The 105376-nt window shown below is 38.4% G+C and overlaps 1 protein-coding gene across 1 annotated transcript; it reads right to left on the reverse strand.

The window, feature by feature from the left end:
- Positions 1-13308: 13308 nt before the first annotated feature.
- On the reverse strand, positions 13309-98204 carry LOC115800641 (syntaxin-binding protein 5-like). The gene is made up of 5 exons (XM_030758122.1): positions 97930-98204; positions 77341-77438; positions 32603-32684; positions 19825-19925; positions 13309-13447 (listed from the first exon to the last, which is right to left on the reverse strand). Exons 1-5 carry the CDS (start codon positions 98095-98097, stop codon positions 13309-13311), a joined length of 588 nt encoding a protein of 195 aa, XP_030613982.1. The 5' UTR covers positions 98098-98204.
- Positions 98205-105376: the final 7172 nt, after the last annotated feature.

The raw sequence follows: 105376 nt of genomic DNA on the forward strand, positions 1-105376 counted from the left end.
AATCTTTACAAAATATTAAATGGCCTTATCACACCAGGCCATTGAAATTGGCCTTCGTTTTTCTCCCTCACCACCAAAATTGTTTGTGCACTTGTTCGCACATGCTTTGTCTGATCAGGCTGAAAATTTAATCACTCATGTACACACCCAGGCTGAATCCATAACTACAGATTCAAGACTGTAGGCGCAATAGCGCCCCCTACAGAAGCAAATGAAAATTTGTATGACGTCCACATAATTAGTTTTGCTCTGAAATGCATGAAACTATCTTTCACCATTCCTTACGAAATCCTCATCAATTTGATAAGCCTCCTGCCCTGAACACATTGATATGCATAAAGTCCATAAATGTTACAGCGCCACCTACTGGCAGCTTGAAATATCATAAAATAGCATGTTTTTTAGCTAGCCCCAGAGCTACATTATATCTACAGCTCTGAAATTCTGCACACTCATGTAACATCCTAAGACGTACAAAAAAGTCTCTTGGAGCCATACTGGAAACCCTACAGGAAGTCCAGCATCTTCAATTGAAAGTGTCAATTTTTGTCAATTTTTGCCATTTTCAGGCCTGCTATTTGAATGAACTCCTCCTAGGGCATTTCAGCCAGTGAGACCAAATTGGCTCCAGATCATCTAGACAAACAGCCCATCAAATATTGTGGAAATCTTGACAAAATATTAAATGGTGTTGTCACACCAGGCCATTGAAGTTGGCTTTCATTTTTCTCAATGGCGACCAAAATTGTTTGGGCACGTGTTCGTACATGCTTTGCCCGATCTGCCTGAAAATGTAATCACTCATGTACACAGCCACTCTGAACCCATAACTATGGATTCAAGGCTATACGTAGCTGCAAGAGCGCCCCCTACAGAAGCAAATGAAATTTTGTATAGCATCCACAAACTTAGTTTCTCGGAAATGTATGAAAATGTGTTTCAACATTCTTGACATCATCCTGATCAAAACAGTCTATCAGACCCATGCCCTATTTTGCATGCTGGAGCCGTGACCCCACCCCCAAATATTCCATTGCGTCTATGCCGAGAGCAAAAGATATCTTTTCCTAAAAAAGAATTCAACTTTCTACAGACCTTCTGTACACCATCACGATCACAAGACCTCCGAGTGCGGCACGGGTCGACGAGCGCCACGGGTCGACGCGCAGGGAGTGCGAGGGCCCGATATCACCGCTTGCGGTTTTAATTATTTTTATTTTTATTATTATTCAGGCAAATGAATTGGCTTTTTGGGGGCTTTATCATATTCAAAAACTCATGAAACTTTGCACATGCATCACACCTGGTGAAAATTTAAGTATTTTAATGGGCTCGGGCAAGGGCGCGCCCAAATGGCTCGCTAGCGCCCCCTAAACTGGAGCCCCACCGCTGTGTTTCACGTACATGAATGAAACTTCATACACATGTATATCATGTCCACGCGCACAAAAAATCCTCTTGGAGCCATGCCCTAAACCCAACAGGAAGTCCGCCATTTTGAATTAATTATGCAAATTTGGCGATTTGCAGCCCTCACACTTTCTCTAATAACTCAGAGGTTTTAGACGTTATCATCTTCATATTTGGTTTGTCTAACCTACACACCCAGGGGAATCTAAATCTCGAAAATGGTGAGTTTTTGCCAAGGGGGAGGGGTCCTTATGCCCCTTTGACCTTTGATCATTCGCCATGAAAATTTGATTGCCTCTCATTCATACCTACATGATCCAATGTGCATCAAACTTCTCCAGTAGGATGAGGGTGCCCCCCTGAACACATACATATGACAATATTTAATATCAGTCGCAGCGCCACCTAGTGGGAACAGGAAATGTCATATTTTACACTTGGAGGTCCAGCTCCAAGGTGGTTTAGCAGAACCATCTCAAATTTCACCTGGAAAGCCTTAAGAAGTTGGACTTACTGTGTTTTCAAAACTGTGAGTTTTTGACAAAAGGGCGTGACCCTTATGGGACGGCAAAGTTCGATGATTCGCCATGAACACAAAAATGGCTGTAACTCAAAGCCAACTTGCCCAATCTGGCTCAAACTTCAGTGGTGTGATAAGCATGCTGCCCTGAACACACTCATATGCATAAAGTCCATAAACGTTAGAGCGCCGCCTAGTGGCAGCTCGGAATATCTTAAAATAGCAAGTTTTTTGAGTAGCCCCGGAGCTACGTTTTCTCTACATGTATGAAAATGTACATGCTCGTGTAACATACTAAGACGTACAAAAAAGTCTCTTGGACCCATACCCCAAACCCTACAGGAAGTCGGCCATCTTCAATTGAAGGTGTCAATTTTTGCGATTTCCACGCCTGCTATTTGAACGAACTTGTCCTAGGGCATTTCACCCAGTGACACCAAATTGGCTCCAGATCATCTACACAAGTAGCCCATCAAAAGTTATTCAGGGTTTTGTAGAATATTGAACGGTGTTGCCATGGCAACCCTCTGAATTTGGACTTTTTTCAATTTCAAATTCACAGAGATTCTAAACATCAGCCCCTGGGCTGTGCTTTCTCTATGTACCTGAAAATGTGCCTGCTGATGTAAAATGCTAACATCTACAAAAAAGTCTCTTGGACCGATAGCCGAAACACAACAGGAAGTCAGCCACGTTCACTTTAAAGTGTCATTTTTGCAGCATTTTTCGCCTTTTCCAGGCCTTTTTGCCTCAACTCCTCCTAGGGCATTTGACCCAGTGAGACCAAAATGGCTCCAGATCATCCACACTAGTAGCCCATCAAAAGATATTCATGATTTTGTAGAATATTGAACGGTGTTGCCGTAGCAACCCTCTGAATTTGGACTTTTTTTCCATTTCAGGCCCAGATAGGTTCTAAACATCAGCCCCAGGGCAGTGCTTGGTCTGTGTACCTGAAATCGTGCATGCTGAAGTAACATCCTAAGACGTACAAAAAAGTCTCTTGGACCGATAGCCGAAATCCAACAGGAAGCCTGACATGTTCTAATTAAGGTTTCATTTTTGCAGCATTTCTCACATTTTTCAGGCCTGCTATTTGAATCATCTTCTACTACAGCTTTTCATCCAGTCACACCAAAATGGCTCCAGATCATCTACACAAGTAGCCCATCAAAAGATATTCATGGTTTTGTAGAATATTGAACGCTGTTGCCGTAGCAACCCTCTAAATGTGGGATTTTACTCATATACCACAGTGCACCAAATTGTTACATCTCTGACATACATTGTCCGATGTGCCTCAAACTTCACAGGCTTAATGGGAGGGTAAGGGAGACTGGACACACCCCTCTATCAGCTTTGTTTCACACTCATAACGCCACCTAGTGGCAACAGGAAATCAGTAGGACACTGATACTCATCATCCTATGGTCATTACAGTTTCATTGATGGCTGCAGGCATTACATAGAGCATTGTGACATATTAATTAGTGGGCACTCACCGACGCCACCTAGTGGGAGCGGGAGACGATCGACGCGAAGTACGGCTAGCCTGCTGAGCCGTCAGCAGCCGGGTGAGCCAGCTACTCTCTCGTCTGCGAGAACCTCCGAGCGCGGTTCGGCTGGAGCGTGCCACGGGTCGACGCGCGGCTTGGCTGGAGCGCGCCAGGGGTCGACGCGCGCCGGGTGCGAGGGCCCGCTCATCGCCGCTTGCGGCTTTAATTATTATTATTATTATTATTAATAATATTTCCTGTCTTTCATTTTTAGGATAGGGCAAAAAGAGGTTATTCACTGTACTGTTATGTGCTTTTTAATTATATATTTGTATTATTCATAATTATTTTCCAGACCAATGTTGGGCAAACTTCTTTCTCTGTGGTCATTATTCTCCAGATCTTTTGAGGTGGTGGTTTGCTGTGTGGTTTTAGAGCAGCATTTTCTAATTCTGTTTCTCCTCTGAGGTGCAATGGTGTTTGCAAATAAACAGATGAACAATTAGTGTTAAAGCTTCCATTAAAGGTACCATTGTCCCAGTGCTTGTTTAGCAATGATTTTACCAAATCATGATGAAGCCAGTGCCAAAAACAGCACTGCTTGGGGATCTGAAAATCAGACTAGTTTTCCTGCCCAGTGAATGCTCGGATAGGCTCCAGCACACACTGCACCGATTAACAAATAAATCCTGCACATTCTGCATGAATGTACCACTAAAAAGAGGAAAAAAAAAGTAAATTAAGACTGTTCTTCTAACTGCATCTTGTAGGAGGAAGAAAATTAAGCAAATATTATTTAAATATTTTGTAACAACCTCAAAAAACAGATTTTTTTTAAAACTCATCCAGAGATTACCAAGGTATTTGTAGATGGGAAAAAAGAAATACAAAGACACCTTAAGCTCCAGAGGAGCCATGACAACCAACCAGGGTTAGAAAAGGATAAATAATCAATATGACAGATGAGAAGGAGTGAGGCAGCACAGGAAATAGCAAGTCAGCTGCAGAGGCTACAGAACATGAAACATCACAATCATTATGTAACACATATAGTCATTTAATATTGTCTTTGAGCAATTTAGAACATGTTCAGAGGCGTAGCACAGCCAAGGAGAAAAATCAGAAACGCGTGACATGTTTCAGACCTATGCTCTATCTTGTTACATTACAAAAAGTGACACTGTGGCACTGATCTCATACTTCCACAGTGATTCTCAGCTCGGCAGAGGAATGAGCAGATTTAATCACATAGGTTAAGGTGATGAGTTATTTATAGAAAGTGAATATTCAGTGTTGTTGTAGGTTCATCAAACATGTTGTAGAGGTACTGGAGTAAAACTTACAGCCACGTGAAATGTGAGTCGTAGGACAGCAGTCCTGTGAAAACTTAAGATCACCCCATGAGTCAGTAGCTTTTAGCATAACCTTTAGCAGCAATAATTTGAAGTAACTGTTCTCTGCATGACTTTATTGGTCTCTTAGTGGGCCAAAATTGCTCTTGTGGAGGACTTTTGACCCACTCTTCTTTACAATGTTGCTTCAGCTCATTAACATTTGTGGGCGTTTGTTTATGCACAGTTCTCTTAAGGTCCTGCCACAGCATTTCAGTTGGGTTGAGGTCAAGACTTTTACTGAGCCACTGCAACATCCCGATCCTTTGTTTTTTTCAGTAATTTTGCTGTAGGTTTGCTGGTATGCTGGGGTTTCATTCCTGCTGAATGGTTTTGGCTAAATGTGGTGCTATGCAATATGGCCAAACTTCTCCACTTTGGTCTTGCCTGTCTAAAGTACATTGTTCCAGAAACACCATGGTTTGCTGAGGTGCAACTTTGTAAATCAAAGGTGTGCTGCAATGTTCTTTTTTAGAAAGAAGATGCTTTCTCTCTGCAATTCTTATAAACAGTCTTCTAATTGTACTGTCATGAACTTTAACATTTAACATGCCAAATGAGGCCTGTGGAGTCTGAGATGTCGGACTTGGTCTGACCTTGGGGTGAATTTGTTGGGATGTCTGCTCATTGAATTAGGCATAGTGTTAACACACCTAAATGCTCCAGACCAGCAAACTGATTAAACATTTTCTTTTATGGAAGTGGTCACACTTCCATAAAAGCTAATGATCACTTAATCAAGCACAATTGATTAGAAGCACATGGCTGCTACTTACCATCTTAAATTGCATGGAAGCAATAACAGTGTACTAAGTTCTTCACAGGACTACATAGAAAATAGGCTCCTATGAAAATGTCTTTTTTTCACATGACTGTAAGCAAGGTAACGTAAGATTGAGCTGTTTAACCCTTTTGCGATGTTAGAATTTAAAAACAACAATAATATTTAAATAATGTTTTTTCTTCATCCCATGATGATGAGTTCCTTCATCTTAGTGCACTACTGAGTTTTTTTGTTTTGGGCCTCCACCCAACAATGATGCTATCGCACATCCCACAAGGGGACAGTAGGAAGATCGGCTTATGGAGTAGATCGCCCAGCTTTGCTTCATCTGTAATCAGGTTCACCTAGTCCAACAAAAGCAGAGCAATGCAACCAATCTAGCCACTTATATTCATCTTCTTTAGTCTTTTATTTATTCTGATGTCTTTTATTACAGTGAGTTAGAATCTATTACATATTTTATGTGTAATAGATTATGCTGGACTCATACATTCCTCTGGTGTAAATGTCTTCAATATACATTATAGATTACAAAGTGTATGTGGTTTCTATTTCTTTGTGTGAAATCTGTAACAGACTATGTAACTTATATTTATTAGGCAGAATTTCATTCCCACTCCTACTGCATTCAATAAATCACAGGCTTTATTTGAGGATTAGCAGCAGCACATTAAGCGCTGCACTTTTTTAAATAGAGGGCTTGAAAGGGCTAGTTATTTGCTGATAAATCCGAACAGCAGTCCACATTAGTTAACATTAATATATTTGGTCTAAGAAGAAAGTAATAAAAAAAAACATATTTTATTTAAATAACCCTCTCACATGGAAACCTAAAAGAAAGACTGGCAGAACTGAACAGAAAAAGGGGTTTACAAGTACTGTAAAATTTTCTTCAGGTAGTTAACGTTTCTTCAATCTGTGGAATATATCTTTGAGGCAGGTGTCTGTGGTTTTCATGACTTTATCTCTGCAGCAATGTCAATTTAGAGTCAGTGCTCTTCCTGATCCTTAAGTCTTTCAGCAGGTTTTCACTCTGTCTTCCACTCTGTAATGTAAGTGAAATAGACTTGTGAATATGGGGTTGACCTCATATGTTGGTTGGGTTTCGTGCTGTCATGTGAGTTTCTAAAATGGCATACTTGATTATAACAGCAACCGTGTCTCCTAAATTTACATTTATAAAAGGTTTTGAGTAAAAAAGTAATTCTTTCATTTTTTATCTCATTGTACATCCCATTGTACAATCTCATTGTACATCCTGTATAATGACAATAAAGGCATTCTATTCTATTCTATTTTTTAAATCAAGTGCTTGTGCTGCATGCAAGTTGTGAGGAAGTGCTCAGATTGGGTGATGAATTTACAAAGCGCAGGATTTTGATTATAAAGAAAAATGCTATATTAAACCAGCCATTCTTAATGCAGCCCAAATAACATATAGGTTCAGAACAAAAATGATTCTGCTGGGATTTTGTTAGATATGAAAGAGTAAACATGTCAGTGCTGCCTTTTTACATACAGCATTTAATAAAGACAATAATCTTTTCATAATCCCAATGCTGATGTATGCATTTCTCTTGCATGTAAGCATTTTTTGCATATTATTCATTCTATGAAGAAGCTGTGAAACCAGGAGGTGGCTGAAAGCCAATTGTTTATTTTACAATCCTAATAGCAGAAATAGCAAAACATGCCAATGTTGATTACACCTGACATGATGCCAGGCGTAAACATAATTCTGTTCATCAGAGGGCTCTGTGAATTGCAGCAGAGTGTGTACTGGGCTGCTGTGTTTTCCCATTTCTCTTTGCATCTCATTTTTATATCTCATTTCAGAGTGAATCTCCTGAAGATGAAATTGTGCATTAAATATGTTGCAAACCCATTTGAATTTCAATGAGAGCCCAGCCCTCCTGTTTGGTTGCAGTGGTCCCGTTTGAACTGTTGTTAAAACAGATTTTTTTTTTTTTTTTTTCAAGAGTGCACACTTTGGTTTGTATTAAATCAATTCAACCATGAACAACTGTCATGCAAACAAACACTGTAAGAACACAAATGCACACATAAAGTGCAAATACACATACACACATCAATGTAATTCACACCCTCCTGTTTGCACAGTTAGTGGAAAGTGTAGGTGACTTCTCCCTTACTCACTAAATGCTGCACGGCAGAAAAAACAGATAGTCCCCTCTCATCCCTATTCATGTTTTGTGGAAATCCTCCCCAGATAAATAATAAGAGTCCCCAGTCACTCTGGGTGTTGATGAGAAGAGATTCATTCTCTAGTAGTTCAACTTCTCATGAACTCTACTTCAGAAAGATAAAGAGAGCTGACGGTTAGAAAATACAGAATACATTACAATGTATGCTCAGCAGCACATAATATAGACCTATTGTTGAGCTCTCCAGCTCAAGTCAGAAAGGAAAGTTACTTCTTCTTAAACTTGTTCTTGTGTGTAGGTCATCTCTCTCTCTGATATTTGATTATACAGGATCCAAAAGGTATTTAGCTTTCTCAGTATGTGTGCCTGTTCACTCACTTTTCTATATGTAAGCATTATTTACAATTCCTTTCAGTACCAAAATTCTGAAAATACAACAGTCCCTGTTTTGTTTTGTTTTTTTCTGTACTGTAGGTACCATATGCAGCACATGCCTACAATTTTTCTAGTCTGTCCTTACATGTTCAAGAAGAAGAAGAGGCAAAAGAAATCCTGCATGTGCTAGACTGCCCTGATAGCTCAGCCCTGACGTGTTAAGAAAGAGTCAGGTATGAAAATACTTTGCATTCGAGGCAGATGACCAAGGGATGATCACTGGTTCGTAAAAGGCAATATGCAAACATGCTTTTCAGGCCAACGGAGGAAATACATCTGAAAGACCGAGCACCAAATTTGTTTGAAGAATTGAAGGTGAATGAGTTTCAATTTATCCAAATTACCAAATTTGAGTTGAGTTTTGAGTTGAATGCTGAATGTTGTCTGTCTCTCTGTGTTAGCATTGCAATAGACTGGTGAGCTGTCTTGATGGCTGGGATAGGTTCCAGCTCAACCAGGACCCTGAATTGGATAAGTGGGGATGAATAAATGAATGAATGGATGGATAGAGTGTCGTCCACCTATCAGCAGGAGTGAAATCCAGAAACAGAAGCACATGAGCTCAGTGTGGCTGTACTCTGCATTCTGTTTGTGTACTGAATGACACAGATCCCCTGCATCCTCCTCAAAGGACTTCTAAGCTGCCACAAGTGCCTCTGTGAGATTAACTCACGAAAACTATAAATAACCTACTGTGCGTTACAGTTTTTGTAATGCAAATAAGCACTATATGTCAGAGTGCAAGTGAATACTAATAATGATGCACACACCTTGAGTTGACTGTTGTTGCGATTTGGTACTATATAAATAAAACTGAATTGAACTGATAAACACAAACAATAATAACAATAATGAAAACCCAGTGGCCAATATTGTTCATCCATATGTCCAACATTACTGTGGATACCACACATGTAAAGTCTAAATACATTATGTGAATAGTAATTTTAAACTCCACAAGTAATTTTGTTTTAGGAGTCTGTTTTCTTACATCACCAGGCTACAAAATATTATTATGCAACATAGTATCTTTAGAGGGTTGTATTCTGAAGCAGCTTTAACAGAGTCAGCTTTCTCTGTGTTACCTACCATGTGAAACACTAAAACCTGAAACAGGTGTCACTACTGCGCTTATCAACTTTCTTTATCAACCCAGGCTTACTTCAGGCTCTATGTGTGGTCACACAGAAGTGTGTGTTTGATGTGTGTTTCCGCTCTTATTCCAAACACAACAAATCAGTTCAGTGCTGCCAACTTCAGAAAGAGGAATGGGTCCTGAAGAAGTATGAAGAACATATAAAAAAAAAACAGTGTTGAGAATAAGTTACATTATTGACCTAGCCTACTTAAAACAGAACCACCTTTGTGACAAAGCTCTGGCAATGTGCTCAACATACTTTTCTAACCCAGTTAGAAGTTAGCAGTACACCCTTAAGATTTTAAAGGGCTAAATCTAAGTCTTAAATTAACCAAATATGCTCATGCCTGTGTTACCCTGACTGGACACAAGAAACAGGTGCTCTGTTCTGAACACTGTAATATGCAGCAGTTGATACCACAGTCAGGAGGATCACTGTACAAAACACACCTCAGTTTGTGGCCTATTATGCCGCGGTCTAGAGAATACTGAGAAATTAAAAATTCAAATCAGGATGAGTGAAGCGAAATTTGTGCAACAAGCTATTACAAACAACATAACATCACAGAATGACATATCTACGTGATGTGTACAGAGCAAAAATGTGGCAAGAAGTGGTCTGTTTTCTACTTAGCTGAGGATAGTTGCAAGAATAGCGCATAGGTGAATGGGATAAACTGTACTTTTTCAATATGTATGCAAGACAACCTTCCAGTTAGAGCAAGTCTTTCATTAAAGCTCAACTATCTTTCACATGAAGTTCCCAAAATGTGACACTTCAATATTTTATTTTTCTAATTTGTACAAGCACAGCACTACAATTTTCTCACACAATTTTCAAGCTGAAAAGAAACTTCAGAAGTTTCTTTTCAGCAGAGCATCTGTTTGTTGACTTTGTCTTGACGAATCAACAAACAAAACTTCCTGTTAAAATGCCAACCACTGTCTTTGCACCCAAGACTTTTGCAGTGATTGGCAGACAGCCCTCCCACACATACACATCGTGTCAAGACTGCTCACTATAGTTTCGGCTGTCACAAGGCAACAAGATGGCTTGGTATAAGAGTGACTTATGACTGACACTGCAGCAGGGGACTTGTCAGGGTAACACCAGAAGAGCACCGCGTAGGTGGGTGAAACCAAGAAAAACAAATGGGCATACAATGCAACTGAGCACCATGTGTGTGCTTGATGGGGTTTTAAGTTGTCAGTGAGCAGCGTATGTCAGATTCACAATAACCAAACACAAGTGCATACACATTTTATCTTTAATAAAGTAATCTTAAGATATTGGACGGAAAATTAATACATATTATACAAAACATTTTAAGAATCAAAATAGTTTTGCTTTTTTTTTTTTTTTAAAAGTCCAATATGAGAAAACTGTATGTTGCTGTAACAGCTCCAGCAGTAGCTACATAACCACTGCAGTATGCATGTGCGTATGTAAGGATGTTCAGTGAGACTTAGGAAGGGTCAATTGCGCAAATAACAGCATGGTTAATCTGTTTAAAAAGTAAGACCCCCATACACATGGGAAAGGGGTCACCTTTAAAATTATGAGCACAAAAATTAGTCTTGTACACCATAACTGGAAAACTCAAAAACTTTTATTTTCTGCTATCTATCTTTTATCTAGTTCAGATGAAATAATTATAGTGGGTGATTTTAACATCCATGTAGATGCTGAAAATGACAGCCTCAACACTGCATTTAATCTATTATTAGACTCAATTGGCCTCTCTCAAGATGTAAATGAGCCCACCCACCTCTTTAATCACAGTCTGGATCTTGTTGTGACATATGGCATAGAAACTGAAGATTTAACAGTATTCCCTGGAAGTCTTCTTTTGTCTAATCAATTCTTAATAACATTTAAATTTACAATAATGAATCACACAGCAGTGCAAAATAAATTTCATTACAGTAGAGGTCTTTCTGAAAGTGCTGTAACTAAATTTAAGGACATAATTCCTCCACTATTACGTTCTTCAGCGCGACCTGTCATCACACAATGCAGAGCAGCTACCTAAACTCTACTCCCACAGAGGCTGATTTTCTTAATAGAGATACATCCTCACTGCGTACAACTCTGGATACTGTGGCTCCTCTGAAAAAGAAAGCTTCAAATCAGAAATGCTTGACTCCCTGGTATAACTCACAAATGTGCACCTTAAAGCAGCTAACAAGTAAGCTGGAGAGGAAATGGTGTCTCACTACTTTAGCCTGGAAAAAGAGAAAAAAGCCCTCCGTAAAGGACATCTTACTATTCAACACTAATTGAAGAAAGTAAGAACAACCCCAGGTTTCTTTTCAGCACTGTAGCCAGGCTGACAAAGAGTCAGAGCTCTGTTGAGCCGAGTATTCCTGTAACCTTAACTAGTAATGACTTCATTCAGTTCAGAAGAAGTGATATTTATTTAGACTCTCTCTGATTGATCTTTCTGAGTTAACTTCAATAGTTATTTTTTTCCAAACCATCAATGTGTCTGTTAGACCCCATTCATATAAGACAGCTCAAAGAAGTCCTGCTCAAAGTTGATGCTTTGATATTAAATATGATCAATTAATCTCTATTAATGGGCTATGTACCACAGGCCTTTCAGGTGGCAGTAATTAAACATTACTTAAAAAGCCATCACTTGACCCAGCTGTCTTAGCTAATTATAGGCCAATCTCCAACCTTCCTTTTCTCTCAAAAATCCTTGAAAAAGTAGTTGTAAAACAGCTAACTGATTATCTGCAGAGGAACGGTTTATTTGAAGGTTTCAATCCGGTTTCAGAATTTATCACAGTACAGAAACAGCATTAGTGAAGGTTACAAATGATCATCTTACAGCCTCTGACAGTGGACTCCTCTTTGTGCTTGTACTGCTAGACCTCAGTGCAGCTTTTGATACTGTTGACCATTATATTTTATTACAAAGATTAGAGCATGCCGTAGGTATTAAAGGTACTGTGCTGCAGTGGTTTGAATCATGTCTATCTATTAGATTCCATTTTGTTCATGTCAGTGGGGAGTCTTCTTAAAGACGTCATAGTTCCGCATCACTCCAATAGAGCACTTCACTCTCACAGTGCTGGCTTACGTGTGGTTCCTAGGGTATTTAAAAGTAGAATGGGAGGCAGAGCCTTCAGCTTCTGTGGAACCAGCTCCCAGTCTGGATTAGGGAGATAGACACCCTCTCTATTTTTTAGATTAGGCTTACAGCTTTCCTTTTTGATAAAGATTATAGTTAGGGCTGGATCAGATGACCCTGAACCCTCTTTAGTTACGCTGCAATAGGGCTAGGTTGCTGGTGGCTTCCCATGATGCATTGAGTATTTCTTCTTCATTGACCTCTTTTCACTCTCTCTGTGTTTAGATACCACTCCACAGTTAATCATTTTTATTATTCTCTGGCTCTCTTCCACAGGATGCCTTTTGTCCTGTCTACCTCACCTCACACACAACCGGTCGCAGCTGCCCCTCCCTGAGCCTGGTTCTGCTGGAGGTTTCTTCCTGTTAAAGGGAGTTTGCTCATAGGGGGTCATAGGGGGTCATCTGATTGCTGGGTCTGATTTTCTCTCTATTATTGTATGGTCTTTACCTTACAATATAAAGTGCCTTGAGGTAACTGTTGTTGTGATTTGCTGTTATATAAATAAAACTGAATTGAATTGAATTGAATTGAATGAAAAAAAATCAATTCAACAACCCCAAAGTTTTGAATACAAGGTCTAAATTTCACATGGTTTGTGTCTATAGACAAGCAGACAGAATATTGTAATGATCATAGCAAAATAACCATCAATATCTCACATACATACACACTTACCAATCTAAATCAATTCACTGCCTCACCAACTGCCCTCTCCACTACCAGGATTTTCATTTTCATCATTTATTAAAACTCAGCTCTTATCATCATCATCATCATAGCATTTAGCACTGTTGTTGTCAGCCCCGGCATTTGCAGGCTTAGATACTCACAGTTCTATGGCCTTGTTCCACATGATGACGTATCCAGACAAAATAAAGGACTCAATGTTGACAATGTGTGTGTTTCCACGCTCCGTCCCCACATACAGCCATTTACTCTGAAAGGGCAGGTGGCAAAATGTGATCCTGGAGAAGAAAGCAAAAAGAAGGAAAAACGGCTCAGTGATAAGATTATAACAATCAGGTTTGTACTATCGGTGGATGTTCAAATACACAATCACATTATATCGCTTAACAAATTTCTTCTCCTTTCACAGAAGTTTCTGAAGTTATCAGTAATATGCTCCTTATAGTTAGCGCTGTTTTTAGTGCTGTGCTTGTTTGTGTTCAATATGATGTTGTCCACATAAAATGAAAGCTATTTAAAATAGATACAGCCCTAGTAAAGAGCAAAAGCTTTGGCTGAATTCATGTTTTACTATTTCAAACATTTTAAAAGTATAAGATAAGTTATGGGTTAAAAATAAGGTATTCAACCCAACAACAACAGCAACAAAAAAAAAAACAGTCAAGCCAAAAACACGAGGTAGGAGCCAATTAATTGATGCTACACTTGTTGTACAAAATGATTAAATTTTCTTTCTAGTATTGTTGTTGTTGCCTGCTTATAACTGATGTAACATTCTGTCTCTTTACTCTGTATTGTATGTGACAGATTGTACCCATGTCACTGTCAGAATAATTTACTTAAGCTGGTGCTTCGCTGTAATAACTTCCCTTCTTCAGAGAAGTCATACCCTGACTCATTCACGGACGCCATGGCCTGACTCATTCTTTGTCAAGGTTTAATTTAGAACACAGTGTTATTTCCTTCACAAGCTAGCACCTTTCACGTAGGTATGATTGCCTACATTTGCTCTTCCTGCCCTTTAATGATGCAATTCCTGATTTTCACATGACAGAGGAAATTTTTTCCCCCGCAGTCTGTAATCTTACTCTAAGCCTGCAGAAATACTGTGCAAAACAATTTCTAGTAGTAAAAAGCACGAACATTTTCTGTGTTCTGTAAGATTTCACACTGTCATTGTAAGGGTAGGCTGGTCCAACATTTCAGAAATTCCCAGTATTATTCTGTCCAAAACTTTAAATTGTATAATATCTTAATTATTAACATAACATTTAGCAGAACATTTATGTCTACAAGGTCATTCAGTATCATATATGTGTGTTTAACATGTAACCTTCTCAAGGCAAAACAAGACACTACCTGAGCAATTTTGTGTCTGCTTAAAACAGACTAAGATAAATATTATTAATAATATCTTTTCAAGGACCTTTCATAATTTTATGTTTGCTGCTTGTTTTCAGAAACTGAAAAACAAGCAAACAAAAACAGACCTTTCAAACACATTTTCTATGCTTGTCACCTATATTTCATGACATATAAACCCTGATTTACAATCCTGTTAAATAATGCCTTATGTTATCACATAAGAAAACAATTATGTGTGATGCAAGACTACTTAAGTCTTTATTGTTCTTCATTGGCATGTATCCTCTTTGTGAGCACCTTAGCCAGAGAATAACGATCAGCACACAGTAAGTCACTCTCATCCATGCTGATTACCTTGTAGAGATGGGGGGGATCATCGGGCTCCAGCCCAACAGCCACCCACCCAGCAAGTGGCAGGATTATTAGACAGAAGACAAATGAGATGGCAGACAATTCAATAAGGATTTAAGGGGCTTGAGGAGATGACAATATTCAAACTGGCTTGGGGCAGGGGGGGAAGGTGGGGTGCACAGAAAAGCTATGTGAGCAACAGAGGATTATACAGGCTTCTATTCCTACAGTACAACATGCATTTAGGCTTAGGACATCCAATTTGCAAATTTCCTTGTTTAAAGAAGCATTTTATTCATCATTTCTGCATTATTAGTTCTAATGCATAAATGAGTAGCAATTGATAGGAGATAAGCCATGAACCTAAGTGCTCAAACCTTGAGTTACACAGTGAGTCGTGTTATAGTCCCTGTGGGAAGAAAAAGAAAAAACTCAGAGTGGCCTCTTTAGAAAAGACTTTAAGCACTGCGTACTTCTGTTTTGAGATAATTTACATAATTTGTTACAAGAGACATAAAAGACATGGTTTTAAGAAAAAAAACAACCAGGAAAAAATGAGACGATCATAGGAAGGGGGGAGGAGGTATGTAGCGATGAATACAGATGTATAAGGCAGCTTGAGAAAATCAAAGCTTTCGTTTTAGCAACACCACGCACCAGCATAGGACATTATAATTATTGATCCAAGGAAAGAAAAAAAGCATGACTTCAGCTGCCAGCAGAGCAGCCTCTGCAAGATCAGCTTCAATAAATAGCCTTAATGAAGGAAACAGATGTAGAGATTAATCAAATTGGTGAGATCATCTCAGGAACCAATAACCTTGCCATCTGCTCTGCATGACTAGTGACACAAGTACTTAAGGAATTCCATAGTGACTCCTTTATCAGCAAACAGTCATATTGCAGCCACAGATGATAACATCAGCTCAAATGATTCTTTTACTGTGCCCAAAACTACAGTACGTGCTCATTGTGTCGGGTATTGTAATGTGCATGGCAGCTGAGGTGGTGTGACAGGCACGTGCTGCTGGCTGACAGTTATCACAAAGCAATTCTCTCCGCTGTTTCCAGTGATTCATACATTGTTCTTGTGGGACTGCAATGAGGTATTAGGGTACTAATTGTCAGAGGTTCAGCTTAGAGACACAGAGCTAAACAGAAAGGCACTGCCCAGCCTCTGATGGATGATGCATGATGCCCTTTTCTCCTTTTGTCTTACAGCATGATTCACTGCTCTTCCGCTGAGAGCAAGTGGTTCTGCCTCCCACCTTATCGCACCAACAGGCAGGTAGAACACTGCTGAAAGAGGGTTTCAACACCTTTGAATCAAAGCATTACTCCTAACATTTACCTTAGTGTTTGTGTGGGCAGAAAGTATGTATCACAGTGATCAGTGCAGTTGCAAGGCTATAAGAATAAAACATAGATGAACAGGTTTACAGTGACTCTTGTGTGATGACTACAGCTGCAAAAATAGTTGGCTTAATCAAAGACACTGCTAATTGCCCCAAAATAAAATGAGAGGGTATGTAAATGAAATATATATATTATATAAAAAATATTACATTATTATGTAAATAATTAAGGTGGGTTATTCCACATGGCCGTGGTGCAGGGGGCCTGGGTTTGTGTCCGACCTGTGGCTGTTTCCTGCATGTGCCCCCCCCCACCACCACCACCACAACGCACCCACATTCCTGTCTCTCTTGACTGTACACTATCTAATAAAAACATCTTTAAAAATATTCTAAAAACAGTGGCAGAGAGTCAGTGGTAATGAGAAAAATGTGCAATATGCAAAGGCACAAGTAAGTGTGTTTATGTCTTTTTGCCTTAATAGGCACTCAACTAACATGGATATCAATTGTTAAATAGTATATGCCCCATAAATAAAAATAGTAGAATGAATTATTTCAACCATGATTTGATTGGAAGGTCGCAGTTCACATGTTGAATGTGAATGCATGACAAGAGTAATATTGCATTGTATTCATCATGCAACTTATACCATCCAACAGCACAACTCTCAAACAGTCTTCCATTGGCATCTCTAGGATTTTAGATTTTTGTGTTAAAAAATTTCTTAGAAAATTTGAATATATATATATATATAGATATATATATATATATATATATATATATATATATATATATATATATATACACACAATTTCCTACACATGCCACTAATGACTTGAACTTTGCCACTCCATTACAGAGACACAAAGTTCTTTCTTTAACAACTTGTAGCCAATTGATATACTCTATGTAACAAACTCTTTCCAGCCATTATCCTTTAAGTCCTTGTTGCCTCATCAGAGTGCCCTAGGATGAGCTTTATGATGTGCTTGAGACTCACTTCCTCTTGGTGAAAGCTTATTATTCTCTCTCCTGTTGTGGAAAGTTTTAGCAGAGAGAAAACATGCTCCATGACTCAGATAAAGCTCTTGACTTGTAATAGCAAACAGACTGAGTTTGCTTTTACCTTCAGTCATCAAATGTAATACCTGTATTGGCAATGTAACCCTGCCAGTTGCTGAATGAGAAAAAAACAAACAATCAAATGATGTGCTTTATCAGATTTTTGAATTCACTTTATACACAATTACATTCAGCAGAGAAGTTATGTTCACTAAATGTCCTTGCCCATAAAATGGTAGTGGATATCAGGTTTTTAAAAGTATGAATAGACATTTCTTTCTTGGAGAAAAATATTAACAGACCTTAGCTGAGGTACCACAGTACACAATCTCAATATACTTTGACTGTTTATGAATGTTTCTTCAGTTGTTTACCAACTCAGGAATGCTGTCAGAAATCAAAGAGGCAACTGAAGGTTATGTATTTAAACTGACAAAGCCAAGAATCCATAGGCCTGACAAGATCACACCATTATGTACCTGGAATGAACTCAACATGAAAGGTAAGATCCTAGAAACTCCATCCATTTAGTGCAGCATGTAGCAGAGTTCTAACTACAGTTAGGGCACACTGCAAACTTTAGCACAGGCACAGAAGTGCAACAAATGTTCAGACTGATTCTTGCTCCCTTAATCACACAGCACCAGCTTGATATTTTCCCTGCAGACAGAAATGGTAGCCTGCAGGTATGCTCTGAATAATCAAACAACTTGCAGTGGATGGCCCCACACTGAATAGCCTGTTTCTGAACATGCTCAGGCAAGGCACTGAGAGCATTTTGCCCATTAGGGTCACTCAAAGGCAGCGATTGCATCAACTGAGTGACTTCTGTATCTGACTAGAGACCTCAAAGGTTTTCCCAAGGAAGAAAGTGGGGGAAAAGTTTCTAAAACCAAGCATCAGCATTTGGAGTCCATTGTTTGCCATTAATGTTTAATGGTAGAGAGCAGAAAATGTGCCATTGCTGCTGGGAAAAAGCAAAGAGACAGAAGGGGTTGAAAAAAATGGGGGAAAAAAAAAACGTATCTAGCTGAGGATGTGATTCTCTTTCTTCATTCAGAAACCAAGCAGCTATGACAAAAATCAAGACAGAAAGACAGACAGAAAACACATACGTCTGCTTTAGAGGTACGAAGATTAAGATGGGAATAGATGAAATTTGTCCCAGCTGGAGGAAACACAATTCAGACTAAAAAAACACCCTTCTTCTTCTAGTATTGTACAGTGTTAATGTTTCCCAGCCCATGGAGTACATGTGTATTGCAAGTGGGACCCAACCACAACAGTAAAATGACTACTAAGAGAGTTAAAAAAAAACTGCTATGTAACTTGGGCTGTCATGAGCAATGTGTTTTTAAAGTGTTCCACAAGTTAAGATGCCTGTTTATTATAACCATGTGAAAACTGGTTGATTGGGTTTCCAGGGTTCAGGTGGCAAAATGTCGAGGAAAATGGCTTTAGTTTCCTGGGAAGTCGACTCTTCCAGCCAGTGGTAGTGAAAGTGTATGGTGTCTCCCAGGGCAGAAGGGGTCATTAGCTGAGGTGCAACACAGAGCTTTTAGCCAGTGAGTATCAGAATAGCTGGAAAGGAATCAAAGTCAGAGGAAGCACAGAGGTTCTGCCCTAGATCCAAATAACACTCTGCCTCACCATCTTTATGATGCAGCCCAGTTTGACCCCATAGTGTGTAACAGATCCCACTAGTCCACAAAAGGATAACATGTCAGGTCATACTTTGTCTCACCTAGGTGTGAAAGAACAGGTCTTCTGTGATAAATTGTGAAGAAAACCAAAGTGGTAAGGCTATTCCTCTGCAAGCACTTTTTTTGATTAAGCATCCTTTACAGAGTACACATGTACTCTTTTCACACCCAAGTAAGGCACAACTTGATACTTACACTGTATCCTCTGATGTACTGGAGAGTCTATTATACACTTTGGTATAATATCAGGCTGGATAATGCCACAGTTGAGGTCTGGCAACCAGCACGTGCTTGGTGCTATGGGATGGGAAATGAGTATAGATGCTTCTAGAAGCACAGAGTTTGGTGTCTAGTGACATCGGTTCTCTCTGAAAGAGCTCTAACTCTATTGGAGCACTGATTAGAGCTGCTTTTGTTTAATTATGTGGAAGCTAAAGACCTTCCCAGCTGTCACTGGGTGAGAAAATGGCCACCTCTCCCCTTTGCTGTTTTTAGGTCATAATGAATACAACACAAAGTTAATTTTGTAAATTATGGGCCTCAGAGTCAGGGGAGAGGATAAACCAGTGCATATTCAGTGAGCCTAAAGTGTACCTCAGTTAATCAGCCAGATCCCATGTTCATAACTTCTGGTTTCAGAAAGCTAAGATGGCAATGGTAAAAACACTCAGCTTGAGGTTCCACAACCAATTCACTTACCAGTAGGTGACATTATCATGGCTACATCCATCTTTTATTTATAGATTTTATGTGCATGATGCATGCATGTGTGTTATGTGATAATATGTGTTTTTTCAAATGGAATCTGTGCATACCTTTCTCTGTTAAATTTGAGTGAATGCAGGATAGCCGGCCGCCTCTGGCGCAGATTCCACAAGTGTAGCGTGTCATCTGCACATGCTGAGACCAGCGCCCCCTAAAGGACAGAAAAAACACAGCTATATCAGTATGGACCCCTTACTGTATGTACAGCATCTCAAGTACACCAATTGAAGTTACTGTATGAACATCAAAAGTAAACACTCCAGGCTTTACCTAGTAGAGCGGCAAAAATCCATGCACACACCCTTCACTGTACAATTTCCAAACCAGAAGGTCTATTTTTTGTCCTCAAACTTTCAGGGCTCAGCTGCACAAAACACTTGAACATTGCATGAAATGTAATTCCAATAACATTTACTGTGTCTTTCCCATTAGGATGACACTACAACAATTGGAGTCCTGGGAGAATGAACCTTACAAACATAGTCACAGAATTAAAGACAGTAACATATTCTGAAAGGAAAGAAGACAATTTTGCTTCAAACTGATTTCCATAATGATAATATGGAATGTCATCCTTCATAGCAAAAATAATTGTAATTTCTCTATATTTAAAAAAAAAAAAATTACTCATGAATGTGATGGGTTTTTTTTCACCAAATAGAGTCAGACAATGAAAGGCTTAAGAAAACTGCGAAATCATATCTATAAGGTTTAACGACCTTGACTTGGTGCCAATGGAGACTTTAACATCACTTAAAAAATATGACAGCTACTGCATGAATATACATATAAAATCATCAGGAAAGAAATAGTTAATAAAAATAACTAGCATTTTCCACCCACTGCCTCCTATTTTATTCCATGTCTTACCCCCATGTATAGAAATGATTATGATGTTAAATCTGATGATTATGTGGCATCCTGAAACATATTAACCTATTTTCTTTCTTACATAATCTTACCTCACCAAGAGCTTTTCTTTAGATTTAATTCTTTCTCATCTTGCCACGTAATATAATGCCATTGTAGCGGGATTATAACTGCCTTACACTGAATTGCTAATTGCCCATTAAATCACACTCTGTTTTGCTCTGAAACAGTTTCGACAAATTGAGATAATGTTTCTAATATTTGCAACCTGACTACTTGTGCAGTCATTTATTGGGAATAAAAATGTCCCCTGTTAGAGTGCCCCATTTCATTAAACAAAAGTACATTCAAAATCGCGTTTGTGTGTGTGTGTATTGATTCATGCCATTATTTATTTCAAATGACACCGGTAATTGATCAAAATCCCATTTTTTTCCCCTTCTTGTTTTTCGGATAGAGTTCTTTTTTTAAATTTGACCTGAAATAACACTTTAGATGATAGATTTTTAATTATCTTGTGTGTATTTGGATATAATACACGGGATATTGGTGCTTTATTTTCTTGTCATTTCATTTAATGAGATGCTGCAACCCAGAGTATTTGCTTATTTGTTGCTGGACTTTTTCAACTTGTGTTTATTATACAGTACCAGTCAAAAACTTTTGACTGGTACTGTAAATATATAAAATGATGCTGAACAAATTGGTCATGTATATTCCTTTAGACATTACACCTAATGATTTAGTGAGTAGTGTTTTTTTTTTTGTTTTGTTTTGGCTAATTCTTAAACAATACACAGTTGCTAAACTAATCTAACTATGCTGACTTTGACAGCCATATTCACTCATCCCAAGCTCCTCCCCAAAATATATTCTTCTTCATGAACTGTAACAATGGATTTGTCTTTTTGCATTTCCCTATTTATTTTTGGTCTCTTTCTGTTTTTCAGGGAAAATAAAAGTGCAATACTTAATTAGTCATTAACTGCTCCCCCTGCTGTCCATTTTCTCTTATGAGTTTCTTTTTCTATACTGCAAGTGAATTAGCTTCTGTTCACCTTACCTTTATTCATGCAATAAGCACCTTTAAATGACTCAGGTAAATGCAAGTGGCAGGGGAATTTGCTAGTTATGCTCATTTGTTTAAAAATTATACAATATATTGCTGTATCAATATCCCCTACTTCTGGACATGGAAGGCATGTTTCCTTGAAATGATGTGTCATTCAGTGAGAATGTCACATGTTTTTAACCAATTACCAGTGACTAGAGTATAAATTCTGTGCCTACAATGGATCAGCTGCCATAGATGCAACACTTACATAATGGCTCAGTCACACAACAGTAAAAATAGGACAGCAACCTCCTTGTGACTAGGAACAATCGGTGGTTGCTTGGTGACTGCACTGAATTTTTTGAAAGTAGTTGTGGCAACCGTCTGTTTGCGCAGAGGCTGAGCATGCAACACCCTCAATCTCGGGAGTCAGTCTGCACCAATAGGTGCAAATTGGCAAACTATACCAGCTGCCAACTGTTGGTATTTTATATTCCTTTGTAAAAGCAAGGCTGCCGAGTGCCTATGTCTTTTTGCAGTTAAATCCTGCTGGTCCAGCAGTACCTATGTCACTTGATTTGAAAAAATTTTTGAATTTCTGTTTCAAATCTGTGAGGTTCTGGCTGAACTCTGAATGTAAATAGTTAATGTGAATTTCTGTTTAATGCGAATTTCTGTGTATGTAGATGGTAACAGATTTGTGACAGATGGCAATACATTTTAGCTGATTTATCACAGTTCATCACCATATAATCATTAACAGACTGCGTGTAATTGCCAACTCATCCTCATTCATTCACAAGCTAATAGCAGACCGACACCGTCTTATTGCCATTTTATCACTGACTTGTATCAAAGCTGCTTTGAAAACGACAACTGACTGCAAATGGTTGCAGACCTGGTCCCTATCTTCAAAACAACCATTTCAAAGGCAACAGGGAGCCTGTACTGTGTACTGCAGGGCTCTTCAACTCTAAGCCTCGAGAGCCCCTGTCCTGCAGGTTTTAGATGTGTCCCTGATCCAACACACCTGAATCAAATAACTGAATTACCTCCTCAGTATGCAGTTAAGTTCTCCAGTGTCCTGCTAATGACTTCTATATTTGACTCAGGTGTGTTGAAGCAGAGACACATCTAAAACCTGCAGGACAGGGGCCCTCAAGGCCTGGAGTTGAAGAGCCCTGGTGTACTGTAATGTAATTTAGTAGAGCAGACAGAAAGTAAAGTATGGTCAGTAAATAATTAGCTAAACATACATACATACGGTGCTGTGAAAAAGTATTTCTTTGGGATTTTTTTTTTTTTGCATATTTGTCACACTTACTTGCGTCAGATCAAATTTTTATATCTGTCAAAAACTACCCAAGTAAATACAAAATGCAGTTTTTAAATTATGATTTTATGTATTAAGAAAAAAAATTATATCCAAACCTAATTAGCTTGATGTGGAAAAATAATTGCCCTCCCATGTTAAATCATAAATTAACTGGGATTAACCAGTTTTGCTTGAGGTTCATAAAAATGAGATCTTCCTTCCTACCGTCACCAAGTAGGGGTTATTTGATTGTTGGGTTTTCACTCTAATATTGTAGTGTTATAAATACTGTAGTGTCATATTGTTGTGTCTTTATCCTAGAATATAAAACATCTTGAGGTGATGGTTGTCGTGATTGGTGCTGCATAAATAGAATTTAATTCAAATGAAAATGAAACCACATTTTTTGGAAAGCTGACAGGACACACCCAGGCCTGATTACTGCCAGACCAGTTGAATTAAGTAATAAAGCCTGTATGACAAAGTGAAATAGGCTGAAAGGTCTAAAACAGGAACACATCATGCCACAAATGAAATAAACCCAGGAACAGATTAGAAACAAAGTCATTGTTGTCTATCAGTCTGGAAAGGGTCTGGAAAGCCATTTCTAAGGTTTTGGAACTCCAGTGAACCATGGTTGGTATCCACAACTGAAGAAAACTTGGAGCAGTGGTGAACCTTCCCAGGAGTGGCCGACCTACCAAAATTACTCCAAGAGTGCACTGACAACTCATCAAGGAGGTCACAAAAGAATCCACAACAACATCTAAAGATCTGCAGGCCTCACTCGTCTCGGTTAAGGTCAGAGTTCATGATTCAACAATAAGAATGAGCCTGGGTAAAAATGGCATCCATGGAAGGGTTCAAAGATAAAACCACTGCTGAACAAAAAGAACATAAAGGCTCGTCTCACATTTGCCAAAAAACATCTTCATGATCCCCGAGACTTTTGGGAAATTATTCTGTGGGCTAATGAGACAAAAGCTCAACTTTTTGCAAGGTTTGCTTCCCTTTACTGGTGTAAAACTAACTCAGCATTTCATAAAAAGAGCATCATATCAACATTCAAACATGGTGGTGGTAGTGTGATGGTCTGGGGCTGCCAGCGACTTGATGTATTTGATGGAAGCATGAAATCTGCTCTCTACCAGAAAATCCTGAATGAGAATGTCTGGCACTTGGGTTAAATAACAGGACAATGATCCCAAAAGACACCAGCAAGTCCACCTCGGAGTGGCTCAAAAAAAAAAGAAAAAAGAAAAAAATGTATGTGGACCATGTACATATATTTTCTTGGTTTTATCGGCACTGTTTGCTGACAAAACTAAACTAAACTAAACAAACAAACAAACAAATAATGACAACTACTAGGCTTCAGACCAATAAAAGATGTGAGATTAAATTTGGTACTGTGCAAAAATGAGAAACATGCAAAATCAAAGACAAAAAGTGCTATCAAAAGTTTTGTGTGGAACTCCTTAAAGCAATAAATGAAAATCAGATCCAGTGCAAATTGTGCCAGGTAAAACTATCTTTCCATAAGTCTAATGCAACACATTGGACAGCTGGGGTCAGGGACAATGGACGGCAGTTTGTGGTCGGGGGATGATCTTCAAAGAATAGTCACATAGTTCCCAGTGAAAATCAAACAGTATTTTTGCTTGAAATGCTCTATTGTACACCATCCTTACTCCATTTTTATACAATATAGAACTGCTAGAGTTGCTCAACATCATGTTTCACAAGTACCTCTGAAGAACCACTGCACTTTATAAATACCAAAGGATAGTTTTGAAGACTAAGTTTTTAGAGCAGCCAATAACACAGAATGCAGAGGAGAAGAGAGTAAAAAAGAGTGAGGTGGAACAGCCAGTAATGAAGAAATCATTGCAGACAGAGGGAAGAGAGAACTGCGGCAGACGGGGTGAAAGCCTGTCATCAATTATCTTGATGTCTTGATGTCAACAAAGGCAAGATAACCAGGCACGTGTACAGTGCACGGCATGGGTAAAAATGAAAGCTGGGCCAAGAGAAACTGCAGTACAAAAACATTAGAATATCTCTTGGTGTGCTTATGTGTATCTATAGTCAAATAATGGTTGAGAATAACATTGTAGTCTAGATAACAGTTCCACTTACATTTCTTTCAAAAAAACAAAAGAGAGAAACACAATGGATCTTCTTAAATCCCACAAAGAGAACTCTTTAATCATTTGTCTCTCTGTATTGATTTGGTCAGTGGAAGTCACTATCTAAGTCACTAATCAGAGTATATACTTTTGGTTAATTGATTAATCAATGTGAAAGCCACATTATAGTCTGACATTAATCAACACTTTTCAAGAGAACTCCCTGAGGAGTTGCCAAAAAAACAAAGAAGCTGAAATTAGGAAATGGCAGAGCATGCAGACCTCATTATACCTGACACTTTAGTGAACAGTAGATAGATCAACTGAAGGACCAGATGAATCGCTCAAGTGCTATGTCAGGTTTTGCTGACCCCCCCCCCCCCCCCCCCCCCCCACCCCATTTCTTAAGGATAAGACTTTGGGATACTGTTTATCAACTGTTGATATTTTTTTTTGGCCTGCCACTTTTGTCCAAATCCCTCAATTTTTTTTTTTTTTTAAAAGGCATACTGCACACATGCTGAGATATACCAAGTATTCAGCTAATAGCTCTTTGGGAATCACCATGTTGGTGCAAAAATACTGTTTTATCCCTATGAAATCATGTTATCTTTGGCATTTTTCATAGAGTCAACTAAAGAAATAGGAAAAAAATGATGTGTTTTGTGACAGGCTGCTAGTAAGAAAATGTCTGAAGATAAATTTAAAATAGGTTCTTTGTAAAGTTTTCTGTTATGTGTAGATACAACACTTGTGTTAGGTGCCTTTTTATGCTTGACTGATTCATAGATCAACATTAAATGGTTTAACTACAACACACAAACAAAAAACAAATGCCCCCAAAACAAACAAAAGAACAAAAAACATTCCTCTGAAAATGATCAGGTATAAGGACTGGACTGAAAATGAGAGAAAAAAACAGAAAAAAAAAGTCCAAAGGTAAAGAAAATTCCAAGAAAGTCCAGGTGCTTGGAAGCAAAATATAAAGAAATGAGAGGTGACTTATGAATTTGTAAGTTTACAGCTAAATACAAAATTGTGTGCCTTGTTTAGACATATCCATATTTAAATTGGTCCTCAGCCCATCACAATAATCCACATCACCTTTTTCTTACATAAGCACTCGCACCCTTTTTACTTTCCGCCCCGCCACCAAACCAGCCTCTTTAGATGTATTATTCATTAAACAAAATAATGAATTCAGAATAGAGAGACTAGCACATTAATTAGCCTATTCATACCCTCCACTGACAGTACTAGAAAATAATCATCTATAAATAATTTTCCTCATAAAATAGCAAGAGAGAGGTTTATGAGGATGACATTGTATGAAATTGCTAAGTAATAAACCATATGACAACTAGATATGTTGAAGTGTGAGGTTTCTGTATGATAGAGGAGATAGATACTCTTCATGCATGCAACGTTCACAAGTACCTAGGAGAAGTGGCCTCGTTTGTGGGTTTGTGCAGTATGTCTAATGGGAATAAGTCATTACACATCACTGAATGTCAAGAGGCTGGTCTGAATATGTAAGCCAACCATTAACGGGGCAGCCGACAGCCCACACACTGAATCCAAGTGAGGGTTCTGCCATCCAGCACTGCTATTAGCCACTCTATCAAATGATGGGTAGACCTAAATTCAGTGAGAGAGGACATTAACATGTGTCCATGCATATGTGTAGAACATGCTCACACGTATTTATATGCAAAAATACATTTTTGAATACCACAAACAAAACTGTGTACACATAGGCACACAAAAAAACCAAACAATATTTGGACAGCAACACAATTTTCAAGATTTTCAGGACACCACCATAATGGATGGAAACAAGACAAGGTCTAGAATTCAGCTTTAATTCAAGGGGTTTGATAGAAATATCGCCTAACAATTATTGGCCTTCCATTTTCACAGGCTCTAAAGTAATTGTACAATTTAGGGATGAATTTGTTTTGCTTTATACTTGGATGGGGTCAGTTACTGATTTACATATGCCACGTGGCAGTGCAGACGGCGCAGGCCCTAGTCGCCATTTACTGCATGTCTTCCCCTATCTCTCCTCCTGCTTTCCTGTCTCTCTTGACTGCACTACCAAATAAAGCTGCCAATAATAATTAAAAAAAAGAATGCCTTTGACAGATGATGTGGTTTGATTTGGGTCATGAGCACCTATCTTTCCTTCTCTATCCTCTTCTCTTCCCATTATTCTGTTATAATCTAATCTTGGTTTAAATGGAATTGTGTTTAGCCTTGGTTTCTGTTGTTGCTGCTTTTTTCTAGTAAAATGTGATCTGGCTTTCCTTGAGTGTTGCTGGTTTGCAACTAGAGGTAAATCCTCTGTATTTACAATCATGAAAGCATCTGTAGATTGTAGATTTTAGACAATGATAATCCTATTTCTTGCAAATATTCACTTAATTAAAAGTTGTAAAGTTTTGTTTTGTTTTTTTTTCTAAACTTGATTATCTCCTTTAGTTGTCTTTCTTCCAGGCCATTTGGTGTTGCTTAGATCACCAGTGTATTCTTTTTATAAACCAAGTTCCATTTCACTGATTTGACCACTCCTAAAGTTTTCAGTATAACGATGGCAGCCTTGAACCCACACCTTGGACCACGTATTATCATTTCCCAAAGAACATCTTCCAATATGCAAATGTGACATTTGAAAGCAACTTGAAAACCTTTTTTTTAAGCTGCATATAAATTAAATGTCTACTAATACACACACACACACACACACACACACACACACACACACACACACACACACACCCTGCTTTTAAAATCACTAATTTAACAAGATATACTTCAACCCACATACTGCTGTAGCATGCGTGCTCTCAACTAGACTCATTCTCTTACAAAAACTTTTGGGTGCTTATACACATACTTAGACCCCCCCCCCCCCCCCCCCCCCCCCCCTCATTCCCCACACACACGCGCACACACACACACACACACACACACACACACACACACACACACACACACACACACACACACACACACACACACCCCTCTTCAGGCTCATCCACCTCCATTTGCTTCAGACATATCACAAGTAGGCCAATGAGTGATGGAGAAGTGGGCCGAAACAGCCAGTGGGCTTTAAAAAAATACGCTGGGCAAAGAAAAAAAGAAAAAAAACAAAGAAGCTGAGAGAGGGACGAAAAGAAATTACAGAAGAATAAAGGAGAAGTTAGATGAGAGACAACTTTTCATTTGAGACCAGTGTGACCCATCTTCTGCTCTTTTGTCCATTATGAAATCCCCTAAAATGACTTATATGACACAGGGCACTGCCATGCATAAGCCCACGAACTACTGGTTTGTCAGTAGAAAACAGGATCAGTGTAAAAATGAAGTGGAGAATACAAAATATTAGGTGTCCCTTAGTAAGTACTGCTCATAATTATCCTTTAAGTAAACCAATGAAATATGTAGTGATTTGGCTCCTGCCATTCAAAGATCAATTAACTGAGAGTTAATAATTGATAAGCTATAGATTTGCAAATGTCATTATATACCACATATACACGTAAAAAAGACCACTAGGCTCCTGCAACAGAATTTTAAAAATCCACAGTCAAGTACTGTATATTAACAAGGGTGTGTGTACTCTAATTCCTCATTTATGCAGTCACATACGGTATTTCCATTTTAAAAGAATACCATGTACTGCAGTGTCTAATTCCTAGCAATAATGCTTCTCTTCCTACCCACAAAGGGTATTTGAACAAAGTTTATTCCAAATTGTTTTTGACTCGTACAACTTTTACACCAGATTTTCCTCCATTATATTGATTTCTGGCTAATTACTGTAAATATGCTGAGTATGGATAATATAAATCAATGAACCAAAGCATTATGACCACTAACAGATGAAGTAAATATCATTTATCATCTTGTATCAGTGGTGCCAAGGTCCTGCACACATTAGATTCTAAGCAAACAGCTGGGCTCATACTCAGTGTGCTGGCCTGTACCTCATGTGTTGGCCTGGGTTCATAGTGAGTGTGTTGGCCCCTAACAAGGGTCAATTAATTATGGTTGAACATCTGGCTGGGAATGCCTTAGAAACAGTGCAATGATGAAAAAAACTATATGAATAACTGCAGTAGTCTCAAAGTCTGTGGTTTCCAGGGTAAAAGTACAGAACAGCAATTTTTGTAAGGTTTTAGAATTTGTTTAGCAATTAGAGTGATGCCCTACACCTTTAAAGAGGTGCTATATTTTTGCTTTTTGGTCAAAATAATTTTGAATGTCAGATAAAAAAAAGAGTTGCATGTAGACTGATAAGGCTAGTTTAACCTTAACTTTTAATTGTAACCGTCACGGTTAGGCTGTGTGGCTGGCAGAGGTGGACCCAAATGCAGGACGCATGAGACAGAACTAAACTTTAAGGCAGCTTTAATGCTGAAGCTCTGTAACAATGTCCAGAATACAAAATACAAAATCCAAGGTCAGACGTTAATCCATAACACTTGGAAATCTAAAGGGGAGGCGCGCACACACACAGCGGGCAGGGAATACAGACCATGATGCAACAAAGAACAGAGAAGAACTGAGGGTTTAAATACACACAAGGTAATTGGGGAGAGTGGAGACAGCAGGGAACAACCGGTGAACCAAATAAGACTAATGACAGAAAGGAAGCAAAACTGAACACAAAGCACAGGGAACAAGGGACTGTCAAAATAAAACAGAAAATGACCAAACAAGACACGAACGGAGACTTAACACAACACGAGAACTATAATAGCCAAGAGACAAGGGACGAAAACACAGAGACATACAGACACTAGAAAACAGAGATGTGGGAAGACAAGAAGACAGGAATGGGATACAATAACCATAACTAAAAGCAGAATTCAAAACCTATAACAAACTGAGAATCTAAACTGTAAGGATACTAAGAAACACAACTAGAGATATATATATAAAAAAAAATAACAGAACCTCACAGAACAAATGGCCTAGGACCATGACAGTAACTTCATTTTATTATCAACAAATCCCTTAAAATGTGAAAACCAAACAGTTTATCTTACTAACAAATGCCATCTGGGTAGTTAAAAAGTCCTTCTATAGCAAGCATCTTGGAGCAAAGTGAGTTATTTTTTTAAAGTTACTCTTTAAAACCCACAGTTTCATGGCATCATTAATGGCCCAATCAGAGCGCTGACATGAACATCATCTGCCTCCTACCAGAGCACTGAACCAATTCCATTCTAATTCATGTTATGGATACAGTTAGCCATGATGAGGCAAAAAGAAGTACATGTACCTAAATATTTACTACAGTAACGAATAAAGAGATCTTCCTTCCACCACACAACTAAATCTAAATTCAGTGGTTACACTACAGTTACAGTTAATGCTGGGAGGTGGAAGTGGTCTACAACTTTTGTAGAGTGGAGATATAGACATTATAGCATGCTAACACAAAGCTAGCTAAGAACTAGGGTTTAATATTTTTCCCGAAAATGACATGGATCAAATCCCGGGAAATGAAGAGCCATTTCCCGGGAATCCCGGGAAAAAGTTTATTTATTTTTTTATTTTAATTAGGCCTTCTGTAGCCTGTGTCGGCCTTAACCTATTCTGATATTGTAGAGGTAGCTTTCCAGCTATGTCCTGTTATGCCCAGTAGGGGGCAACGTCGGCTTGATTAACGCAATAAAACCTACATCTCAGCATTCGAGTGCTCGAGCTATGCGGTGTTGTATCGTTCCTCAACACTCCCTTAACAAATATAATTCGAATATTCCTCCATTGTACATGGAATTATAACAAGATATTTTACAACTGCTGGTGCAAAACAATACGGTTCATCTCCACAGCATTGATAAAGGCTCAGCCACGCTGTCGTGGCGACATCTGTTGGGCTATATCTCCACCAGTGGAACGCTGTAATAGTCATTGAAAAGTTAACTACCGTACTACACTATAATATGACATAACACAGGGCCTTGAGTAATGCACTACGACTTGGTCATTGCCATTCTGGCAACAGCAAATTTATAACACCGTGTCTGAGGGTTAAAGTAGGTTCGCTGTGAATCGTCTATTGAAAAACTGGCCAATCATTATAGCCTAAAAAATATACATTTTACTCAACTCCATTTTAAAAGCGAAATATGTTAAAGCAATCTATTTCATGATAATTTCTTCACACATTAGGCCCGTATCCTAATTCATGATTGTTAGTAAGCGGCTGCAAACGAGGAAAAGAAACACTCGAAGTTAAACAGATATTTCTTTATTGTTTAGGGCAGGCATATTTTATAGGCTATATAATGCAATATAACAATATATAATAATATAAAATTATATAATACAAAATACCTTAGGGTAAACACATTGCCTACGATTTCAACAAATTAAAGAGGAAAAAAGCACAACTGTGTAATACCTCCATTAAAACGCTTGAGATGAAGCTGAAGCCTTAAACGGAGGCTGAACGTGCCTGAAATGAAGAGTAATGCTTTTCGCATTAAACGAACCCTTCTCTCAATATTTCCTTAAATTTAACATTCTGAAGCTTTCTTTTCTTTCTGAAAGTCAAATCGACGCGCGCGACTTTTTTCCCGGTTTCCCGTCTAACGTTTCCCGGGAAACGGGAAATGGTTCTGATCGCATTTCCCGGGAATCCCGGATCTCGGGATTAAACCCTACTAAGAACCCATAATGATGTTAAAGCTGAATGAATGCTGACCCCAGCCCAGCAGTCAAACCCTGAATTTCAACGGTAACAAAGGCAGTGATGAGCAGTCAGGCTTGTAGCATCATCACCTCCATGAATGTTTCTACAGTAGAACCGCTGTGGTGATCGCTTTGAAATGTCTTTGGGCTGGTTTTCAGCTGCTTTGTGTTGTTGGTTTTGTATTGATATGTGAAAACTAAAATGCATCCTCATTAGGATAGGGATTTGTGTTAGTGTCTAAGGTTTACTGGCAAACCCCTGTGCTACCCCTGCGGCTTTGCTAGTTTTGTCTGTCAATAAACAGTAACTGTCAAGAAAATCATAATTACTTTTTCTTAACAGTGATTAAATAAATAATATAACAAATTTATAGATGACATATGTTGAACAATACAAATATGAAAAATATATTAAAATAATATGAATATATATTGTAACATTAATGACAAATTATAGATTAAGAAGATTTAATACCCAGTGGGTTTCCTTATAAACTCACTGCATTACTTTTAAGAAAAGTAACAAGTAATGAGTAATACATTACTTATATTAGGTAATGACCCCCAGCAATGGTTATCATCACCATTATCATTTCGTTTTCAATTCTATTAATTCAAACTTAGTTTTATCCAAGAACTACAAAATGTTTTTAATCATTATTATAATAACATTAAATTAGTTACAACATATGCTACTACAATTCCAGCTTTCCGCATTGTAAAAAGTATTATGATGGATTCTCGCTTACCTCATTGATGAGAAACTGCAGCTGAAGAACAGCTGCTCCACTCTCATGCTGACAATAGCAGTCCACCCCAGGTCGTCCCAATCTGATGACACCAGAGAGTCAAGGAAGTGTACAAAACAAAAATTTGATGGATATATCAACACAATGCAGACGACACCAATACATATTTATGTGCCAGTGATTGCAGTGCACTCAGAGATTAAATCCAATCAACATATAAGTACGCATAAAATAGGATGCTGAGCCAAAACATCATGTCCATTTACAGATGAAGTGAATGACTTCATGCATAACAACAGCACATCATAGTTTGGTGTATATAAGACCAGTTGGTTTTGTAGTCCAGTCACAATCTTTGAGTCAACAATGTGGATACAGGCTGTCAATTATAAACATATAATTGTATATCACCAATACTTTGAAACAAAAGTTAAAGGGCCTGAGGGCTTACAAAAAGGTTTCTTAACCTATAGTCCATAGTTTTCAGTTGTTGACCTGGTCTTTTCTTCCTTATCTATTTATAAATTTAGGATAAAACATAAAAAAAAAAAAATCTATGCCATTGTGTTGTTTAATTGAGAATTTATCTAAAAAAAATGTGGCTGTACAGAAGCTGAACTACAGAAGATCACTTCAGCACAGCACAGACAGATGGTGCGATGTCCAACCTATAAAGGATGACTGGATTTATAAAAAAAGTGCATTATAATCTTTGATGGTTGCTGACACAGCCCTCACCGTACCTCTCCACTAACCTCGGAGCACTCAGATTCACAGGGGAAGATTCATGCAAGCGCAAGTGAGGAGCTGTGTGTACACAGGTATTCACTCTGTCATCACAAAAAGGTCCAGACGCCATTTAATGTCATCCTGTTATCCAAAACAGCTCTGTTAAATGGCCTTAATTGTTATTTCATTCACCTATTATTATTATTTTTAGCACAGTTCTTGCGACTACTTAATAAAAACTTTCCCAGTATCTACTAAAAGTAATATTTTAACTTCATACCCATGATTAAGAATATTTTATATAATGAATGTGTATAAAATAAACCTACTTGCAGGGAACAGGTATGCTCACCAGAGGAAGTCAAATCCCCAAACACATCTTTCAAAGCAGGTGGAACTCACCAGGAGGGAGAAATGACACAATGTGAAAACAGAGCCAGTTGGATCAGAATTACAAGCAGTTATTCAAACACTACAGTTTGTACAGAATAAACTATGTTGCAAGCATTTCTCAGCACATCACAGTGGAGCAGAGCAACACATATGACCAATCCTGCAATAACCAAAATGACTCTCTTGTGTCTGCCAATCCATTATTATAAAGTATAAAAATACTCAGAATAAAACTGCCATTGCTGTCATTCTTGTCAAGCACCTTAAATCACAGAACTCAAAACAAACAAAAAAACCTAAAAGACAGTAACTGTGAAAGTGAAATTTTATAATAAAAAATATTTATTCATGAAGTTGCATTCGGTGGATGGGTTTTCACTTTTTCTACCAACACAATGAGAACCCTTCCTTGTTCAGACATTTTTTTTCTCTTCATTCCACATAGTGCATAAATTTTTCCCATGATTTCATGTGCACATGAGCTGTAATGTTTTATTACAAAACCTATGGTATGATGTGGCTAGCTATTTTGCCCTCATCTTCTCCCTGAAGAGATTTCTGTTCACCTTGCTTAGCATCAGTGGCTGCCCACGACACCTTGCAAACAGCTCAGGGCAAGGTGATTGTATGAGCCATAATCAAATATGTGTTCAGTTGGTTAACAGTGCAAAGAAAAAAAAAACTTTATGAGTGAAGAGAGTGGTCAGAAATGTGTGTTCAGTATCAATGAAACCCAGAATGAGTAAGTATGTGTATACGTACGCAAAATAGGGACCTAGAATGTAGATTTAATTACTATTGTAGCATTCCAGTATGAACAAGTGACATGACCAGTGTTTGCATTTATGTTAGTGTGGACAGCATATCCAGTTATAAATCTTTCAACATTTGAAGGTTATGCAGTAAGTAATATTAAGAAAAGCACTGTTACTTAGTAATAAACACTATGGTTTTCAAGACGTGCAACAGTCCAACATACTGATGCACAGTGAGCACACTTTATGTCAATTTCAAAATGTCCTCTGAAAGCAACAGGGCAGAAACACCCAGACGGTCCTTCTGCACAGACTTATCACATCTACAGAAGTAGCAGCAGCCACGGTCCCTGATATGGTGAACTGTTGAACCAGGGAGCAGATCTCAGGCGCATTGAGAAGGAAAGACTCAGACAGTTTATGGTTCAAAACACTGTCTGTGACTTCAGACTACAGTGAAGTTTATTTATTAAAATGCAATTTGTCTAAACCTGTTTTGTTCTCTATACAATGCATGCAACACCCTTAACCTTACATAGAGAACTAGAACTATATATGTAAATAGTTCATTCTTCTGCACTGCACAATGTAACAGTTACTATTGTCTTTAAAATATTAGTGTCAGTATATTTTGTAGATTTAAGTTGCCTATCTGAACATAATTAAAATCAGTGATAATGATCACAAAAATTGTTTATTAAAATGTTTGCTATAGTGTGTTCAAACTGTATGTGTGGACCACAGAGAGTGTATTTATTAGTGTCTCGTGTCAGTGAGTGTATTTCAGGGTGGCTGGTTATGGTCAAAGTCAGCTTGATTAATGTTAATACAAAATGCTATTTAATTATCATAATTTGCCCTGGCAGTATCTCTGCATTACATATTCTGTCTTTCATGCATGCTGTAATCAGTCAGAGATTTGTAAAATGCTTCAGTGTCTCTTTTAATATATCAAATTAATGGTTTGATAAGACACTGTGGCAGACATCCAACATGATGTAGAGGACACTGTCAAAAAATTGTGACCTTGACTAACTAGAGGGTGCTGTCAGACACTTTTTGAGTGTGGGTGTCTCTGTACTTGGATCTCAGATTTACAGAATGTCTTATAAACTGAAAGTGCTATACAACTACAGCTCAACTAAATAAACCTAAAATAACAGAGAAGAAAGCGAGGCACCAGGGTCACTGATACCAATCAACCCATGTGTGTTGTGCTGATATGCCCTAAAATACAATACACTGATGCATCTATGCTCCAGCTGTTCTGTAATGATAAACTGACTATGGTTTACAATGCTGTGAAAAAATATTTGCCCCCTTCCCAATTTATTTTAAGCACTTTCAGACCTTTTCATTCAAGAAATCACTTAAATAGAACCTGTCTGACAAACTGAATGAGAATAAAAGGACTTAAAAAGCAACACATTATGCCATGATCTAAAGAAACTCAAGAAAAGATGAGAAACAAAGTCATTGATTTCTATCAGTCTGGAAAGGGTTGCAAAGCCATTTCTAAGGCTTTGGCACTCCAGCAAGTAAGGGCCATTATCCACAAACGGAGAAAACTTGGAACAGTGGTGAACCTTCCCACGGGTGGCCGGCCTACCATAATTACTCCAAGAGCGCATCGACAGATCACCAAAGAGGTCACAAAAGAACCCAGAACAACAGCTAGACAGTTGCATGCCTCACTTGCCTTGCTTACTTGGCAAAAATGTCCAAGGACTTCCAAGGAGAAAACCACTGCTGAACAAAAAAAACATGAAGTCTCATCTCACATTTGTCAAAACATATCTTGATGATCACATAGACTTTTGGAAAAATATTCTGTGGACTTATGAGACAAAAGCTTAACTTTTTGCAAGGTTTGCATCCCATTACATCTGGCATAAAACTAACACAGCATTTCATAAAGATTTCACATCATACTAACAGTCAAATGGTAGTGCTATTGTGATGATCTGGGGCTGCTTTGCTGCTTCAGGACCTGGACATTTGGATGGATGGAACCATGAATTCTGCTCTTTACCAGAAAATCCTGAAGGAGAATGTCCGGCAGCTTCAGGCCCTGAAGCTCAAGCGCACTTGGGTTGTGCAGCAGAACAAAAACCCCCTCCAAAAACCCCAAAACAAACAAACAAACAAAAAAACACACACCAGCAAATCCATCTCTGAATAGCTAAAAAAAAAAAGGTTTCGGGGTGGCCAGACTTAAATCCCATTGAGATGCTTTGGCATGACATTAAACAGACCAGTCTTGCTTGAAAACCCTCCAATGTGGGTGAATCAAAACAATTCTTCAAAGAGTGGGCCAGAATTCCTCCACAATGAGGTGAAAGACTCATTGCCAGTTGTCACAAATGCTTGACTGCTATCAGCTATTAGGTATAGGGGGCATATTTTTCACAAAGGGGCATGTAAGTTTGAATAACTTAATAAATTAAACCCTTACTTAAAAACTGCATTTTCTATTTACTCAGTTTATCTTTATTAATATTAAAATTTGTTTGATGATCTGAAACATGTAGGTGTAATATATATATATATATATATATACAAAAAAATAAGAAATCAGGAAGAGGGCAAATACTTATCATTGCATATTCAGCCTGTGAAGGTTCATTATGAGACTGCTTAAGGTTACTAATGAAATTAATGAAACTTCAAGGCAGGTTAAGACAAAGGTCCATGGCAATGAGAAAGTTTTAACAAAGTGAAAATTTTGCAGCAGATATTAGAACTTTTATACACTTTCCACTGATTTCTGCCCCGTTTTTTCTGTCTGTCATCTTGTCCAAATCAATGGATCTATATCACTGAGGAAAAATACCAACAACTTCAAGCTTTTTTGAGCCCTTTGTATTCATGCGCCCACACTGAGCCACCAAACCTCAGACAAATCTATTTGCTGACCTATGGCTATCCTATGGAGCATAGGGAACGGCCCTGTCCACATAAAGCAGTCGATATGGGCTGTGTTTCTCTTTTGAATTACTACACAGCAGGAGACGTCTAACATTAAAGGCTTAAATGACAACAACCCAGAGGTGGCTGCTTGTGAATGTGTTGGTGTGTGTCAGTATTGACAATCTGAGTTATGCTTGTAGCAGTCAGTTATGTTAAACAAGCCCACAGTGATGTAATGTTCTGTGTCGAGCATCAGTTGTTTGAATTCTAGAGTCAGGACACTTTAACAGACGCTAAAAAATAATGTGAATATTCTGCAATATTCTTAGTGGTAGAGATGGTATCATGCATCGTATGCTGCATCGTATGCTCATACAATTGCAATATGTAAAAATGGAGAAATTATATATTTGTACATTGGTTTCTGAAGGTGAGGGAAATGCTTTTGGAAGGCAGCAGGGTAGTTCTGTGGCTTCTTGGGGTGTAGGCTGTGTCAATTCAATGCTATGATCACTGCTGTATTCACTCACTCAATGAGTGTGTGTATGTCTGTCCCCCCTGTGTGTGTGTGTGTGATTCAAGAGCTGACTTGAAAGGAAATGGTAGACTTAAATCATCTCTCTGTCAGTCTGCATCATTCTCTTCCTGACAGGCGAGTCTTTGTACAGATCACATTCAAATTCACATCACACTCAAGAGCGCATCAAAACACACAAGATGCTGTCAAAACACAAAGCTCATGTGAAGGTGAAGTTGCCTACATTCATAATAAGACAAACACTGTACTGCTGCCAGCTAACAGGAGAGAATGGCAATGAGTATTTGTTGGATGTAGAATTTAATGATTTTTGCCTCGAAAACCAATAAGCGAAAGCAAATGTGTCATGAATTTAAGTTAAAACTCATTTGGAATGCACGGTTGCCTCTGGGCATACCAGGCAGAAATGTAAAAAAATAAAAATAATAAATGATCAACTTTAGAGCAGAAATAAACACATGTGCCTGGAGAACACATTTTTGTTCTAGTAGGAAAAAAAATGTACAGATTTTTATATAGAATTTCCAGTTAAATCATATTTACCGTATTTTTCGGACTATAAGTCGCTCCGGAGTATAGGTCGCACCAGCCAAAAAATGCATAATAAAGAAAAAAAAAACATATATAAGTCGCACTGGACTATAAGTTGCACTTTTTTGGGGGGGGGGAGGTTATTTGATAGAATCCGAGACTCAGAGCAGAAATTCCATCTTGAAAGGCAATTTAAAATAATAATGGATTAAAGAACAGGGCGAACACGGTTACGCCTACATTATGCTAACGTAACAAATTCAGCTACATGACGCACAACGAACAGAGTACCTGTCTGGTATGTTAACGTAACATTAACAGTTATTCAGATAACCATAGCATAAAGAACATGCTAACAAGTTAACCAAACCATCAATCCATTGAATTCTTCATCCTCGGTGTCACTTCTAAACAACTCCGCACACTTTGTACGTAGACGAAGCGCCGCTTCCTCTTCTGTGTCGCTTTCTTCAGACTTGTCGTCAGCTGCAGTTCCAATTATTCCAGCCTTTCTGAATCCCAACAGGATGGTTTGGTTGTCACTGAAGCCCATGTTTTCTTGATCCATCCAATGACTTCCAGGAAAGTTGGGTGGCGCATTTTCCCAGTTGCCGTTAAGCTGTGCTCTCCGTCCATCATCCACTGCGCCCACAGGTTACGCAAGACTGCCTTAAAGCTGCAGTTCACGGAGATGTCAAGTGGCTGGAGTATTTTGGTTCATGTGTTATAAATTTCACATATAAGTCGCTCCGGAATATAGGTCGCACCCCCAGCCAAACTATGAAAAAAAGTGCGACTTATACTCCGGAAAATACGGTAGACTTAATGTTATACCTATGATGAACCTGCCCAGGGTGTACCCTGCCTCTTACCCAATGAGATGGGATATTCCCCAGCTCCACCAGTGGTTAAAAAGATGGATGGATGGATGGATGGATGGACGGACAGATGGATTGATGGATGGATGCATGGATGGAGTTATAGATTAGGTGCTTGACCTCTCAAACTCTGGTGTTGGTGCCAGAACCAACATTTTTAATGTAATTATTTTACAAACATGGCTTGCCTTGGTATGATTTGTACCAACAGGCTGGTGTTGGTGCCAGAACCAACATTTTTAATGTAATTATCTTACAAACATGGCTTGCCTTGGTATGATTTGTACCAACAGGCTCTACATGAATCCTGGGCTCCATTTTCTTTTTTTTTTTTTGTCAGTTAAATTCTGTTATTACTTGTATGGTACCAGTAATTAGCAGCTCTCTGTGTCTCTGTGTCTGTGTGTGTAGGATACACCTTGCTTGCCAACCTAGCAAGTATTAGCACCTCTCCCCACTTGTACTGTTACAATGTTACATCTGCTTCCAAAAAATAGAGACTCTTCAGACCACAGGCAACATTGTTCAAGTATTCTTTTGTCCAATTTTGGTGAGCTTTGATCACCAAAATTAGCAGACAGGAGTGGCACCCGCTGCTGTACTTGACGGGTTGTGTGTTTAGAGTGTGCTTTTCTGCATACAGTGGTTGTAAAGATTGGCTATTTGAGTTACTGTTGCTTTCCTATCACCCAGAAGCACCCTGATGCTTGATTTGAACTTCAGCAGGTTGTCTTGACCATGTCTACATGCCTAAATGCATTAAATTGCAGCTTTATGATTGACTGATTAGATATTTGCATTAACAAGCAGCTGAAGTGTATTAAACAAAGTGGCTAGTGAGTGAATATACAGTATATGTGCTTGACAGTTGATGGAGTAAAATGGGGACCCAATTTCTACTAAACAACTTTAAAACAATATGGTTGTGCCATCTCTAAACCTGGTGGATTCAACAGTTTACACAACTGCACGGCATCCCACAAACAAGTCCACTTATATACCTTGTTTGGTAGGTTTTCAATAAAAGACAGAGAGGAAACACAGTTAATGTCAAAAATAAATATTCGGAGACTAGTTTTGTGTTTTATTGTGAATGTTCTGGATTAGGATTCCACATATTTATCCTCCTTGTAGCCAGTCTTAGCAGATTATACACAGTAAGGATCATCACTTTAGAGTTTATTTTTGTGTTTTATAATTTGGGTTACATTAAAATCAGCACATATTAACAGTTAACTAATATACAGTTCTTGTTTTAAGAAATTTGGAATTATGTTCTGGTCTAATCACTGTGGCATATTTTGTCTGATTTTTGTCTTTAAGTTGTCTTTTTTTGCTACTTCTTCGAGTCTTTTTGATGGTATTCTGTTTGGCACGTCACATCCTTATTGTTTTAATTCTACTTCAGCTTTAAGTTCACTGATTTGGTCGTGTTTAGTCCTGATGTTTGGCTTTCTGTTTGAAATTCTGCCTTTTTTTTCTCAAAGGAGTTTGTAAACTCTGTTTTAAAAGGTCTACTATTACATATTATTGTAAAAAATGATATAATCACACGTTATTTTTCTAGTGTGTGCTTCTAAACTGGTAATTGGTGTTACAGTTGCAAAGATTGGGTATATTCAAGCAACAAAACAAGTACTGTAAGAGAAGCTTCAAGATGCACTTAACAAAAATGAATGCTTTAAGATAATGCCACCTGTATAGTTATACTGCAAAAGAGACTAAAACACAATTAGCTTACAGTTTTCAATCAATTATTACCAACTTACCCTGCTGTGGGCAAACAAATTAGTTCAGAGCTGCACACAATGGGCTCCAATCACACATTTGTATTTATCTCAGCAGGGAAGGCAACACTTATATTAAGTCTGCTGTGAGGAAAAAATGTCAAATGTTTTTATTTCCCAGTCTCACCAAACAGGAGGGAGATTATGTTGACTTTGTCCTACAATTCCCCTGCTGTCTCCCGTTGTTGCAGTAGCAACAGAGATGAGAAGATTTGAAATGAATTGCTGCAAAATTTGTCAAAAAAGCTACTTTGAATATAATAAGAAATTATGAATATGATAAGAAAAGGCTAATCAGCCATCCTGAATGCATTCCTCCATGAATTAATTTAAGAACATTTATTTGTGTTCTGGTTTAAAACCTTAGGATTCTGCATCCTTTCACAGACTGAGGTATTTTTTCCACTATCTTCTGAAACAATTCACAAGTGTTTCCTTGCCTTCCTCCAAACCTTTGAATCCATACACTCTAGAGTTTACTTATTCGTCTGGCAAAATATCCCCCACACTATTACGCCACCACCAACAGCCTGAACCAGTGGTACAAGGATGTTGTTTACACCAAATTCTGACCCTACCATACATATAACACAGTAGAATTTTAAACTCATCAGACCAGGCACTGTTTTTCCAATGTTCTATTGCTAATTTTGATGAGTCCATGCAAATATAGCCTCAGTTTCCTGTTCTTAGCTGACAGGAGTGGCACCTAGTGTGGTCTTTTGCTGCTGTAGCCCATCCACTTCAAGGACTGACATGCTGTGCATTCAGAGATGTGCTTCTGCATAGCTTGGTTGCAAAGATTGGTTATTTGAGTTACTATTGCCTCCAACTCGAAGCATTCCCCTCTGACCTCTGGCATCAACAAGGCATTTTCATCTAGGGAACTACTGCTCACTGAATGTTTACTCTTTTTCAGACCATTCTCTGTGAACCCTAGAGATGGTTTTGTGGGAAAATCCCAGTAGATCAGCAGTTTGTGAAATACTCAGACCAGCCTGTCTGGCACCAACAACTATGCAATGTTCAAAGTCATTTAAATCACTTTTCTTCTCCCATTCTGATGCTCGGTTTGAACTAAAAACCATGCCCTATCTTAGTGGCTGAACCATGTAGCCGGGCAGGTGTTATCTGCCATCTCTGGTTTCTGCTTAATCCCTGATATCTGAGTCGCAGACTATGAAAGGGTTCTCCACAGTCACTTGGTGTTTTCATTCTGTTCTGTCAACTCCAAACCACTTACATGCCTTATTTTTTAAATGCTAACAAGATAGAGGATTTCACAAAAAAGGATACAAAAAAAAATATGCAGTATTAATATGTGCACACATGGTTCATGGTGAAAAGCTTAAACCATAACAACTAAACTGAGCTGTCCATATGTTCATGCCAGAAGATGCAGGTGTTTCATCTGTGAGACTCAAAGTTGTATGTACATGCAGATTATTATATTATCAAAAGAGAATTATGTTTTGGTTTATATTTGCTGTCATCACTAGCATTACAGTGGTATCTACATTATTATTATTATTTAAATTCTACAGAAAACCCCGACAGGTCTTACAGCTGTTACAGCCATGTTCTTCTGCAGGCAGTGATGTTAATACCCTGGGCTGTGCTGTACTTCAAACTGCTGAAATTTAAGAAGAATCTTGATTAAAGTCATTTTACTTCACAAGATTAAACCATAGCAGTTCTTGAATTGATCTCATTGCATCCTCTGGCTATCATCTTATCCATGCTCAAAATTTATCTCTCACCCCACTTTTTTTTTTTTATCTCTTTAACTCTATCTCTTTCTGTGTGTCTGTGTGTGTATGTAGGTACACGCATGTGTGAAGGAGGGTGTATAATAACTGTTTTGTGTGAGTTTAATAATGTTGGTGAAGGAGTGGAGACACAGCTGGGCAATTTAGATTTGAGTATAAACATCTCACAGCAGAGTGGATACAGAAAAAAAAAGTGTGCATGAGTGGCTGTGCAAGAAAAAGTGTGTGCATGAGTATGTGTGGGCACCCACACAGCCAATGTGGGCAGGTGACTGGCTGTTTGAAGGTGCACATACTGTATACAGCTCCAGAGTTAGCTGGATTATCCAGTAGTCTCATAAAAACATTTGTGAAGTGGCCTTGATGTCTGATATGCAGCGATGTTATATGAAATTTACTTAGCTGTACAGGCAAAAAAAAAAAAAAAGGCAGATCATTTAATATTTACACTTGTTACGTACATACATATACTATAATTTGATAAACAGATTCAATGAAGAGAAAGACCATAAGCGTATCCTCAAATTTTTTCCATGCTCCAGTGTTTCCAAAAAAATCTTTATACAGAAATACGGCCAAGTGTGTTTCAACCACTTTCAGTTGTTCAGTTGTTCAAGAAGAGAGGAAAAGAGAGCATAATAATATCAACTTTGTTCCAAAGTCATGATTTCAGAAGTCCAGCACAAGCCTTTAATTTTTGCCAGCAATTATCTGATTAAACAGCGGAGTGACTCTCACTGCCAGGCAGAATTGCTTTTTTCCTTGTGTTGGTCAAACTCCATTTCTGGGTGATGCTCTGTGTGTGTGTGTGTGTGTGTGTGTGTGTGTGTGTGTGTGTGTGTGTGTGTGTGTGTGTGTGCGCGCGCGCATGTGTGTCTGTTTTATGATGAATAATCTGGACTAGGAACCATGCAAAATGGTTTTCAGTGCTCCTTGTAGTTTAATTCAACCAATAAAATCAAAGACCTAAGGATCCAAGACACACTGGCACTGATATCAAATGACAAGGGAACAAACTCTGAAATCTTAAGCACCTGGGGGTTGATCCCACACAATGTACATTATCTCTGAATGCACACACTGCTGATTTATTTAACTGGTCATATGGTGGTGAAGGCAATACCATATCCAGCCAGCCAGCCACCCATCCATCCACCCATCCACCCAAATTATGGTCACTGAGGAGCTGGAAATGTGGTGTATACTCTGGACAAGTCGGTAGTCCATCACATGGATGCAACAATGAAATGACAGAATTCCAATAAATTCAACCATGCCTATTGCTCTCTTAAAAAAGAAAATGAATTCAAAATGAAAAGTCTGATAAAAACACAAAAAGAGAAACCTGTCATTTTGCTAACTGCATGAGAGACATTAATCAAGGTCAACTTGCTGGCTTTCAGGGACCATCATATTCATCTGTAATACAGTAGTTAGCCAGTGTGAGTCAGTTAACCTCTTTGACCTTGCTTTATGTTACCATCCTTCAAGGTTTAGTTTTGAATAAACATTTGGTATTAAAGTGGATTGCCCCGGTACCAAACAGTATTTACTGTAACAAGGTATTTTCTATACATATGAGCTGCCACTCAGTAAACCAGGTAGAGATATGTTTGCACTTGAAACTTATTTTGCTTTTGCTGGTGGACCATTTGCATTGTTCATAAAAGGATTCTGTTAAACAGTGTATTAACAAGTGAATGACTAACAATCCTGAATGCTTATGCAATCAGTTTCTGTGCATGTTCCTGTGTACTGGAAAATAAAATAAAGGACAAATCTGTCAAACTAAAAAGGCTTTGATTAGCGGAAAGCTCATCCTGTGAATATATCTTCACAGATGTTGCACTGCACTGCTTTGATGTGATAAGAAAAGTGAGAGAAGGCATCTGTCTGGATGAGGCTCTGATAATTTAAAGATATATGCATGTAAATGGTTACTTGACTGTTTCACATAATAGTGATTAGAATGCTAAAGCTCATCTGCTCTCTGACTACTAGTCATTTTAAAGAGTGGTCACAATCTATGTTGAGTAAAAGTTTTGAAGATTTTCTTTGGCCAAAATGTTATTTGTTGATTATATCCAGCATTTTTACAATCTAGAATGAACATAGAATTTAATGTAGAGGTAAATATAATTATTAAAATATCTTCTTTGTTAAACTTGGGGTTATTAAACATTGCATTATATGTGAGAGAACCATAACTAAGATTAAGATAGTGTTTATTTGTCACATGCACAGTTATACACAGTACAATGCACAGTGAAATGTATTTTGTACCTGCAACCATATATACACACACATATAAATAAGAAGAAGAATAAAAATAAAAAAAGAATAAAAATAAAAAAGTAATTCACACTATACACTATACTCTATATACTCTACACTATGCACACTACTAACACACTACTAACACATTGCCACAATTACACCTTGCCCATTATTGTGAATTAAAATTTCTTATGAAGCAATTAAAAACATCTTATAAGGCAATTTCTGCTTTATTTAAATCTCTCCTGTCTATACACACATGGCCACTCTATTAGGTACACCTGTTCAACCACTTGTTAATGAGACTAATTAGTTAGTGATGCAATACATTCAGGCATGTAGACATGGTCATGATGACCTGCTGAGTATCAGAATGGGGAAGAAAGGTGGTTTAAAGGACTTTAAAAGTGGTTGTTGATCTTCAGAAACTGCTGATCTACTGGGATTTACAGCATATCTCTTCTTTACAAAGAATGATCCAAAAAAAAGAAAATATCCCGTAGCTCTCTGGGTGAAAATGCCTTGTTGATGCCAGAGGACAATGGGCAGAAATCTGCAGCCACTGTGTGACGCTATCATGGCAATATGGACCAAAACCTCTGAGGAATATTTGCAGCACCTTGTTGAATCTAGGCCATTAAGGCAGCTCTGAAGGTAAAAAAGGAGTCCAACCCAGTACTAGCAGTGTATATATCACAAAGCATCTGGTGTGTATATAAATAAATAAAAAATGTTCCATGCTCATCTGGTAAAATTCTCATGCCAACAACAATTATCTCCTTCTAATTGTCTCATCTAAATACAACTCACAGCTGGGGGATTAGTACTTTTCTCATGTCCTTTTAAATTTTCCTGCCAAATATAATGTTATATTTTTAAATCTTAAAATGGATTATTAATTGCATTTCCATATGACAGTGTAAAATTATTAGTTTAATAGTGTTTGAGCCAGTAAGTGCCCATACTGTAAATCTACCATTATTTCTCCTGTTAATTCTGCATGCAAGTCTTTTTTTTTTTCAGTTCAGTGAACTGCATATTCAAGTCTGGCAGCATCAGTTTCACAATACTTTGAATTACATGTCCTTTAACCATAACCTCTGACACGGATCTCAGTTTGCTGTATATCAGCATTTTGTCATTGTGCATGTGTTTTTTCAGCTTTTTCTACTTTTCTACAACATGTTTTTATTATTAGACACAATCTATAGCTTCATTAGCCTAATTGTTTTATTTACTACTGCTGCACCTATATATGCATAATGTATAGGTATATATATTATGCATATATATATATATATATATATGCAAAATACCAGTCCATGCATATAAGACCTTGCACTCTCTGCAAGTTCTTGCAATTGTAACTCTAAATGAGATATCATTCACCTGTAAATTAATGTCCCACTTATAAAACATATCCAGATAACTTATCTCAATGAGGAATAATGTCTGTGCCTGCATCTTGCAATAGCTTGCAGGAAGCATTTAGATCAAAATGTAATTAGATCAGCCTTAACACATTTGGAGGTAGTCAGTCTGACTCTATGATCAGATCTCAGGCAGGTGTAAATGAAATCAGTCTAGCATGACCAAAAAAAAATCTCAGATCCAGCTCTATTTTGCTAACAAGCAACCTAGACATATAGTTTTGCCACTACTGCTAGATGGCAGCACTAATGTTAGATCTGCATAGAAAAAAGTACAACAAAAAAGAGCCCATGCATTAGCTTCACTTGCATTCACCTGGGATCATGTTTGTTGACAAGCAGCCAGCAATAACTAAACTATTTTACATAATGTGATCCAATCCAATCACAGTGGGCCAGAAACTAGATAATAAGAATGCATTTTAAAATGAGATGTAAATTAAAACACATGTATATCATTAGTGTTATCAATGTAGAAGAGCAGGGTTTGGCATCCTGTGGCAATATCTATTCTTTTCAGACATCCCTAAAACAACAACGTTCCTTTTAATGTCAATGGCAACAGATTTGTAGCTCACCTGACCTCTAGCATTTAATAAAGGGGGAAAAGAAGGGTGTGATAATCCCTGGGCTCTTTTCATGCACACTATTTTCTTCTTTTATTTGCAGGTAGGCGGAATTGTTCCTGGGCCTGAGCTGACGTTCCAGGCCTCTTGAAAGCTCTCTCACAATACGTTTGATTCCTTTGTTATTTTATCGCTTTAACTCCCACACACTATGCTCTTCAGAGACCCACTCATGAATGACACTGATGTTAGGGGCATCCGCATACTATTCCTTCTTGTATTGATTTGAGTTTCTGTAAATAAAGAAACACGTTTTTTACATATTCTGTAAATATGCAGAACAATAACTATGTTTAAAGGACATATTTATTGTTCTGTAAATATGCCAATTTTTTTGTCAAATTTTATATTTGTCTAAGAGTCAGTCATACATGGTAAAATATTTACCTTGGAAGCATGGAAAAGGGGTTATGACACAAACCTTTTCAAGCCAAAGACTATCTGGGAGGAGTTCATGTGGACTATACTCTTGCTTCTGTTCTGATTAGAGCGCAGGCTCTGCTGCGCCACGCACTGTCACAGCAGAGCCTGTGCTCCAATCACAGCTTCCAAGGAGGTTATGGTTTTGATAGCATTTGTGTGTCATTCTGTCTTTAAACACGATAGCGCGAAAAGTTTTGAATGAATTCTGATAAAACTTTGTAGGGGTGTAGAGTGGGGTCACATTAACAATCAATTAAAATTTGGTTCACATCCACCAAGGTCTTCAAGGTTGACTGGACAGGAAGCTTTATAATTTAGAAATTATGTGAGGTGTGGTGTCTGCTGTCAACATATAGAAAGTACTATATAAAGACTTTGAATATCATGTCTCATCTGACCTCTCCTTCAAGGGCAACAGATTAATCTGAAGGGCAAAGTGATAATAATGCTATATAGAGCTACTTTTAATCTAAGTTTCTTACCGCCATTGTTTCTATTGACAATATGTTGACATACAGACATATATATGGAGATTCTAAATCTCTATTTACTTCGGACCACTGACCTCTTCTACAAGGTCAAATAAAGTCAAACTTTCATGAAATGTCTTTTATCTTTAAAACTATGCTTCTACTGCTTTTGTTTGTATTGGCAACATTTAGGATTCTAAATATCATATTATAGTTTGCATCTGAATATAATGTCACATTTGACCTCTGATCTCACTTTTACATTTCAAATCTGCCTTTCTTTCAAGTTGATCCTAAAATCTCTTATGTGTAAGAAAGTGTTTTCAAGAGAAAAAGAATGAGCTGACTATTTAGTTAGAAATATACTGTAGGATAAAATTATATAATAAGATCAAGTTATTCATGTCCAGTTATTTACAAATCAATTCCTATTATCCATTACCTACTCCTACATAATGTTTGTGTAATCTAAGGAAACATCCCACCCTTATCTGTTTTATTTTTTTTAACTGCACTACAAACTTAAAAGTATGTTTTAAAAGAACAAAGAAAACAAAATGAATATATATACAAAATATAATACTATTCCCTTAAAAAATAAATACCTCGCAGAGAGTGAGCTGCCTTGTTGGAGTGCTTCTTGTTGGAATGTGTGAAGACAATTTTTTTTTTTTCCCACTGGGCTGTAAATGTAAAGAGTTCTTTCGCATATAGCTGTTGGTGAAAAAAAGACACACAAAGGCAGATACATCTATGCTCAACTTTCCACTGCTCCTTTATTTCCATTGGTTTTCAATATTAAATTTAGGGCTTTGCTCTTTTAGATTAATCACTTTGATACAGTATCATTCAATTCAATTATTTATAAAAATAAAATCATAGGAAAATCTTTCATATGCCAGTGGTTTGGCATTGTAGGGACTGTACAACACTGCCAAAAATGACTGCTGAGTATAAGCATTACACACACACACACACACACACACACACACACACACACACACACACACACACACACACACACACACACACACACACACAGCCAGGCTGCACACCATTTGTACACTCATGGCTGCATCTTAATGAGTAGCTCAGTGAGTAATTAACCTGCAGATAACCTGCTTTGAAGCAATAAAATTGGCTCTCCACAAGCTGGAAATTCTTACAGGTCAAAAAAAGTACTGCAACTGCAATAAACTGAAGTCTCTTTCAAGCAAGTGAGAGAAGAGTATGGATAAGCCTGGGGCAATTCTGTCCACAAAATGAAAGTGTAAAACGTAGCCCTTCTTAACCTAAGGATAATTAAAGCTCCTGTGAGTGTGACTTTAAATTCTGGTTTAGGCAATTCCAAGTAGTGGATCAGAAGGAACACTGTGACAGTTGCAATGAAAAGGGAACATAGCTGATTTTGTCCTGTTTTATTTTGAGTTGCTCTAAATCATAAAGTTCTTGCTTTTCAACTATATTTCAACATGGAGCTAATTTTAAAACTGACTGAATACATTTCTTTCTACATACACAATATGCTACATTGATAGAAATCTCCTGAGGTAGATCCACCCTTCATTCTCCAGATACCTTAATTTTCAGTCACAAAACATGTTTCATCTGCTTCTTATCTTCATCACTCTAATTACTTGATATTTTTTGGTTAACCTTTTTAGTGACATCTATGAATTTTCACAATACAATTCCTTCCATTCAAAAATTTTTAAAAGGCATGTATCCAATGACTTCAAAGTATGACTAGAGAATCTAGCCTTCTGATTAGCCAAATATTTAACAGCAGAGATGAACTGTAAAGAACAGAAGAGCAAATTAGGATTCTCTTGCTAATGCAAGTTTAATGATCTGATTTAGAGGTCCACACCTGCTGAGCAACTCAAATAACAGGTGACAAAACTGAAAGATGTCAGACAAATTTACAGTGTCAGCACAGTTTGACTTTGCATACGTGTCAGTCCAGATCAATTACAGCACATCAGCATAACAGAGGAATAATATATCTGACACACTTTGCACAATGGTTAGACTACACTGCAAGCCTAAACTTTATTCTTATTGTAAAGTTAAAGCACAATCCTGCTTTCGATCATTAAACCTATTATTAAACTTCAGTTCCAGCAGTTTTATTTTAATCTTAAACAAGATCCTCAAAACTCTTCTGACTTTATAATCTAATATCTACACTGGGAAAATGAGAACTGTCTCATCTACTTTATTCTATATTTGATCCAATACATCAGTATTTACAGAGGATTCAAAAGGATAAATACCTTTGTAGTGTCTACAGACACAGGCACCTAAAGCATAAAGCTAGTTTCAGTTGCTCCCTCATCACAAGGGGTCACCACAGTGGGTCGTTCTGCATATTTGATTTGGCAGAATTTTATGCCAGATGCAACCCCGAATTGGGATTTTTGTCTCCAGTATATTTGGTCTAAATTCACCAGTTGATTCATAAACGTGATAAAAGTAGTCGCCTTTAGCTTATAAACAATATTTGCAATTGCCAGGAAATGGGGCAATCAAATAAAGCCACTGTCTCAGAATGTAACTTCCGATATTAAAAGATCACACGCTTTGTTAACAATCCAGCTTCTCTGAGGCACAGAAGATTAGACATTGCTTCCTGGCCTTGATTTAAACTCTCTTTAAACTATGATTTCCGGTAAAGCTGAGCTACAGAGAAAATATTTAGCCCTTATATCAGGGAAGTATTACCACTGCAGAAATGTGGCAATATGACACACAGAATTGCACAGCATGGGTGGCAATCTGACATAAGCATGAACATAACATATTTTTATTAAACATTAGAAGAACTTTGAATTGGTGGAGAAAATTTCTATTCTTTTGCGAGGGCTCCATTAATATTCTTTGTCACTTTGGAATGTATGTTTCCAGGGTGAGAAAGGTTTAGCTGAGTTGTTTGCCAAGTAACACAATGACAAGCCCAGAAAGATTTTCTGCTCCAAAGAATTAACCATGGCTAATACAGTGTCTTGCTGTGGCCAAGCCTGCCAGAGTATGTGCACTTCCACTCCAGAAATGCACTCACAGTAATACAATTCACGAAACACACACAAATGCAGAGCAGAGACACAGTGCACCAGCCAGTAGAAACTCAAGATCCTCTGTTGCTCTCTCTGGGTAAGGTGCAATTTGACAACAGGAGCTATCGATTCAGCTGCCCGCAGGCTTTTTATAGAATCCAGCACCATCATTACAATCTATAGCCTAGCCCAGCCTGCCTCAGAGCCTACTCATCTAGGGAGAGGCATTGGGTGAAAAGGGAGAAACTGGGGTGACAGTCAGAGCAGGAAAAGGGAAGATAATGATGGTTATAGTAAATGTGGTTAAATCAAGGCACATGTTAAGAAAGACAGAAGGGATGAGGGAAATTGGAAAGAAGAAAGAAACAGCAGGAGCACTGGGAAACAATAAAATGGAAATAAAATTCTAATCATTTGTTATTATTAATCTCTGGCTCTCTTCCACAGTGTGTCTTTTGTCCTGTCTCTCTCTCCCCTTAGCCCCAACCGTTGGTTGCAGCAGATGACTGCCCCTCCCTGAGCCTGATTCTGCCGGAGGTTTCTTCCTGTTAAAAGGGAGCTTTTCCTTCCCACTGTCGCCAAGGGACACAGATTGGAGAAGACTGTAAGGAGAGTGGACAAAGTAAAAAGATGAAAAAAAAAAAAAAAAAAAAAAAAAAAATATATATATATATATATATATATATATATATATATATATATATATATATATATATATATATATATATATATATATATATATATGAGGACTGGGGGCTTGTGGGTCCTGCGCAGTATCTTAGCTGTTCCTATGACTGAACTCTTCTGGACAGAGATCTCAGATATTGTTCCTGGAATCATGTCCATGGTGTATATTTTATTTGTAGTCTGTGCCAGAACTTCTCATGAATACCTGTTCACTGTTCTAAATCATAGGTAGATAAATGAATTAGCAAGTAGTACCTGTATTTTCACTTGGTAAGAATGAATAGAAGTAAAATACATTTTAATTGAATTCTATTTTCCTAACAACAGTTCACTGCAACAGTAAACTCAATGAGGTTCATATTGCAAAGACCTTACAATATTAGAAAGAGAGCCCCAATAATCCAGGAAATGCTTAGCAACAGTGAGGAGAAAAAACTCCCTCTTAACAGGAAGAGTCCTCGAGCAGAAACAGGTTGAGGTCATAAAAGGTTAAGATAAGTTGGGGCCTGATTATTCAAGATGTTTTATGCAAGAAGAGTGATTTTTAAATTCAATTCTGGATTTAACAGGGAGCCAATGAAGAGAAGCCAATATGGGAGACATATGCTCTCTCTTTCTAGTCCCTGTCAGTACTCTCGCTGCAGCATTTTGGATCAAATGAAGGCTTTTCAGGGAGCTTTTAGGACAGCCTGGTAATAATGAATTACAATAGTCCAGCCTAGACATAATAAATGCATGAATTTGAATTTTCAGCATCACACTGAGACAGGATGTTTCTAATTTTAGAAATATTGCACAAATGCAAAAAAGCGGTCTTACATATTTGTGTAATATGAAACTTGAATCTGAGGTTCAACTAACAGACCAACTCTCCTTTCCAGCAACCTGGCATAGACCTTCCCAGGGATGCTGACAATTGTAATAATTGGAGCACACCCTCCAGTCCCCCTTGTTGAAGATGGGGACCACCATCCCAGTCTGCCAATCCAGAGGCACCGCCCTAGCTCTCCATGCAATGTTGCAGAGTCATGTAAACCAAGACAGCCCTACAACATTCAGAGTCTTCAGGAACTCAGGGTGACTCTCATCTACCCCAGAGTCCCTGCCTCCAAGGAGCTGCCTAACTACTTCAGTGACCTCACCCCCAGTGATGGGTAATCGTTCCCCTTGTTCCCAGAATCTGCTTCCTCTACAGCTTCCCCGAACTCCTCCCACGCTGGAGTTTTTAACTTCAGCCACCACCCGTGCCGAATTCTACTTGGCTGCTAGGTACCTGTCAGCTGCTTCAGAAGTCTCACAGACTAATCAAGCCCTAAAGGACTCCTTTGGCTTGATGGCTCCCTTTACCTCCAGTGTCGGCCATCTGGTTCAGGGATTACCACCACAACAGACACCAACCACTTTGCAGCCACAGCTCCATGCAGCAGCATCAGCAATGTAGGTGCAGAACATGGTCCATTTAGACCCAATGTCCTCAGCCTCTCTTGAAATGTTGTAGAAGTTCTGCCAGATGTGGGAGTTGAAGATCTCACAGACTGGGGTCTCTAGCAGGTGTTCCCAGTGCACCCTCACTATACATTTACGTGCATTAGGTCCTTCCCCGCCACCTGATCTAGCTCAACACCAGGTGATCAGTTGACAGCTCAGCCCCTCTCTTCACCCGAATGTTCAGAACATACGGTCACAGATCTGATGATATGATTACAAAATCGATCGTTGACCTGTGGCCTAGGGTGTCCTGGTGTCACATGCACTTAGGGACATCCATGTGTTCAACCATGGTGTCCCACATCCTCTCTAGGACGATGGAGTCACTGGTACAGAGTCCAGCCCCTCTCCAGGAGACTGGTTCCAGAGCCCAGGCCGTGCGGCGAGGTGAGCCCAACTATATCTAGCCAATTTCATTTCAGGCTTGGCTCCTGGCTGTGGCCCCAGTAACCCTATCCCAGGCAGGGTAAACTGTTCCCTTGGAGTGTCTGCCATAAAGGTAATTGGAAGCGCTCTTTGTCCGGCCTCTCAACCAGGACCAATTCGAGATGTTCTTGGCAATTCATGGATGAAGATGCACACACAAACCAAACCAAACAAAACAAAACAAAAACAAAACCCTCTGCTCAAGACTAAGGCTTAATCTGTAAGATGTCTGTGATCTATGCACAGTTTCGTAAATCCTCTTTTGAACACTCAGTAAAATCTCTGGCAGGTGTTCAAAAGCTGCTGAGAAGATGAAGAGTAAATAGCTTTTATAGCAAAGGGATGAATTAAAGACAGTGTCAAGGAAATATAAATAAGATGATGTTTTTAAACTGTGCTCTGAACACTTGTGCTATGATGATGCCCTGCTGTTGGACCTGCTGAAGAATTTGCCCAGTGTACTCACCGTGTACTCCATAAACTCAACAGTTAGGTCCATATGTGACTCGATCTGACAAAAGAAGTCACAAGTCGCAGGGGCTGATTCTTATGCCAATAACATATGAATCAGCACACTGTATTGCGGGCACTGTATCAGTAATGTTATTAGTAAAATTACGTTGCAAAGTAATTTTAATAAAGACATCATTGCAAAGTAACTTTAAAGTAATATTAGAGTTACTTTTATTTAAATTTTATTTTGTGGGGTTGAACAAAACCTCAATTACAAGGTCTCTGGAGCTTGAAAAAGGCGACTGGACTTCTTTTTGTTTCTTGAAGACGTTTCACCTCTCATCCGAAAGGCTTCTTCAGTTCTCAACCAAATGGTGGAGAGACCCAGGTATTTAAACCCCTGTGGGCGTAGTCCCCTGGAGGTGGTTATGACCCTCTATTGATCATGTGCTTGAACACATGTGCCCAGGTGTGAAGGGGGCGTGGGTCATATTTAATCAGTGGTTTCAGTTGAAACCAACTTAGGACTCCGCTCCATTGTTTCCAGTGGCCTATTGAGGTCACTGGAACAAAGGTGTGAATGGGGGTTGAGACGTCTGGGAAGGGAGCTCAGGACAGCACTGTAAGCGGGGGAAAGTTGGTGACGTAATCCACCTCCTCTGTTCAATGATGGTTGTTCACAGTGGACATAGATGGCTTCTTTCACTCCTCTTTCAAACCATCTGTTTTCCCTGTCCAAAATGTGGACATTGGCATCCTCAAAAGAGTGCCCTTTTTCCTTCAGATGCAGATGTACTGCTGAATCTTGTCCTGTCGAAGTGGCTCTTCTATGTTGTGCCATTCGTTTGTGAAGAGGCTGTTTGGTTTCACCAATGTAGAGGTCCGAGCACTCTTCACTGCACTGAACAGCATACACTACATCGCTGATCTTGTGTTTGGCGGGTTTGTCCTTGGGATGAACCAGTTTTTGTCTTAGGGTGTGACTTGGTTTGAAGTATACTGAGATGTCATGCTTGGAGAAAATTCTTCTGAGTTTCTCTGGTTCATCCCAAGGACAAACCCGCCAAACACAAGATCAGCGATGTAGTGTATGCTGTTCAGTGCAGTGAAGAGTGCTCGGACCTCTACATTGGTGAAACCAAACAGCCTCTTCACAAACGAATGGCACAACATAGAAGAGCCACTTCGACAGGACAAGATTCAGCAGTACATCTGCATCTGAAGGAAAAAGGGCACTCTTTTGAGGATGCCAATGTTCACATTTTGGACAGGGAAAACAGATGGTTTGAAAGAGGAGTGAAAGAAGCCATCTATGTCCACTGTGAACAACCATCATTGAACAGAGGAGGTGGATTACGTCACCAACTTTCCCCCGCTTACAGTGCTGTCCTGAGCTCCCTTCCCAGACGTCTCAACCCCCATTCACACCTTTGTTCCAGTGACCTCAATAGGCCACAGGAAACAATGGAGCGGAGTCCTAAGTTGGTTTCAACTGAAACCACTGATTAAATATGACCCACGCCCCCTTCACACCTGGGCACATGTGTTCAAGCACATGATCAATAGAGGGTCATAACCACCTCCAGGGGACTACGCCCACAGGGGTTTAAATACCTGGGTCTCTCCACCATTTGGTTGAGAACTGAAGAAGCCTTTCGGATGAGAGGTGAAACGTCTTCAAGAAACAAAAAGAAGTCCAGTCGCCTTTTTCAAGCTCCAGAGACTACTATGACCTGGATAACTGAGAATCTACACAGACTCAATTACAAGGTATTTATTTATTTATTTGTTTGTTTGTTTTTTGTTTATGACATAAGCCCTCATTTTCCATCAGTATCAACCATATAGGAAAACATTTACAAATGGTTTTGTGAACAACATACAAATAGTTGCCAGTTGTTAACTTTATTAACTTAGCACATGTGTTTAAATGTACTGTATTTGTGTACACGTTTTGGTCAATCTGGTCAATCAGCAAGCATAACAGACCAGCTCCCTGAAGTACAGAGCACCTTAAATCTAAAAATAATGACACACTGTAACTAATTAGATCAATAACTCATCAGTGAACCATTGTTAAAATACAAATGAAGTATCTTTCCAGTCCATTAAGGTAGCCAACGAGATCCAGCTGTCTCTTCAGCTGGATAAACAACATGTCCTGATGCATCAGTCGACCCATGCCACATGGGTCCTGTAGATCAGGCAAGCTTTATGAGAAAATATCATGCATTCATGCAAGTCAGGTCAAAAAGAGATGTAGCAGTGTACTGACTAAGTTGTAATCAACTGATAGAAGCACTGCCTGCTTTAGGCTAGCAAGGCTCCACCTTCTCTTCTATGGCAGACAGACACACATGCACTCGAGGGTGCAGGTCTGCATTACTGAACTATAAAGCACGTGTATATCTACTACAGTCCATGCAAAAGAGTAATGAAGAAATGCTTTGCACTGTTGTGTCTGTAATCCATGGTGCTGTCCCTGGTGCTGAATTAGAATTACTGCTTGTAACCTTCCTGTAGTATTCCCTTGGCAAAATGTTCCTTAATATTTCAATAATAATTTAGTTGTGTCTGTGTTGTTTTACCCCATCAGTCCAAGGCCAACAGTCCAATTTTTATAACTATTTTTAAAATTAAAAAGATTTCAATTAACCTGCACTGCATGCAGTACAAGCTCATGTAACTGCTTGTAATGTATTGTATGAAACATAAATACCTGCTTGAATAAGTTCAGTCTGCTAGGACGGTTGGGTGCTGTCCATCAATAGCAAATTCCAGTACCACCAAAGTCATTAGCTAACTAATGACTGTAGCTAAAATGTACAGATCTATTATTTTGGTAAGATAATATATTGTAGTGACAGATATAGCACATGTTGAGCTGCTCAGCATTTATAGGAAACATTTCTAGGAAGAATAGCTGCTGCATTGCTGCAGCTAATGTGGATATTAATAAATTAAAGTAAATCTTCAAATTGTCAAAAAAAAAAAAATGTGTCACCAAAAGCATATTCCACTATTTCACCCCAATGGTCTGTTATTTTTGGAATCCAAGAAATAACAGACCATAACTGCATCAGTGATGAGTAAAGCCTGTGTCAGTGCCTATTGATAATCACTTTAGGTGTCAAAACTCTTGTCTTGCTTCAGTGCCAGAATCTGCAGTGTCTCTGCACTCATCAGGGCTGCTAATGCAGTGATGCTCCAGGGCCAAACAGCAGAGCAAAAACTGTCTATGGCAATGACTGTGTATTTCATGTAGTTAGTTATGCTTGGTGCCTGATGGGAAAGTCCAGCCACTGATTTAATTTATGCAATCAGATGTTTTTTTGTTTTTTTTTTAATTAATGTAACATACATATATAACATGCATTTGCTTTGTCATTTCTTGTAGGATCTTGGATGTCTGATTATGAAGCTGTCTTTGGTTCATTTGCTTTTAATTTAGTCTCTTTATTTTTTTATTTTTTTTTAGTGCTAGAAATTTAGTGATTATATAATGGGGTAGGTGATAATGATCAGCCACTGCAAGGCTTATTTTCTTCTTACAAGATAGTATATTAATAAGACATAAGTGTGAATGTGTCTTCTGTGATTCTGAACAATCTTCTCTTTGCAGGTCATTTTTGTAGAGTTCAGGTTCTATCTGTACAGACACAGCTATCACCAGTGTCTGTACAGACACTGGTGATAGCTGGAAATTGTGTGACATGCTCTTGGATAACACTGTCCATATGTTCATATTATCTATATCATGAATCTGCTAAGTTGCTCTAGGTGTGTACAAAGACCTTATCCAGAGATCAAAGATCTAAGGATAAAGGGTGTTGTATACTTTGCAGATGGTAAAGTTCTTGAGTTGTTGTGATATTGGGCTATATAAATAAAACTGATTTGACGTGACTGGCCTTAATAAAACTGTGAGTCATCTGGGTCTATATCACAACACCTCTTTTCACCCCTCAGTTTAGTGGCCAAACAGCTCTTTTTGTTTGGGTTTCTGTTTGTCAGGATTCATCCGTTGCTTTCCTCAATAAACTACACAAGTCAGTGCCGGGCAAGTAGAGCAGCTGTCAGAGGCAATCATCAGGCAGGAAAAGGGGTTATTTGAACAGCATAAGTTCTGCAATCATTATCCTGTCATTTAAAAAAAAAATGCTACATAATGCATTTCTGTTTGGTGCTTTTTGGACATGTGCTTATCACGTGTCAGATGAGTCAGATGTGAGACCCAGAGTGGAAAAGTCACTGAGCACATGTGAAGACAAATGCATAACTGTGTTTTTGTAAACACGTGACTGACACATGAATACAGTACATGGCAGCTTCTCCTAGAAAAGCATGATTTTACAATTCAAAATCCCAAATACTCAAAGTAATTAAATCTTACATGACTGCTTAAATATAAACACAGTAAATAGCACCACCTGTTTTCACTGTGAATTTGTTGGTCTTGCATTCACAAAAGTTTACAAACCATACTACAACATGAGTGTAATCTCCGCCAGGTATTTACTGTACACATTTCCAATAGTGACACATTATTACTTGGCTCATACAATGGAGATTGCTTAAGGCAGTCGCCCAAACACTGCAGTCCACCCACACGTGCACGTCGTCAAACAACCATGTGTAACAAGGTTATTTTGCTATTTGAACAACCCTTACACTCTGCTGTTGGATCTATAGTCTCATGAATACTGTGTGTAGAAAATATTCATCAAATAACACAAAAAACAGCATCATGCTGTGCTGACAACCAATCAGGGATTTGGAGATTCTGATAAAAGTTTGTTTAAAAAGACTTTATGTTAATGGATTTAGTTCATTCTCACACAATGGATCCAGACAGTGAGGTCAGGATGCAGTCAACCAGTCATCAAGCCTGTGTATAGTATATTCTTCCTAATGGATTCCAAAGACTGAAAACATTCTGCATTAAAGGGAAGCTACCATTATAATCTGCAGCTAAAAATCCAAAGATATTACTTCTAATGAAACATTATGCAATCTTATACAGAATAACATTATACAGTAGAATGGAGATTTTGGATTCAGCAAGACAAAAGTTTATGTCCTACTTTCTAAATTCTTCTCTGAAATTCACATTGTACTTTTGCTCCTTTTCTCTTTTTCTCTCCTTTTCTCTCTTCCCTCTTTTTCCCTTTTCCATTATTTTCCCCTTGTTCCCTCCATCGCTTTCTTCGTTCCTTTTAGTAAGTGCTTTGAAATGTAAACTGTGTGGTTGACAAATGGTGAGTCACAATGTGGGAAGATAAATCAGCCCATCTCTGCAATGCTGCCAAGAACCTATCTCTCTTTCCAACCTCTTTCTCTCCTCCTCTCCTTGCAGGAGTCTTTGCATTTACCCTTGTGTTCACACATGTACACCTACACCAATCGCCTGCTTACACTCGGAGGCGAGCATCCTTTTCTAAACAGCCTACAACACCTCTTCCAACCTCACGCTTGCCTTTTCTCTTACTTCCACATACACTCAAGTGTACACACAATACATGTTGCATGGAATTTTTGCACAGCCACACATGAATACACAGATCAGCATCGCTGAGCTCGTAACACTGTCTGCATGTTTCAGTCTCTATAAAGCTGCAGGCGGTATTACAGAAGAGATTAGAGTGCTGTTGTACTGAGACATGACTCATTCACCCCAAATGTTTAGAACAACCAAAAACCAACTATCCTATTTAATGGGGGGAAACGGAGGAAAGGAAGGAACACTTGAAGAAAAAGAAAGATAAGAGGAAAAGTGCCAATATGATCCAACATGCTGATGGATGACAACATCTTAGATGGTAATTGTGATGAATATCAGTGTGGATGGTAATGACAGTGAATACACTAGTCTAATTGCTCATTATTATCCAGATGGCCTTGCTGATACATCATGGGAGCTCATGACATTTTCTAGAACAAATTACACGCTGTTTAGACCCAAAATACCCAAAGTCAATCAAAACTAATATTTAAAGACTTTAAAACTCATACCAACAGCTCAGTTTACAAAGGAAAACATGCATCAATGAAGTCACAAAGAAAAAAGGTTAGTCTTTAAGTTATATTAATGTGAAAGTTCTACTGACTGCGGAAGTCTTCACAGTAAACGCTTCTGACATAAAAGTGCTTCAGGTCTATAAGTATTTTTTGTAACTGTAATTTTGCATCAATACTTTCAGCTTTAATTCATTGACTGTTTAGGAATTACAGCCAGATTTATGCATCCAGCCCCATTTTCAGAGGCTCACTTTGGTGTTATAAAGAAGCAAAATCACAAAAACTGTCTCACTGCCAGAATACTTATGGATCTAACTGTAGCATGTGGTGGTTATTTGGTCTCATATTAAGTCTTGCATTCTTCTTTTCCAAATAGCTTTACTTGTTTTGCATTTGTTTGTTTACTCATTTCATTTAGAATCCACAAGAGCAGGGCACTAATTAACAAATGAAAATTTCATTCAGAAACCAGGAAGCAGACTGAAGAAAACAAGGCCTGGTTTTATCTCAAATGTTTTTTACAAGTATATATATGTACATGCTTGGTCACTGGGCTCGAGTGGAATGGGCACACAATAAAGCAGTTCACCAGTCATTTAGTTTAGTCTGATTTCATTCTTCACTTCTACATCACACCTCTTTGCTCTCTTACTTCCCTTTAGATTGTCCTCTGTTAGGCTTCTTTTCCGCAACCTTTTTCACAGCCTGACCCTGCTGTGTCTCTTGGAATTTGTTTCTCTCTAATCTTTCTTTTTATCATTCCCCCTCATCTTTCAGGGGGCAGAAAAATAGATAAAAGAGCCACCTACCGGCCCGAGTGTGAGATGAGGAAACCAGGAGGAATAGCAGCATTTGCCTATCTACATTCTCCTCTGAAGTATGACTGGCATGAAACGAGGTTTGGTACGAGATAAAGAAATCCCCTTTTCAAAAGGTAGAGCATACATACATTTTTAAGTCAGAAAATGCTGATTGTAAAGAAGGCCAGTACAGGTACAGATCAATTTACAGCTAATAGCTAATCGTGAATCATTGTCTCCTGTGTTTTTAAGATAATCTGTTAAGTATTTATTAAATTATTACTTGTGTTTTAGTTAGAACACAAACCCAAATAATTGTAAATGTGACAAGAAACAGACCGACTCTGATGCCAGCTACAGATAATAGTTATCAATAAGAGAACCAACCAGTGTCATACTCATAATTTACAAAAGTTTAAAGTACCTCTTTGAAGCATATACATATATTTAACCAATCAAATATGGTTTGGAGTTATTATGCATGTAATCAGCAGTCAAATCTGATTAAAAAAAAAACACAGGATTTTTAAGAGCTTTTTATCCCATGGAAGTTATACTTCTAAGACCATCTTTGTGATTGCAGAATTATCCCATGGAGTTCAACTCAGGATTCTTTGACTGTCATCTCTCTATAATCATGTCACTGATCAACAGTTCCCTTTTGCTTCTGATTATAATATCTACTGACAGCTTCAACAGTCCCCGCCTACTGACTACAACAGGGAGAAGCTCCCCAAAATGAAAACCACCCCTCATTTAAATGACCTCCAACTCAATACTTCACTAACTCAAGTCCTCAGCCTGGAAAGATTGAAGTGGATCAGATGAATGGGTGGTCAACATGGGCAAAGAATCAACAGACATGCAGAGATTCCTTCATTCATTTGAGATACAAAACCAAACTTGGTGTTATTTGCTTGTGTTAAACAGTAGTCACACACAGAGAATTATCATAAGTTGGAGGTGTGTTTTTGGATGTCATCTGGCAAAAAAACTTTGTTTACATTTCCAAAAGTGCGTGGTATAATTTATTCATTTCTCCCACATCCCACATGCATCCCACTGATCTAACAACGCAGGTGAGGATGCGTGGGTGCAGGCCAACCGTCCAGTACAACAATACTGTGCGTGTTATCTCACTCCATGTCATTATAGTTTACAACTTGTACATGGTAACTGTATGTTAAGAACGTACTGTAAAATACATTAGATAGATGTTAAAGAGGTTGTTTTGGAACATTGCACTCCAAAATATCCTGTGAAACCTGCAGAAATGTCATTAATCTTTCAGAAAGTGGATATTGCATCCATGAAAGGCTCCATCCACCACTGAAATCAATGAACTTTCTCTACTTTTTCAGCTTTAGCTACTTTACTACCTCCTCCAATAGTGTCCATCACTCCCCTTGCGGCTGCATCATTTTCTCTTATTAGGTTTATCTTCTCCGATGAGACACCCACTACTACACACACACACACACATACACACACACAGTGAGGTGATTAGAAAAAAAAAACTTTCATCCTCTTCCACCTGCAGACAATTTACCCAGATCCCACAAACAAATACAGACATGTGACGGAGATGGAAAATTTGAAAGAGGAAAAAAAAAAAACAACAAACAAAAACAACAAAAGTCTCTTTGTCTTCTCGAGCAGATGTCTAGACAAAACGCCTGGGCAGCTCAGGGGCGGACTGCTCTTGGCCCAGGCGATGAGGTGAGGAATCAAATTAACAAGGGAAGCAGCTGGCATCAGTAAAGCCCTTTGGCTAGGATCTGTTGTTTTGGTGATAGACAAAATGAATTAATGAGATATAATGTGCTGAGCTGCACTGTCTCACTTTGTGACACTGATGATGGTCACAGCACCTTTTCTGTGCAGGCCAAGGACATAGCATTAGTGTTTTATTCATTACAGCACTGACAGGCAACAGATCTATGTTATTGTCTTTTAAAAAAATAAACCAAATGATGGTCTGTTGTTTTGGGCTACTGAATTATATCTTATTGTGTCTTCTGTTGTTATAGCCATATAAACACCAATCCAGGGTCCATGTACTAAATTACTTATCTGAGAGAGTACTATAGCAAAGCAGCTGGGGTTTAGTTGGGAATTTAGCTGTTACATTAGACAAATAACTTCTGCATTTGTGTTTCCTTTTATCTGATAAATGAAACAGATGGTCAAGTACATCTGGGCTGTCCACGTGAGACATTTATGTCATGGTATCCATGGCAACATCACAAAGCCAGACTCAGCCCTCTTTTTGAATAGTACTTAAAGCCCCACCATCCTCTATACTGAACATGTCTTCCTTCTGACAACAAGATTTGGCAGATACTTGACATGTCATTTATCTTTTTGATGCACAGTATTTATAAAATGGAGACAGACAAAACTGGGTGTGGAGACGAAGGAAACCTTTAGCTCTTGTTCAGGATGAGCTCACTGCCGCACCTGTTCTTGATACTGTGTAAAACATTCACCACAGTTAAAAATACCTTTCATATCTGCTTTGTGTGATAAACTCATATTGCCGTTTTTGAGGATGTCTATTTCACAACATTTGTGTCTCTTTTTAATTTCGTAATCAATTTGTTTTACGTTTGAAATACTCTATCCCCACATCTCTAGCAGATAGATCTCTGTCAGTCTTCACATCAGCTATGGGATTTGTATTTTACAGTTTAGTTACTGCCCCTTATTTGCCATATTTTCATTTCAAACTACCACAGAAAAAGCTGTGTGTGTGTGTGTGTGTGTGTGTGTGTGTGTGTGTGTGTGTGTGTGTGTGTGTGTGTGTGTGTGTGTGTGTGTGTGTGTGTGCGCGCAGTTCTATTGTTCTTGCATGTCATCTTCAATGCACTGTTTCGGTATATGTGTGCCATTATCACTTGATACTACAGAGTATATAGCACTAACTGCTATTTAACCTTCCATGTGTAGAGTACTGTGACAAGATTTATGTACCCAGTTACTGTATGGCTCTACATATTGGCCTTATGCTCTAGTATGTGTGGGAAAAGACACAGGCAGAAAGATAGTGAAAAAAAATAGGCTCTCAAAGTCCGTAGAACTATTCAAATAATTCAGGGATACACAATGCCTACTGGAAAATTATGATTGTGAAAATACTTACTACAGATATTATTTATATTACAGTTTACTGTATTATGGTCATTTACTTTTGACCATAATCAGTTTCTCTACACAGTGTTTGAAAAGATCTCTGCTGCAACACTGTGCTGCCCAGGATCCAGAACCTTTTTGTACGCAGTGAAATTATGCAAACATTGCAGGGGAGACCTACCCCATGATGTGACAGAGCCAAATTTCAGACACTAAATGTGCTAAAGTGAAGCTATTACGCTCATTTACAGCACCTTATTTTTATTGTTGGATTTTACCAGAGTAGCTTTGCGTGATTCACAATTCAAAATAATCCCTATTTACTGTATCTTATAGCAGACCACGGTGCAGCCCTTTAATTCATCCCCTGTCAAGAACAAGCTGTTTTTCTTTTTTTCTTTTTCTTCTGATTGGCTGCATCATCCTTCCACAGTCCAAAGACATGCACTTAGTGGGGTTGGGTTAATTAGTGATTCTAAATTGCCCATAGTTGTGATTGTGAGTGTGAATGGTTGTCTGTCTCTCTGTGTTAGCCCTGCGACAGGCTGGCGACCTGAACAGGGTGTACCCTGTCTCGCCCTATAACAGCCCTGCAACCCTGAAAAGGATAAGTGGAAGAAATGGAAGGATGGATAAAAATGGTGAAGAGCTCTTTGTTTTCATTAGTACTTGACTTTTTAATTTCACTGTAGGTATGCAACACACACACACGCAGATCAAAGCGGCCAATTTTCAGTTGTGCTGCAATGCACACAGTTTCTCATATGACATCGCTTGGCAGTGAGATAAGAATGCAGAGCAGCTCTTTGTGTCTTATCTGTCACTTAGACTCCAAAACACAACAGCCTTCATTTTTTTTCCAGTCCTTATGGTTTGCCTGCCTGTGATGAATTGAGCATTGCATTATGTAATGTGTTTACACATAGTAACCCAGTGCCAAAACAAGCCAAGTATGCATATATACTCACACCTCCACCATCACATGGAGTAAACAAGTCCCAACATGCCAAGTCATATAATTCAAAAGGACATGCAAGCTGATCTAATGAAACAGACTTTAAGATTGCATGTACCACTGCACTGGCAGCACAACTAATTGCATTTGCAGAATTCCTTTGCAGTTTGCAATGACAACGGCATAAACTCCATCCAGTCAGACCTTCTGCATAATTCCTTCTAAAATATAAATGTGGTAGACTGTAATAGTGTGCAAGAGATGGGAAGAAAAATCAAACTGCCTCAACATAAAATCACACTAATGAGGATGATTAGAAAGCAAAGTGGCTACACAGTCTACGCACTGTAATTAAATGTAAGGCAGCTTAAAAATTTGCATCCTTAAGGTTACTTGATGTGTTATTCAAAATGTTTCATCAAACAGAAACTCTAGTAGATCAAAGAGAAATCCACTGACATTATTTCTGTTAGTCATCTGTCCATTTTTTTAAATCAGTGCATGGGATATGAAATGCAGTGAAGTGCACTGTCTGCATCACACTAAGGATAAGCGTGGCTTAAAACAACACCTTGGTTCAGATGGCTGTAACAGCTATTGAATTAATAGTCACTGTTTTTTCACTCTGCCTTTAAGTGTGGCTGTTCAGCATGCAGTACATAGTATTTATTTCATTATTATACAATGCAGGTTGAGATCACCCAGCAGTGACAACTTTGGAATTCATACTTTAAATATTGCAGTCTGCAGTAATCTCTTGCACCTGGATGAAGACATAAAGAGTGTATGGGTCACATGAAAGATAGTGACTGTGATCTTACTGTCTTCATTGAAATGTATAACAGCTGTATAACAAAGGCACAGATGTACTGTATGGGATGTGGTCTAAAACTTCTGAGAGTGGGTCCTCAGAAATATTACCTAATTTAAATTTGACCAATCACACCTTCAAGATCATATTTTCACATACAATTTTGTGCGCAGCTTCTAATACTTGATCTCTCAGAAGAAATCCTATTATTTCCCTTTGCCTTGTGACTGGTGCTAGATTTCCTCCAGTGTTACACAAAAGATATCCTGCAATTTGATTTTTCATTTTTGAAGAGCAGATGAAGTTGCAGGGAGACAAATCTGGTGAGTATTCTAGATGTGAGTGTTGGTATGGCTTAAAAACAGTTCAGATTGTCTGATAGACAGCAGGAGCCAGCGTTGACAGTCTCACCATGATGAAGAAATGCACGGTGCACAACCTGATAAATGCTGAAAAAAAATGAGCTCCTGGTCTGGCCCCTGACCTGACATGATTCCATAAGGCTCAGAAACTCTTCAGCTGAAAACAGCTGAAAACTGATCAGTCACGAATGGAAACCCAAAAGCCACACGAATATTGAATCCGACTGCAACAGATGTTGAACTTTCCCCAGATTTGAAGTCTGTAGTAAAATCTGAGGGTGAAGCAAAATGGAGACAATCTAAAAACTGTCCACTGCATTGGAATCTTTCTGGGCATACCTAAGAAGATGACCTCGAACAAGAGATGGCTGCATTTAAATCAGGTAAGGTTTTTGTTTTTTATGCATCTGCTCTGAGGATGTTTTGATCAAGATATATATATTTTTTTTTTTTCCCACAAATATCAGGAGATTTTCACCTCCTGTTTACGGGTTTGTGTTCAGGTAAATGTGAGTGTACACAGCTTCATGAGTGAGAGGGCCAATGTGTAACATGTCTCAGAAAATGCTGTTATTTTACTAGGAAACAAAATACGAAGTTATTTACGCATCTCAGCACCCACACCTAAATGTCATACCAAGCTAATAAGCAGTGTCTTTTAAAATGTTGTATTTCAGAAAAAAAACAAAAAGAGTAGGCTGACAAAAGCATGTTTTCACAGAAGGCATAAAAGCTTTGTTTTTGAGCTATGCTTTCATTCCAGCTGTCCATACAAGCTGCACAATAGATCACATTTCTTTTTACGTAAAACATGTTTTTACTGTTTACATAATATCTATCCTGTAAAGATAGACAGATCTGTGCTAATGTGCTGTTAATGTTCCACCTGCTGTGAAGACAGAATAGAAAAGTTGGTTGGCTTTGGCTAGAATTTAAAATAACTTTTGTTCACACACACTTTTTGTGTTTCAAATAAAAGACAAAATATTATCTTTTAGCACAGGTCAGTGACTTTGCGGTTACTCTGTCTGCTATTGTTGTATTTCCACTCTTTTTTCTGACTTTTTCACTATCTCTAATGTCACAGTGCAGTAAACACAGAAGGTTTCAGTGACCTTTTTGCTGTAAAAATTCAAATGCAATCTTTAAACATCAGCCGCAGACAAAGGTCATCCTAGCTGCTTTACCCATTTTAATTGAAAAACTACAAATAAGCATTTCAACATAATAATATATTTTTTTTTTATACAGTACCTTAGTTATGCAAATTTTCTGCACTTTAGATGTCTGATCAGTCCTGAATCCATCACGTTGGGCTGGTAGCTGATTGGAAATTATCTGAAATGACACATAAGCCATTTCATTTTATATAATTTTTTTCCTCTGCTAGCAATCGCCAGCACAAGTGACTCTGCTCTGTTTGCACTCCTTTTTCTGTCTGCCAATCATGACAACACCCTCTATCTTCATTCTCCATATGCCTGTTGCTGCTGTGTGATTGTAGCTGCTGTGTGTGTGCGTGCGTGTGTGTGTGTGTGTGTGTGTGTGTGTGTGTGTGTGTGTGTGTGTGTGTGTGTGTGTGTGTGAGATGACCGGGTCCATGAGCCACATGGGGCCCTGAATCTTTTCTCCCATCTGCTATCTTTACATGCAACATGGCACCCACAGAGTCATGGGATTCATTGTGGACTCTGGGATTACATGAAAAGATAAAAGTAATTAAGACTGCTGAAATCCACAGAAGAACTGTTGCGTGTTCTCCAAGAAAAACAGAACTATGCACACGCATTTCTGGGGTAATTGATGATGTTATAAAAGGCTGGTCATGGCTTTTAGATTCTTTTGTCATATGCTGCACTTTGAAATGATAATTGAAATGAACTCGTAGTAATATTTTAAAGGATCCACAGACAGTTTCACTGCTAAAAGCCAGCCACTCAGTGAGCTTTAAACTGGATAGCTGTGTCCTTATGCAGTATTAGATTTTAGGTATCTCAGTTGTCCAAACAGTGTTATGTAGCTGAATTGTCAAAAACATTAAGCATTAAAGAGCCTCCCTATTTATCTGTGATGTTTTTTGTCCTACAAGATCAGTAATAGCCAGCGCATAATATTCTCAGATGGTCTTAAAAGACCATGATGTACAATTTTATGAGATCAAATAGAAAAAAATACTTGCCAGTTTGGCTGGTTTTATGAAAGAATTGAAAATGTCTCCTGTTGTTTCATCTACAATGCAGTGGATCATTAAGCAGTAGGTGGATATTGAAATATACCATTGGCATTTCCTACAGTGTTCTCAGTGCTGCTATTAATAGGCTGCTGACCTTTCATTCTTTGACTACCTCATCATTTGTAGCAGAGTGGACAAAGGATCACAGACCAAAAACAACAAGTTAAAAAAAAAAGCAGATGATGAAGTATATACCTCTTCAAATCACCATCTATCAACCTCTGCACTACATTTTACACTGTGCACCACTAGATCATTTTTGCTAATAAAGGACTGTTACAAAAAATAGCAACAGATTGCTCCTGTTAATAAAAGACACTAAAAAGTTTAGCTTTTTAAGCTTTAAAAGGTTTTTTATGTGGATGTTGGAGAAAGCAAATGTCAAAAAATGCATATTCATGCAAGAGAAAGAAAACTGAAACAGACAGAGAAGATGCAGTACTGCTTGTACTATTGCAGAATGCAAGAACAAGTCAAGGCAAACAAGCAGTAGAGCCCATTACAGGCAAGGGTAAATAGAGAGAGATGGAAAATAGGATTACACAGATTTTTCATCCTATTTTCTATCTGTCTAAGATACATAAGAAGCTAGTAGGTAAGATACCTACTACCTTCCCTTGATTACAAAGGTAATGGAATACAAAATGTTAAAAGACCGTCACAGAAAAAGACCAGGACACTGCAGAGCATCATGGAACACAGGGTACTGTGTATATTATATAACAGGAATGAAACGAATGGTCTTCCATCCCAACCAGCATGAAATGATTAACAAAAGTTGGGACATGAAGGAAAAAACACCATATTGTTAAGTGTCTTAACTAAAACAATAGTAATACTTAGAGTATATAATAGAAACAAGAAGAATGTGACCATGTTAAAGCCTTATTTGAACTTACTTTTAGTACAGAATAAATATCACAAATTTCAATAATTTCCTTGTACTGAGCAGGTTTTCATTCACTCTATAAAGCAGTATACACAGAGTAAAAGGGCTGTGCACTTAGACTGTATTAAGGGAAAGCACTGCTGCATTGCTGTCTGTTGAGTGGAAAGTTTCAGGTCTGTTGCACATTTGGGAACAAGACACCACACCCTACTTTTAAACCATGTGACCATCCTGTATGTCTATAAACACAGAGTCACTCCCACCTGACTTGCAAAAAAAATAAATAAAAAAGAAGTATGTGTATGTATTACTTGAAAAACTGCAAGTGCTGCTGTGCAGCCTAGAGAAGGAGAGAAACAAAATAAACCAACCAAGCAAATAATTTACTGAATGAGATCTAAGAAAAATCAAAATGTAACTTCACATTTTTGCTGTCACTTTCCAGGAAAAATGTTAACTAGGAGGGGTCACACATATGCACTTTCATTTGCTTCAAAATATTTTACATTTATTTATTTATTTCATAAAAAAAAAAAAAGATGTAAAAAGCTATAAAAGATACCATCTTGGACCACGTGACTAGTCCAAGGTGGTATCTTTAGTCAACATCATGATTAATCAATTAAAAATAAACAATTGATTAGTTCATTACTTGTGGTCCTAATTTTTATAATTAAAGGAAAACACTACTTTGTTATATTTTATTATTGACTTGAAATAAACCACCAAGTGTATTCATACTACATTAATTCTATTATTATTCACCTGACAAGGGTAAAGTGAAGATAGAGTGCAGTGGAGTTATGTGGTTATGAATAGCTAATACTGCTGCCTCATCCCTTTCTGTCCCACTCCCAGAGCAGCACTTTTGCTTGCTCACCTTTGGCATCAGTATTAACTGGCGGTACTCTAGTTTACAAAGAGAGGGCCGCAAATCCTATTACGTGTAATTCACTAAAGACCGAGTGAGACACAAGGCAGGACTACATGTTCCTGTTCAATTTATTATGTGAATGTGCCCATATCCATGGCAACAGGTGTGTTGGCAATAAGCTCAAATTTGGAAACAGATTTTTTTTTTGGTAACAGCTGTGACAGAAAACATGTAAACAGAGTATGTTGTGTGCAAACACACACGACACTCTTGATGTGGGTAGCATCTGATTATGACACTGGGCACCTTCTGCAGTAACTAAGCTACTCACAGCAAAACAGTCATAATGCTTGCAGGCCTGTCCACACAGTCGGCAAAGCCAGTGACATAGTGTGACAGCGATGAATGCTTAATTGAGGACTATCTGATAGTATTGTTTTTCTAGCTGGCACTGCAGCACTCTAGCTCCCCCTCCCCCCTTCTCCTCACACACACAGACACACACATGCGCACACACACACACACACTGTAAGTACAATTAATAATGAACTGTAACATTAGCTGTATGTTTACAGACAGCTGCCGGCTCATGCTCCATTGGCTAAATTAGGTTTACTAATTGCTTGCTGCTGGTCACTGAACAACATGTGGCTGATGAGAGGATTTGTCCCCAGAAGTACAACTGCAGTTGCCTTTTTGTCCAGCAACAAGCAGAGGACTGTTTTCAAAGGTGGCTAACTTATCTTCATTACTTAGCACTGTCAACAAATTCTTGGCAGGGCAAAAATCTTAGTAGTTCCTTGAGCTTACAGCAGAGGACACGCAATACCAGCTTTAGTCAAGTAAATTCATTTACTCAGTGTTGCTATCATACCAAAAGACATTATGAATTTAGATAAGGGCTACAGATCACAGTTTATAGTATCACGTATCAGTATTATTTACACAGACTAGCCAGTTTAATCGTTACACCTCACTACAGCTAATGTAATACAATAGTCCTGCAAACAACCCTACTACCCTAAGAAAGAATATAAAGTACTACTTTAATAAATTGGCAGGTGAGTATAGACTCAGATACATTTAGCTGACTATCATGCTCAGAAAGACACTTTATACACTTGTCTTACAGTGAAGCTTAGCAGTCTGTAATATGGCTGAAATCAATATCAGGATCATGATGTAATGTTTTTCTGATGTTTTCACATTTACTATTCTGATTTTATTTGTTATTTGTACAAAAAATATTAAACTGATGTTGAATGACAATCAGTTCTTACTATCTGATCACTAATAAAACAATATGAAATAATGTGAGAGGCACAAACTTAAATAACCACACATTAGTATCGATCATATCTTCATATTATTACAGTAGAATTCCAGCGAAAGTTAACAATAACACTGAAATGTCACCTAGCTCTGCTGGCACTTCAGAAGAGTCAGGAAAGGATTTACAGTACAGGTATTAAAGTGACACATGGATCAATGTTAACTGCCCCATGTGTAATAAACACACTTTCGATATCAATAGAAATGGTCACTCTACCCTCTCTCTCCCTCCAACCACTCGTTTTTTTTTCACTTCTATCACCATATCTCACCTAATTTTTGTTTTCCTGCTCACCTATCTGATTGACTATTATGAGAGGTGACTGACTGTCAGACTCTGGGCAATTCTATTATCAGAACCCATTATTGAAACTACATCCACTTTTACAGCAAAGTCACACACCCTTCGACAGATGAGGGGCAACACACACATATGTATTTGTGCAAAGTGGCACACATGCAGTACTGACACAGGTAGGCAACGCATGGATGCACATTCAGATAGCAAACACATGTTTAGGAACAGAAATCAAAAGAGAAACACACACACACGTCAAGCACTTTCTCAATTATATTTGTTCTCAATAAACCAAATCTCAGCATATGTTGGTCGCCTCACTCAAAGCAGAGGGAGGAGTGTCCTAGGAGCCCACTGCAGAGAGCCTTGTTGCCAACCCACTGCGCCAACCCTGATGACATTGTTGCTATGCACTATTCATCAGAGCAGGACCAGTCCTACTGTGACTGACTCAGCCATTCAAGTTAAATATGTGACATAAAGACATAAAGATGCACTTCAAACATGAACACAACTGCCCACAACAACAGATTAAGGCAACAGTCAAAATGCTCCTGTATCGTTAGAGTCTCTTGATGATGGAAGGGGAGGGCTTTTTTTTACCAGTCACTGTAAAATCATGATTGGATGTAGGAGGCAATTTGTCACTTGGGAAAATTCAAAAAGCACAATGGCAGTATGTTGACAATCTACTACGCAAAACACTTACTGCTTACAACAGGGTTATGTGATTGCACAGTAATTCTTCCAGGATGATGTGTGTGGGAGGTAGGGACGACAGGTGAAGATAACGTTCACCAGTGTGACCTTGCAGTTCTTTTTTTTTTTTTCCTCCCAATGGAATCATACTGTTAGGTGCTGACTCACGATGCATTTGTTGACAAATGCATAACATCACCTGTGTATTTGGTTTTATAACCAAATTCTATATTCTGTACTTATTATACAAAGTCAATCTCTTTCAGGACAGTAGACTAAGACTGCAGTTTATATAGTGATAATGTCTTATTTTTTTACATGCAGTTTTTGTTCCTGAACAACAATTTAAAGCATCATTGTGCAAGAAAAGAAGGGAGAAAATGAATCAGAGACAATCAATTATAGTTAAAGTAATTACAAACATAAAAGTGAAAATATAAATTGCTGTTACTGTAAAATCAGTAAACAAGTACGTGAAGTTTGATGGGTCTAGCTTGAACAGTATCTATGGTGTGAATTTGAATATCCTAGATGAGATCGTTCTGGAGTTATGGCCAACGTCAAAGTTCTGTGGAACTGATGCCGATGCTGATGCCAAGGCTGTGACAATAGCTCGACTTTTTCTTCAGAACAGCCGAGCAGATAAAAATATATAATTTTGCTCCATCCAATGACTGTTTTAGCTTGTTGTTAGAAAGCCAGTCTTCACATCCTATCTGTTAATGAGCTGCTGTAGTTAACTAAAACTAACTAACTAACTAAAACTGTAGTTAACTAAAATGCTTCAGCTAAACTTAGAGAAATATAGTAGCTCAACGCGGACAGTTGGATGTTTGACACATTGGGTGTCCGAACTTCTCAGTAACCTCAATCCTCTTGTTGATAACCCTTCACATCTTATCAAAGGAAAGAACTTTTGTCTCCTGGATGACTGCGTTTTTTTTTTCAGTCAGGTGGATTATAAGAACTTAGTTAAGCCTTCTTCATCCCACATGGCAGTCAGTTCTATAACACTGCAGCTATGACGATTGTTTTTTGTTTGTGTTTTCCAAGCAAACATAATTGATGAGGAGGTAAATGTAATGCACAGTCAGTGGAAAGCCATGAATTATTTTCACATCCAGTGTGGCTGGGACTGTCTCTGTAGGTTTTTTTTAAACTATTTGTTGCTGTGTATCACTGTCACCATCCTTAATAACATAACTCGGGTTGTTTTTCTTCTTTAAAATGTACGAATGCTTCCTTTTTCACTTTCTCTTTTCTTGCACCTCTATATGGTGCTCTATCTTCATCCTTCTCTTCCAACTTCTATTCCTGCTATTTCTGAGCCACTGAAAGGCATGTCAGCAACTCCTCAACCTACTAAATCCACAGCACTGCTTTTAAGCACCTTCCCAAATCTATTCTCAGTGTACATAAGCACACTTGACCAAAACAGTAAAGCTCCCTCAGCAGAAGCTGCAGCAGGCTTCAAGTAAACCAAGATAAAGTAAATGGTTCAGTGATAACAGAGATGCTATAATATACTGTCATAAAATAAATGAAAAATATAAGATTACATTATTAACTCTATGCGATCATAGTTGTGTTAGGGATAAACAGCAGCTGCTAAATAACTTTTCAACTGAAACAAGAATTTAGGTAAAAATGCATGATACATACCCACTTAAATGTAAAAAAAAAAAAAGAAAGAAACCTAATTCAAAATAGGTTTTCTGGCATGTAGAATTCAAGATGAGAACAATGCAAACAGATTCCACTGGGACTCAGATATGTTCTGCATATACAGAGGCAGTCAAAGAGCCATACCAAACACTCGAAAGCAGCTTCCCACAGAGAGACTACATAACCACAGTCCTACACAGTCAGTAGTGTAATTTGAATGTTTAACTTTGATCACTTTAACTTGATCAAAAAGATGTATTTATTTTTTTAACAGGAACAAAATGTGCATTTCTGCCAATTAATGATGTACTGTATTACTAAAGCAGAAAGCGCAAGTATGAGGTTAGCAACTGCAAACAAACAGAAAACGTTTTTTTTATTTACTGTTAAAATGCTTTTTTTACATGCTACTTCAACATCAACAGACTGGGTGAGAAAATCAAAAATCGAGTGAAATTGCAAAATATAATTGGTAGGTCTTGTGTTCAGCCAGAATGTCAATACAGAATAAAGAAAAATGATAACACTAAATATTGTACTACCCAACAGCAAAAGGAATATTAGAATTTTCTACAGCCATACTACAACAGCTACAAATGAAGGAACACGCAGAGAAGAAAAGCATTTGAAAATAGAGGGAAAGAAAACAAAAGGAGACCATTACAGAAGATGACAGGTGAATGTTCAAAGCCTTGGGAGGAAAAGGAAGAACATTCAGACAGGCTGTGAAGGACAGAGGAAGGGTGAATTGAATAAATAAAAGTATAAAATAAGAGGGGAGGGGAAGGTCCACTAGACAGAAGACGACAGCAGGCGAGGCAGATTGAGAAAGGGCAAAATAGAGGAGTGAGACAATGCAATTGAGAGAAAGAGAGAGAGTCAGAGAGTCTGTGACAGTCCACATGGGAGCCAAGGGAGGTGTGTGCAGCATGTCAATACAAATGCTAAGTCACTCAAGGGCTTCTATTCAGCTGAAATCTCAGCCATGCTTTACACTCAGGTATAGGACACAGCAGTGGCAAACTGTGACTATTAAAGTCACCAAAAAGGCAGCAACGTCTAACTAATCTAAAGCTGATCTTATCTTAATCGTGTGTTAAAGTGTCCCATTTCTGATTAATCACCCTAAGCAAGGACGGAAAACAGATAAAGTATTTATGTCTATGACATTTTCTAGAGAATGCAGGTAGCTACAGTGTACCAGAGTTTCCCAACTGCAAGGCCAAGAAACTTAAATCGTAAAAAAAAATCATAAAACCAAGTGCAATGAAGCTTCCGAACAAGCAAAATGAGTTGAAAACCAAAAACATCAGCTCTGCAGGTATCTGAAAACCCAAATATCTGCATGTTTTAAAGAAAGCCCTGAAGTGAAAGCACTGCAGTCACCTTGAAGAAACCTAAGCCTTACTGTCAACTCTACAAATAAGGTATCTCTGGCTTTCAGGAAGGCCTAGGGCAGTGGTTCTCAAATCCAGGCCTCGTGGCCCAGTGTCCTACAGGTTTTAGATGTGTCTCCTATTCAACACACCTGAGTCAAGTATAGAAGTCATTAGCAGGACTCTGGAGAACTTGACTGCATACTGAGGAGGTAATTCAGCCACTTGATTCAGGTGTGTTGGATCAGGGATGCATCTAAAACCTGCAGGACACTGGGCCACGAGGCCTGGAGTTGAGAACCACTGGCCTAGGGTTATGATTTTTGGTCCCATCGACTAAAAATCTAAATGTAATTGACTAATCCACTCCTCACTTCATAAGCAAGAGTTTCAAGGCTCAAAATTGCCTCTACACTATGCCTGAATTGAATCCCTGAATCCATAAAGATATCTGGATCTGGTTTAGTTTTGGTGATATTTTCTTGGATTATCAAGATAATGGCAGGACAATTTTTCATATTTCAATGTGATATGTATTTGTAAAGGTAGGATGCAAAATATCAGTAGATCCCTTCCAAAAAATTCCTAGATTCAGACCCAGATCTGGAATGAATCCTGAAGTAATCCATCCTAACCAGAGTAATCTTGCTAGCAAGCATACAAACAAACCCAACTAATCATATAACATACTTGAAAGAGGTAATAAATACATTGTTCTATGGCTTTTGACCTGGATGTGAATTACTCAGTAATTAGTAAGCCAATTGTAACATTTTCTCTTCTTAGAGACTAAGATATTAAAAAAATCTGATTGGATAAATCTATTTTTATGTTTGCAACATGGTAACATTTTCATATCTAAAGCAAACCTAATACCATGTTGGGCTAAAATTAGAATTAGAAGGGATTAATTATTAAATAAAGAACATTTTAAAAAGGAAAAGACTGGCTTACTGGCCTCGGAAAACACCACTCAAAAAAACAAATCACTCAGGAGCGAGGAATAAATATTTGATATAGTTGGTTAAGCCTATCATGTAATTAAGTCCAATTTTGTCTCTTTTCATCAGCCACCATCAAACACCAGTGTGTACCTTCATCCTTCTTCTAAACATTCAGGACCCTTTTTCTAATATTCAGTGTCACATCTACCTCTGCCACTGTGGAGTTTTTTTTGGCTGCTGCAGTATCAGTAATTGTTTGCTGCCTCTGTTGTAGGTTCCCTAAAGGGAAACCTGGGTATTTATGAGAACATAATATCCTACCTGGTTTGCACTTACATGCCCTCCACCATCCCTGTGACAACGTGACCCAGGAGATGGACTGTTGGAGGGACAGTTGTGAGTGTGTGACCAGACAACTGAGTAACATGAAATGACAGGGCAGAAAGAGGAATAAGAACTGGGGAAGGAGGTCAAAGGTTTGAGCAAGTGAGGCCCCTGCCTGGAGACACAGTATAACAATACAGCCACTGATTTGTACAGGAGCAGATACACAAAACAGTGGTATATTTCTGTTGTTAAATTTCCTTTAAATAGTGGCAGAAGGAAGGCATTTACAGTAACTAAAAAAATCAAATCATTATTATTATTTTTTCATGTTAACATAGGTTATTACTGTGTCTGTCAGCTGGGGGAAGGGAGGAAGTGAACATAAAGTAAAGGATACATTCGCACTCCACCAGATCGTGAACCGATGGCCAGGATCTTCTGCACAGGGTCAAAGGCCAAAGCAGTGGGTTGGTAAGGGAAACCATGACGCACCGTCTGCAAAGAAAAAAAAACATAATTTTTTAAAAATAATTTTTAATAAGGACAAACAGTTTGCCTAATAATACTCAGGAAATTAAATGATTTTCTTTCTCAGGCACTCTGACATTTTACTGTGGAGTGACTCCAACTGAAGATTTGTCATTTTCAGCTAAAAACCCATTTTGTAAAGCTGTAACCTTTAATTAAGTTAAAAGCTAAAACAGTTTGGCAAATCCTTGGGAAAATTATTGCTCTCTGATTGAACTGTTAAAGATGACTAATAACATCAGGATGACTAAATAATTTTTTTTTATCACATTTTTAATGTGAGCACATATTTTGTCTGAACACATTTTGTGAATGACAACAAACATTTGCATGACGGCCGCTGCGCTGTTAAGTACCTGAACCCAACAAAACAACAACAGAAGCTTTCACGATAAGAGGAAAACATCTATCTTGTAATATTTTCACATGTATGATTGCAGTGGTAATGCTTTCTGTTTAAACCAACTTCTGACTGAGGTTAAGCTTTAAATTGTAATTGTGAACAACATATAAACAAAGAATACGCAGGGCTGCATGCAGACATGGTCGAGGTGACCTGCTGAAGTTCAAACTGAGCATCAGAATGGGGAAGATGTGTAATTTACGTGACTTTGAACGTGGCATGGTTATTGTTGGCAGGGGGGGTGTAAATTATTTCAGAAAGTGGTGATCTACTGGGATTTTCCCACACAACCATCTCTAAGGTTTACAGAAAATGTTCTGAAAAAGAGAAAATATCCAGTGAGTGCCAGTTCCCTGGGTGAAAATGTCTTGTTGATAATAGAGGTCAGACGGCAATGGACATTTCCCTGGACAATGGTGAAAACGTATTAAATTTCAAGACTTTAACAAGATCAAAATTGAGATGATAAAACATGGAGACTTTCCAGTAAGTAATTAGTAAAGATACAGGACCTCTTATTCATGCTGCAAATGGATTATGAGCTGAAGGAAACTGAACTAGACTTGACAGTCAAATACAAAAGCCTGACTTGGCAAAACAACGCTGTCTCTCCCACTCCTGCTCTGAGATGTAATGCATGCACTGCAGCTGTCTGCCATAAGTCATGTTAAATTTCCCAGCAGTGCCTCACTTACAGTAATCTGCTGTGGAGGGATCTAAAGACATGGACCTCATTACTGTTGACTGAAAACATGTTTATGAGAAAACTGCAGAACTAGAAAATACTGTTACAAAATAATACAGAATATAAAATTGTTAAGCATTCCTTATTTTCATCCTAAAATGAGAAAGGAAAACAGAAAGTGCTCTGTTCTTTCAACTCAGACCTGCTTCAAGTCCGGGCTTACCCATGCAGCGCTCACACATAAATTCAGGTAAACTGGCCAACTGGCCGCTTCCACTTTGACAGGATTATCTCTGTGTACATTTATCATTATCCTTTATACTTTTATATTCTTTGGCTTAGCACAAGACCAACAGTCCATTTAATACATAATGTGATGCTACACTGATGAGTCCTCATTTTTTTTTTCAAGCTAAAATAAAAAAAAAAGAAAAAATGCTTTCATGTGTTCAAATCTAGACTGAGAGAAGCTTTTTAAAAATTTTTATTTTTAGACTATTTTTTGAAAAACCAATACCCCAAAGACATTGATCCATAAGTCAGGAGTCACAACTCACTTCTTACTTATTTTATAACAGATACTGTCTATGATATGAAGACTAATGAACACAGGAAAAGCCAACGGTTCTGGTGAGTTCATGGTGAGTTCTGGTAAGTTATTCACTTTACTGTATCAATATTCACCTTTAAGCCACACACAGGTCTAATCAGCAATAATTACAAACACTTTGGTATGTAGGTCCTTTAATTAATACATTAGATAGAATTCACTACTGTAAGTAAAGTGCATCCTGTAAACTATTTTTTCAGAAATTCTGGTCAATATTAGTCAAAATGAAAACCTCTCAGTGTAGACTTTAAAATTACAAAAAAAAAACACTCATCAGTTGTCAGAGAACGCCTGCACATGTCGTGGATGGCTGTTAGAAAATATTCATTTGTAAAATTCTGAAGAAAACTTGCTGAAATACACTTCCAGTTCTTAATCCAAAATGTGGGTTTTGGCAGTCATTGTTGCCAGACTCACCAGAGGATAATGAGAAAAAAACACACTCAGAAACGCTGAATAATAGAGGATGGAGAGTGAGTCTGTATATGTGCGTGTGTGTGTGTGTGTGTGGCTACACTGTAGCACAGTAATTAAGACTGAGATATACATGTATCTCAAGGTCATTATCTGTCACACAACCAGTACCAGTACCAATGCTACGTTTAGGCCAGTGAGTTCCTTGAATACAAATGGAGTACTAAACTATAATGTAGATAACTTCTAGATATAAATAAATCTTTTATGAATCAGCAGTTTGATTTTTTTTTTTTATGATTTAAAATATTCGCTGTGAATTACTTTTCAAAAATAGATAACATACCCAGTTCCACAGTTTAGCATTCAGATCACACAGCATGCAGCAACTCATGACCTTTTTATTCATAACAATTTTGTCACCTGTTTTACACCAAATTAGGCAGCAAACACTAATTGGAAATCTTAGTTAGAGTTAATTAGGGATTTTTTAAAAATTATTTTTAGCATAAGTATTTTGTAATGCTTCAGGTTCTAGCTATCACTATTCTTTACAATGCATTTTGCAATTAAATAACCTAACTAGGAAACAACAAACATCAAACCATATTAATAATGTGCTCCTTTTGAATGACTAAATATTAAAAAAAATTCCAAGTAAATACAGTTCACTTATGTGGCCATTTAATAGCAGCTAACATATATTGCTGAGTGTGTATTTGACATAATAGGGCGGTTAATGCATCCAAAAGGCACTGGGCTGTAATGTTTGGATATGTACCTTAAGCCGCAACAGCAATACTCTGACACTCACTGACAAGCATTTCGAATGATTTAAGCTACTTTAAAATACAATGGCCCTTAGATTGTAGTTCTCTGCATGATAATATGTTCTCTACAGGGGCTGTTAATATCAAGGGGCACCAGGTCAGTTGTCCCATGCCCCTCATTTTTAGGAATATATTTATTTAAATAAGTTGGTTTCTTTTATCTTCTTGATATTGAGGTTAAAAATGTTTTTACTTTACTTTCCTGTGGGGTATGGTCAAGCCAGCCATTCTCTCCACCATTAAACATGTCCTGTCATTCCATGAGCGATGTGTTCAGAACTATGCATGTTCTGAACACATCGCTTCATGACCACGTTTGCAGAATGGGTACTCATACAGCTTTTACCCTATCAATTACAACTTCTGTCTCTCCCCTGCCAATCCATTTATCAAAAAGAAGAACAAGATAATGTGTTTGTATGAGTTGTCTTTGGCAATGGAGAGCTACAGATGATACTGTCAATGCTGTTTCAATGCTGCTGATACTTAAAATCATAGCTGATCAAAAGGAAAAATTAAATCATCAAAATAGTCTCTTCAGTGGCACTCTTGGTACAATGCAAATTCTGCAGGGAAGCCTTGGATCCTGGCATTCATGTGAAGTTTGCTTTGACACATTGTTCCAAACTAAGGACATCCCCATGGTAATTGCACTTAGAGGCAGCTTCCAATGCGCCATGCCACTCCGCACCCCCCCACCCCCCCACCCCCAAACTAAACAAACCAAAAAATCAACAAAACTGCTCAGTAACGGCTAGAGAAACATGACAAAGAGCCCGGGGATATAACCCAGCCTCCAAACTCCTCAGATCCCAGTCCAATCAACCATCGGTTAGATGCTCATGAACAACTGTGATCCACTGAGGCCCCTTCTGCTACCCTGAGTACTTAAGGGATCTGGTGCCAGACACCACAGGACAGCCCTTAGTTCATACCTCTACAGGCTATAGCTGCTTTAACAGCACGAGGGTATCTTACACTATTTTAGGCAGGTAGTAGGCCCACTGGTGTACTGGCAATACACACACATAGTGACATCCATCCTACAGGTGCTACCATCAGAATCCTTTAGGTTGTAAGGTAGCTAGATTAGGCCAGTTCTGGTGTACAGTTGCTGGATTACAGAGAGGTCACTCCTCACATATACATTCAAGAAAACCAAGAAGTGTCTGATAAACATTTACTCTTGTACTCAAGACTTAGCATATATATTTGAAGGCCAACATACATAACCATAAAGCCATTTTATTCCTCTTTCAGTATCTATCTATCTATCTATCTATCTATCTATCTATCTATCTATCTATCTATCTATCTATCTATCTATCTATCTATCTATCTATCTATCTATCTATCTATCTATAATAAAGAAAAACAAAGTGTTTTCTAATATACCATCCTATTATATGACCAGTCCCTCAGTCAAAAACACACCATTTAAATTAAGAAGGTAAAATAAACAAAAACTAATTACTAGATGCATATTCATGCTGTTAATGTAGCCAAGACATACATCTAGAGATGCAGTCAGCAGCGAGGTAACTGGTGACCACCTGCAATACATCTGTGTTATGGCTGCCAGAGGCTGCATTACATCAACTCCTGTCTCCATCCACCCTCCTCCCCTTTCCACTTTCTCTGTTGTCCACACAAACACAATCGTTCTGCACACTAGCGTGATGTTCAATCAGATCACCCCCCACACGCATACCCCCACCCCCACCCACACCCCCAAGACTAATACCACCTCATGCCACCCACCAGCCTCTTTCTCCACACACTGTTCAGCTGCAGAGCTGGTCTAGACCCTTGTTTCTATAAATAGCATGCAGCACCCATTTCTAATACTGCCAGCCAATTGTGCATTGAACAGCTATATCTCCAAATACAGATCAACACAGTGAAACATCATGAGATTTTTCTTATCTATATTTGAATACAATAACAGCCTGCAACAGTCACACTAATACAAAGGCACATTCTACTGTACTACTAATTTTGTTGAGCGTAAGATCATTTTTAGCACTGTACAGTGTGTTTTCTTACAAAGTACGCATGAGATAAATAAGTGTAACAAGTCAGCTCTCTTCTTAGTCAATGGCGAGGACTAATGTACAAAGGTTAGCCAGCTTCACAGTTTAAGCCAGGACTGACCTTGTTATTGACACTTCTAATGATAACCATCATTTGCTCAATATCATATTAAATCAGCTCAAACAAATTAACATAAATGTATTGCAACCCAGTGAAAAATAAACAAGTAGTTTGATTAACATGGGCCCTGCAAGCTATATTTGTCCATTGCCAAAAATCACCCTGCAACACTGACCATCAATGCTAACAGAAATAATATGCGGTGAGAAACTAACAGCTACAAAATGTTTTCAGTAGCAGCAACAGCAGTCTCTGAACAATGCTATTATTTTTTTGGAGACAAAGGTATAGGTCCATAAATTCAGATTTCACTGCATATTGTACAACTAAGAAGTTATTTTGTGCACACATTGTCTGACAAATGACCTCTGGAAAATGGAGTTAAGACACAGAAATAGGAAAGTCAGCAAGCATAGACTAGATAGAGAAGACAAAGTCATGTGCACATATAACAGCTCCTTTTTAGACATGTCAACGTCAAAGGGCAGTGTATGTATGGATAGGCAGCATTGCATGTATGCAAAGCCCCACTGTTTCTCTAACTTTAAGGACTTACAGCTTCTTTACTCCATTAGTAAGCAACACGGCAACATCACTGAGGACCCAACTGATCTAATAAGTAATGTATTAACCAGGCTCTACACCCTGATTGTGATGGTGCTCGGATACATTTATTGACACAAGGAAATCACATGGGACGCTTTGCACACGGCTCCCGAATAAATGGAGGAAGTGATGAAGAGGCCACTTGTGATGTGCAGTTTGAGGCAAGAGCTCTGACAAGTGGTGAATAATACATAGAGAGAGTAGTATGTGAGTAGACAGCGGAGGAAGGAAATAGAACTGATAGAGAAACGCAGCGTAAATAGTAGGTCACATCTATAACTGAATATTTCTGTTGTGCAATCTAATGTGAAATCAAGTTTTTATACACTATACAATTTTTTTCAGCATCATAAGGTTTGATACCTGTATAACTGAATCACTGAAAATTTCAGTGATAGCTTCGCATTAGTTTGCTAAAATGGCTATTGGCTAGCGTTACATGAAATCAGTCTCACTTGGGCACAAGTTAATTTTTAAGTAATTAAAAAATGGGACGTGTCGCTTACGTTTTCAAGTCAGCTCCTCGGCACTAATTGACTTCAAACTCCATTCTGGACGCCTCTTGTTTTTAAGCTAGCTCGGCTTTTTTGTGATGGGAAAACTTTAAAGCACCGTTTTATTATAATAAATAAATAAATATTTTTTTCTCTCTTGTGGCGCGCTCTCCGAGCTAACCATGTAAATGAAAGGCGCATGCATAGGGGGAAAAAATATAATAATTTGGAAATAGTCGATCCTTATGTCTAAATATGGAAAACACCCAAAGAGAAGAGCCCCCCCAAAAATGTGAAATGCCAGCAGAGGTCGCTGTAAACTAAATTTAAGGTTATTTAATACAAAACTTCAGTTTTGCATTAAACCAACAGGGCTTCAAAGATACAAATTAAACCAATATTCAGTGTTTCTCGCTCTCTTTTTGCTTTTTCTAGTTTCTACTCCAGTTAAACTTGTTTTTCCTATATTTTTTAAGGATTTAAGAAAATAATTTTCTTCCTTTTCCTACAATACATGTCACCCATGTGATAATTTAATCTCATTACAACTGTTTAAAATTTGTGTTGAATTTGTCTTACATTACAGTCACACTTCTCTGTTCTCATACAGCAACAGGTTTAATTTAAGATACAGAGTGAGATACAGTGATATCATCAACCTTTAAGATGATTCCTACACAGCAGAGCAACAATTTCTTTATTTGATTATTTGAGAGGGTTTTTTTATTTTCTAATGTAATAAATTAGCTTTTTTATTTTATTTTATAATGTTAAATGACAGACTATAATAATAATAGAAGCTATCTTTGAAATGAATGGAAGAGTAGGCAAATGCGTTATGTAGCTACAGAAGACTATGGGAATCAGTGACCATGTCAGGACACATGGACAGTGACTGGTAAAGATTTCCTAATTACAGATTATCAAAGCAGCATCTTGTGGTGGTTTTCTGCCCCGGGGCCTCCTCCCGGTAAGACATATCTAGAACACTTCACTCAAGAGGCATCCTAGTCAGATGCCTGAAACAGCTCAACTGGCTCCTTTCCATGTAGAGGAGTAGCAGCTCTTCTCTGAGTCCCTACTGGATGGCTACACTCCTCACCCTATCTCTAAGGGAGCAGCCAGCCACTCTTCGGAGGAAGCTAATTTCTTCCGCTTGTATCCATGATCTTGTTCTTTCGGTCACTACCCAAAGCTCTTGACCATAGGTGAGGATGAGGACGTAGATCGACCGGTAAGTGGACAGCTTCGCTTTTATGCTCAGCTTTCTTTTTACCACGACCGGTGCAACATCCGCATCACTGCAGCCACAGCCCCAATCCATCTGTCAATCTCCCATCTATTTTTCCCTTTACTTGTGAACAAGACCCCGAGATACTTACCATGCTTGGGGCCTCAGACTTAGCGGTGCTAATTCTCATACCTTCTGCTACACACTCGGCTATGAACTGCTCCTATGCAAGCTGGAGGCCACCGCCTGATGAAGCCAACAGGACCACATCATCCTCAATAAGCAGAGATGAGATTCTGATGCCACCAAGGTGGAAGACTTCCACCACTTGGCTACGCCTAGAAATTCTGCCCATAAAAATTATGACCTGAATCTGTGACAAAGGGCAGCCCTGATGGTGTCCAACACCCATCAGAAATGAACTTAATACTCACAATGTGGATCAAGGACTGAATGGCCCATAACGGGCCAGAGACCCCATACTCCCGCAGCATCCCTCGCACGATGCCCCGAGGGATGCAGTCAAATACCTTCTCCAGTTAGACTGGGTGGGCAGTCTACCTGTCCACGCACACTCGAGAGGATGAAGAGCTGGCCCAGTGTTACGCAACCAGCATGAAAACCACACTGTTCCTCTTAAATCCAAGGTTCATCTAATGGGTAAACTCTTCTTTTCAGCACCTTGACATAGACTTTCCCAAATCTCCATGCGATGTTGCAGAGGCATGTCAACCAAGACAGCCCTACAATATCCACAGCCTTCAGGAACTCAGCAAATCTTATCCACCCCAGGGCAACTGCCACCAAGGAGTTGTTTAACTACCTCAGTGATCTCACTCCCAGTGATGGCTGAGTCACCCCCCACCACCACCACCCCCCACCCCCAGACTCTCCTTTCTCTACAGAAGGCATGTCAGCGGGATTAAGGAGGTCCTCAAAGTATTCCACCCCTGACTATATTGTCAGTTGAAGTCAACACCCCCCCACCCACACTGTACACCATGTGAGTAGAGCACGACTTTCCCCTCCTGAGTCGCCTGACGGTTTGCCAGAATAACTTCGAGGCAGTCCAAAAGTCTTTCAGTCTCCAGAAAGTCTTGTGGTGGTTTTGTTTAGTTGTCACTAAACTTTAAACCCTTGACTGTGAAAGCCAAATCCTGTTCTGTAATCACAAAGAAATTACAACTTATTAAAAATGAATGCCTTGTCCTTTTAGAATCCACGGTCTATACTCAGAGCTAAGAAATGGCCAATACTGATAACTTTGTAGCTCAAATTATGGTCTACATGTCACATGGAATGACTTGAGATCAATAAAGTCCACACTCAACTGTGATTTAAAATTCAAATTGGAGTATTTCAGTGTTCCCTTGGCAATACTGTATGCAAATCCATACGTAAATCAATCCTGAATTACATAACTGGCCTCTGTTGGTTGAAGCACTGTGCATATCTGCCTTTATAATCAACTCAGCGATGTCAGAGCATGGGCGAGCTTTTAATAAGCACAACTCAAATCAAACAGGAAAAGACTGAAAGAAAGACTGCAGAAAAAAAATGGTAGAAATGAGAATTATTAGAAATATTTGAAACAAAAAACAAATGTGGAATGAAAGTGTGTCTATCACTGCATGGACTTGCAAAGGTTATGTCTTCTTGCATTACTGTATAAACTTGTTATACATTTGCCTTTGTGTGTTGCCCTTGTGCGTACAAATAGTTCATCTGCATCACCCAAGTGTTTTAGCACCTGTCCCCTCCGGCTAAATGTCATCATGAGAAACAGTAGTGCAGAGAAACGTGGAGTATTCCTGTCACAATCATCCATACCAATTTACAGCGTCAGAGAGCCCATCAAACAAACACAGATACACGTGGGTTTCCCCACCAGCAAGATACCAGGGAGATATTTTGAGCTTGCTCTAAAATTCCTTTGATCTTGTCGGTTGCTGCCCAAAATAAAGGCATAACTGAACGTGGATAGGAGAGACGAGGAGTGGAAGAGGAGATGAGGGATTTCTGAATGTGGGAAACAAGCGTTAAAAAAATGCAGTTGTTACAAAACACACTATGATGCTATTCATTTCTTATCAGAAATCATTTTGCCTTTGTTTTCCTACCTGCACATTATTGATTGATTGGGGTAGATGCACATCGGTTCTTCCTCAAGTCTAAGACATTTATTCTTATTTTTAGTCTTTGAATTAAAATAATACAACATCTGCATATCTAATGGACATTAATGTCCCAAAAATTCTTACTTAGTACTTTATCTTCTTAAGGCAATGGTATGCCTTTGGTTACACTTCTGAAAAGCTAGATTTCACATAACTGTTGTTATAAGAGAGTTTCTGTGGCCCTTTGAACATATATCAGGTTATAGCAGGTTGTATGACATTTTCAAAAACCCTAACTATCTAATTCTTGAGCCAGATCAAATTCACAAGCTCCACTTAAGCAGATTCTATTTTTTTTTACCTCCTCTTTGTTTGTTGTAAATAAATAAATAAAAAGTCTGCAGACATGACGTAATGGCATATAAATAGTCAGAAACAGTAGTGATAACAGCTACCTCAAAATGTGCAAGTGTGCCAGCTAAGGAAGTCACTTCACTAACAGGATCTGATCCAATATGAGAATGATTGCTTTGCTCCAAAAACTGAGAGTTAAAATAAAGACACTGTAGCAGACAAGCATGATCAGCTTTCATATCAAACTATCATCAGCGTGTTTTTTTATTTTTCTATGAATAAAGTGATTGAAGGATTTCAGAGTATGATTCTGCATCATGCTGAAAAGCCAAACAATGAAGGGACTTTCATTCGTCACTTAGATTGAGGCTGATCTAATAAGCACTTCTTCTATCCACTTTCTGCATGGCACATGAATACACAGGCACACACAGAACAGGGTGCATAGGGTGAGACTGCTGAGTGAGAGCTCAGAAATATGAAAATGAATGAAGGAGCCTGGACAAGATTCCCTGTCTGCTGACTGCAGATTGTAGGTTTGTATTACTGCTGCACACTAGTGTGTGTGGCCAGAGGGAATGGGGGAGAGCTACTTATACGCTGGCCTTTGTCTGTGTATATTTATGTATTTACAATATTTCTAAACTGAATGATTTGTTTGGGGGTGTGGTTATGTGCACAGAACCACACAGATTCATGTGGGCACATCTTAAAGACTTGCAGTAGGATAATTGAGCTTTTTTTTTCTTTTTTTTTTTTACCTCAGCTGCTAAATTATGTAATACAAGTATCCCTCTGAGGGTCGGGCTGGTGTTTTAAATCTTTTCACTAAATCTATTTATTCTCAAAGGCTTTTACTGACGCTTCCTACTCTCGATTTGTTCCTGTTTCTTAGCAGCATTTTTTTGTTATTATTTCTTCCTTTTGTTTGTTGTATTATTTATGCAGTTGCTATATTATTTTTTCCAGCAGAGTGGCTTGTAATATTTTAACCTTAGCCTGTGTGTGTGTGTGTGTGTGCGTGTGTGTCATCATGACAAAATTTGGTTCTGGAAACATCCACTTAAGCTTGGATAACCACTAAGGCTGTTTTGAGTGTTTATACATCGGTCTGAAGGGCAGCACAGTGGTGCAGTGGTTAGCACTCCCTCACAGCAAGAAGGTCCAGGATTCTGATCTGCTGGCTGGCTGGCCGTGGCCCTTCTGGCATTTGCATGTTCTCTCTATGCCTGCATGTCTTATCTCTGGGTGCTTGGGTTCCTCCCACAGTCCAAAGACATGCATGTTAGGTTAATTTGTGATTCTGAATTGACCATAGGTGTGAATATTATCTGTCTCAGTGTAATAGACTGGTGGCCTACTGCACTCAGCCTTTTGCCCCATGACATCTAGGATAGGCTCCTATCCCTATCCCTCCACATGAATACAACATGTATTTGCTTACAAGAAAACACTGTGCTGATAGGTTTTTAGATGATAGAGGTTCTTTTTTATCTGACAGCAGCTAACATCATTCTTTGCACTGTCCCCTTAATGTTAAGCACATATCACTTCAGATGAAAGTGGGAGCTTGACAGCTGAAATATATAATTTATTTAATGCATGTACAAAGTAATCATATCTGCTCATGCGTGTTTGGATAATTGTTGTCAACTGAGGCTTCATGCTGTGCTTTAATGCAGCTGTGGGGTCAGTAAGCAGCCATGTGTGGATGTACAATTCATAGGGTTTAACATTTTAACCACAGCAGCAAGCATGTCATTGAATCAGTCATGGCATCAGCACTATGCCTAAGGCTTGATGGAAAATGTAGAAGTGGACAAAATAATCATATTTTATTACCCATAATGTAACGTGACATCCTTCCCCCTTATGATAACTGAAAAGAATCCACATTAACAGTTGGTTTTCAGGATAAAAGTGTGTTGTTTTCAGGTTTTCTGACGTTGTAATTTGCAGTCTGGTCTGAAAAGCTTCCTTTACGACTTATAAACCTGTTTCAATCATAATTATCAGGCTCCAAACTAATGCAGATTGATACACTTTCACCCTGCTGTGGCACAGTTGCTCATATGTGCTGCATGTTAAACGTGAATCCATTTATAAGCTAAGCAATCTCTGCAATCATGCAATTTTTAATTAAGATATCAGGCTCACCAAATACACACCAAATTATGGGTTTCATTGTAGATGAGTACTAATAATGATGACATAAACTCTGGCTTCCTCAGTCAGATACTTCTAAACACCAATTAGACAAGGATTGTCAGGTGCTCAAGAGTGTAGCTCTTAAGAGCAGAGGGATATACTACCCACTCGAAGAGGCGAGGAGGGAGCCTCATGTTGGTTTTAAAGCTTTGGAGTGCTGTTATTCCAAACTGACTTGTTTTTCATTTCTTCGCATATATTTTCCTCCACAGCAAGGTGTATAGAAAGGGCTATAAATGTGTGAAAATGTGCATTACTTATGTTTCTCTGCAAGTAGCCACATGATGGACAAAAGTTTAAAGGTGGAGGAAGAACAGCAGACTGTTTCTCAGCTGTGCATTTTACTCAGATTAAAGATTCAGGTCATATCTGCCATATTGAAGCTGTTACTGCCTTTTATGAACTACTACAAGATTGAGCCTGTGAGTCAGCAGTGATTCTAAAATGATTGCCTACCACTATCTCCCTTTCCCTTAGACAATGCGGCCTCAGAAACATGAGCTATTATAATACGGAAAACAAACAAAAACATATTGTTGATGGGGCCGTCCAGGAAAGGGTGAGGCCCTGAAAAGCTAGGGTGATTTTACCAGCTTACAGCCCTGGTTACAACATTTAATGGTAAAGACTTGTCCATAAGAAAACCTAATGCAGCCGAAGTAGATTTCTGCTCTCAGCGGGAACCACAGGTCACTCAAAAGAAGTATTACATCTGATCATTCCACATGAGGCTGGAAAGATGGAAAACTGAATGAAATGAAGGGCTGTTTGAATAGCTCACTTGATTATATTTTCACAGCATGAGGTGAGGCAGGCAGTCTGCTGTCACCGAATGGGCATTGAAAGCCCACACAGAATCAAGAGGAGGCTATTTCTCTTTTGCTCTTTCAAACATGCATTGTCAAACAAAAAAATTTAGAATAGCTTTTCATAGAGAATCTCACAGATCCATACCCCTGTCTCCGTGAGCTTTGCTTCTGCACACCTCAGTAACAATTAATCCTGTAACCTGTTCATGTGAATTCCTTCATCAGATTTATAGCTTCTTTCATACAATTTAGGGTAAATAAACTACGTTAACTGAACATACACAGACACACACTCATTGTGCTTCTTGACAATCATATGTGTGCACAGTTTATAGAACATCCCTTCCACCTATTGCTTTTTCCCTATCTTTTCTTCTCTGCCTGACATCAACTCCTCCTTAATTGATCCCACACTGTGGCTTCTGACAGGCAGCCGACACATGGTAATGCGAGACTAGCTGGAAGTCAACCCACTGAGTCATCACACCCATGGAGAGCTTGCAGGGTCGCTGGTGAAGGAGTGGAGTGATGTAATCTTTACAAGCCCACGTATTATGCTGTCAAAGGAAGGAGACAGAGTGGTGGAAACACCTGACCTCTGAACTTCACCAAAAGGTTTTATTTGTAAAATTCTTGCACTGACTTCCCTGATTCTCTGAAGATTTAAATTAAATAATTTTGTTTCTGGTTTATACATATGCATACTATAAAGGATTTTAGCATTTATTCTTCATTTGAGGTTCAGATGAATGGAATAAAGGCTTTGAAATACACTTCCCTGTAAAAATACCCTATTTAGTTGATAACTAATTGGCAGGCTCTCCAAGTAAATACATCCAGCTGTGTGAACAAAACAAAGTTTCTAACAAGCTTATGGCACAAAACTCACTGAAGCTAGAAAGTCACACTGTCAGCAAAATAATATTCTCAAAATGGCAATGGTAAAATTCTGAAGTAGCAGGTAGGCTTCTAGTTTAGCATGTTAGAATACTTACATTTGTTATTTAACTGTAAAAACAAAGGATAGCGGGGTATGGGAAGGTTAAGGCCCAAGTATTTTGTCATGAATCAAAGAATTATAAAATGCCTTGATGATGGTGCTGACTGAAAAGTTAAGGAAACACTACAATTCATCTCTGGGGGGCTTTTTTTTTCTTCTTGACATTTTATATATCAACCTCATAACAGCACAAGAGCAAGCATGGCTCATCCTGTTAACCATGAAGTATGAAGTGACAGTCCATCAAACACAAATTGAAAAATTTTGATCTGCTACAGGTAGTACTATAAATGTCAGAAGATCACCAAAGTCACACTTACAGACTTGGTCCTGTAGGACTGTGAATATTTCATGACAATCTTTTTGAACATTTCAAACCAAGCTGGTGATTAAGCACAGCTGAACACCCTCAAACCCAGCCCTGTGTTAGACTGTTGTGGACGCAGGAAATGTTCTTACCCCCCCCCCCCCCCCTTTTTCTACAGTTGTACTGGCATTATGGGTAATCACACACCCCCTCTTGAGATTAATCATGCATTAAAGAAGATTAGACATGAATGGGATCAAGATGTCCTGGTAGTGCACCTATTAACAAGCTGCAGATAAAAAAATAAATTAATTAAAAAAAAAAAAAAACTAGATAGTTCAGTAACGAAAATTTAACTGCAGATTTGAGACCAATAAAATTAATTTCAAATACAAAAAACCTGATGTGTTTCCCTATATGAATATATTGTCTCTAAGAAAATATGTGGGTGTATCTGAGTGCACCATGCATACATTGTAATATCACAGCATTTTTCCTTGTAAAACTTCATGTTTGTGCATAAAAATTGTAGGATATGTATGTGTAACTACAGCAAAACAGCAAAGACAAATACGGTTAGAAGGGATTTTAATTACCACCAGATTATATTTGGTTATCAACACAATAATTTTCCTTAATGTGTTGATCTTACTGCACTTTGCCAAATCTTTTTCCCCTAAAAAGGCTGATCTTGGTGTATAATCTCTATGATGATTTAATAATTATTAATGATTTAATTATTACTCAAAATTAACTCACAGCATTTGATTAGTTTTAGGAAAGTTGTATGGTTTAACCTCCTGAGCCTTTATGTCATCTGTAGTGGATGCAAAAATGTTAAATTGATAGGTGCTTTTTTCCCCCTTGGTTCTTAGAAGGTTAACACAGAAGAGTCTGCATTGTGGCACAGTGGGTTTACTATGATCTCACCCTAAAACTGTAATTAAACTGCCTTTCTTGCCTAAACCTAATTATAGAAAGGCCTGCACATGCACACTCTGGCCTCTATTGAAAGAACCAAGTGCTTTGCACATCCACCTCAACCACCTCTTGGGACCTAAATATGTTTTATAAAAGTGGTACTTCAAGTTGCATGTGATCAGAATCCAACTAGCAATTATGTTGCTTCTTAAATATTATTTGGAAAGCAATTCACTTGTATACAGTACCAGTCAAAACGTTTGACTGGTACTGTATGCATAGTATTTCTTTGAGTCAGGATTGTTTTTGTGTGACTTTATATTCATGGTTGTGCACCTTTTTCTACCATTCTACATGTTTTTTGTGATGTAGCTCATTTTGCGCATGTTTTACCAAAAATCCTTCCCCATGTTTACTATATGATCAAGTTATAGGTCAAAGACCTGAGCAGTGAAGGCATACTAGAACTAACTCTGCATAAATCTAAGTCAAGAAGCATAGATCCATTCAAGTATGTGCTCATCTGTCAGAATGGCTTAAATTTTTAACATTAGCCCACACATATTAGTGACTTTAAGTATATTTGGAAATTCGAACTAAAAGGATTAGAGTCATATTCTCCATGGTAAAAACTTGGACTTAATGAATATAAAAACCATCACTTCTCATTGATTAAAATTCTATAGCCAGTTCTTCAGTTTAGAGAGGTGATGGGGTAAAACAGAAGTGACACATGCAATGCAAATTAAGTCACTTTAGGTAAAGCCTTTACAGAATGCCAATGACAGTTATTATAACAGACCCTGGCAATACAAATTTGCATGTTAGTGATTTTCCAACCGTGAAGAGCTTCTATTTTCAAAAATACAAGCTGTCTACACCATTTTTTAAATAAGTACATGTGGGCTGTGCTGTATTTCGGACACGATTTTAATGAATTTTTGGCCACTTGTGGATAGGCAGAAACATAATAAAATTATCAGCCCTAATTATGTTATTTTGCTTCCTCTCTTTACAGCCAATTTTACCTGTAGAAAACCCTGAATTATCAATTATCAGGCATAGATTCAAGTCATTTCAGGTCTTGGGTTCCTCCAGAGTGTTTGAAAGGGCAATTATGGTACAAGCTTTATGTTCCATCTCTTTCCAAATGTGCTCCACTACTTTAACCTCCAGAGATTTTTCAGGACAAGTGAGTAAAATTACGGTCATGTTCCTGGAAACAGACTGAGATGATGAGTGCTGGATTACACAGGTGAGATGAGGCATGAAGGGATGCACCTGGTGTGCAACAATGATTCCATACAGGGTGCATGGTACTAAAATGATGCTTCTCTGTTGTAGAACATGTCAGGCAAACTGCATCATTTCACCACCAGCAGCTCATAACGTGCACACAAGGCAGAATGGATTCATGATTCAAGCCGGGTAATAACCGTTTAAAATTGCAACCCTGTTATCAGCTTGTGGAACTGCAGGTGATGCAGAGGACGGTTTTTGGTCATCATTTGGTCATCCACTTCTGACCAGTTGTAGCTCCTTTTCTTGTTCTTAGCTTAAACTAGAGCAGCCTTCTCTGAATTAGCCCTCCTACTTCAAGACAAGATTTTTTAACATACCATTGTACATAAAAATCTTTGCTCTGAGCTATTGTTTGCATATTTGCAGCCTTCCTGTCAGCTTGATCCACTCATTCCTTATGACCTCTCACTGTCAGACTATCACTAACATCTTATTCTTTTTTGATCCAGTTTTATTTTCTAAAATTGTCCTACACACTGTCAGCATATTTTACAAGCTTGTGTCAGTCCTGTGCATTTAGTTAAGTAATAAAAGGGCATTTTACCATTTTTTTCAGCCCATGTTTGGGTCGCTAATTCTAGCCAGAGGGGAGCTGCCATTTCTATTCTGTTGTTTTAGTTTCCATGATTTACCATTGTGTGGAGCAACTTCTGATTATGAGTTTGAAAGAAAGCCAGTATACACCTATTTTTAAATAATGGAACACATTACGTTTTAAAGATTTTGCCCCCTCAGTGGTGAGATGGGTAATATTTGGTTACAGGACTTCTTGAGGGTATTTTTTTGTGTGTTTTTAAGTTATATTATAATTAATTTTTTTAAATAGCTTCTTGTAGTGTTGTTCAGTTCTGTTAATTAGTTACTGTTCAACTCTGTCCAGCTGAGATCAGTGTATACCCCTCTTGCTCTCTCTCTTTCTTCCTCTCTCTGTCTCCTTGTTCCTCCTCGAACACAAAATGAACTCATTTTGCTCTTAACCAAAATCAATCTGTAGATTCAATGAGTCTCAGAGCCACCTGCGCGCCTCACATTTCCCTCTTTTCCTCCTTCAGTCTGAGTAAGATTTCACCAAAGACTTGTTTCAGCACCACCATAATTGCTCTAGAGTACATTCCTGTACAAACTATAAACACACCAAAATGCTGTCTAATAAAAACTGCGTTGTTGCATCTTCCCACACTGCAGCGTGAGGACAGAAGTCATGACTAACTTTGAGAAGTTAGCCAAACACTCCCACATATACTGCACCAGCTCACAGAATTATATCAGAGAATGTTGATCCTATCTAACAATGTTTGGAGTAATGAATGAAAATGTAGATAGCTGTCATATAGAGATGGGTTACAAATTAAAGGAAAAACACAAACCTAACCCCTTCAGCAAAGGGGATTTGGTGGCTCTGCTATGTTTTGGACAGCATTTTGCTACCATTGCTTGGGTTCACTTGTCTTTTTAGAGGGAACCCTCACTGCGAGTCAGCATGAGGTTGTTCTAAGTGTTCCCCTTGATCCATTGATGAAACTTTTTTTTATCCTGATAGGAATGGCATATTCCAGCCCCCATGAAATGGTGCTATTAGTACAAGAATGATGTAAATTTTTTTCAGGGGTTCTGCAGTTTCCAGATCTTAGCCAACCTGAACGCTAATGGAAGACCAACAGCATGACTATAAAATCACCAAATGAGTGAAAATTTTCTGAAATAATGGTGTTCCCTCCTTCCAGTAGAGTCCTAGAGACAAGGACCCAGTACCATCCTTTTCCTTTAATTTTTCACCTGTCTATATCATGCTCTTTCTAATGTCTCCAGAATTAAATTGGCAGCACTTGCTATTAAGTATTTAATACTTTTATTATATATATTTTGCAGCAGCGCAAAGAAAAGGACAAGTTGGGCCTGTTTTTATTCCAAATTATTTGTGGGTGTAATCTCATCAGGACCACCATAAGTAGTCAGCATGTGGTGGATCCCCAAGTGATATTCATTAACTAATCAAAAACAAATTTGGTTCCTGCCAAAGGCACATGAAAAGACAATTTGTTTACCCCGATGAAGACAAGTTATTGAATTCAGGAAGTGCTAATATGACTGATGAAACATACTCATTTTTCTTTGTTTATACCATAGAATTATATGAATTTCATGTTGAAGCTAAAGGGAATTAACCAGCATCTGCTGTGTACAGCATAAACATATTTTCTAGCAAGTGTCTGAGAGAAATGAGTTGTTGGAGACAGATTTTTACTCATTGGTTCTTGTAGTCTTTATGTGTGCACATCCGCATGAGATATCTCTCAGGTGCAACACAAAAGTTTTTTTGAAAGCTCACTCTTTACCCATCAAAGTACAGATTTTATGCAGCTTTCTATTTAACACGATTTAAAGTCTTGTCACTGGTGCATATTGTCATGAATAAAGATTATTGACATGTGATTGGTCTATTATATTGTCACAAACGTGATAACAAAATGAACCAATCAGACAACCTTTCTATTTCACCTTGAGCCCTGTCTGCACCAAGAAAACTACTTGACAGATTTAACTGTCAAGTACTGCCTCTGTGACTGTTCCTCCCTTTAAAAGAGGCATATAAATCCAGACATTCAACCAGCACCTGCACAGACTCAAATAAAAACACAGGAGAAATGTGGTAGTAGTGGGTTGAAAGGCATGTTTGTACATTCTGTGCTTTCTCCTGAGAAGTTTACTCAGTAGAACCAAGCATTAAAGCCACTCACAGGGGAGGAGCAGCTTCCTGCATAGGACCAGGCGATCACGCTGTTCTTTTCTAGCATTTTCTCCTGCCTGCTATAGGGTGCTCTGCCGCATCCTTTTCAGCTTGTGAATCAAGCTCCCTCTTTAGCCTCCTCCAATCTCCACCCCCCACACCAGTGTTACTCTGCCTAATAATAATACAGCTCCTCAAAACAACCCCGTTTCTCTCGGATTTTCAATGAATTATTCACAGCCACATCCAAAAATTTACCCCCGTTTCTTTAAGGGTGAGAAACAATCGCTGCAGTCAGCAAAATGAATCCAGAAAATGGGCTGCAATGGGCGGCATAGGAAGCTATAAATACCCCCCCCCCCCCCCCCCCCCCCCTCCGCCGCCGCCCCGCCCCCACACCTCATTCAGCACCCCTCCTTCCCTCCTCCCTCATTCTTCCCTTCTTCTCAGTGAAAAGCGCATCAAGCTAGGACAGTACTGCAGGGTCCTTCCGCTGGCTTGGTGTGCGCTTCTTTATGCAAGGGAGGCACACCAGTTATGTCATCGCTCCCACACCATTCGTGCCTGCTTGTTGATGCAACGTAGATGCTGCTATTCATTGACTTTCTTTGGACTGTTTCTCGTACATGTGTGCAAGTTACTGCAGCCAACACAGCATGCTGACGACGGGACGCAAACAGTGTAGCTATGCTGCACGCAGGCCTACCGATGAGAGACCTGGAGTGTACTCAAAACTGTACCCCCCCCCCCCCCCCCCCCCCCCCCCCCCACACACACACACACACACACACACACACACACACACACAGTGACACATGCGCGCAGCTTTACTAGCTGTACAAGCACGTCCACAAGAACAGCGCTTTATGGGATAACCGCAACTGTTTGCAACTAAGGTTCTCAAATAAAATCAAAAAGGTTGATAAGACCGGGAGCTTTTGTCTGGTGAAGCGCTGATTGCTGCTCTGGTCTTTTGATTAAAACTCACTCTCAGGGGAACTGGCAGCGAGGAGCTGCCCGTGGTGCTGAACTTTCAACACAAACACCAGGTCACCGGATCAGGCGCAGCAGCTGAACTCCCAGCAGATTCAACTTTTACGACCACGGTCCACGTCGTGAATGCCTATAAGTGCCTATATCTTTCTTTCTATAAACACCTTGTGTGCTACATGTGTAAAAAGAAAAGAAAAAAAAGATGTGGGGAAGCAAGACTTTTGTTACCGACTCTGAACCTCACTCCTTGCTTTGAAGTTGAGGCTCCAAACCTAAATAAATATATACCCACCTTACACAGCTGAAAGTTTTCCGATATTAAAGTCTCTTGGACGTCGATTTCCTTGGGAGTTGGTGCCGCGGTGGGAGTCCCGGCCGCGCTGCCGCACGATGGAGAGCTTATAGTGGCTCCCGGAGAGGAGGTTGTCAAGCCGTCCAACACCTTCCGAAACTTCTTCATTTTCTTCGTTCTTTTGTGGGCTCTATTTTTAGGTTTGGGGGGAAGAGGTGAGCAAGACAGCCCTGCTCTCTTTGTTTTCCGAGTATCCACTTAGATACAAGATCCCAACTCGTTTATGCAGCTAAAGACAGAAAACGTCTCTTCCTGCAGCAGTAGCAGGGTAGAAAAAGGGACCCCCCCCCCTCTCTTAGGTGCAATTTAAAAAGTCACAGAGGCACCTCATCCTGTTCTCTGGCAGTTGTCCACGTGAAATGAATGGGTCCGTGCCACTCTGACGTGAGGATTTTAGCCAACGTTGCAGATGCAGGTTACCTATCTCATATCAGAGTATGCAACGACCTATTGAAACTACACAACTTCATCGTCTGTATCCTAAAGTAACATCCACTCCCGAGCCTGAAGAAAAATCTTGCACTTCAGTATAACCAGGGAAACGAGCGGCGATACTGAGACAAACATATCAGACAAAAGTAGAAAAGACTAAAAAAAAAAAATAAAGAACGAAAAAAACTTTGAACAGTTGAATCCACTCCTCCACCCCCACCACCCACCACCCGCCCCCCAAAACCCCTCTACAACACTGTGGCTGCCAGTAACAGGAAGAAAACGAGGAGCCAACAGACGGAAGACGCAGAGGCAATGCAGTTAAACGAGGTTGGACTCCTCAGTCAGGCCACAAAACGAGACAACTCAACCATCGAGAAGAAGGAGGGGGGAAGAAAGATGCTGTGTGTTCGCGTTGTGAACTCGGGGTTAATCTATAAATCGATGTGAGACGGTTTTTAAAATCATCCAGCTGTGTTTCAGTGCCGCTTCCCTGCATTCCAGAGACAAGAGACAGGAGCTGTCCGCGGTGCTGAAACACCATAACCAGCCAGCCCCGTGCCCCGCCCCTCCCCCACCCACCGCTCGCTCTCTCTCTCGCTCTCTCTCTCGCTCTCTCTCTCTCTTTTCCCGCCCGCTCGTCAGTGATTGGGTACATAGCTCTAAATCAGAGAAAGGAACAGAATGATGAAGGGAAAAGAAACAAACATCATACTAATAAAGGAGCAATTCACCTAATCATACAATAGAAATCCATTCATTTTCCTGTACCTATGCAAACAAGCAATTCATTAGGTGAAAAAAACTGCTTCTCAGAGAGGTCTGAGAGGATAAGCAAACACTGCAAGTATCTGGCTCAGATTTTGTGGATGGTTAAAGCCTTTTACGGCTCCTATGTTCATGTTTTTGTTTCCATTTACACATGACAGTTTGTCTGGATGTTTCCAAAAACAGGAGAAAGTGTGAAGTATGTATTTAAGATAGAAAAGATTCTCTTCACTATATATATATATATATATATATATATATATATATATATATATATATATATATATATATATATATATATATAATAGGTGTATCAGTAGTTTCTGTTTTTCATACATTTTGAGTTGTTCTTGATTTTTAATGGAGTAAATGGGATTTTGCATATTTTAGTGAGTTAACCACTGCCTTATCACAAACCACCTCTACGGCAGCAAAGCCTTGGACTGCTTTGCTGCCTTGGAGGCAGCTGCTGGTTTGTCTTCCTTTCAGAAAATCACGACAGTCACTTCAGATTTCAAACTGGTTTGGCAACTAAAACATCAGATTCAAGTTGGTTTCCAAATTTTTCCTTTAATTAGTGTAATAGGTTCAAGTTATAATACTATCGACTGACCCATGCCTGACCCAGTTGCTAACAAGGATTTTTGGCAGTTATCTACCAAATACCAAAACACTATGTTGTCAGAGAATCAAAGCCAAGCAATTTCATTCTGTTTTTTTTTTTTTTTTTTTTTGGGGGGGGGGGGGGGGGCATTTTAACTACTAACAGTAATAACAAATCTTCAGTTATACTAACCTAACTTGTGTGTTCAAGACTAGTGATGTTGCATAAGCACTTCCATCAACCGCCTCTGCCCCCCGGCAATAGTTGATGTTATTGAGTCAGAGCACAGCGCACATGGTTGCTTCTGTTCTACCCGCCAATCTGAGGCAAGACTATGAAAAGCCCGATACTTTGTGAGTTGTGTTACCAGTGCTGTAAGGAATGCATGCTCAGCAGATGTTACAACACAGCCTAAGAGGTAATGCCTTGACAGTTCTCTATACTTGAATCATTCATCACACATTAAGTTTTTCTTCCATCCAAACACTTCCAAAAATATATTGTGAGTAAAATTTTATATACTTACACAGGTCAGTGCCTAATGCACAAGAGGATGTAGAAGCTAAATGGCAAAGATGTGGCATAACTGGAAGGGGCTAATCTTTCTTTATGCTCAAACAGCAAATTGAATTACTTTCATGTGTGAAGTGTGCAGGAGCTCCATTGAGACAAACCCCTCCCATTTTCAAACACAATTATTCAACTCTTAAGTGGTTTTGTTCAGCCCTAACCTGAGGTCATTTCAGTGTCCTGAAGAATAGACTTGTGCAAGAAAGGTAAAGCTAAAAGAATAACTATGATAACAGACCAAATATATGTAGTGAATAAGGGTCATTATTAAAATTACAATGATTGCTGTGCATTTGTAGAAAAAAAATTATGCAGTAACATATCAAGTACTAGTAAACTGGTGTGGTTCTCCAGAAGTTCCATACAACCAAATGCTTTAATATTATTTTGAAAGAGACAACGAATACTCAGTCTTGTTACATTACATTAAGTGTAGTTGATCTTCCAAATGCATACTAACAGACCTGAACAATCACAATGTTAGCTGTCAGCTCAAAACTCTAAGCACAGATGTGCTAATCTGGCTTATGCTTCCATTTTCCTAACATATGCTAAAAAAGGCTTTCTGGTTGGTTCTATGGCATTCCCTACTTTATTGTTCTTTTTCTAACAGTCACCATAATTTACAAATTGAACGTCGTGTTAAATTCAGTAAGGCTTGCCACTGGAAACTATAAATCTTACAAGGAACATGTTTACTGAGGTCAGGCATCATGGGAGCCAAAGGTCATTTTCACATAGATTTCTTTACCACTGTACTTCATTTTGCAACCAGAGGAGTGGCCCCCTGCTGGTATGTGCTTCACTTTTCAGATCCAGAAGCTACAGCCATCTGTTATTTATTTATTTTACACTAAGAAATGTATATATACAACTAATAACTTGTATTGATATACAGTCCTGCTCATTAATATCATTGCTCACTGTAATTCAGGGTAAGAATTAGCTTCAAATGCAAATAAAATGGTATATTTGGATATTTGATATAATTTTTTTGCTGGTTATGGTGACACAAAAACGGCAGCCCATTAGATATGCAATTCATTTGTTACTCGAACTCTGCCTTTTAGGGGCTTTTCACATAAGATGCTCAGATCTGTCCACTTAATGCTGCCCTAAGCTGCCCTCAGTGCAGCGCTATCATTCCCCTTTAATGTTTTGTGTGAAAGAAATACAAAGAGATGGAGGCAGGGTTAGTATGTTTGTGTTTGCAACACGACTGTGACCTGTTTATGGCACCTCAAGTGATAGTGAATAGATACAAATACAGAAAGTGATATTTTCTTAGATTCAAAGACAACAGTGTTTGCAAATGTGCATCCACAGAGAGCTTTGTTTTGGATGGCACATGGTAATTAGGCTGCTAGCTAATTTAGGGCCAGAGATAATTATCATCCTTCACTGAAGATTAGAAACAGAGAATTTTTTTTTTTTAGCATTTTGTAAAGGAGAACGTGGGTATTTCTTGAAGACTGCTGATACGGTGATGGTATAAAAACTTCAGTTGTCTTGGTTTAATTGTTACTTATCAGTTGCAAAGTGTCTCATATACATTTCATTCTTTTTGAAACAAGATGTATGTCTTCTTTAAAGAACCATCTCAGAATATTTTAGAAGCTTTTGTGATACTTAGAAAGCATTACTGACTGAGGAAAAATAGCAAGTTTGAATACTTGATCTCAGCATCATGGGAATGCTTCCCTTCTGTTCAATCAGCTTCATCTTACAGAAGATTTGTCAAGGCTGATTCATTTTGAAGAGCAAATGTCACTAAAAGCCCATCCAAACCAGAAACTTTGGAAACACACACACACATAGCTCCATGAAAAATGAAAAACCCACCTCAGATTACAACCCACTAACTTCATGCATGACGTTTTCATCAATAGGAAGATACCACTAAAATAACCGTTAACCGTTACCACCATTAACATTTGTATTTATCTCTTTAAGTGAAACCTTGCAACAACTATCAGATGGATTGCCATGAAATCCATGTCTCCTTAGGGTTAAATGTCATGGTTTTACCAATACCCTGAATTTTAATGCCAGTGAAGTCAGGATTAAACTTCATTAATACTTTGGTTTCTGATCAAATAACTATCAGCAATCAGTCTCAGTTTTACTTTGAATTTAGTTCTAATTGGCTAAATGCCAAACTTAGATGCTTAAAATAAGCAACATTATACGTGCCAAACAAACTCAACTGGGTTCCAATCTTTTTTTTCTGTATTCCAGTTCCATTCTCCAGTTCAAAGACATCCTTGCGGTTCTAAATTAGCTGTAGGTGTGGATGTGAGCTTGAATGCTTGTCTGTATCAAGTGTATCCAGGCCTGTGATGGACTACCAACCTGTTTGAGGTGTAGTCTGCCTCTTGATGGATGGATGAATACCCCATTACTTCAAGCTTCCCTTTTAGAGTTCCAAGAGGTGAAGAAATGAAGTGTCTCCCAAATGAGCCAATACTTGAAATGTTAAAATAAATAAATAAATGAATGGAATGTACCATTAATATCATAAAATATGTAGAGATTAACTGGAACAGCTGCAGCTTTCCCAGCAGACAGGACCATGCTGTCGCGTTGTGATCAGGAACGTTACTTTTACAAGGAAAAAAACAAACTTTAACAGCATCATAATACACGAATATCTTAGTTGTTACTTTGTGCTGTGGAATGTTAATCTCTTCAGACTCGTCAGTCACTTTAGGAGCAAGAGCATGTTCCACTTCTCTGTTTTAAATTTTTGATGGTAGGCAGGGATGACCTTTGGTTTACATTTGGATCAAAGATTGGGGTTTTAAATTATTAATGTCTTAACCTGTATGTAGCATTTTAATGTTGCCTGGGTGGTGCTAAGGTCAAAAAGCCTCATAGAGCTTGGAAGCAAAATGATCATGCCTTTTTAAAATCCGATTATTTATATTTGCATGCAAAAACCTTATCTACAAAGTAATAAGTATATAAATAAACAAACCCTTAATAAATGATGTAATACAAATAGTTTTATTTTTTAAATGGAAATTACTGGTAAATTAGTACTGTTACAGTGTTCTAGGTGCATTATTAAGAAGCTGGATTCAAGCAATGAGCAACAGAACAGCTCAGCATCAAATGTTCTGTTAACAAGATATAATTTTCAGTGCCAAACAGGACAAACAATAATCCACTAAGGGTAGGATTGTCTTCATGTTGACTGAACCTACAGTAACATATACTGTGCATTTCTGTTTGTATTGAAAGTCATTACTGTTAATCCAACTGTCATCCTTGATGTGGAGTTGTTAAATATTGACTCATTTCTTCGGGATCTGGATTTGCAGCCTAACACCACTTGCAGCCTAAACACTGAAAATCTTGTTTCAGTGGTTTAACTCCTCACCTTCTAAGGGTGAAGTGCATCTGTATGCTAACATCATCACTGCTGAGTGTGATCATAGATGCAGCAAACCATAGTTCCGGCAGCAACGTATCACACTGAAGGCTACATGCAAATTTCATACACTGCAAATTTATAGAGCTCATTCAGTGTGGGACTGTGTTTGATATAGAAGACATGCCTTGAAAATTACAGTATACAGCTGCCTTTTTACCAGACGTTGCATGCCTTGTAAAATAAACAGGAGACAGAATTGTGTATTCATTTTCAGGTCACACATGAAGCACACACGCCCATGAAAAGCTTCAGCATTAATATTTTGATAATTATTTTCATGCACCCATGGACTGTCCTTGGTGCCCCCCATCACTGCTACCACCCACCAATCTGCTGAGTTACTTAACTCAATTAATACCTGCTGGGCAAATTTGATAAAAGTGCATAGGAGCAGAGTTTAAAGGCAATATGAAGTCACAAAAAAGTTGTTTTTAATCAATTTCCAATTAAGAAGTCATCCCTATCTGCATGACCACTGGTAATTGAGTCAAAGTGGAGGAAGTGTGCGTTTGGGAGATGGGGCTGATCCTGCAGGGATTATTCATTTCCATATAAATGAGCTGGTAAATGCATGGCTGTTTTTCAGGATTTATTATTGACCAAGAAATAAGGATGAGAAATGACCACTTTCAGTTTTTTTTCTCTTACTTCTTTGTTTTTTTTTTTTTTGTTTGTTTGTTTTTTAGAGCTGATTTTAAAGCTGATTTTTCTCTTAGAGAGGGCATAGAGAGTGCAGATGGTATGTTTCGTATACCAAGCTACAGTAGAGCAGTTCATTCATTACCCCGAAGCAAACAAAAACCTTTAGTGGCAGAGATAACGAGAGTCACCATGAGTCCAAGGACCCAGTGGCATTTTCTTGTGCTAGCTATCCACTTACATGAGTGTCAAGATACTCCCTCATTCTATTTCTCATTCCATGCATAATATTTGCCAAACAAACAGGACACTTTATTTATTAAGTGAACCAGTAACAGGAGAAATATTTCAAATCTCCATGTACTAAATATTGAATATTCAAATATTTTATCTGACTGTGAAAGAAATTGCATACAACATCTATACAGCAACATGCAGGGTGGGTTTGTCAGGTATTGTATGGTGTTGTGTGTTGCTGATATTTTTAGTTTGTTTGCTCTGATTGATACAGCACAGCTGTTTCAAAGACCACCAACACAAGTCCTAAACTAACAGTTCAGGATTTCTCCAACCAAAAAAAGACAAAGAAAACAGATATTTTTCTTAATTCATTAATGATAAATATGAAACAGTATGAAGCTTTACTTCGCTGTTCACTGAAGATGGTCTGTGAACAACCAAGCTATTAGAACAGGTAAAACTATTGAATATGCAGCACTGTGTAAAAGTCTTGAGCCCCCCTCATTTATATATACATTACATATATATACATTTATATATACATACATACATATATATATATGTATATATATATATGTGTATATATATATATATATATATATATATATATATATATATATATATATATATATATATATATATATATATATATATATAGATATATATATATATATGTGTGTGTATATATATATATATAT

This window comes from Archocentrus centrarchus, chromosome 21 (assembly GCF_007364275.1).
Source record: "Archocentrus centrarchus isolate MPI-CPG fArcCen1 chromosome 21, fArcCen1, whole genome shotgun sequence".
NCBI classification, from domain to species: domain Eukaryota; kingdom Metazoa; phylum Chordata; class Actinopteri; order Cichliformes; family Cichlidae; genus Archocentrus; species Archocentrus centrarchus.

What these genes read in the sequence shown, in the direction of transcription:
- LOC115800641 (XM_030758122.1), bottom strand. Translation starts at nt 98,097, where the DNA reads ATGAAGAAGTTTCGGAAGGTGTTGGACGGCTTGACAACCTCCTCTCCG. An exon ending in TGCAGTTTCTCATCAATGAG is followed by an intron (nt 19,926 to 32,602) that starts GTAAGCGAGAAT and finishes TCTGTCCTTTAG; the next exon opens with GGGGCGCTGGTCTCAGCATG. An exon ending in CTCAAATTTAACAGAGAAAG is followed by an intron (nt 13,448 to 19,824) that starts GTATGCACAGAT and finishes TTTCTTCTCCAG; the next exon opens with GATCACATTTTGCCACCTGC.